The following is a 144,179-nucleotide window of genomic DNA, read 5'->3' as shown; positions in this document are numbered from 1 at the left end:
GATACAGGGTAAATCTCCCTCTACAGTGAAGCAGAGGGTAATAGTGGAAGGCTGCTTATTGGACTGGAGGCCTGTGACGAATGATGTGCCTCAGGGGTTTCTTCTCGGCCCATTGCTGTTTGTTATCTATACCACTGATTTGGATGAGAATGTACAAGGCATGAGTAGGAAGTTTGCAGATGACGCTAAAATAGGTGGCATCATGGACAATGAGGAAGGTTCTCAGAAATATCAGCAGGACCTTGATCAGCTGGGGAAGTGGGCTGAGAAATGGCAAATGCAGTTTAATTTAGATAAGTATGAGGTCTTGCATTTTGGAAAGTCCAATCAAGGCAGGAGTTTCATGGTGAATGGTAGGGCCTGATCGAGTTTAGTGGAACAGAGGGACCTTGAAGTTCAGATGCACGGTTCACTGAAAGTGGAGTCACAGGTAGACAGGCCAGTGAAGAAGGCTTTTGGCTCACTGGCCTTCATCATTTAGGGTATTGAGTATCGAGGTTGGGAAGTTATGTTGCAGTACTACAGGACGTTGTTGAGGCCACGCTTGGAGGATTGTGATCAGCTTTGGTCACCTTGATACAGGAAGGATGTTATTAAACTGGAAAGAGTGTGGAAGAAATTTACAAAGATGTTGCCAAGACTGAAGGGACTGAGTTATAATAGCAAGTGGTTGGACAAGCAAGGACTTTTTTCTTTAGAGCGTAGGAGACTGAGGGGCATCTTATGGAGTGTATAAGATACTGGCATGAATAGGGTGAATACACTTAGTCTTGTTGGGGAACCAATGACTGGAAGGCATCAGTGTAAGATTCGAGTGGAAAGACTGAAAGGGAACCTGAGGACTAACATTTTTACACAGAGGATGGTACGCATATGGAATGACCTGCCAGTGGAAGTGGTTGAGGCGGGTACATTAACAACATTTCAAGGGCATTTGGCCAAATACATGGATAGGAATGAATTAGAAGGTTATAGACCAAGTGCAGGGAAATGGGGTTAGTGTGAATGGATAGTGTCGTCAGCATGGAGCAGTGTAGGCTGAAGGACCTGTTTCCATGCTGGTGGACTCTGACCCAATGATTCTATGACAAAGTTAGGCAGCATTGTAGACAGTGCAGATGGTACCATCAATTACAAGAGGAGGTTGATAGACTGGGTGAATGGGCAAAACTGTGTCAGATGGAGTTCACGGTAAACAAGTGTGTGGCTATCAGGCTGGGGAACAGAGAGGGGGCACAAAGGAGGGTTACAGGAATGATCCTGGACCTCTTCCTGAGGAGAGATTATGGAGAATGTATTGAGAATGTAAAGGGGTGAGCTGATCGATATATTATGAAAGGAACAAGACAAGGTATATCAAGGTCAACGATTCCCACTGATGGGAGATTACAGAACGAGTGGGAGCAGATTCTGAGAATGAGGGTCCAGAGCATTCAGGAGAAATGTTAGGAAGCACTCTGACACGCAAAGCGAGCGAGAGATTTGGAACTCTCTTCCACAAACAGCTGTGGATGCTGGATCAGTTGTTCAGGTTAAATCCAACACTGTCTCCATCAACACTCTCAGGACAGGGACTGTATGGAGTGAGATACACGGTAAGGCTCCCTTTACTGAATCCCCATCAAACACTTCCAGGGAAGGGACAGCACAGAGTTAGGGAAGCTCCCTCGATGATATGACTCTCAAAATTTTTAACAGCAGGTATAATCTGTTGAGAGATGCTGAATTAAACTCACGCCTTACTCTCTCCATTTTATACACAAACACACACACACACACTCACACACACACGGGTGCACATACATGCACAGATACATGCACACAGAGACACACAGACAACAAAAAATGGATGAACTCAACAAATTCGATGCCAAGTTCTTTATTTGATTTTCTCGGTTCTGTTCCGATCCCAACATCTCAGTCATTCATAGAGACTGTGTTCAGTGCACTGTAGGTCACAGAGAATGAAAAACTCCCATCTGCTGCTGTATAAATTGTATCTGTCTCAGAGTCAGCTCTGAAACGTCTCCAGGATCCTCCAATCCTGTCTCTGTGTGTTCCTGGCTCTGTGTCTGTCTCTGTAACTCTCTCGCTCACTCTCTGAAATTAGCTTCCCCATTCCCTCAACCTCACTGAGGACATTAGAAAACTGCTGCATTCCCTGTAACCCAGTTTGAGATTACACTGAAAACACAAGATGTGTTTTATAAATGTCCACCTCTCAGTTGTCTTGTGGGTTTGCAGTGTCAGGCTGTGATTTGGGTTAAATACAGGCCTGGCCTCTTCCCACAAGGACGTGAGGTGACCGTTTTGCTCGTTATGATCAACAGAAATCCCTCAGCCTTCACATGCCTACTTCACAGGAATTCTGTGCTTCATATTAATTGGCCATCAGCACGAAGAAAGTCTCTCTGTGAATCTTTTACTGAGATGGCATCAGCAATCCTGTGGATCACTTTCACCTTCAGAAATCTTCCCAATGACAGTAAACAGTGTCTGCTTGTATCCTCCTAAAGACTCCTGCTCTTCCCTGTTTACTCCTGTTACAATTTGTGTCATCTGCACATTGTGATGATATCTCCTGTTTAATGGAGGGAGTTACAGAGTAAAGCTCTCTCCACACCGTCTGCATTAACGACTCCTGGGACAGGTAGAGCACGGGGAGAGCTCTCCATGATTTTGCAGTCAAATATCTGAAGTGCAGGCATTCCCCAAGCACAGACACAGAGTTAAATTCAGTTTGAACTGTCTCCATCACACACAGACACACACACTCACTCACTGCTGAGCTCTTGACCGCAGTACAACAAGGTCAATATATTACTTATCTCTCCACTTATCTCTCCACCTTAGAGGCTCCCTGCCTTCATTCCTGATGAAGGACTTTTGCCCGAAACATCAATTTTCCTACCCCTCAGATGCTGCCTGACCTGCAGTTCTTTTCCAGCACCACTCTAATCTAGAATCTGGTTTCCAGCAAGTGCAGTCCTCACCTTTTCCCAATATATCATGGGCTCAACATTCTCAACAGTAAGTGAACTCTTCCCCAAATTCAACACAAAGTTCTTTGTTTAGTTCTCTCTGTTCTGTTGTCTTTCTCTGCTAGATTCCTGATTCTGAACATCTGTATGAACAGACGTCCAATTTCCAGGGATTATGCCCTGCTCCCAAACACACCATCTGATTCCATTCTGGTGTGTGATACCAGAACCCCTCAGTGTCAGGGGGAAAGTGAATCTCTCTCATGTACAAACTCTCTGTCTCTCTCTGTCTGGATCATACACATTCTCACTGTTTCTCTCTCGTTCATGTAAAATCTCTCAATTTCTTTCTCCCTCCCAGCATACAAGGTATAGTTAGTAAGTTAGCAGATGACATCAAAATTGAAGTTGGAGTTAACAGCAAAGAAGGTTACCTCAGATTACAAAGGTACCTTGATCAGATTGGTCAATGGGCTGAGGTGCGGCAGATGGAAATTAGATAAATTTGAGTTGCTGCTTGGGAAAATAAATCTTAGCAGGACTTATATACTTAATGGTAAGGTCCTAGGGAATGTTCCTAATCAAAGAGACCTTGGAGTTCAGGTACATAGCTCCTTGAAAGTGGAGTCGCAGGTAGATATGATAGTGAAGAAGGCGTTTAGTTTGCTTTCCTTTATTGGTCAGAGTATTGAGTACAGGAGTTGGGAGGTCATGTTGCGGCTGTACAAGACATTGGTTAGGCCACTGTTGGAATATTGCGTGCAATTTTGGTCTCCTTCATATCGGAAAGACGTTGTGTAATTTGCAAGGGTTCAGAAAATATTTACAAGTATATTACCAGGGATGGAGGATTTGAGCTATCACAAGAGGTTGAATAGGCTGTGGATGTTTTCCCCAGAACGTTGGAAGCTGAGGGGTGACCTTATAGAGGTTTATGAAATCATGAGGGGCATGGAGGGAGTCCAGAACTAATGGGCATAACTTTAGGGTGAGAGGCGAAAAATATGAAAGAGACCTATGGGACAACTTTTTCACAAAGAAGGTAGTGCAAGTGTGAAATGGGCTGTTAGAGGAGGTGGTGGAGGCTGATACAATTGCAACATTTAAAAGGCATCTGGATGGGCGTATGAATCAGAAGGGTTTGGAGAGATATGGGCCAGGTGCTGGCAGGTGGGACCAGAATTGTGTTGGGATATCTAGTTGGTATGGGCAAGTTGCACAGAAAGGTTTGTTTCCATGCTGTACATCTCTGTGGCTCTATATACAATCTAACTATCTTCCACTCTCTCAGTGCCTCCCTCAAACATAATGTTACTATCTCTTCCTCTCTCATACGAAATCTCACTCTCATACACAGTCTCGCCAACTCTCAGAGACAATCTCACACTCTCCCGTTTACCTCATTATCTCTCGGTTTCTATCAGATACCATCTCAATACCTTTCTCTCATATAGAATTTATCGCTCTCTCTCTCTCTCATATGCACGATCACGGTTTGGTTCGTGTGGCTAAATGAACAAAGGCGTCTTGAAGGGGAGGATAGGATTAGGGAATTGAGCTCGATGATCAGCATCGATCATCTTGTTGTGGTTCTGTTCGCAGAGCTGGGAATTTGTTTAACAGACGTATCGTCCCCTGTCTAGGTGACATCCTCAGTGCTTGGGAGCTTCCTGTGAAGCACTTCTGTGATGTTTCCTCCGGCATTTATAGTGGTTTGTACTTGCCGCTTCTGATAGTTCTAGCTGTCCACTACAGTGGCCAGTATATTGGGTCCAGGTCGATGTGCTTATGAATTGAATCTGTGGATGAGTGCCATGCCTCTAGGAACTCCCTGGCTGTTCTCTGTTTGGCTTGTCCTATAATAGTAGTGTTGTCCCAGTCGAACTCATGTTGCTTGTCATCGAGTGTGTGGCTACAAAGGATAGCTGGTCATGTCGTTTCATGGCGAGTTGGTGTTCATGGATGCGGACCGTTAGCTGTCTTCCTGTTTGTCCTATGTACTATTTTGCGCAGTTCCTGCATGGGATTTTGTACACTACATTGGTTTTGCTCATGCTGGGTATCGGGTCCTTCATCCTGGTGAGTTGTTGTCTGAGAGTGGCTGTTGGTTTGTGTGCTGTTCTGAGTCCTAGTGGTCGCAGTAGTCTGGCTGTCAGTTCAGAAATGTTTTTGATGTATGGTAGTGTGGCTAGTCCTTTGGATTGTGGCATGTCTTCATTCCATTGTCTTTCCCTTAGGCATCTGTTGATGAAATTGTAGAGTTATCCGTTTTTGGCGAATACATTGTATAGGTGTTCTTCTTCCTCTTTTTGCAGTTCTGGTGTACTGCATTGTGTTGTGGCCCTTTTGAACAGTGGCTTGATGCAACTTCTTTTGTGTGTGTTGGGGTGGTTGCTATCATAGTTTAGGACTTGGTCTGTGTGTGTGACTTTCCTGTATACCTTTGTGGTGAATTCTCCGTTAGGTGTTCTCTGTACCATCACATCTAGGAATGGGAGTTGGTTGTCCTTTTCTTCCACTCTCATGAATCAGATTCCTGTGAGGGTGGCATCGATGATCCAGTGTGTGTTCTCCATTTTTGTGTTTTAAATGATTACAAAGGTATCATGTACATATCTGTCCCAGAGTTTGGTTTGCATTTGCGGTAACACTGTTTGTTCTAACCTTTGCATTACCGCTTCTGCTATGAGTCCTGCGTTGGGTGAGCCCATGGGTGTGCCGTTAATTTGTTCATATATTCGGTTGTTGTATGTGAAGTGTGTTGTGATGCCCATGTCCAGGAGTTTGAGTATGCAGTCTTTGTTGATAGGTTCCCCGTCTTGTTGTCTGTTCTGTATGTCCATCAGGTTGGCTATTGTTTCCCTGGCTAGGGTTTTGTCGATAACAGCACACAAACCAACAGCCACTCTCAGACAACAACTCACCAGGATGAAGGACCCGATACCCAGCATGAGCAAAACCAATGTAGTGTACACAATCCCATGCAATGACTGCACAAAAGACTACATAGGGCAAACAGGAAGACAGCTAACGGTCCGCATCCAATGAACACCAACTAGCCACGAAACGACATGACTAGCTATCCTTAGTAGCCACACACTCAGATGACAAGCAACATGAGTTCGACTGGGGCAACACTACTATTATAGGACAAGCCAAACAGAGAACAGCGAGCGAATTCCTAGATGCATGGCACTCATCCACAGATTTAATCAATAAGCACAACGACCTGGACCCAATATACCGGCCACTGCATCAGACAGCTGGAACTGACAACCGGAAGCGGCAGGTACAAACCAATATATATGCCGAAGGAAACATCACAGAAGTGCTTCACAGGAGGCTCCCATGCACTGAGGATGTCACCTAGACAGGGGACGAAATGGCTGCAAAACAAATTCCAAGCTCGGCGAACAGAACCACAACAACGAGCATCTGAGCTACAAATCATTTCCCAAACATTGATCATCTTGAATGGAACAGCATGCTCAAGGGGCCGAATGGCCTACTCCTGGTCCCATCTTCCATGTTTCCATGTAGTGTCTCCCAGAGTCACTGACAAGACCCATGTTGAGAGGGAGAGAAAGCTGTGCGGACAACCAAAGAGTCTGTGATCCGATATGGCCAGCTTCACTGAGTGGGCAAGTCATTGGCCAATGGAATATAATGTGGAGAAATGTCCATGTGCAGCACAGATTTCCAAACTATTTCAGTGACGGAATAAAATCCCGTTCCTTGCCTCGTCCACACTTCCAGACCCAGAGAGATTTTGTCCTTGAGGGAGGACAGGTTTCTGATTGGATATTATTACATTGCAACATGAAGTTACTGAGTGTAATAGAGTTGCTACATCCCATCATATAATCTACTTTGCTGTCTATGTTGTCTGAGTTATATTTAAAACATTGGTAGGTGCAACATAATGTATTGGCATGTGATTTGCAGGAAGAATAGAAAAAAGCAGAATGTTTCTGATGCAAATGGTGATAAATTCTGGAACGCCGTTGTCCATGGGGTTTGTTTGATCTTGTGCTGAATATCAGAAAGTTAACATGATGGTAGTGCCAGCAGATAGGAAGACAAGTGATAGATTGACTGTTGTTGCCAGGAGATTGTTGTAGAAACATGAACTTAACATGATAGAGAGTGAGTTACAGACCAGAAGGTGGAGATTTCCACTTCTTCTGAAAGAATGGAGAGAACCAGACAGACACTCACACACAGTGAGCAGCAGTCACAAAGGCAGTGAGGGAGATTTGGATCAGGCCCAGCCACGCAGGGCTCTCAGTCTGTGACAGATTCCAATCCAAGGCTGCAGATCTAGAATTCAGTGGCTGAGCTATTTCAGGTTTTGTCTATTTGAGTTTCTCAGATACAATATATGGAGCTTGGAAGGTAAGGCAGACGTTACTGGAATCTGACCTTCTCTCAGGCATTCACTGCAAACAGATTCTGGAATTTGCATTTAATCACCTTCAAAGAGCTTTCTCTATTTGCTACCTCAGCGAGAATCTGCGAATGGAAATGGCTTTTAACACATTTCCCCCTCCCCACCCTTGCTGACAAATGAGTCAAGTCAGACATCTTAGATTTGTTCACAACCACAATTTCCTATTAGCACAGCGCTGACATTGACTTTATAAACAGGGAAAGGCAAGGTAGAAGCAACATCAATACAGTTTGGAAATATTGAACATTGGTCCCACACTAACACCTAAGACTCTCTGACCCATAACCCCCAAAATGAGGTTCTATATCGGAATTTTTCTGCTCTCAGTGTGACTCTCAGTAAAAACTCTCTCTTTGACTTATATTTCTGTATTTCTATCATGTGTGTCTGTTTGTGTGTGTGTGTGTGTGGTTCTGACTGTGAGTGAACATATCTGTGTGAGCTAGAGACTGTGCCTGTGTGTGTCCAACTTGAGTGTCAATAGTTCCATGATGGTACTCTCAACACTCACGTACATACACTCACACACACACACACAGAAACACGCAACGCCTTCAAAGAGCTATCTCCCTTTCTATCTCTCTCAGGGAATTCACATTTTGATCATGCATTTATGCAGGACAGAAAACAGCTTTTGAGACATTCCCCATTGCAGCAGGAATTCAGGCCCAAACTGAAACTGGGAGATATATAATAGAACAGAAATGAGCCAGCAGCTTTCTGTGTTCTTGCTCACAGTTTAACATTTGACATTTTAGTTTATCTTATCTTCAGTCTAACATCAAACAAGCATTACTTCACAGGTCCCATTATTAACGTTCTCCTGGCATTTCACTAGACTCCCCATATCTAACCGACCCCATCTAAAACTCCAGCGCAGGTCGTGAGATTGCAGTTTCGAAATAACAGAATGAACAGTAGAAAGAAATCTTTTTGTTATTTCAGTTGGATTCCAGTGAAGAGTCTGAATTATACTCGAAAGAGGGCAGACTATTGTGAAGTCAACACAGAGGAGCCAAACAGACTGACAGCAATATGCTCTGAACCCACTAGAGGGCACACCATTGTAAACTCAAACTGTACCAGCTTCACAATGAAAGGTCAAGGGGATTGGAGTTTGACAGAGCTCAGAATAAAATTGCATTTCATGTTTGCATTGAAGACAAGAAGCAATATAAAGTTCACAACATTTTATATCTTAGTGGAGCACACTGTAATGAGAAGTGAAAATGAGCCATAAGGTCGCAATCTAAACCAAACAACATTTGAATATAATTACAGATTAAAAAGAGGATACCTTCAACTGGGCGTTAATTTAATGCAGCATTCTTTATACATGTAAATGTGCCTTGATCCACGCATAAACCCAAAAATACCCTACTCCAGAAAATGATTGGAGCATTAAGCATAAAATCACAAGACCACTTTCTCCCCATGCTCTTCTACCCATTTACTGCTCAGAACTATATTTGTCTTCTTGAAAATATTGAATGTTTTGTTGTCAACTGCTTTGTGTGGCAGAGAAAAGACAGGGTCAATAAACTATTTCTACGGTAGGGGGTTCTAGAACGAGGGAGGATAGTCTGGGAATTAAGGCCAGAGTGGCCTGGAGAGATGTGCTGCTTGGAATTTAATTCAAAATTCAGATAACCAAATGCCAGATAATCGAGGTTCCTCTCTATATCCTGACCAATGAAGATGCATTTTATTTAAGTACTTGCTTTTATTCTTCCTGTATCTTCAAATGGCACCAGATTGTGGCTACAATACATTTTTCATGGTTTTGTTTGAAATATATTTGACAATAAATAAACCATACATTCATTCAGAGGAACAGATTTTCCCCGTAAACCTATGCCTTCTAGTTTTGGACACCTCTACCCTGGAAAAAGACCTTGGTATTCACCCGATTCAGACCTCTTGTCATTTTATCAGATAACACCAAAATTGGAGATGTAGTGGACAGCGAAGAGGGTTACCTCAGATTACAACAGGATCTTGACCAGCTGGGCCAATGGGCTGAGAAGTGGCAGTTGGAGTTCGTTTCAGATAATGTGAGGTGCTGCATTTTGGGAAAGCAAGTCTTAGCAGGACTTATACACTTAATGGTAAGGTCCTAGGGAGTGTTGCTGAGCAAAGAGACCTTGCAGCGCAGTTTCATAGCTCCTTGAACGTGGAGTCACAGGTGGATCGGATAGTGAAGTATGGTATGCTTCCCTTTATTGGTCAGATTATTGAGTACAGGTGTTGAGAGGTCATGTTGCAGCTGTGCAAGACACTGATGGAATATTGCATGCAATTCTGGTCCCCTTGCTATCAAAAAGATGTTGTGAAACTTGAAAGGGTTCAGAAAAGATTTACAAGGATGTTGTGATGGTTGGAAGGATTTGAGCTATGGGGAGAGGTTGAATAGGCTAGGGCTGTTTTCCCTGGTGCATCGGAGGCTGAGGGGTGACTTTGTAGAGGTTTATATAATCATGAGGGGCATGGATAGGATAAATAGACAAAGTATTTTCCCTGGGATGGGGGAGTCCAGAACTAGAGGGCAAAGGTTTAGTGTGAGAGGAGAGGGGAAAGATATAAAAGTGGTCTAAGGGGCAATTTTTTTCACGCAGTGGGCATTTGGAATGAGCTGGCAGATGAAGTGGTGGAGGCTGGTACAATTGCAACATTTAAAAGGTATCTGGATGGATATATGAATAGGAATGGTTTGGTGGCATATGGGCCAGGTGCCGGCAGGTGGGACTAGAGTGGGTTGCGATATCTGATCGGCATGGATGAGTTGGACCGAAGGGTCTGTTTCCATGCTGTACATTTCTATGGCTGTATGACTCTCTGTCCTCTTTGTCATTTATTTTAAAAAAACTCAGCCAAGTTAGAGAGATGCAATTTGCCACACATAAAGCCTTCTTGTCCATCCGAAATCAGCACTTGCCTTTCCAAAAACATGTAAATCCTACCCCTCAGAGTCCCCTTTGTAGTGATTAGAATGAGGACCTGGTAAATCTCCACAAGTATGAGGTCCTGATTGGGGCTGTATCTCCAGGCTAATCATGGAGACCTGGCTGACAGATAGAAACAAGCAGTCTCATAGTGTCATCACATTCTTGCAACTGGATCTGAACAAGTTGTTTTGTGCACGTGTAAAATAACAGATAACATTGTGACAGGAAAACTGCCTCCTTTGAGTTATTTCACCCTCTGACAAATTAAACATCACGATCATCAGGCTCACTGGATTATAGTTTTCTGGCCTTTCCTTACCATTTCTCTTAAATAGTGGCAGCACATTAACCTTGCTCCAGTCTTCCAGCATTTCCTATCCACTGAGAACTCAGTACATTTTTACCCAGTTATGCATCAATTCCTTGTTGTTCTCTTTATTTAGATTCATGGCCCTGAGTTTCAAATTCAATTTCTGCATTCTCCATCCTAATAAATAATTTCTGCATTTTATGGCTATTCTTCCCAAATACAATAATATTGTTACATAATGCTGTCTCAGTTGGTCCACAATTTTTTTTTGAAAAAAAAATAAACTGCTCCATACTTACATCTGTGCTCTTGTGTCAACACAATAGGAGATGAAATAAATTAATCCTTCTGCTTGTGCGTTGTGGCTTTAAGTATTTGGGTGTTTGTAGACAGTTCAAAATATTGATGGATTCTTCGATTCTGATGCCATCCAAATGCCTCACGCATCATCACAAAGAAAATGAGGTTTCGACAGTAAAAATATGACTTAGTGCACATGTTATTGAGGGTCTCCCGAATATCACAAAGTCGAGCCCTGCCCCTGACTCTGTGAGGTATGTGAGGGCGGTGCTTTCTCCTGAAGACTCGGCTTCTGAAACACAGCAACATTGTGCATCCAGAGCGTGTTTCTGCTGCTTTTCTCTTTCAATTACAGACTTTCAACTTTATGTGACCAGCTTCATTTTCCTCTTAACGGAGTTCGATCACAGATTCCCAGCCTCTGACCGATTTGATTAAATATTCTGCAACAACAGGACCATGTTTCCCGAGACTGGTAGCAATTTTCACGCCGTTAAAAGGAAACCCACTTTTACAATGTTTTCAGATCACAACAGTCCCAGAAATCACTGAAAAAGTCGCGACCATCAAAGCCCTTCCTCCTGCTACCAAGAAATTCCATTCGCATGTCCATCGGCCTAATTAGCTTCTCAATTTCTTGCCCATCTATGTCAATTCTACTTTCAAGAACTCATCGCTGCCTCTAACTGTATTGACTGTCATGAGGTCAGCCACCTGGACATCACAGGATATGATCTGTCTGATGGAGACTGTTAATCTGGACCAATCAGAAAGACCTGGCTAACACAGCGGGGTGAATGTCAGGGATATTGTGATGCTGAATGACTGACTCATTGAGAGGCGATTGTTAAAGGCGATGCATTTGTAAATAAAGGGTGATTGCTTATGGAGTGCCGCCCCCTGCAGGGTTATTTCACGAATGGACCTTGTTGGTGCCATTGTGGGCCAGGACCATCGGGTCTTCACTTTGCACAGCTCCCGCTCCCGCTCATCCCATCCCCATCCCACCCCTCCCCAAAATGTCCTGGAGCTGTTCTAGGTCCTTCTTGAGCGGGCACGCGGTTGAAGTCAACACATCATTCTGGACTGTGTTAAGTCAGGACTGATGATCCTGAAGGGGTCCGTCAGTCAGCTGTTTTAGGTTTGTCCACTGACGAAACTTGATGTTAACGCAGCCATCGACATTGACTTCATTAACAGGGAAAAGCAAGAAAGAGTGGAGGCTTGGGAGTCCGTGTCCATTTGAGTGCAGCCAAGTATCAAGAGAATGAAAGCTGGATCACAACGGTTCAATGGCCAGGGCGTGAAATCACACAAACCCAGGGTTGTACTATTGAACTTTGGTAAGATCTGAGAGGAGTAAAGCTTTCCAGAGACAATTGGAAATTGGTGGCATGACTGCACGGAAAGGCCTCTTGCTCTTTGTTCGAGATTTAGGAACATCATCTGTAAATCTAAGAGTAGTCTGAGATTCCTTTCAAAAATGAAATGAACGAACGATGCTTCGTATTTCCCTAGCTTACGTTGCACAGACAATTTCTTTGTCACTCACTCACTACATCCTGCGCTTCCCCTTTTCAGGGTTTCTCTGTCCTCCTTGTATGTTACTGTCTCACCTAATAGTGCCTTCTCAAGAAAAAAGAAATCACATGATCGCATCATTTCAGTCATTGACAGAGATTATAAATAGCTTTGTCTCAATTAATATTCCTTGTGGCACTGACTAACTCCGGCCTCAAAAACTGAAAAAGACATGTTTATTCCCACTCTCAGTTTTCTCTCCTTTATCAGTCCCAACACTGAGTTCTGCCACTTGAGCTCGCTGACAAATTTGACATCAGCTTAAACAACACTGCTTTTTGACACTTCTGCATCCGGGTCACTGCAAATTCCTCCGTGCGCTCACCTCTCCATTTCCCTTCAAACGACTCCATCACTTCTTCGGTCGGCTGTTTTAGGTTTCTTCACTGAACATGTCCAGTACACTGGGTGGACCGCGAAATATTAACGCCCATCTGCTGCTATACAGTTTGCGTGCGACTCGGAGTCAGCTCTGAAACATCCCCAGAACAGTTTCAACTTGTCGGAGAATCTGTATTGATTGAACCTTATGGAGCATTTAAGGATTTCTTCCAGTCAGTTATTTGTAAAGTTTTGTTTTAATTTGTGAAGTGATAGTGGATTGAGCCGCGCTACTGTGCACTTCGAGAAACTCTATTGCAATGTTTGATTTGTTGACACCTGCAACGCATCACCTCCATTAACCAATGACCATCTCCTGACAGAACAGCCGCTGTTAAACAGGGAAGCCGCATCTCAGTGTTGAGTAACGACACAACAACCGGAAATTGATGACGAAATTGTCAAATGTAAGGGGAGGACGACATTGAAATCAAAGGAGATTTCAAAGTGTGACGGATAGTGTTTGGGTATCATAGATGCATTTTCCAATATTTGTGATTGACCGATTGAGATTTTTATCATCCAGTAAAACCTCAGTATGAAAAATGCTCTCACAATTTGGGGTTAATTCACTGTCGTCACCTGTTTGCTCGAGTTCTTCAATAATACAATTGAATGGTGTAGTAACGTGACTGCCCCCCAGGCGGTACCATCAGGTATAAATGAAAGAATTTGGGAATAATATCGCCTCAGCTTTTAGTACAGTGAGATTGCTTGCGCAGAGGGATTCTCGCAGAAAATGTATGAAACGATATCTCAGGCACGGAAAATATGTTACGTGATCCTTCCAATTGTAGCAATTCCTGGTAAGTGCCTTGCACTGCTGACTTTGTGTGAATCTGAGGTTAGTCTGCGGTTTCACTCTCCCGTTGACAATGATACATGGGCAGGTTGTAAGCAAGGTCATACAGGGGCAAACAATGGGTGATTTCGATTCAGATCAGGCTCCCTGCAGAATCTCCAGCATCGCAGGCTTGACAATTGAATTTCCCGCCGGATACTTCACCTCCTCCTGGAACCTTCTGGAAATCTCCATTTTCACCAGAGACTTCGGAGAGTTTCAATGGAATTAAGTAGGTTAGTCACTTTGGAACAGTGTGATGTAAATAAAGTTTGGGAGAAGATTTGTAACTCGGGTGCTCGTTGTTGTGGTTCTGTTCGCCGAGCTGGGAATTTATGTTGCAGACGTTTCGTCCCCTGTCTAGGTGACATCCTCAGTGCTTGGGAGCCTCCTGTGAAGCGCTTCTGTGATGTTTCCTCCGGCATTTGTAGTGGTTTGAATCTGCCGCTTCCGGTTGTCAGTTCCAGCTGTCCGCTGCAGTGGCCGGTATATTGGGTCCAGGTCGATGTGCTTATTGATTGAATCAGTGGATGAGTGCCATGCCTCCAGGAATTCCCTGGCGGTTCTCTGTTTGGCTTGTCCTTGAGGTAAACTGTGGAAATTGTATGTACTAAGTGCTAAAGCATTTAGGGTAAATTTCGTTCGGGTTTTTGAGTAATTAACCGTTTCTTTGTGTCTCTGAAGATAATCGTTATAGTAACAGAGAGAGTTTAGATCTTGACATATGCCCTTAATGATGAAACAAATCTTTCTCAGTTCAGTTATCACTCTCCATCGTATAATTATATATTGTCCAGTGCATCAACTCGTGTTGTTGTGAAATGTTTACCGGAACTCGACCAGATAAACTAAGCGAAAGTGGGGACTGCAGATGCTGGAGATCAGAATCAAGATTAGAGTGGCGCTGGAAAAGCACAACAGCATCCCAGGAGCAGAAAAATCGACGTTTCCGGCAAAAGTTTGTGGAAGGCTTTTACCCGTAGCATCGACGTCCTGCTCCTGGGATGCTGTTGTGCTTTTCCAGCACCACTCTAATCTTGCTGGTAAACTAAGCGCGCTCCCACAAAGGTTCCATAGTGGATGCATATTAGCTCTTTGTATTCCAATTCCCTTCTGGAAATGAGCGCCTGTCCTGAATTAGCAATTGTATTGTTTTGTTGCCATGTTAACGCTATTTTATACACTTGTGAATCTGTCCCTCGGAGCTCCCAAACGCAGTGATCGCATTTTGGATGCTTGTTTTCCAAGGAATCTTTGAAAATCACCCTTCCGACCAAATTGCAGCACTGCCTGCTTGACACTGTAGGTATTATTTTCATGTAAACGCGCACTGTGGTATTGGGGTCGGTTAGCTCAATTGGCTGGATAGCTACTTTGCAATGCAGCGTGACGCCAACAGCATGCGTCCAGTGAAGGATTCTCCTTCTCAATTTCTGTCATTGGCTGAGGCACACAATATTCAGGTTGCACCACCACCGGTCATTCCTCTCTTACTAGAGAGTAGTGCATCGTCTGCCCTAGTTTTCAAATGCACGTAGTACTCTATGTATTGTAATGTATTGCATTCTGTCCACCTTCTTTCCAAAATAGAGTGAAGTTTACGCTCTGCTGAGACAACTTTAAGAATGTTGACTTGAATGCACGCCACTAATTTCGACAGTATGTTGCAAGTGTTGGTTCCATTACCTTTTCATCACTTACATAAATTATTTGAATGTGAAAAGAGCAGAGATGGTTAGTAAATTTGTAGATGACACCAGAATAAGTGGTGTAGTGAAGAGTGCAAAAGGTTACTTCAGTGTACAACAGCGCCTTGATCAGCTGGGCATTGGACCGAGAAGGTGCAGATGGAGTTTAATTTGGATAAATGTGAGATGTTCTGTTTTGGTCAGGCAAAGCAGGGCAGGACTTGAACATTTCATGGTCGGGTCCTGGGATGTTTTGCCGAACAGAGATGGATGAGACGCAGGCAGGCAGAATGGTGAAGAGAGTGTTTAGCAAGCTAACCTTCATTCGCAGTGTATTGAGTATAGGAGCTGGGACGTCATGTTGCAGCTGTATAGGACATTAGTGAGGTGACTTATAGGATGCTGTATTCAATTCTGGTCTCACTGCAAACGGAAAGATGCTGCTATCTTGTGAACGTTCAGAAAGGGCTGACAAGGCTGTTACAGGACTGAACGGTTTGAACGATAGGGAGAGGCTGAATGGGCTGGAGCTATTTTGTCTGGTGCATTGGAGGCTGAGAGGTGACCTTCTAGAGGCTTATAAATTTATGAAGGGCACAGATAGGGGGAATAGCCAATGTTTGTTTTTTTTCCCCATTGTAGGGGAGCCCAAATCTCAAGCACATCGGCTTAAGTTGTTGGAGTAAAGACTTAAAAGGAAACTGCGGGGCAACGTTTCCATGCAGAGGGTAATGCGGTTATGGAATAAGCTGCCAAAGGAAGTAGTGAAGACAGGTACAAATACAACATTGAAAATAGGTCTATATGGGTAAATGAATAGGAAATCGATCAAATGCTGATAAACAGGACTTGCTTAATTTAGGATATTTGTTGGGCATGAATGAGTCGCACAGAAGGCTCTGTGCCGTATGACCCCAATGACTATGGCTTTAGGGGCAGTCCTATTTGTATTTGCAACTGTAGTCATTAATGTAGATTGTGTACGGAGACTGCACATTTCCAGAACGCATTGGTAAAGTGCTATGTTAGATGTTGCTATCGGGAAAATGATTTAATGACAACACAGCTAGACAGCGCATTGTTAGAGGGCAGGAAACAGAAAGTCAGCAAAAACCCAGTCTTGGGATGGGACTCCAGTGTCGTGATCCTCTGGTTGATCCAGACCCTGACTGCCATGTGGTGGAGTAAGAGATAATGCTTCCGGTCTCCACCGTTCCATCTCTCTCCCTCAAACTCTGGGTGTGTTTTCTGGGGTGTGAGGCCGGTGCGTTCTGTGATTTGAAGGGCACCAAGGGGAATGGACAGAAAGAAAGCACTGCTGTTGGGAATCTGCCACCACAATGTCAAATAGCACGGCAGGTTCACAGGGCGGAGTGGACTTCACCTTCGCCGAATTCTTGCACCCCCTAGACAGTCAGAGCTCAACTGAAAAAGCCGGTTAAGACAAAGATTTACAGCCTTAATGAAACGTTTCAAAGAAAAACAAAACCTGCTGACGAAAGCTGGCTCGTCTGGTAGCATCTGCGGGGAGAAAGCATCGTTAACGTTTTGAGTCCAGGGATCCCTCTTCAGTTGAAAATGTCCTGAATGCTCAGCCAAGGAGGTGTTAAAGTTTTTAGGTTCCCTCCTTCAACTCCCCTCCAAAGCAGTGCATTCCAGGCACCCACTATTCTCTGGTGAAAGTCTTAACCTCAAATTCCCTCTAAAACTCAAGCCTTTCACCTTTAAAGTATACGACCTTGTCATCTGTCAATACAGTACACCCTTCACTGAACCCTCCCATTTAAAGGTTGGGCGACACGGTGGCACAGTGGTTAGCACTGCTGCCTCACAGCGCCAGGGACCTGGCTTCAATTCCCGCCTCAGGCAACTGTCTGTGTGGAGTTTGCACATTATCCCTGTGTCTGCGTGGGTATCCTCCGGTTCCCACAGTCCAAAAATGTTCAGGTTAGGTGAATTGGCCATGCTAAATTGCTTGTAGTGTGGGGTAAAGGGAGTTGAATGGGTCTGGGTGGGTTGCTCTTCGGAGGGTCGGTGTGGACTTGTTGGGCTGAAGGGCCTGTTTCCACACTGTAAGTAATCTCATCCAAAAAAATCTCAGAAGGGAGCATTTTCGGAACCGTCATTTTTAGATTCCATCTCAGACCTATCCCAGTCAAGATTAGAGTGGTGCTGGAAAAGCACAGCAGGCCAGGCAACATCCCTGGAGCAGATTCGGATCCGAAACAGCGATATTCCTGCTCCTCGGATGCTGCCTGACCTGCTGTGCGTTTCCAGCACCACTCTAATCTTGACTGATCTTCAGCATCTGCAGTACCCACTTCCGCTCAGACCTGTCCCAGCTAACTCATTTCAGTGCGAAGACCATCCATTGCTTTCTGGACAGACGCAGAGAAGGTTTGATCAATAATTTGCGATTTACATCTTACACACCTCTCCCCCCCCCCCCCCCCCCCCGTTTCATTCAGTTAATTTCCTGGTGATTTTGGTTCTTGCACGTGGAAAATGTGGCCTTTCTAACTGCACAACGCGATGCCTGGTGACCATGGCAACATCGGATCTACTGTTCCTCCTCGTGAACGTCGTACTATGGCAACTCAATAATTTTTACTTCCCAAGAAATTTTCTGGACCTCACCCCTGTGTGCAGTGCCATCTTCGTTCTGATTCATGCAACCACGGACTGCTCCGTCTGGTTCACTGTCCTTTTCTCCTTTGATCGTTTTGTGGTCATTTGCTGCCAGACGCTGAAGAGAAAATATTGGACAGACAAAACCTTGGCTGTGGCTCTGGCTGCAACTGGAATTCTGCTCTGTTCAAAAAACATTCCCTTCTATTTTCGCTTTCAACCTGGGTGGATAGTTGACAATGTTCCCTGGGGCTGCCGAACAAAAGCAATCTATTATACTGATCCCAGGTGGCTGGGATTTAACTGGTTTGACAACGTTTTAACCCCTTTCATCCCATTCATGTTAATCCTGTTGATGAACACTCTGACGGTCAGGTACATTTTAGTGGCCAGTCGAGTCCGCAAGAGCCTGAGGGGTCAGAGCAAGGGAGAGGGTCACAAAGATGCAGAGATGGAGAGCCGGAGGAAGTCAGTGATTACGCTCTTCACCATATCCACCAGCTTCATACTTCTGTGGTTAGTGTACGTTACAAATTTCTTATACTTTGCCATTAATGGAACAACTTTTGGTGTTTTTGCACCAATTGGATACCTTGTCAAGGATATCAGCTGCAGCACAAACACATTATTTTATGCAGTGACTCTGTCCAAGTTCAGAGCAAAGTTCAGGAATGCCGTGCACCAACTGGTCACGTAAGCTCTTCAGTTAGTGACTCGGCAAAACAACTGAGAGAGCTCCAGAGGCAGCCACAGTTTTCCCAGTGCAGGAACTGCACATGTACGGCCAAGAATTCTATCAGCACAACCACATGGATCTGAGTATAACACCCAGTGGTGGACGGGAGGGGGAGGGGGGACAGGATGGGTCACCATTCACCATGCTCGGAACACGCTGCTATCCCTGATTGACTGACAGGTTGTCACACACGGGGACATACAGACAATGAGCAGCCCTTCCATTCTGGCCCTCCTGCTGGCCCAGAAGATCACGGCTCATCCAATTATAATGTCAAATCCGCATTCACTTCTGTCCCTGAGGACCACCCCACTCCTCCCTGCCCAAAGGTTAACAAAGGTTGAAATCAGTGAAAGACATGACAAAGGGACAGCAGGTATGGAAGCAAGAGGAAACTGTTTGGGCAGGGGAGGATGGGAAGAGGATGCAAGATTGATTGGAAATGACTGACTGGCTGTGAATGATGGGTTCAGCTGGAACATCGGATCTTCACCGACTGCCCTGTGGATGAGTATTAAAGACCGGCAGGAGGGATCTCTGCATTTCTCCTGCAAAGGAGGAGGGGGAGGACCAGCAACAGTCCCTCCTGCACCATGATGATTGTCAGACTCTCTCTGTTCAGCTCACAATAAACACTTTATTACAACAGGGGAAAGGCTCCGCGTGCTGATGGCCCCCTCTCATTGAAATTTGAGATTATTTTCTGTTGTTCTGTTTACTTTTGCAAGAGTTTCTTGAGCCCAACTCCCATGCACTCACAACCCTGGGATATTAACCACCCCCATCTTACTGGGATATTACCCCCATTTCACTGGGAAATTAATCCTCCCTCATTGGGATATTACCCGCCATCTCACTGGGATATTAATCCTCCATCATTGAGATATTACCTTCCATCTTTCTGGGATAGTAACCCTCCCTCACTTGGATATCACCCCCCCCCCCCATCTCATTGGGATATTACCCACCATCTCACTGGCATATTAACCCTCCCTCGCAAGGATATTAACTGTTCCTCACTGGGATATCACCCCCCACCCATCTCATTGGGATATTACCCACCATCTCACTGGGATAGTAACTCTCCCCCATTGGGATCTCAGCCCCCATCATTAGGGTAATGGATGAACTGAAGGGAATTTATATTAGGCAGGAACTGGTGTTGAATAGACTGTTAGGTCTGAAAAAACGTAGCAGGTCAGGCAGCATCCAAGGAGCAGGAGATTCGACGTTTTGGGCATGAGCCCTTGTTCAGGAATGAGGAAAGTGTGACAAGCAGGTTAAGATAAAAGGTAGGGAGGAAGGACTTGGGGGAGGGGCATTGGAAATGTGATAGGAGGAAGCAGGTTCAGGTGAGGGTGATAAGGTGAGGGAGATAGGCTGGAGTGGGGGTGGGGGCGGAGAGGTCAGGAAGAAGATTGCAGGTTAGGAAGGTGGTGTTGAGTTTGAGGGTTGGGACTGAGACAAGGTGGGGGGAGGGGAAATGAGGAAACTGGAGAAATCTGAGTTCATCCCTTGTGGTTGGAGGGTTCCTAGGTGGAAGATGAGGTGCTCTTCCTCCAGCCGTCGTGTTGCTATGGTCTGGCAATGGAGGAGTCCAAGGACCTGCATGTGCTTGGCGGAGTGGGAGGGGGTGTTGAAGTGTTGAGCCACAGGGTGTTTGGGTTGGTTGGTCCATGAAACATGCTCTGAAACGTTCTGCAAGTAGGCGGCCTGTCTCCCCAATATAGAGGAGGCCACATCGGGTGCAGCGGATGTAGTAAATGATGTCCTTCTGCAGCTGTACAGGGCCCTGGTAGGACCACACTCTCACTCGGATATTACCCCGCACCCTGGAATATTGCACCCCCTCACTGGAATATTACACTCCCTCACTGGGATATTAGCCCCACTCATGAGGATTTTACACCCATCCTCACTGGGATAATACCTCCGTCACTGGGATATTACACCCTCCTCACTGGGATATTACACACCCCCTTAATGGGATATTATATCCTATCACTGGGATATTATGCAACCCCTCATGGGATATTACACCACCACATACTGGGATATTACATCCACCCCCCACCCCGTCACTGGGATATTACACCCCTTCTCACTGGGGTGTTACACCCACCCACGCCCATCATTGGGATATTACACCCACTCTCATTGAGATATTACACCCTCACTGGGATTTTAAACCCCCTTCACTGGGATATTACACCCCCTTCATTGGGATATTACACCGCCCCTCACTGGGATATTACACCCCACTCACTGGGATATTGCACACCCCTCACTAGGATATTACACACCCTCACTGGGATATTACACCACCCCTACATGGGAAATATTACACTTTCCTCAGTTGGATATTACACCCCTCTCACTGGGATATTACAACCACCCTTACTGGGATATTACACCCCCTCACTGTGATATTACACCCCCTCCTCACTGGGATAAGACACTATTATCACTGGGATATTAAACCCACCACACTGGGATATTAAAACCCCCCTTACTGGGATATTACGCCACCCTCACTGGGATATTCCACCCCTCACTGGGACATTACACCCACACTAACTGGGATATTACAGCACCCTCACTGGGATATTACACCCCCTCACTGGGATATTACACAACCCTCACTGGGATATTACATCCCCCCTTCACTAGGATACCACCCCACCCCCTTCACTGGGATGTTACACCCCCCTCACTGGTTTATTACACCCCCTCACTGGGATATTACACACACCCTCATTGGGATATTACAACCCTGTTCACTGGGATATTACACCCACTTCACTGGGATACTAACATCCTCCCACTCACTGGAATATCATGCATCCCATCACTAGGATATTACATCCCCACTCACTGCGATATTACACCCCCTCACTGGGATATTACACCCCCCTCACTAGGATATTACGCATCCCCTCATTGGATAATATACACCCCCTTCACTGGAATATTACATCCACTCTCACTGTGATATTACACACCCCTGACTGGGATATTACACCCCCTCACTGGGATATTATGCACACCCTCATTGGGATATTACACACACCCTCGCTGGAATATTACACCCTCCTCACGGGGATATTACATGCTCTCACTGGGGTATTACGCACACCTTCATTGGGATATTACACACACCAACACTGCAATATTACACCCTCCTCAATGGGATATTACACACCCCTCACTAGGATATTACATCCCCTCACTCTGATTTTACACCCCCCTCACTGGGATATTACACCCCCTTTATTGGGATATTACACCCCCTTTATTGGTATATTACGCCACCACTCACTGGGATATTACACTCCACCTCACTGGGATATTACACCCCGCCCACTGGGATATTACACACCCCTCACTAGGATATTACGCATTCCCTCATTGGATAATATACACCCCCTTCACTGGAATATTACATCCATTCTCACTGGGATATTCCACACCCCTCACTAGGATATTACGCATCCCCTCATTGGATAATATACACCCCCTTCACTGGAATATTATATCCACTCTCACTCTGATATTACACCCTACACACTGGGATATTACACCCCCTCACTGGGATATTATGCACACCCTCACTGGGATATTACGCCCCCCACTCACTGGGATAATACGCACCCTCTCACTAGGATATTATACCCCCCTCACTGGGATATTACACACACCCTCATTGGGATATTACAAACACCCTCACTAGTATATTACACCACCCTCACTGGGATATTGCATCCCCACACTGGGATATTATGCACCCCCTCATTGTGATATTCATCCCCCCCCTTCACTGGAATATTATACAACGTCTCACTGGGATATTGCACCACCTGCACTCAGTTATTACACCACACCCCTCACTGGAATATTACAATTCCTCACAGGGATGTTACACCCCCCTCACTGGGATGTTACATCATCCCCCACAGAGATATTACATCCCCCTCACTGGGATGTTACACCCTCCCCTCACTGTGATATTACACCCCCTCTCATTATACACCCCCTTCACTGGAATATTACATCCACTCTCACTGGGATATTACACACCCTCACTGGGAAGTTACAGACTCCCTCATTGGGATATTACACCCCCTCCTTCACTGGGATATTATATCCCCTCACTGGGATATTACTCCCCCTCACTGGATATTACACACCCCAACTCACTAGATTATTATACCCATCTCACTGGTATATTACACCACCCTTTCTGGGATATTACACCACCCCTTCACGGGAAATAATACACTCTCCTCACTTGGATATCACACCCACTCACTGGGATATTACACCCCTCTAACTGGGTTATTACACCAACCACACTGGGATATTACAACCACCCTTACTGGGATATTACACCACCCTCACTGTGATATTACATCCCCTCACTGGGATATTACATCCGCTTCACTGGGATATTACACCACACTCACTGGGATATTACACCACCCTCTCTGGGATATTACACCACCCCGTCGCGGGAAATAATACACTCTCCTCACTTGGATATCACACCCACTCACTGGGGTATTACACCCTGCTCACTGGTATATTACACCCCTCTCACTGGGTTATTACACCCAGCACACTGGGATATTACAACCACCCTTACTGGGATATTACACCCCCTTCACTAGGATATTACACCCCCCTTCACTAGGATATTACACCCCCTCACTGGGATAATAACACCCCCCCCCCCATTCACTGGGAAATTACACACACCCTCACTGGGATATTACACCCGCTCACTGGGGTATTACAACCCCTCACTGGAATGTTGCACAACCCCTCACTGGGATATTGCACCCCCTACACTGGGATATTACACCACCCACCCTCACTGGCATATTACACCACTACCCTCACTGTGATATTAAACTCCCTTCACTGGGATATTACACCACCTCACTGGGATATTACACCCCACCCCCTCACTGCGATATTACACTATCCTCACTGGAATATTACATCCCCTCTCACTAGGATATTATAACCGTCCATCACTGGTATATTATACCCACTCTCACTGGGATATTACACCCCCCTCACTGGTATATTACACCCCCTCACTGGGATATTACACACCCCTCACTGGGATATTAACATCACCCCATTCCCTGGGATATTATGCACCCCCTCACTAGGATATTACACCCCCACTCACTGGGATATTACATACCCTCACTGGGATATTACGCACACCCTCATTGGGATATTACAACCCCGTTCACTGGGATATTTCACCCACTTCACTGGGATATTAACATCCCCCCACTCACTGGAATATTATGCATCCCATCACTAGGATATTACACCCCCTCCTCACGGGGATATTAAATGCTCTCACTGGGGTATTATGCACACCAACACTGCAATATTACACCCTCCTCACTGGGATATTACACACCCCTCACTAGCATATTACATCCCCTCACTCTGAATTTACACCCCCCTCACTGGGATATTACACCCCCTTTATTGGGATATTACTACACCCCTCACTGGGATATTACACTCCACCTCACTAGGATATTAAACCTTGCTCACTGGGGTATTACACACCCCTCACTAGGATATTACGCATTCCCTCATTGGATAATATACACCCCCTTCACTGGAATATTACATCCACTCTCACTGGGATATTACACACCCCTCACTAGGATATTACGCATCCCCTCATTGGATAATATACACCCCCTTCACTGGAATATTATATCCACTCTCACTCTGATATTACACCGTACACACTGGGATATTACACCCCCTCACTGGGATATTATGCACACCCTCACTGGGATATTACGCCCCCACTCACTGGGATAATACGCACCCCCTCACTAGGATATTATACCCCTACTCACTAGGATCTTACACCCCCCTCACTGGGATATTACCCCACCCTTTCTGGGATATTACACCACCCCTTCGCGGGAAATAATACACTCTCCTCACTTGGATATCACACTCACTCACTGGGATATTACACCCTGCTCACTGGGATATTACACCCCTCTCACTGGGTTATTACACCCACCACACTGGGATATTACAACCACCCTTACTGGGATATTCCACCACCCTCACTGTGATATTACATCCCCTCACTGGGACATTACACCCACTCACTGGGATATTACACCATCCTCACTGTGATATTACACTGCCCCACTGGGATATTACACCCTGTTCACTGGGATATTACACCCCTCTCACTGGGTTATCACACCCAGCACACTGGGATATTACAACCACCCTTACTGGGATATTACACCCCCTTCACTAGGATATTACACTCCCCTCATTGGGATATTACAACCCCCTTCACTAGGATATTACACCCCCTCACTGGGATAATAACATCCTCCCCACTCACTGGGATATTACGCATCCCCTCATTGGGATATTACACACACCCTCACTGGGATATTACACCCCCTCACTCGGGTATTACAACCCCTCACTGGGTATTACACCCCCTTCAGTGGAATGTTACACAACCCCTCACTAGGATATTGCACCCCCTACACTGGGATATTACACCACCCACCCTCACTGGGATATTACACCACTACCCTCACTGTGATATTAAACTCCCTTCACTGGGATATTACACCACCCTCACTGGGATATTACACACCCCTCACTGGGATATTAACATCACCCCATTCCCTGGGATATTATGCACCCCCTCACTCGGATATGACACCCCCAATCACTGGGATATTACACCCGCCTCTGGGATATTACGCACACCCTCATTGGGATATTACACACACCCTCACCGGGATATTACACCCACCCCTCACAGGGATGTTACACCCCCTCTCCGGGGTATTACACCTCCCGCTCACTGGGATATTACACCATCCTCACTGGGATATTACATCCCCTTCACTAGGATATCATCCTCTCCCCCCTTCTCTGGGATATTACATCCCCTCTCACTGGGATATTTTAACCGCCCATCACTGGTGTATTATACCCACTCTCACTAGGATATTACACCCCCCTCACTGGTATATTACACCTCCTCACTGGGATATTACACACCCCTCACTGGGATATTAACATCACCACATTCCTTGGGATATTATGCACCCCCTCACTAGGATATTACACCCCCACTCACTGGGATATTACACCCCCTCACTGGGATATTACGCACACCCTCATTGGGATATTACACACACCCTCATTGTGATATTACACCCACCCCTCACAGGGATGTTACACCCCCTCACTGGGATATTACAACCCCTTACTGGGATATTACACACACCCTCATTGTGATATTATACCCCTCCTAACTTTGATATTACTCCCCTCTTCACTGGAATGTTATGCAACCCCACCAATGGGATATTGTACCCCCTATACTGGGATATTACACCACCCCCCTCACTGGGATATTACACCTCCCTCACTGGGATGTTACACCACCACCCTCACTGGGATATTACACACACCCTTCACTGGGTTATTATTTTGTCCCTCATTGAGATATTACACACAGCCTCACTGGGATATTATACCCCTCTCAGTGGGATATTGCACACCACCCTCTCACTGGGACATTACACCACCTCACTGAGATATTGCACACACCCTCACTGGGATAATACATCACCTTCACTGGGATATTACACCTTGCTCACTGGGATATTACACACACCTCACTGGGATTTTACACCCACCACACTGGGATATTACAACCACCCTTACTGGGATATTACACAACCCTCACTGTGATATTACACTGCCTCACTGGGATATTACACCCCCTTCACTGGGATATTACACCATCCTCACTGGGATATTCCACTCTCTCACTGGGATATTACACCCCCCTCACTGGGATATTACACCATCCTCACTGGGATATTACACCCACCATACTGGGATATTACAACCCCTCTTACTGGGATATTACATCACCCTCACTGTGATATTACACCCCCTCACTGGGGTATTACACCCCCACTCACTGGGATATTACACCACCCTCTCTGGGATATTATAACCCCACCCCCAACTGGAATATTCCACTATCCTCACTGGGATATGACACTCCCCTTCACTGGGATATTACAACCCATCACTGGGATATTACGCACACCCTCATTGTGATATTTCACCCCCTCTTCATTGGAATATTACGCAACCCCTCACTGAGATATTGCACCCCCTATACTGGGATATTACACCACCTCTCTCACTGGGATATTACACACCCCTCACTGGGATGTTACACTGCCCCCCTCAATGGAATATCACACACCCCTTTCACTGGGATATTACATTGCCCCTCATTGGGATATTGCACACACCCTCAGTGGGATATTACACCACCTCACTGGGATATTGAGCACACCCTCACTAGGATATTACACCCCCCTTCACTGGGATATTACACCTTGCTCACTGGGATATTACACACACCTCACTAGGATTTTAAACCCCCTCACTGGGAAATTACACCCCGCTCACTGCGATATTACACCCTCCTCACTGGGATATTACACACACCTCACTGCGATATTACACCCCCCTTGACTGGGATACCACACCACCTTCACTTGTATATTACACCCACCTCACTGGCATATTACACCCCCTCGCTGGGATATTACGCACCACCTCACTGGGATAATACACCACCCTCTCACTGGGATATTACACCCTCCCTCATTGGGATATTATACCCCCCCTCACTGGTATATTATACCCATTTTTACTGGGATATTATACCCCCCTCACTAGGATATTACACACCCCTTCACTAGGATATTCCATCCTGCTCACTGGGATATTACACTCCCCCCTTACTTGGATATTACACCCCCCTCACTGGATATTACACCCTCCCTTACACTCCCTCTATAGTTCGCCGGTTTCTCCTAACAACCTTTCTTAAGCAAAGGTACAACATTAGCTATCCTCCAGTGATTATGCTGCTCATTCATAGTTATCGATGAAGCAAATATTTCTGCAAGAGTTCCAGCAATTTCCTCTCTTATTTTCAAAATGTTGTTGGATACATTAGATCAGATCCTGGAGATTGATTCACCTTTATATTTTCTAAGACCCTCAGAACTTCCTCTTCTGTAATGTGAACCATTTCTAAAACATCAACATTTATTTCTCTGCCTTCTCTGGACTCCTTTTCTTTCTGCCCAGTAATAAAACTGATGCAAAATATTCAGTTAGCACCTCTCCCATCTCCTGAGGTTCAACACAAAGAAAAGCTTCCTGATCTTTTAGGAACTCTACTTTTGCCCTAGGTACCCTCTTACCCTTAATATAATTTGTAGAATTTCTTTATATTATACTTAACCTTACCTGCCAATGCTATCTAGTATTCACCGTTTGTGGTCATACATAAATATTGTTGTGTATTTGAACTTCTTGTATTTATGAATAAAAATTGTCATACACAGTTCTTATTTATTTATCAATATTATTTGTTCAGTGCAGAGCTGTTTGTGCTTATATATAAATTCTATTAAATATATACCGAATAACATTTTATTTTGTTATTTATGTGTAAACAAACAGCTCCAATACACAATTATATTTATACATAAATACTAATAGTTGCATTACAACAATATTTACAAATAAATAAGAACAGTTCCAATACACAATTATGTACAACTTTTTTGGAGCTGTTCGTGTTTATAGATAAATATTGCTGTGTACTGGAGATGTTTGTGTGTATACATGTTATAGGAATTGTTGTGAATTGGAGCTGTTCGTGTTTATATAGACATACCATCATATGTTGAAACTGCTCTTGTTTACATATAAATATTAGGGAGTGTTGAAGTTGCAGCTGCCTTCTACCCACCAGCACTACAATGTCTGACCACTTGGGGCTGCTGCTGAGATCCTCAGTGTGACGGGATGGATCTGCAGTCCCAGCGACGGCCGGACGGGCGGCAGCACAGTGGTCGCGTGTTCGCGCCTGCGGGGGATGATTAGGCGGGAGCACTCGGTCTCTCGCTGTTGGGACAGGAACGAATATTCGGCATCGGGGGAATGTTATTGAAGAGCACCAGGGGCAAGCGCGAGGGTTAAAGAGAGATTGACAAAGGGTTAAAAGATTGTAAAAGGGGGAAGAATTAAATGGAGGATAATGAGGACAAGGTTTAAGAAGAGAGTAACAGGGAAATGGTTTAAAAACAGGGAAAGGGTTTAAAAACAGGGAGAGGGTTAAATACAGGGAGAGGGTTAAATACAGGGAAGTTTAAATACAGGGAAATAGGTCAAGGGTTTAAAAAGAGGGAGACGGTTAAAGACAGGAATATAGGGGAAGTGTTTAAAACAGGGAGAGGGTTAAAGACAGGGGAACAGGGAGAAGGTTAAAGACAGGAATATAGGGGAAGTGTTTAAAACAGGGAGAGGGTTAAATACATGGGAATAGGAAAAGGGTTCAATATAGAGGGTCCAGGATGGGTTTAAAAACAGGGAGAGGGTTAAATACAGGGGAATAGGGAAGGGTTTAAAACAGGGAGGTTCAAAAACAGGGGGATAAGGAAGGGTTTTAAAACAGGGAGCGGGTTGGTTAGTTACAGGGGTATAGGGAAGGGTTTAAAAACAGGGAGAGGGTTGGTTACAGGGGTATAGGGAAGGGTTTAAGAACAGGGAGCGGGTTGGTTAGTTACAGGGGTATAGGGAAGGGTTTAAAAACAGGGAGAGGGTTGGTTAGTTACAGGCGTATAGGGAAGGGTTTAAGAACAGGGAGAGGGTTGGTTAGTTACAGGGGTATAGGGAAGGGTTTAAGAACAGGGAGAGGGTTGGTTAGTTACAGGGGTATAGGGAAGGGTTTAAGAACAGGGAGAGGGTTGGTTAGTTACAGGGGTATAGGGAAGGGTTTAAGAACAGGGAGAGGGTTGGTTAGTTACAGGGGTATAGGGAAGGGTTTAAAAACAGGGAGAGGGTTAGTTAGTTACAGGGGTATAGGGAAGGGTTTGAAAACAGGGAGAGGGTTGGTTACAGGGGTATAGGGAAGGGTTTAAAAACAGGGAGAGGGTTGGTTACAGGGGTATAGGGAAGAGTTTGAAAACAGGGAGAGGGTTGGTTACAGGGGTATAGGGAAGGGTTTAAAAACAGGGAGAGGGTTGGTTACAGGGGTATAGGGAAGGGTTTAAAAACAGGGGAATAGGGGGCAGTTTAAACACAAGGGAACCCGAGGCTTAAACACAGCAATAGGGAGAGGGTTAAATACAGGGGGACAAAGAACAAGTTTGATACAGGGGAATAGGTGAAGGTTAAAAACAGGAACAGGGACAGCGTTTATGTAGTAATACAGGGGAACAGAAATACAGTTGAATACTGGGGAGCAGAGAGAGTGCAAAATACAAAGGAACAAGGAGAGGATTAAATCTGGGGAAAACAAGTTGGTTAAATCCAGGGGAACTGGGAAAGTGTTAAATACAAGAGAGAAAAAAGGGCAAGGGGTAAATACAAGGGAACAGAGAGATAATTAAATACAGGGGAACAGGGAGATAATACAGGGGAAGGGGTAAATACAGGGGGTGAGTGAAATATAGAGTAGTAGGGAGAGGATTAATTACATAGTAAAAGGATGAGGGCTAAATACAGGGGAAATGGAGAGGATTAAATACTGGGGAAGGGAGAAGGTGAAGTAGACAGTAATATTTCAGATTTAATGCAGATTATAGGATTAATTTGAGAGTAATAGGAAAAGAGTTGAACACAGTTAAAAATTGTAATTGGGAAAATTTTAAATAGTAATAGTGAGAGGGTTACATAAAACATGATAGGTACAGTATTACAGAGCAAAATAGGGAGAGGATTAAACACAGCAGTGGAAAATTGAATATAGATAGAGGGTTAAATACAATTTAACAGGGAGATGATTTAATACAGAGTAATGTGGAGATGATTTAATACAGAGAGGGTTAAAACAGGTAAATAGAGATAGGATTAAATACAGATTAGACAGGACAAATGCAGAGAAAGGATTAAATACAGAGGAATAAACAGTATTAAGTGCAGGTAAGAGGGAGAATGCAAAGTATTCAAAACAGGATTAAATACATAGTGAGATCCAATATATTGAGGAATATATAAATATAGAGGAATAGAGAGAGTTAAATACAGAAAGAGAGGTGTTTAAATACAGCCCAATTGTGACAGAGAGAGGGGTTTACACACACCCTGAGAGAAAGCGAGGTTCAAATATTGGGGGAGAGAGGATTTAACACACCCTGAGAGAGAAGTTTAAATATTGGGAGAGGGGGGATTAAACAGAGCCTGGCAGGGAGATGATTAGCTAAAGAGGGTGTCTGACTGAGTTGTCAGTGACTCCATCCAATCAGCTTGCTGCAATGTTCTTGCCAATGCCTGCCCATTCATTCTCGGCCCAGAACCGCCAAGAAAACAGAGATATAAGTTTCACTTCCAGTCGAATGAGATAAAGGAGTGTGTGTCTCTGCTGAGGAGGTTCACTGACTGTGAAGAGAGAGAAAACCGGCCCCTTTCGCAAGCAGCACTTGCGGGTAATTATACATCAGTTCTGTTTGCGTTCAGAGTTGCTGCATTGAAAGTGCATGTGTTTGACAAGAGTGATTTCATACTCCATGAATTTTGGCACTGTTCTTCTCTTTCCATGTCCCTGTTTGTCTGTCTGTCTCTCTCTCTCTGCTTTCACCGCGCAGACAGGAAGACCAGGCCTAGACTCTATCCCTGCTCTTAGCTACATAAGCTCAAAATATCAGAGGGTGACCTCTCAGACACATAACCACACATGAATGCACCCTGCCCTGGGGGGAGAGGAAATGAGGCAGGGTTCCGGCTTTCAGTGATTGTACTGTTATACAGTCATACACCGCACAAACAGACCCTTCAGTCCAACCAGACCATGCTGATGATAATCCCCAACTAAACCAGCCCCACCTGCTTCTGCTTGGCTCAGTTCCCTCCAAAACTTTCTTATTCATGCGCTTGCCGAAATGTCTTTTGAACATTGCAACTGTCCCAGCATCTATGACTTCTTCTGGAAGTTAACTCCATATGCGAACAACTCTGTGTGTGTCTCTGTGTGGGTGTGTGTAATTTAAAAAAAATTGCCCCTCCATGTCATTTTTAAAATCTTTCTCCTCCCACCTTAAAAATATGCCCCCTCGTCTTGCAATCCCACATCCTGGGGAAGAAATAACCACCATTTATCTTGCCTATACCCGCCATGATTTTATAAATCTCTAAGGCCACTGCTCAACCTCCTCGGCTCCAGTGACAAACATGCCAGCCTATCCAACCTATGCCTAGAGCCCAAACCCTCCATGCCCAGCAAATCTCTTCTGAACCCTCCCCAGCTTGACAATATCCTTCCTGTAACAGGCCAAGCAGGACTGGACACGGTGTTCCAGAAGAGGTCTTACCAGCACTTAACAACCTCAGCATGAATTCCTGACTTCTTTACTCCCCTGGGTTAGAGAGAAAGAAAGGAAATCAGCCAGGGTTCCTGCTCCTGATCACTGCATAGCAACTCCTGGGTTAGAGAGAGGAGTTAGCTGACATGATTTCTGTACCTGATCACTGCACAGTGACTACTGGGTTCGACAGAGGTGGGAAGTCAGCCTGCTCCTGATCATTATCCAGTGTTCCCTGGGTTAGAGGGAATGGGAGAGGGGGAAATCAGTCAGGGTGTCTGCTCCTGTGCACTGTCCAGTGATTCCCTGGGTTAGAGCGAGTGAGAGAAGGGGAATCAGCCAGGGTTTCTGGTCTTGATCACTGTCTTGTGATCCCTGGGTTCGAGAGAAATGGGGAAAATCACCCGAGGTTCCTGCTCCTGTTCACTGTACACTGATCCCCTGGATCAGAGACAGCGACAAGGGAAATCAGCCAAGGTTCCTGCTCCTGAACAGTGATCTCAGAGGTAGGAAGAGAGAGGGTGACGAGAATTAGCCAAGTTCCTACTCCTGAACAGTGTTTAGTCACCCAGGTGTTAGAAAAACTGGAATTCAGCCAGGGGTAGAAAGTGAAGTGACCTGCAGTTGTTAATATTTGATAACTGCAGCACACTGTGCTGAATGTCTCCTCAGCCCGTGGTGAAGGGTGTTGACTGTGTCTCAGTGAAGCTACTGTTCTCCTGGAGTCACAGGTTGGGTTTTTTTGCGCCAGACCTCTGGGCTTTATAGGCTGTCTCAGGGCTGTGCTGTTGGCGGGTCAGCACCGAGGGGGTGCCGCGCTGTCGGCGGGTCAGCGCCGAGGGGGCACTGTGCTATTGGGAATGCAGTGTTTTGGGTATGGTTCTGTCCTATTTGCCGTGTCAGGTGAATGCAAAAGATCACAATATAATATTTGGGAATAGAGCTGGCAGTGTCCTTCATAGTGGCCGTGGGTCTAATGTTGATCCACAAAACTGTATGACTGAAATAACAGAGGATGAGGGTTATGTATCCCTTTGGTCTGTGTGGGAACTTGGTGTGCAGGTACAGACTGTTGTTTCCTGTACTGCATGTGATCGTTCCTGAAACAATGTACCAGGATAGTATTTCTCTGGCTGTTAAATATTTGGAATACTTTTGAGCAGAATGATATTATTGAAATTGTTGTCTCCCTGCTCGTTATTTTCTCACCACTGCCTGTCTGTCTCTTTTTTTTTTGCCTCTCTCTTTTCTGACCATCACACATTCCGTCTTCTTTCCTCACGAACTGTACTTTCTCCCTTGCCCCATCTCTCGGCTGCTCTGTTGGTCACTCGCTATAGTCCATATCTCACTCTCTCACTCTCTCGCACACTCTCTCTCTCGCACACTCTCTCTCTCGCACACTCTCTCTCTCGCACACACTCTCTCTCGCACTCACTCTCTCTCACACTCTCTCTCTCTCTCTCTCGCACACTCTCTGCCGTACATCTCTGTGGCTCTATATACAATCTAACTATCTTCCACTCTCTCAGTGTCTCCCTCAAACATAATGTTACTATCCCTTCCTCTCTCATACGTTATCTCACTCTCATACCCAGTCTCGTCAACTCTCAGAGACAATCTCACACTCTCCCGTTTAACTCATTGTCTCTCGGTTTCTATCAGATACCATCTCAATACCTCTCTCTCATATATAATCTGTCTCTCTCTCTCTCTCTCATATGCACGATCACGGTTTGGTTCGTGTGGCTAAATGAACAAAGGTGACTTGAAGGGGAGGATAGGATTAGGGAATTGAGCTTGATGATCAGCATTGATCATCTTGTTGTGGTTCTGTTCGCAGAGCTGGGAATTTGTGTTGCAGACGTTTCGTCCCCTGTCTCGGTGACATCCTCAGTGCTTGGGAGCCTCCTGGGAAGCACTTCTGTGATGTTTCCTCCGGTAGTTATAGTGGTTTGTCTTTGCCGCTTCGGATTGTCAGTTCCAGCTGTCCGCTGCAGTGGCTGGGATATTGGGTCCAGGTCGATGGACTTAGTAATTGAATCTGTGGATGAGTGTCATGTCTCCAGGAATTCCCTGGCTGTTCTCTGTTTGGCTTGTCCTATAATAGTAGTGTTGTCGCAGTCGAACTCATGTTGCTTGTCATCTGAGTGTGTGGCTACTAAGGATAGCTGGTCATGTCGTTTCGTGGCGAGTTGGTGTTCATGGATGCGGACCGTTAGCTGTCTTCCTGTTTGTCCTATGTAGTATTTTGTGTAGTCCTTGCATGGGATTTTGTATACTACATTGGTTTTGCTCATGCTGGGTATCGGGTCCTTCATCCTGGTGAGTTGTTGTCTGAGAGTGGCTGTTGGTTTGTGTGCTGTTATGAGTCCTCTATCGACAAAACCCTAGCCAGAGAAACAACAGCCAACCTGCTGGACAGACAGAAAAGACAACAAGACGGGGAACCTATCAACAAAGACTGCATACTCAAACTACTGGACCTGGGCCTCACAACACACTTCACATTCAACAACCAAATATATGAACAAATCAACGGCACACCCATGGGCTCACCCATCCCTGGACTCAAAGCAGAAGCGGTAATGCAAAGGTTAGAACAAACAGTCTTACCGCAAATTCAACCCAAACTCTTGATCAGATATGTAGATGATACCTTTGTAATCATTAAAAACACAGAAATGGAGAACACACACCAGATCATCAACGCCACCCTCACAGGAATCCGATTCACGAGAGTGGACGAAAAGGACAACCAACTCCCATTCCTAGATGTGATGGTACAGAGAACACCTAATGGAGAATTCACCACAAAAGTTTACAGGAAAGTCACACACACAGACCAAGTCCTAAACTATGAAAGCAACCACCCCAGCACACACAAAAGAAGTTGCATCGAGACACTATTCAAAAGGGCCACCACACAATGAAGTACACCAGAACTGCAAAAAGAGGAAGAAGAACACCTATACAATGTATTCACCAAAAACGGATACCTCCGCAATTTCATCAACAGATGACTAAGGGAAAGACAACGGAATGAGGACATGCCACAACCCAAAGGACTAGCCACACTACCATACATCAGGAGCATTTCCAAACTGACAGCCAGACTACTGCGACCACTAGGACTCATAACAGCACACAAACCAACAGCCACTCTCAGACAACAACTCACCAGGATGAAGGACCCGATACCCAGCATGAGCAAAACCAATGTAGTGTACAAAATCCCATGCAAGGACTGCACAAAACACTACATAGGACAAACAGGAAGACAGCGAACGGTCCGCATCCATGAACACCAACTAGCCACAAAACGACATGACCAGCCAAACAATCAAATGACAAGCAACATGAGTTCGACTGGGGCAACAATACTATTATAGGACAATGCAAACAGAGAACAGCCAGGGAAAGCCTAGAGGCATGGCACTCATCCACAGATTCAATCAATAAGCACGTCGACCTGGACCCAATATACCGGCCACTGCATCAGACAGCTGGAACTGACAACCGGAAGAGGCAGGTACAAACCACTATAAATGCCGGAGGAAACAGCACAGAAGCGCTTCACAGGAGGCTCCCAAGCACTGACGATGTCACCTAGACAGGGGACGAAACGTCTGCAAAACAAATTCCGAGCTCAGCGAACAAAACCACAACAACGAGCACGTGAGCTACAAATCTTCTCCCAAACATTGATCATCTTGAATAGCACAGCATGCTCAAGGGGCCGAATGGCCTACTCCTCGTCCCATCTTCCATGTTTCCATGTAGTGTCTCCCAGAGTCACTGACAAGACCCATGTTGAGAGGGAGAGAAAGCTGTGCGGACAACCCAAGAGACTGTGATCCGATATGGCCAGCTTCACTGAGTGGGCAAGTCATTGGCCAATGGAATATAATGTGGAGAAATGTCCATGTGCAGCACAGATTTCCTACCTATTTCAGTGACAATTAAAATCCCGTTCCTTGTCTAGTCCACACATCCAGACCCAGGGAGATTTTGACCTTGAGGGAGGGCAGGTTTCTGATTGGATATTATTACATTGTTACACTCAGTAACTTCATGTTGCAGAGTTGCTACATCCCATTATATCATCTACTTTGCTGTCTGTGTTGTCTGAGTTATATTCAAAACATTGGCAGATGCAACATAATGTATTGGCATGTGATTGTCAGGAAGAATAGAAAAAGCAGAATGTTTCTGATGCAAATGGTGAGAAATTCTGGAACGCCGTTGTCCATGGGGTTTGTTTGATCTTGTGCAGAATATCAGAAAGTGAACATGATGGTAGTGCCAGCAGATAGGAAGACAAGTGATAGATTGACTGTTGTTGCCAGGAGTTTTTTGTAGAAACATGAACTGAACATGATAGAGAGTGAGTTACAGACCAGAAGGTGGAGATTTCCGTTTCTTCTGAAAGAATGGAGAGAACCAGTCAGACACTCACACAGTGAGCAACAGTCAAAAAGGCACTGAGAGAGATTTGGATCGGGCCCAGCCACGCAGGGCTCTCAGTCTGTGACAGATTCCAATCCAAGGCTGCAGATCGAGAATTCAGTGGCTGTGCTATTTCAGGTTTTGTCTATTTGAGTTTCTCAGATACAATATATGGAGCTTGGAAGGTAAGGCAGACATTACTGTAATCTGACCTTATCTCAGGCATTCACAGCAAACAGATTCTGGAATTTGCATTTAATCACCTTCAAAGAGCTTTCTCTATTTGCTACCTCAGCGAGAATCTGCGAATGGAAATGACTTTTGACACATTTCCCCCTCTCCACCCTTGCTGACAAATGAGTCAAGTCAGACATCTTAGGTTTGTTCACAATCACAATTTCCTATTAGCACAGCACTGACATTGACTTTATAAATAGAGAAAGGCAAGGGAGAAGCAACATCAATACATTTTGGAAATATTGAACAGTGGTCTCACACTAACACCTAAGACTCTCTGACCCTTAACCCCCCGAAATGAGGATCTATCTCGGAATTTTTCTGCTCTCAGTGTGACTCTCAGTAAAAACTCTCTCTCTGACTTATATTTCTGTATTTCTATCATGTGTGTCTGTTTGTGTGTGTGTGTGTGTGTGTGGTTCTGACTGTGAGTGAACATATCTGTGTGAGCGAGAGACTGTGCCTGTGTGTGTCCAACTTGAGTGTCAATAATTCCATGACGTAACTCTCAAAACTCACGTGCATACACACACACACACAGAGAAAAACGCAACGCCTTCAAAGAGCTGTCTCCCTTTCTATCTCTCTAAGGGAATTCACATTTTGATGATGCATTTATGCAGGACAGAAAACAGTTTTTGAGACATTCCCCATTGCGGCAGGAATTCAGCCCCAAACTGAAACTTGGAGATATGTAATAGAACAGAAATGAGCAAGCAGCTTTCTGTGTTCTTGCTCACAGTTTAACATTTGACCTTTTAGTTTATCTTGTCTTCAGTCGAACATCAAACAAGCATTACTTCACAGCTCTCATTATTAACGTTCACCTGGCATTTCACTCGACTGCCCATATCGAACTGATAACATCTAAAACTCCAGCGCAGGTCGTGAGATTACAGTTTTGAAATAACAGAATGAACAGCAGAAAGAAATATTTTTGTTATTTCAGTTGGATTCCAGTGAAGAGTCTGAATTATACTCGACAGAGGGCAGACTATTGTGAAGTCAACATAGAGTTGCCAAACAGACTGACAGCAATATTCTCTGAACCCACTAGAGGGCCCACGATTGTAAACTCAAACTATACCAGCTTCACAATGAAAGGTGAAGGGGATTGGAGTTTGACAGAGCTCAGAATAAAATTGCATTTCATGTTTGCATTGAAGACAGGAAGCAATATAAAGTTCACAATATTTTATATCTTGGTGAAGCACACTGTAATGAGAAGGAAAAATGAGCCATAAGGTCGCAATCTAAACCAAACAGCATTTGAATATAATTACAGATGAAAAAGAGGATACCTTCAACTGGGCGTTAATTTAATGCAGCATTCTTTATGCATGTAAAAGTGACTTGATCCAGGCATAATCCCAAAAATACCCTGCTCCAGAAAACGATTGGAGATAACATTAAGCATAAAATCATAAGACCTCTTTCTCCCCATGCTCTTCTATCCATTTACTGCTCAGAACTATATTTGTCTTCTTGAAAATATTGAATGTTTTGTTGTCAAAACCTTTGTGTCGCAGAGAAAAAACAGGGTCAATAAACTATTTCTACTGGTTGGGGATTCTAGCACGAGGGAGGATAGTCTGGGAATTAAGGCCAGAATGGCCTGGAGAGATGTGCTGCTTGTATTTAATTCAAAATTCAGACAACCAAACACCAGATAATCGAGGTTCCTCTCTATATCCTGACCAATGAAGATGAATTTTATTTAAGTACTTGCTTTTATTCTTCCTGTATCTTCAAATGGCACCAGATTGTGGCGACAGTACATTTTTCATGGTTTTGTTTAAAATATATTTGACAATAAATAAATCATACATTCATTCAGAAAAATAGATATTTCTCTTTTCCCCGTAAACCAATGCCTTCTAGTTTTGGACACCTCTACCCTGGAAAAAGACCTTGGTATTCACCCGATCCATGCCCCTTGTCATTTTATCAGATAACACCAAAATTTGAGGTATAGTGGACAGCAAAGAGGGTTACCTCAGATTACAACAGAATCTTGACCAGCTGGGCCAATGGGCTGAGAAGTGGCAGATGGAGTTCGATTCAGATAATGTGAGGTGCTGCATTTTGGGAAAGCAAATCTTAGCAGGACGTATACACTTAATGGTAAGGTCCGAGGGAGTGTTGCTGAGCAAAGAGACCTTGGAGTTCAGGTTTATAGCTCCTTGAAAGTGGATAGGATAGTGAAGTATGGTATGCTTCCCTTTATTGGTCAGGTTATTGAGTACAGGTGTTGGGAGGTCATGACGCAGCTGTCCAAGACACTGATGGAATATTGCATGCAATTCTGGTCCCCTTCCTATCAGAAAGATTTTGTGAAAATTGAAAGGGTTCAGAAAAGATTTACAAGGATGTTGTGATGGTTGGAGGATTTGAGCTATGGGGAGAGGTTGAATAGACGAGGGCTGTTTTCCCTGGAGCATCGGAGGCTGAGGGGTGTCCTTATAGAGGTTTATAAAATCATGAGGGGCATGGATAGGATAAATAGACAAAGTATTTTGCCTGGGATGGGGGAGTCCAGAACTAGTGGGCAAATGTTTAGTGTGAGAGGAGAGGGGTAAAATATAAAAGTGATCTAAGGGGCAATTTTATCACGCAGTGGGCATTTGGAATGAGCTGGCAGATGAAGTGGTGGAGGCTGGTACAATTGCAACATTTAATAGGTATCTCGATGGGTATATGAATAGGAATGGTTTGGTGGCATATGGGCCAGGTGCCGGCAGGTGGGACTAGAGTGGGTTGCGATATCTGATCGGCATGGATGAGTTGGACCGAAGGGTCAGTTTCCATGCTGTACTTTTCTAAGACTGTATGACTCTCTGTCCTCTTTGTCATTTCTTTTTAAAAAACTCAGTCAAGTTAGAGAGATGCAATTTGCCACACTCAAAGCCTTCTTGTCCATCCAAAATCAGCCCTTGCCTTTCCAAATACATGTTAATCCTACCCCTCAGAGTCCCCTTTGTCGTGATTAGAATGAGGACCTGGTAAATCTCCTCCAGTATGACGTCGCTGATTGGGGCTGTATCTCCAGGCTAATCATGGAAACCTGGCTGACAGATCGAAACAAGCAGTCTCATAGTGTCGTCGCATTCTTGCAACTGGATCTGAATACGTTGTTTTGTGCACGTGTAAAATAACAGATAACATTGTGACAGGAAAACTGCCTCCTTTGAGTTATTTCACCCTCTGACAAATTAACCATCACGATCATCAGGCTCACTGGATTATAGTTTTCTGGCCTTTCCTTACCATTTCTCTTAAATAGTGGCAGCACATTAACCTTGCTCCAGTCTTCCAGCATTTCCTATCCACTGAGAACTCAGTACATTTTTACCCAGTTATGCATCAATCCCTTGTTGTTCTCTTTATTTAGATTCAAGGCCCTGAGTTTCAAATTCAATTTCTGTATTCTCCATCCTAATAAACAATTTCAGCATTTTATGGCGATTCTTCCCAAATACAATAATATTGTTACATAATGCTGTCTCAGTTTGTCCACCTTTTGTTTTTGAAGAAAACAATATAATAAACTGCTCCATGCTTACATCTGTGCTGTTGTGTCAACTCAATAGGAGATGAAATAAATTAATCCTTCTGCTTGTGCGTTATGGCTTTAAGTATTTGGGTGTTTGTAGACAGTTCAAAATATTGATGGATTCTTCGATTCTGATTCCATCCAAATGCCTCACGCATCATCACAAAGAAAATGAGGTTTCGACAGTAAAAATATGACTTAGTGCACATGTTATTGAGGGTCTCCCGAATATCACAAAGTCGAGCCCTGCCCCTGACTCTGTGAGGTATGTGAGGGCTGTGCTTTCTCCTGAAGACTCGACTTCTGAAGCACAGCATCATTGTGCATCCAGAGCGTGTTTCTGCTGCTTTTCTCTTTCAATTACAGACTTTCAACTTTACGTGACCAGCTTCATTTTCCTCTTAACGGAGTTCGATCACAGATTCCCAGGCTCTGACCGATTTGATGAAATATTCTGCAACAACAGTACCATGTTTCCCGAGACTGGGAGCAATTTTCACCCCGTTAAAAGGAAACCCACCTTTACAATGTACAAGGCTGGTAGGTATTGGGAAGGCTTGATGACGAAAGAAATCTGAGGAGCAGGAAAATCGACGTTTCGGGCAAAAGCCCATCATTAGGAATACAGGCAGCGTGCCTGCAGTGTGAAGAGATAAATTAGATAGGGTGGGGTGGGGCGAATCTAACAGACAGTACAATATGTGAATGGAGGTGGGGATGGAGGTGATAGGTCAGAGAGGAGGGGGAGTGGATAGGTGGATAGAAAGGTAGGACAGGTCATGGGAATGGCACTTAAGTGGCAGGTTGGAGCTGTGGTGAGGTGGGGGAAGGGGAAATGAAGAAACTGGTGTGATTCACATCGATGTCAACCTTCCAGCTCAGCACCGTCCTGATGACCAGTTCTACCTGCTTATCTTCCTTTCTACCTTTGCACTCCACCCTCCTGTCTGACCATTCACCTCCATCCCCACCTACATTCACCCATTGTACTCCTCATTGCTACCTTCCCTACCCTCTTCTCTAACCTATCACCTCCATCCCCACCCCCCATTCAACAATTATACTCTATGCTACTTTCTCCCACCCCAACACCTCTCTCATTTATCTCTCCACACTGCAGGCACCCTTCATCTATTCCTGATGAAGAGCTTTTGCCCGAAATGCCAATTTTCCTGCTCCTCGGATGCTGCCTGAACTGCTGTGCTTTTCCAGCACCACTCTAATCCAGACACATGTAGTTGTAAAGGCAAGGACTAATTAGTAATTGTCGAAATTGCTTTGTGTGTGTAAAATCATGCTTCACAGACTTGTTTGAGTTTTCTGAAGAAGTACAAAGGAGGATTCATGAGGGCAGAATGGTGGACGTGATCTATATGGACTTCAGTAAGGCGTCCGACAAGTACCCAATGGGGAACTGGTTCGATCAGTTCGATCTCATGGAAGACAGGGAAAAATAATTAAGAACTGGCTGAAAGGAGAAGATTTTGGAGGGTTAATTTTCAGACTAGAGGCCTGTGACCAGTGAACTGCCACAAGGATTGGTGCTGGGTCACCTCCTTTTCGTCATTTATATAAATGATTTGGATTTGGACAGAAGTTGTATCGTTAATAAGTTTGCAGATGACACCAAAAATGGAGATGCAGTGGACAGCGAAGAGGGTGGCCTCAGAATACAAAGTGATCTTGATCAGATTCGCCAGTAGGCTGAGAAGTGGAGGATGGTGTTTACTTTAGATAAATGCGACGTGCAGCGTTTTGGGAAATCTTAGCAGGACTTATTCAATTTATCTAAGATCCTAGGGAGTGTTGTAGAACAAAGATAACTTGAAGTGCAAGTTCATAACTCCTTGAAAGTGGAGTCACAGGTGGAAAACATAGTGAAGAAGGCTATTAGTATGCATCCTTTATTGGTCACAGTATTGAGTACAAGATTTGGAGGTCACGTTGCGGCCGTAAAGGACATTTTTGCGGCCGCTTTTAGAGAATTGCATGCATTTCTGGTCTCCTTCCTATCAGAAGGATGTTGCAAAACTTGGAAGGGTTCAGAAACGATTTACAAGACTATTGTCGGGGGTGGATGGTTTGAGCTATAAGGAAAGGTTGAATAGGCTAGGGCTGTTTTTCCTGGAGTCGAAGGAGTGGCCTTATCGAGGTTTATAAAATCATGAGGGGCATGGATAGGATAAAAAGTCAAAGTCGCTTCCCTGGGCTGGGGGAGTCCAAACCTAGAGGGCAAATGTTTAGGGTGAGATGGGAAAGATATAAAAGAGACCTAAGGGGCAACGTTTTCACCGAGAGTGGTGCGTGCACAGAATGATTTGACAGAGGAAGTGGTGGAGGTTAGTCCAATTGCACCATTTGAAAAGCATCTGGATGGGTGTATGAATAAGAAGTGTTTGGAATGATATGGGCCAGATGCTGGCAGGTGGAACTGGATTCTGTTGGCATATCTGCCCACTTCCTCATTCCCCATCCAATTGCCATTGCAGCTCATATAACCCCCACTCCTCATACTTACCCTTTCTCTGCTGCCTTCGTGTTTTTCATGGACAGCAGTGTGGACTGATGTAAAGCTCTTCTTCTCGTCTTGGACTCACATGAGCGGGGACAAATGGCTTTGTGCTGTTCCTCTTTCCTTTCTGAAATTAAACTTAATTGTCTCCTCTCTTTACTCTGTATTGAACATTAAAAGGAGCTTTTTTATTCATTGATGGGATGAGGGAGTCATTGGCTTGTGCCAGCATTTATTGTCCTTCACTAATTACTTGAGGGCAGTTAACTTTCAACCACAATGTTGTCGGTATGGAGTCAAATGTTGTCCTGACAACGTAAGGTCAGCAGTAGCCCGCGCTAAAGGCTATGACAGCAAATTAACCAGCACTCAGCAGATTTGTTGTCATCCTTGCACTCTTTACTTCCCGACTTGTATTGAATTCAAGTTCCCCAGAACATGACCTGGACGCCTTCATGAACAGTCCAGCGATGATTCCACTAGGCCATTGGCTCCTCCTGTTGAATGACCACATCCTGTGTAAGAGGCTGGAGAAGGGACTGAATGAAAACCAGAAGAACTTCAGATACAGTAAATCAGAAACAAAAACTAGAAAATGCTGGGAAAGCTCAGCAAGTCTTCAGCAACCGTGGAGCAAAATCGCAGATGAATGGATGCCTGTTCCAGAGAAAATGGCAAAGAACGGTCTGAATGGCCTCGTCCTATTCCAGTGTTGTTGGGTATATCTAAGCCAACAGCACAGTCGTTCAAACACTGAAAATTAATCAATGCTTTGTCAATTGAATTAAGGACAAAATCTGGAGTGAAATTTTCAAGTTTCTGGCTATCTGATCTCCTGTTGAACAGTATTTTAGAAAAGGGCTGCTTGCAGTATTCTAAATATTGCAGCTATTCACTGTCAGGTAGTGGGATATTTATGGGTGCATCTTATACTGTTAACCAATGAAAGGGGCAGACAAATGGCAGATATAATTTAAGAAGTGAGGAATCTTTAATCTGGTTGGTAAGGAGCGATAATATCAATAAAGTGGCCCTATTCTGGAGAGAACACATTAAGATCAAGAACTGAGGATGTACTTTTATTTTTAGGCAGTGACTGGGCAGTTGGGTAGCGTTGTAAAAAACCATACAAATTCCAGTTAGAATACAAAGGTCAGGGAAATGTTCCTAAACCTTTATATTTCACTGCTTCAGCCACAGTTGGGGGAAGGAGGCCTGATTTGAACTCTTGAAAGGAGAATGTCTTGTGACAGGTTAAAACTGAGCTCATCCCACTTCTGAGCACTAGACTTTAGGAAGGATGTTAATGCCTTGGTAAGGCTCTTGTAGGATATTAATCTTCATATGGAGATAACAACAGGCCATTCAGCCCCACGACCCTGTTCCAGCTGTCAATGTCTGATCTGCAAGCTAACTTCATACACCTGAGCTTGTGCCTTATCCCTTAATACCTATGTTTAACCAAAAAAAGTATATCAGATTTAAAATTAATAACTGAACCAGAATCCATGTCGTTTGTGCAAAAGAGTTAAAAACTCCACCAGCTTTTCTGTGTGGGAGTGCTTCTGAACATCTCTCCTGATCGCACTGGCTCAAATTTACAGACTGAGCCACATAATTGTGGAATCGACAAACAGTGGAAATAGTTGAACTTTATCGACTCTTTCTCCCAATCTCGAGAGAAACAAGGCCTAATTTGGACTGTGCCGCCACATAACTAAATCCCTAAAGTCCAGGTATCATTTTTGCAAATCTACACTGCACTCCCTCCAAGGCCAAAATATCCTTCCTTAACTGAGGCGCCTGGATCCGCTCAGAGTACTTCAAGTGAGACCTGAAAAGGTTTTTCTGTAACTGCAGCAAGACGTCTGTGCCCTTATATGGAATGAGTGTTTCACAGTCAGCAGAGCATTTAATGCCCACTCTAGAGGGCAGTTAAGATTCAATAATATTTTTACCAGTATGCAATCACATGTCATCCAGACCAGGTAAGGATTGTAGTAGCCCTCTCGAAAGGATGCAAATGAACGGACAATCAGGATTGGATTTGTCGTCATCCTTGCACTCTTTATTTCCAGGCTTGTATTGAATTCAAATTGAACAGAACATTACCTGGACGCTTTCATGAACATGTCCAGTGATAATTCCACTAGGCCATTGCTTCCCCCTGCTCAATGACCTCTTCCTGTGTAACAGGCTGGCGAAGGGACTGAATAAAAGCCAGTAGAACTGCAGATGTTGTAAATCAGAAACAAGAACAAAAATTGCTGGGAAAGCTCAGCAAGTCTGGTTGGAGCTGTGGAGAAAAATCACAGCTGAATGGCTGCCTGTACCTATGGGACAGGTCGCAGAATGTGCCGAATGGCGTCCTAATATTCCAGTGTGTTGCTTTTGTCTATGCTAACAGTACACTCATTCAATCATTGAAAAGTAAGCAATGGTTTGTCCATTGAATTAAAAACAAGATTTCGTTTGAAATTTTCAAGGCTCTTGCTGCTTACTGTTCTTGGTATTTTAAGTTACGCTGTTGAACAGTACTTTAAATATTATTGCTTTCATTTTTCGAAATATTGCAGTTATGACTCTTTTGGGATATTTATGGATGCATGTTATACTGTTAACCAGTGAAACGGAGAGGCAAACGGCAGATCATGTAGGAAGTGAAAAAGCTTTTATCAGGTTGGTAAGGAGTGATAATACAACTAAAGTGGCCCTATTCTGGCAAGGATATATTAATATCAAGAATTGGAGATGTACTTTTATTTTTGGGAAGTGGGAAATTGGGTAGGCATGTAAAAAGCCACACAAAGTCCAATTAGAACACAAAGGTCAGTGAAATGTCGTGAAACCTTTATAATTCACTGTTTCAGCCTCAGTTGAGGGAAGGAGACCTGATTTGAACTCTGAGAAAGCGAAACGCTTGTAATGGATTAAAACTGAGCTCTGCCCCTTCTGATCATTACACTTTTGGAAGGATGTTAATGCCTTGGCAAGGCTCTGGCAGGACATTCATCGTCATAGGGAGATAACAACAGGCCATTCAGCCCCACGGCCTGTTCTGGCAATCATTTGCTGATCTGTAAGTTAACATCATACACCTGTACTTCTGCCTTATCCCTTAATTTTACGCTTCAGAAAAAAAAAACTCTATCAGATTTAAAATTAACAACTGACTGAGTCTATGCTGTTTGTGCAAGAGAATTGCAAACTCCACCAGCTTTTCAGTCTAGGAGTGCTTCCCAACATCGCTCCTGATCGCACAGGCTCAAATTCACAGACAATTTCCCTTTGTTTGGAAAGCCCCAAACAATGGAAATAGTTTATCCTTATCTACTTTGTCTCCGAGTCTGTGGAGAATCAAAGACTGATTTGTAACGGTTTCATTAATAACAAAATCCCTTAAAGCCACATATCACTCTTACAAATCTATGCTGTACTCTCTGCAAGGCTAATCTCGCCTTCCAAAGCTGTAGTGCCTGGCTCTTTCCGCTCACAGTATTTCAAGTGAGATTTAAAACAGGTTTTTTTATAACTGCAGCAAAACGTCTGTGGCCTTATAGAGGATGAGAATTTCACTGTCATAACAGCATTTAATGCCCATTCCAGAGGGCAGTTAAGAGTCAACCACATTGCTGGAGTCACATACAGCTCAGAACAGGTAAGCATGGCAGTTTACTTCCCCAGTGGACATCAGAGAAACTTTACTTGTTGATATTTACAACTGGAAAATGCTGAGGTTAGATAATTCATCAGCGTGTTGACCATTTCCCTGTAGTCATTGACAATATCCCCTGTAAGCTTCATTTCCGAAGGATTTGATCGACTTGTTTACTTATTGGGTCTCGCTTTACAGTAAAAGTGAAACGTGGTTTATTATCTTTGAAATACAAGACAGATAAACGTCCACCTTTACAAAACTAGTCTTTCCCTGGAATATACCGAGTAACATTCCAGTTCTGAAATATTTATGCCCACACACTAGTTTAAAATCCTCAATTACATCTTGTCAAACAGGAGTTCGGGCTGTTTTCCGCCTCCCAAGGTTCCTCCTTCTTTGTCCATATATTCTCTGGAGTATGTGGGGGATCTCTCTGATGTGAATGGCTTCTTTTAGCGATGATGTGGAGGTGCTGGTTTGGACTTGGGTGGACAAGGTCGGAAATCACACAACATCAGTTTACCGAACAATTTATTTGAAACCACATGATTTCGTGTGATTTCTGACCTTCTTTGAGCTAGGTATTCAGGTCATTTGCAAATGAATTAGCTTAGAATATTAGAAAATAACAATGTAATTAGCATAATTTAAAATCAGGTTCTATTTCAGGAAGGATGTTACATAAGACATATTTTGGTATTTTAAGTTACTCTTTTTAATTGCCATCTCAAAAACAGTTCAACTGAAAATCAGTTGGTCCACACCAAATACTGTGACCATGTCTCCTCAACAACCCATTCAATGGGTAATCAATATGAAGGCCTGTATATCAGTCTGGTTTGATTGAATTTGACAATGAATGCTGCGAGCTTCCTGGATTAAAACCGCAGTTCCATTGTCTTATTAACACTGGTTCAATGTAATCAATCAAGATTATGGATTGTGTACCTGGGCCAACCACACCGACTCCACTACCAACACCAGGATTCCTGTTCCAGGTTCACAACGCTACTGCTATAGACACCACTGATGGCGTCTTCTTCAACCGTAACCACCGCAAGGAACAGAAGAACAAGCTGAAGACGAGAGAGAAAAGAAGAAAGAAGTTGTGACCGCCCTGATGATCAGAAGTGAACGGACTCAGGGGTCTAATGATTTTCTACCCTACCACTGGCGCCAGCTGAAAAAGAAAATTCACTTTGAAGGTAACAAGGGAGATTCCCAAGGACCCGAGTGTTTCACTGTGGATTGACACTCGAGAGGTTGGATTTGATTTCAGATAATCCAATGATGTCATGTTAGTGTTCTTCTCTGACCACCGCCTCCTGCTAGACTGCAAGGGAAAGTGGGATCTGAACTTGAAACTGCTGATGCCAAAAAACATGTAGGAAATAAAAAAAAGGTTCCACAAGTTGGAGAAACGTGAAGCCCCTCTTTAAGTCTCCATTAGACTTGTGGAAATCTATCAAGGGGGAAAATCAAGAGGACATTTGTTCTCAAAGGTTGTATGAAGAAGTGAGAGAAATGGAGATTACTCCAAAAAAGTGTGTAGAACCCATTACTGTTGCAGACGGTTGGGGTTGATGTCATGAATGATCTCCAGAAGGTGAGGAGCCAGTAAGCTTCATTCTTTACTTCAAAAGCCTCCAAGATAATCTCCCCATCCAGAGTCCACATTGCAGAGAAAGGTGAGACGTTCTCATGTTTCTCCTTCTCGGAGGTGGACTGGGAGAAAAATGTGCTCAGCAGTTTGAAGAGAGAGGATGGCTCAATGACATCTCCATAGTCTGAGATCCTCAGGATCAGCAAATGTTTTTCTGCCAGTTTGTGGGTCATGAAGTCCACAGACAGTGTGGCCCTTCAGTCATTCCAGTCCTCTCTCACAGAGGTCAAAGGCAACTGCACATGGGAGATTATGAATCAGCCATTATCGCTGAATAAGTTGACCAAAGCCCTCGAGTCATTATTTAGATTCAGGACACGAGTTACTGACCCATTTTCTTCATTCTCCACTTTGATAAACAATTTATGGTCACTCTTCCCCAGTACAAATATATTGTTAGATATATAGTCGAATGCTGAATAACATACTTGAGCCAAGAATTTGGATCCTACGATCTTGACAGCAATCCAAAATTCAGATAATTGAATGCCGGATAATCCTCTCCATATTGCTGAAATTATGCTATTACATTGTGTCTGTATTTTTTGCAAAAAGTATAGTCAATCACTACATGATTACATCTGTGCTCTTGGATAAACTCAAAACTGTCCGATATAATAACATTACACTTTCAATGTGGTATTTCTGTCGGAATACCTCACACAGCATCACAAAACATAAATCATGAAGGTGACCTTTCGACGGTAACTGTGTCACTGTACACATCCATTACTGAGTATCTCCTCAAATTCAAAGTTTAGAGCTCCCGAAAGAACTCTGCCCCTGAAGCTGTGGGGCATGTAAGGGAAGTGCTTGATCCTTACGACTAGGATTCTGAAGCACATCTTGGTGGAATTCTATTTCCCGTAGGAGCTTCATTTTCGTCTTCAATGAGTTTGGTCCTCAACAGTTACATGAGCTCCAATCAATACGCATCCGTATGAGAGGGTCCTGGAGATATTTCAAAGCTGACTCCAAGGGACACAAGAGCTGTACAGCAGCAGACACGTGTGAGTCATTGTCTGTTCGCTGCAGTGTCCTGCACATGTGCAGTGAAGGAACTTAAGATAGTTGACCAATTAAGTGATAGAATAGTTTGAAGGGAGATGTCAAGATGGCCAGGGAGAGATAAAGGTGCAGCTTTGTTAACTTCCTGGAACGTTTGAGCGGTAGCCAATATTGCCACTATGTCCTGTAGTGATGGAGAAATATCTCTTCTTGTGAGGACTGCTAAAGGAGAGGAAACAGGGACGAGGAACAACTTTTCTTTTCACAACCGCAGGCTGGTATTTGTGAAACATTGCTTGAGATATCGTATTTTTAACCTCTCTAAATCACTGACATAATGACATCGCGTGTTACGTTTGCAGATAATGCAACGTTAAGTGAATCAGTAAAACACTAGGAAGACATGGAAATGCTGAGAAGAGAAAGGGAAGGTTCAGTGTGAGTGAGCAAGTCATAACCTGACCAACATATTGTGGAGAAATGTGAGGCATTGTCCCTTCATTTCAGCCTTGGAAAGATTTCAGGCATCAATAAATTTCTCGACGCTTGTCCATGTCTTAAATAAAGAAACAACAAGAGGTCTTTCTGTTCATCCAGTGTCAACGATTTCCATAATTTGGTTTAAAACATTTACTCCCATTAGATCCTTCTGAATTGAAGGAATACAAACCAGTATTTGTGGCAGTTCAGTCCATCATCAATGAACCCTGGTTTTCCAGCTGTCATTCTGGTCAATCAAAGCTGCACTCAAATGGACATGGACTCCCCAGTCCTCACTCTTTTGTTGTTATTTCCTTTCTGCAAATTCAAGCAACTTGTTAACATCAAGTGACAGCAGAGGACCACATTGCTGATTGACTCTTTTAGAAGTATCTGTCCTGACATAACAGAATCCAGAATGAAAACTAGCCTCTGCAGTACCCAGGCTTAAAGATGTTTCAGAACAATTTCAGCACATTTTTAGGGAAGAGGTGGAATGTGTGTGGGACAGGGGTGGTAACGAGAAAATGTGTAAAGTGAAAAAGGCCGAGGTCCTAGTCCACATTGGCACAAACAAGATTTGGTGGTGAAATAACCCTTCAGTGTCTTGTATCGTGTATTAAGCCGCAATCAGGGATTTCATATCAAAAAAGGTCAAGCTGGCTGACCTCATGACAATCATTACCAGGAGAAAAGCAATGAGTTTCTGAAGGTAGAAGTTAGCAAATCGGGCACAAAAATGAACAGCTGATCCATGGGTGACTCTGAGTGCTCATTCGTCAGAAGAACGTGTGACTGGGAAATATTGGCTACAGGGGAAGGACTTTGGGCATTTCAATTATTGGAAATGTTTCTGAGGCTATGGTGATCTGAATATATTGCGTTCATTTGTTTTAATTGTATGAGGATTGCTACCCAGCTGGGGAGACATGCTATTGTTGTAGCGAACCCCCTTCTTGAACCGTTGACAGAGGAATTGGAGGAGGCAATTTAACTCATTTTGAGATGGTAATGGGGAACAGCAGAATATCATTCATCCCCTCTCATGAGAGGACAAGAAAAGCAGATGAGCATTATGTCAGTCCACGCTGTTCTATTTGAAAAAGCCAAGGCACGCGTGAAAGGGAAGGCATGAGGAGTGGGAATTTGTCTGAGATTCAATGACGATTGGATTAGAAATGTGGAATAGTCGGTGAGGTGGAGAGAAGTGATCCTGGGAGGCAGTACAACCGGGAGGCAAGTAATTGTGTCAATGGTCAGAGTGCGAGCATTGACTGTTGAGAATAAGAAGGGATGAGAATACTTGGTAGTAGCTCATCAGAAGGCAATGCTCCTCCCGCCAAAACTGACCAATGCTGGAAATCATTTCTATAACTGTGCATTTCATCGTTTTGCTATTATCCTTTCTGCAATCCATTCTTTTCCCCAGTGTTTAATTCTCTCCAGATTACTCTGTCTTTCACTTTCGCCGTCACTTTCGGTCTCTGTCTCTGTATCGCTGTGTGTTTAAACCCTTATCTGTTTTCCATCCCCTCTAGTCACTTCTTTTATTTACAAAGCTCAGTTTCAGTCTGTATTTAGCCTCCACTGCTATTCTTTATTTAACCAGATCGTTATCTGTATATGATCTTCGCTATTTTCCTCAACTTAACCATCTCTCATCATTTACATTCAACCCTCTCCGTTACTCTCTGTTTAATCATGTACCTAATATTTTCCATTTTATCTTCTTACAATTATTCTCCATTGCACCCGCTCTATTTGACCATCGCATATGACAATCATTAACCTTCATTTTGCATTCACCTTTATCCCTTTTATTTAACCAGCACAAAGCTGGTTCCTAAAGTGAGCTGAATCCCTGACACTCCTGTTTATATTTGTCAGCGAGGACTCCCTCATTGCACCAGGTTGACATCCCCAGTCAGGGAACTTATACTCATTGATAACCATCTGGCTACCCTCATTATAATCCTGACACCTCCTCCCAACATTCCCAATCCAGAATGTGTGCTTACACTCTACAATAACCTGAGACCGGCTGTTGTTGCCTAATCGATCCCCACAACCGGTGCTGCTCCGTGCTGCCGACCCCTGGCTCGCGCTGAGACTGCACATCCATCCCAAAATGCTGGAGGAGCTCAGCAGCACCGCGACTCGGTCATATACTGATTTACTGATGGGAAGATGAAAGGTAGAATTTTAACATGAATGGATGTAGTATTTTTGTAAAAATAGTAACAGCTACAATATACAACAGTATTTGCATGCAAACATGAACAATTCTACATACAGCAATATTTAGATATAAACTCAAATATCTCCAATGTAAACAAAATTTCAGTTCCAATGCACAATAACATTGCATGTAAACACAGTCAGCTCTAATGCACAACAATATTTGTACAGGCACAAACAGCTCCAACATTTAACAATACATAATGAATATTATACACATAAAACAAGAAACAATGAGGATATGAAGGACTTGCAGGAAGGAAGTGAATGCACTGTTGCAAAATTTGCAGTTGACACAAAAGTAGGTTGAAAGGCAAGTTGGGAAATTGCATGTGCTTTCTTAGGTACGGGGATGGTGGTCTTCTCGAAGAGGATGGGAAATTCCGCTTGTTGCAGGGAGAGGTGGAAGTAATTGGTGAATACATCCACCAGTTGGTCCGTGCAAGACCTAAGTGCATGGCTCGTGACTCCATCCAAGCCCGCTGGTTTCCTTGGTTTGACTTTCAGCAAGACCATGCTGATATGTGCAGTGGTGAACAAGGGAACAGGTACGTATGAGGTTGTTGGGGCAGGTGTCACTGCAACACTGGCAGTCAGCTCAAACAAACCAGAGAAAGCATTGAACGCCCAGGGAGTAACATGTCTTTGTCTGCAGCCTTTCTCTGCTTCATTTTGTATCCTGTAATGTTGTTTCAAACTTGCCATAGGCAGCGGGAATCTGTTTGGTAGGTATGGGCCTCTCATCTGGTTGGTACTCCATTTTGTCATCTTGATGGCCTGGTGGAGGTCAGATCTGGATTCGCTGTATATACCTGTCTCTTCCAACTTGGATGTTGCCCGTCTAGTCTCCAGTTGGAAATGGATTTCCTGGTTCACTCAAGGTTTACGCTTGGGCAACAATCGGAATAAATTCTTCAATACACAATCCTCCACGCATTTGCCCATGACATCCGTGATGGTGGTGGCATGCTCATTGAGGTTTTCCGCTCGATAAATGAACACGGTACAGTCTAGCAATCCCAAGCAGTCCCAGAACCTGTCATTCACAGCCTCAGAGCAGAATTGTACTTCCTATTATGAAGGTTCCTCCCATTTCAGCTTGGGCTTGTGTGCTGTTTCCACATGCAGCAGAGATTAGAGCCTGAGGACACAGCCTCAGAGTGAAGGGACCACCTTTGGAACTGAGATGGACATGAATTTCTTCAACCAAAGTGTGGTTAAACTGTGGAAATCATTGTCACATACGGCTATGAAGGCCAGGACATCAGGTGTGTGACGGTGCTGCTCCTTTCCAAAGGTTGTGTTGTCCTTGGTGTATTTCACAGAATGCTTGTCATTCATCGGTACCGGGGTGTCTAGTTTGGATGGGTTGTAGGGCCAATTTCATGATAACTAACGGACAACTGCCTCAGGTAAAGGACTTTGAAATGTTAAAGCATGTACAATGAAAGGGGAGTGGGAATTCCTTTTGATCAACTTTTCTCTGGTCCAGTTTAGTTTGGTTTGGTGTTACCAATCAGTCAGTTTTTCAGACTGCTGGTGAAAGGAACAGCGACATGGAAGAAGTTGTTCCATGTTGAATCTTTCTCGGACATCTCTCCTGTAATAACGTGTTTTTGATTTTGCCTATTTTGCCTTGTGGCGTTTATAGGGATTGTTGCAGGAACTTGAAACAATATTGAAGTTGGGATCGATTGTTGGGTTTTCGGATATATTAAGTTATTTCATATTCTGTTCTTTTTAGTTTGTGTTTTATTTGGTACTCTGTAAATAAACTGTTTTACTTAAAACCGATGAATGTTGACCTGCTCCATCACTGCGTGAATATCAATTTTACACCTGCTCAAAACCAGTAGAAAAATTCGGGTCTGGGCAACTATCTTGAAATATTTTGAGAGGGCTCGGCCTGGGCCATAATCAATGTATTAAAAAGAGAGAAATATGGGATCCTGATTGATGAGGGAATCAAATGTGATGGGAAGAAGGCAGGAGAATAAAATTGAAAAATGGTTCCTTCACGAACAAATGGCAGAGATGACTCGGTGGGCTGAATGGCCTAATTCTGCTCCTACATTGCATTGCATTATGATCCAATATATACCAACATTTATATATGGACACAAACTGCTCCAGCATGAAAAAAATTTATTCTTTGTTGAAACATTGACGAAACAACTGGAATCCTGCCATTCATTGAAAATTCCCCTGTCTTGCTTCATTCATTGGACGTAGGTCCTTGAACTGAAGTAACAGTTCAGCTATCAGTGTGCAGGAGGTACAGATTCTGATATTTAGATTTTTCCCAGGTTACCGAAATACGCAATTGAGAGCAAACTGTGCACCGTGACCTACTGAAGAGTTCACTTGTCCGTTTTCAGGAGGACTTTCATCATCAAACAGACACATAACCACACCTCGAGAGATCCAGAAACAAACCCACGCCCTCACACAAACACATGCACATAAAAGCAGAAGCACGCCCACACACAGAAATGCAGTGGAACTAAGATATAAGAACACAATGATAAAAAAAAGCACATGGGCACGCCCACACATTCAACTCACAAATACACATACACACACACACACACACACACACACAAAATAATACCGTCAAACTGAAATGTGGGAAATCACCTGCGCAAAGAATACAGAAACATTCCCACTCCATCACACCACACACACAGGAATACAATCAGAGTGCAGAAGGGGACACGCATGCTCACACATGCGTGCACACACACACACACACACACACACACAAACACATGAACACAGACAAACTATGACATACAGGAACACACTCATGCATGGACAGAATGCACACATCCACACACAAAGAAATACAGTCATAATGGGATAGAGAAACCAAGCTGCACATACAAAAATACAGTCATAATGGGATAGAGAAACCAAGCTGCACATACAAAAATACAGAAGTACTGACAGAGGTAGGAACACACCTATGTGCATACCGAATGCACACATATCCACACACACAGAAATACTTTCATACTGAGATAGAGAAACACATCTCCACACAGACACAGAATCATATCCACACCCTCACACACATGCATAAACAAACTCAGAGTAAGAGACATTACACATCAATCTGCCAGAATTGACAGAAACATCTTATGCATATACAGAAGCACATTCAAACAGGTCCTTAACCAAGCCACAATTAAATCGCGAAAGAGAGCGACTCTCAGAAACAAACAGAGACACATGTCATGCTGACAATAACACACGAACACACGACCACATCGCCACACAAACATACACCCACATAAAAAAATCTCAACTTCACAGAAACCCCCTCATACAGAGTGAATAACATTCCCAAACACATGAACACATAAATGTGAAATCACCGAAATGCTTCCCGATACGTACAAATAGAAATCCACACACAGATGCATAAACACATTCATAATGTGTCACATTCCAACGGCAAAAACTGAGGGAGACACACACACAATTTTGACGATATTAGACAAGAACTTTCGAAAGCTGACTGGAGGCAGATGATCACAGGTAAAAGGACGGCTGGAAAATGGGAAGACATCAGAAATGAGATAACAAGGATCCGGAGAAAATATATTCCTGGTAGGGTGAAACGGAATGCTGGTAGTTATAGGGAATGCTGGATGACTAAAGAATTTGAGGGTTTGGTGAAGAAAAAGAAGGAAGCATATGTCAGGTATAGACAGGATAGATCGAGTGAATCCTGAGAACAGGATAAAGGAAGGAGTATACTTAAGAGAGAAATTAGGAGGGCAAAAAGGGGACATGAGATAACGTTGGAAAATAGAATTAAGGAGAATCTAAAGGGTTTTTGCAAATATATTAAGGACAAAAGGGTAACTAGGGAGAGAATATGATCTTTCAAAATCAGCAAGGTGGCCTTTGTGTGGAGCTACAGAAAATGGGGGAGATACTAAATGGATATTTTGCATCTGTATTTACTGTGGAAAAGGATATGGAAGATATAGACTATAGGGAAATAGATGGTGACATTCCAAGATGTCCAGATTACAGAGGAGGAAGTACTGGATGTCTTGAAATGGTGAAAGGTGGATAAATCCCCAGGACCTGATCAGGTGCACCCGAGAACTCTGTAGGAAGCTAGAGAAGTGATTGCTGGGCCTCTTGCTGAGACAGTTGTATCATCGATAGTCACAGGTGAGGTGTCAGAAGACTGGAGGTTGACAAACGTGATGCTGCTGTTTAAGAAGGGCAGTAAAGACAAGCCAGGGAACAATGGATCAGTGAGCCTGACCTCAGTTTTGGGCACATTGTTGTAGAGAATCCTTGGGGGGCAGGATGTACATGTATTTTGAAAGGCAAGGACTGATTAGGGATATTCAACATGGCTTTGTGCGTGGGAAATCATGTCTCACAAACTTGATTGAGTTTTTTGAAGAAGTAACAAAGAGGATTGATGAGGGCGGAGCCGTAGATGTGATCTATATGGACCTCAGTAAGGCGTTCGACCAGGTTCCCCATGGGAGGCTAGTTAGCAAGATTAGAGTTTATGGAATGAAGGGAGAACTAGCCATTTGGATATAGAACCGGCTCAAAGGTAGAAGACAGAGGGTGTTGGTGGGGGGTTGTTTTTCAGACTGGAAGCCTGTGACTAGTGGAATGCCACAAGGATCTGTGCTGGGTCCTCTACATTTTGTCATTTACATTAATGATTGGGAAGCAAGCAGAAGAGGTACAGTTAGTAAATTTGCAGATTACACCAAAATTGGAGGTGTAGTGGACAGCAAAGAGGGTTACCTCAGATTACAACAGGATCTGGACCAGATGGACCAATAGGCTGAGAAGTGGCAGATGGAATTTAAATCAGATAAATGTGAGGTGTTGCAGTTTGGGAAAGCAAATCTTATCAGGACTTATACACCTAATGGTTAGGTCATTGGGAGTGTTGCTGAACAAAGAGACCTTGGAGTGCAGGTTCATAGCTCCTTGGAAGTGCAGTCGCCAGTAGGTAGGATAGTGAAGAAGTCGTTTGGTATGGTTTCCTTTATTGGTAAGAGTATTGAGTACAGGTTATGTTGCGGTTGTACATGACATTGGTTAGGCCACTGTTGGAATGTTGCGTGCAATTCTGGTCTCCTTCCTATGGGAAAGATGTTGTGAAACTTGAAAGGGTTCAGAAAAGATTTACAAGGATGTTGTCAGGTTTGGAGGAATTCAGCTATCGAGAGAGGCTGAACAGGCTGGGGCTGTTTTCCTGGGAGGATCAGAGGGTGAGGGGTGAACTTATCGAGGTTTACAGAATTATGAGGGGCATGGATAGGATAAACGGACAAAGTCTTTTACCTGGGATCAGGGAGTCCAGAACTGGAGAGCGTAGGTTTAGAGTGAGAGGGAAAAGATATAAAACAGACCAAAGGGGCAGCTTTTTCACATGGAGTGTGGTACGTGTTTGAAATGAGCTGCCAGAGGATGTGACGTAGGTTGGTTCAATTGCAACATTTAAGAGGCATTTGGATGGTGTATGAATAGAAAAGGTTTGAATTGATATGGGCCGGCTGCTGGCAATTGGGACTAGATTGGATTGGGATACCTGGTCGGCATGGACAGGTTGGACTGAAAGGTCAGTTTCCATGCTGTACTTCTTTACGACTCTGTGACTCTCTGACCCACAGAGTGACAACCCACAAAGGCAATGAAACCCCCACAGAGAGACACACAGTGTCCCTCACACAAAAAAGGGAAACACAGGAACACACCTCCCGGCCTGCAACAGCGACAGGAAAGGGGGATGATCAAAGGTCAGCAGACTTACTTAATGTGTCAAAGTATTGTAGGCTGTATCTGCGTACTTTGTATTTTCCAAAATCAATTCCTGGCGATGGATTAGTGAATGATGGAATCAGGAAGGGATTTGAGTCAATGCAAGTGAGTACGTACTAAACTGAGACAATGTGTGAAAAAGACACAGACAGTGCGAGAGAGAGACAGAGACAGACAGAGAATGAGCTAGCCACAGAGAGAAGAAGGATAAACATAGAGGAAGACAGTGGGACAGACAAACAGACAGATAAGAAGAGAGAGAGAGAGAGAGACAGACAGAACGATACAGGCAGGGAAACACACAGAGTGAGACAGAGAAAGTTTGAGAGAGACTGAGCAAGAAGCTGAGAAGTTGGGCACTGTCCACGAGAGAAAGAGAGGAAAAGACAAAGACAGACAGAAAGACGCAGAGAGAGAGACAGAAAACAATATCCTTGTGCATGGAGTAGACAGAAGGTGGACTCAATAAACTCTTTCAAAAGCAATCGTGCGTCTCCAATAACCAATTGATATGAAGATATCATCAGCACCCGGAGCCTTTCCCTTGTTGTTATAAAGTGTTTATTGTGAGCTCAACAGAGAGAGTCTGACATTCATCATGGTGCAGGAGGGTTTCTGTCCCTCCACCTCCTCCTCTGCAGAAGAAATGCAAAGTCCGCTCCTGTTGGTCTTGAATACTCATCCACAGATCAGTCAGTGAAGACCTAATGTTCCAGCTGAACCCATCTCTCACAGCCAGTCAGTCTTTTCGAATCATTGTTGCAGCTTCTTTAAATCTTGCCCTGCCCCTGACAGTCACCTCTTGCTCCCTTACCTGCTGTCCCTTTTCAAGTATTTCAGTATTGTTGAAGGGGAATGCAGATAGAATCTTATTCAAGTTTTGGGTGATGATGTGGCGGGCGGTGGGGCGACTCGGGTGCACAGGGAAATGCGTGTTTGATTGTACAATTGGATGAGCCACGATCTTCTGGGCCGTCAAAAGGATCAGATATGAAGGGCTGAATGGTCTGCTGCTGTTCATTGTCTGTGTGCCCCTGTGTGTATCAATCCTTCAGTCAATCAGGATAAGCAGCCTGTTCCTGAGCCATCCTGTTACCCAGCCACCTGACAAAACGCTGGATGTTATATTTAGATCCATGTGATTGTGCTGATGGAATCCTGACCATTCATGAGGAATGCCTGCACTGGGAACACTGCAGCTGCGTCTGGGGCTCTCTGAGTTGTTTTGCTGAGTGACTTAGTGAAGAACTTAATTGAGCAGGTGATGCACCGCATTCCTAAACTTCATTCTGAACTTGGGCAGAGTCAATGCATAAAATAATGTGTTCGTGCTGCAGCTGAAATCCTTCAGAAATTCTGCAATGCATGTAAAAACCATGAGTGTCCTTTCCATCCAACGAAATGTTCCTTTAATGTTAAAGTATAAGACGTTTGCACCGTGCATTACCCACAGAAGTAAGAAGCTGGTCGATATGGTGAAGAGGGAAATCACTGACTTCTGCCGGCTCTCCATCTCTGCGTCTTTGTGACTCCCTCCCTTCCTCTGACCCCTCAGGCTCTTGCAGACTCGTCTGGCCACTAAAATGTACCTGACCGTCAGAGTGTTCATCAACAGAATTAATACAAATGGGATTAAAGGAGTTAAAATGATATCAAGCCACTTAAAACCCAGCCACCTGGGATCAGAAAAATAACTTGACTTTGTTTGACATTTCCACTGAACATTGTCAGTTATCCACACCGGTTTAAACCGAAAATAGAAGGGAATGCTTTTTGAACAGACCAGAATACCAGTTGTAGCCAGAACCACAGCCAAGGCTTTCTCTGTCCAATATTTCCTCTTCATTTCCAGGCAGCAAATGGCCACAAAACGATCAAAGGAGAAAAGGACAGTGAACCAGACCGAACAGTCTGTGGCTGCACGAGTCAGGGCAAAGACTGCACTGCACACAGGGGTGAGGTCCAGGAAACACCTTGGAAAGTAAAAATGATTGAGATCCCACAGTATGATCTTTGTGAGAATGAACACTATATCTGATGTTGCCATAGCAACCAGGCAGCGCGTTGTGCATTTAGAGAGGCCGCAATTCCCACGTGTGAAGACGAGAATCACCAGAAAATTAACTGAAAGAGACAGGAGATAAAATGCAAATCATAAATTAATGATCAAACGTTCTTCCGTAGGCCCAGAGAGCAATGGAAGGTCTTAGCACCCAACTGTGTCAGTTGGGAGGTTTCCGATGTCGAGTTTGAACAGGGCAGCTCCAGTTCCGCTCACTCCTGGGTTTGACAAAGTGTCGGGCAAGCGATCAACAGATGACAGGGTGGCATTAGTTTTATGATGAAAGGGAAGAAGTTTTGAGGGGATCTGAGAAAGAGATTTACACCCAGAGAGCGGTGGGGGTCTGGTAAATCAGTGCCTGGGAGGGTCGTGGAAGCAGGAAATCTCACAAACTTTAAAAACTACCTGGATGAACACTTGAAGCGTCATAACATTCGATACTACGAGACTAGTCCTAGAAGCTGGGATGAGTCTAGATTTTGTTTCGAATTGACAGCGCAAACTGGATGGAACGCAGGGCGTCTTCTGGTTCTTTGATTATAAGAATTCCTTCTGGGAAGCAGGTTGGAAAGCGATTCGTTTGCAAAAAATAAATGAAATAAATTAGAATGATGAAAACATGAGATAGAATCAGAAATAACTGGCAAAAGCCAACAACTATAGCAGCATCTGTGGGGAGAGAAACAGAGTTAGTGGAATCACTTTTCATCAGAACATCTTCATTTGAATATGGGCCACTGAACTGCTGTTAATCCAGCACTGATCCTTGTGGCACCTCACTGGTCACAGGCCTCCAGTCGGAAAAGCAAACTTCTATCACCAACCTCTGTTTTCTACCTCAAGCCACTTCTGACCCAAAGGCTGGGTTTGCCTTAGTTTACTATGATTTAACCTTGCAAACTCATCTCCCGTGAGGAATCTGTTTCAACGCCTTCCTCAAGTCCATATACATCACGTCCAAAGTTCTGCCTTCATCAATCCTCTTCGTAACTTCGTCAAAAAACACATCAAGTTAGTGAGACATGATTACCCACGCACAAGGTCATGTTGACAGTGCTTATTCTGTGTTTTCCAATCAAAATACATGTAACTCCTGACCCTGAGGATTCCCTCCAACATTTTGCCTGCCGACGTTAGGCTCACCAGTCCAGAGTTCTCTGGCGTTTCCTGACAACGCTTTTAAAGTAGTGGCACCATTTGAGCCAAGCTCCAGTCTTCCGGCATCTCACCCACGGCCAGCGATGATACAAATATCTCAATATTGGGACCAACAATCACTTGCCTATGTCCCAATCATTTCTAGGGTACATCTGATCAGATGCTGGGGATTTATCCCCCTTTGTACGTTTAAAGATACAAAGCACCGCCTCTTCCGCAATATGGATATTTTTCAAGATGTCACCATCTTTTTCCCCACATTATGTATCTTCCATGTCTTTCTCCACAGTAAATAATGATGCACAAATGCTCAATTAGTATCTCCTTCAGTTCCACACACAAGCTGCCTTCCTGATCTTTAAGGGGTCCTATTTTCTCCTGAGTTACCCTTTTGTCCTTAATGTATATATGAAACCCCACTGGTTTCTCTTGAACCCTATTTGCCAAAGCTATCTCATGTCCCGTTTTTGACCTCCTGATTTCCCTCTTCAGTATACTCCTACAACCTTTATACACTTCTAGTATTCACTTGATCTTTGCTGTCTCTATCTGACATATGCATCCTTCCCTTTCTTACCAAAACCTCAATTTCGCTCATCATCCTGCATTCCCGAAAGCTACCCGCCTTGCTTTTCACCCAAACAGGAACATACAGTCTCTGGACTCTCGTTGTCTCATTTTTCAAGGCTTCCCATTCTCCGCCTGTCCCTTCACCAGAGAACAGCTGACCCAGTCAACTTTTGACAGTTCATGCGAGGTGCCATCAACATTGGCTTTCCTATCAATTAGATCTTCAACTTTTAGTTCTGGTCTATCCTTTACCATCAGAATAGTTAAACGAATAGAATTATTCTCGCTGAACCCAAAGTGCTCCACAACTCACACCTCAATCAGTTATCCTGACTTATTTCCTTAGAGTTGATCAAGTGTTGAGCCTTCTCTAGTTTGTAAATCCACATACATAATCAGAAAATTTTCTTCTACACACTTAACAAATTCCATTCCATCTAAACCCTAACCACGACCGAAGTCTGAGTCTGTGTTTGGAAAGTTAAAATTACCTCCCATTCCCACCCTATTATTGTTACAGATAACTGAGATCTCCTTTAAAAAATGTTTATCTGCAAATTCCCGCTGATTACTGTGTTCCTGGGCGGGGGGTCTGCCATAAAAACCATAAGATGATCATTGCTTCCTTAGTCCTCAGTTCAACCCAAATACGTTCCCAGGATGTATTCCGAGGAATAGAGACGAGAGTGTAATGCTGGAAAAGCACGGCAGGTCAGGTAGCATCCGCGGAGCAGGAAAAGCGACTTTTCAGACAAAGGCCATTCATCAGGAATGGGGTTGGAAGCCTTGGGTTGGAGACATAAATGGGAAGGGGGTGGGACGGGGGGAAGGTAGCTGAGAGTGCAATTGATGGATGGAGGTTAGCGTCAAGGTGACAGGTCAGAAGGAAGGATGGGATGAATAGGCGGGAAGAAAGATAGACAAGGAGGACAGGAGGGCGTCCTGACCTGGAAGGCTGGAACTGGGATAATGTTGTGGGGAAGTGGAATGAGGAAACTGGTGAACTCGACATTGATGCTATGGGATTGGTTGTTGCTGAGGCATTCCTCCTCCAGGCGTCACTTAAAAAGGGAGTGGCAATGGTGCATGCCCAGGACCTGCATGTCCTCGACAGAGTGGGAGGGGGAATTGAAGTATTTGGCCAAAGGGCAGTGGTGTTTGTTGGTGCGGGTGTTCCAGAAAAGTTCTCTGAAGTGCTTTGTGAGGAAGCGGCCTGTCTCCCAATGTAGAAGAGATTGCATCAGTGTCAACAGAAACAGTAAATGACATTTGTGGAAGAGCAGGTGAAGCCTTGATGGATGTGGAAGGCTCCTTTGGGGTCTTGGACAGAGGTGAGGGAGTGGGTGTTCACAGGATATGCAGTCGAGGATAGCGCATAAAAGGAGCAGCTCTCACAGCCACAATCTTTTCCTGCCCTCCATGTAGAATTTCTGAGAATCGACTGGTCAGTGTAATACACACACCATGAGTTGTTGCAATTGAGATGTTATTATTGTTTGAAGGATATTGCGAACAAAGCTGAGAAACGATTATTTCATTATGAAAGGAATGAACCACAATCAGCGCGCCTCTGTGATGATAAAGTGAGGATTTGATAACTCACTGAATCTCTCATAATTTGTTTTGGAAAGTAAACAATTCTTTGTCATGTGTAGCAGATGTTCTAATTTTGCTTGTACATTCAGTCAGCAAATAATACAAAATACAGCAGGGAAATGTGACTTTTTATTGCATTCTCTGCATTATCTGGCTCAAATAATTTTGGACTGTGTTTGTTGATATTTTGTGAATAAAGTCCTCAATGCAAAACGAAACAGGCAGTTTACTAATGCAAGTACTGAACGTGACAGCTTTAATCCTTTGTATAATAAAGTACAATGTGATAAAAATCCGGTATCTCTGACTGTGTTGCTCACTTTAAATCAGGGGCAATTAACATTTGAAGTGATAATCCGAATACTCAGCAGTTCTCAGACGGAACAAGATTTCATAATACTTGTCTGAAAAATCTTTTATGTTTGTTATACAAATAATTCCAAATGTAAGCAATATTATCTTAATGAATTGGTAAATCCTTTTGTTCGAACCTTAGTCAATATTATTCCTCCCCATGTAAAATTGCTTCATGCTTTGGAAAAATTGTGAAGCTGCAAACACTTCTTCAAGGAACAACTGGAAGATAACCACAGCCCTCTGGAACTCACTTTAACAATCCACAGTGTTCCAGTGGTGGAAAATGGACAACACAGAAACAGGCTAGTTAACCATCCAAGCAAAGACACTTTGACACTCCTCAGTCTTTCTGCAATCCCACAGAAATGTACGAAAGGTTTGGCACTTAAAGAGCTCATTCATGCCTGCATCAACTGAATAAACAAGCTACCCTGTTCTGATCCGACTTTCCATCATTTGGTTCACAGCGTCGAGGGTTTCTACACCTCACGTGCAGATCCGAGTTCCCTTTAAATGAGTTAAGTTTGGTCACCTCAAGCTCGCACCCAAACTGGGCAGTGAGTTCCAGTCGTACCATCATCTTCTGAAGGGAAGGGTACGCCTCATGTTCTCGATCATCCTCCCGTCAACTGTTCTCACTCTGTATCTCCTTGTAAATGGTCCCGCGATCGGGGACACAATTCTCCGTCGAAGACCCATTTTATTCTGTCCATCCCACTCACATCAAATATCATTTGCCACGGTTTCGGGAAAACAACTCTACCATTCTCGTAAATCTCTTCTAAACACTCATCAGTGCAATTCTGTCCTCACTGCTTGGTGATAACGAGTACTGCAAACAACATCACAGCTGTGACCCACCCAATGTTTTATATAGTTTCCACATTTCAGGTCTGGCAAATGGTGAGGGAACTTGTTTTGTGTTGTCTTTGTGAGTGACAGGGCAGTAACTTTGGGAGGGCTAATATGGAATTACTTGTCAGTGTGGATGCCTGATCAGGATTTCGGGCATATAATGGATCTTGACAGATATAGTTCGGGCATAATCCATTTGAAGAGTGGCGTTAGTTCATCAGTTCCTCAAGAGTTAGCCTGCGTTTAATAGCATCACATCTGTTCTGACACCAGCTGACTAATTACAGAATAAACTAGAAACTAGACAGAAATCCAGCTTGATGGAGAACTACCTGATATGTCTTGATTTAACACAGTGATCGCTTACTGAATCGCTAACACGCAATGCTGCAAATATTGGGGTTTCCACAACAACAGTTTTATTGCAAAGGAAGTGACGATAAACTAGAACAAATCAAACGACGTACTTATAACGCTGATTCAAATGCAATGACACGCAGTGCATGCATAATATTCATTAACCTCATAACAATCCATAAATGAAACAAAAGGAGACGACTTTCATATATTAAGCAAAACATGACTCGCAGTGCCGTTCCAAAGAAAACAACTCTCATGTAATATTCACACCAGAATCTCTGCATCTCTCACTTTGTGAAATGACTTGTGACTGCTATTTCTAAACTGGAACTGTAGTAAATTCCTTCATGGAGCTACCGCACACTGGACTGCCAGTATAATGTGCTTTAAACAATCTCTTCACAGCTGTTTCTTATCCAACAGTTCTGACTACGACCAACAAAACATTTTCAATCCAACGCAACGTAATTTACTGAAACTCTCATTTATTTTGCATGAACACGGATCTATTAATCCATTCAGTTCCGGGGTTTCACAGGAAATGAAAGAAATGACAAAAATGATTGAAGGGAAAGTAAAACTTTCTCAGTTATGGGTTTCTTCCTTAATCACAAATTCCAAAACTCTCCAACAAATCTTTCAGACTCCATTAATACCATGCTGGGTTGCAAGCATCGAAAATAAACAATGATTCACTCATGCACAAAGCCAATCAGCCTGTCGCCAAACCTCAAACGGAATATTTAAAACAAATGTCTACGATTAGAAAGGAGAGTCCAAGTTAACCATTAACTTCAGATGCCCAGAGAAGCGGCCCACTGTTTATTCAGTCAAAAAAAACCTCAAGCGAAATGACTTTGCTGTCTCAACATAAAAATGCCACCGCTTTTATTTTCCAAACTAAGTCCCTTTCTTAATTCCACCTAAACTCCCCAATTGAGATGGAGATCTCTGGAATGTTCCCAGAAGAAATGAACAATTCCCCAAGCAATTCCGGTGGAATATGCGTTGATAGGGTTTCCACGGTATGACTTTAATCTGAGCCTAAATTACTGATTTAGATTTAGATTACATACAGTGTAGAAATAGGACCTTCGGCCCAACAAGTCCACACCGCCCCGCAGAAGCGCAACCCACCCATACCCCGACATCTACCTCTTACCTAACACTACGGGCAATTTAGCGTAGCCAATTCACCTGATCTGCACATCTTTGGACTGTGGGAGGAAACCGGAGCACCCGGAGGAAACCCACGCAGACACGGGGATAATGTGCAAACTCCACACAGTCAGTCGACTGAGGCGGGAATTGAACCCGGGTCTCCAGCGCTGTGAGGCAGCAGTGTTAACCTCTGTGCCACCATGCCGCCCACAGTCCTCTGCCACTGTGTGATGTTTGGGCACAACATGCCCATGTTTCAGTGCCAGTGGCAGAGTGAACCCGCAGAGAATCCTCAGACAGATTCATACAACTTAAATGGTGCCAGGCACTTACCAGGAATTGTTACAATTGGAAGTGTCACGTAAAGTATTCGCTGCACATGACTGATTGAGAACGTCATTTTCTGCCTGAATCTCTTTGTGCAGGCAATCCGTCTGTACTCAATATCGAGGTGAGTTAATCTCGAAGCCTTTCATTTATATCTGCTGGCATCGCCTGGGGGCCTGTTACATTACAATGTGGTTCAATTCATTTAGTCAAGAATTTGAGCAAACAGGTCACAGAAGTGAGTCAACTCCCAGTTGTCAAAGAGTGTTTTTAGAACTGAGGTTTATTGCATGGTACAAATCTCAATCCGTCAAAGGCAAACATTGGAAAATGCATGTTGAACAAAATCATAGAATCCTTACAATGTGAAGCAGATCACTGGGTCCATTGAGTCCAAACCGACCCTGCAAAGGGTATGCCACCCAGACCCATTCGCTAGCCCTATGAGGTGGCAGGTCTGACAACTGAGCCACTTTGCCAACCTATATGATAGCATTGGCACCCCAACACCATCTATCCAACTTTGAAATCTCATTTTATTTCAGTGTCTTCCTGCACTTGCCTTGGTCCATTTGGAAATTAAATTCCAGTTATTGAGAAATGTTCTCAACACCGGGATTTGGCTTCCCTAGTTGTCAACATCTTTTCTGTGACGGGATGATGGTTGGCTAATGGAGACGACACATTTTTGGTTTTAATAAATCCGACATCGAAATACAATTCCTCACCTTGCACGCATACTGCTTTTGAATCAAATATAACTTGTCCAATTAAGGTAATGATTGAAAGAAGTAAAATAAGTCACTAAAAAATACCCTCAACAGTTACAGAAGCTCCAATCAATACAGATCTGTTAAAATCTTTTGCATCTCAGACCATTCTAAATTTGAGGAATTGAACCCTGTGTTTGGAACATTTCGCTCCCTCATCTTTGAACCCTTGCTGTCCAGATATCGATCTGATCTATTGATGCTGCACTCAAATGGACATGGACCCTTTACTCCCAGTATTTTTTTTGTTTTTCCCTATTTGTTTTCAAGTTGAAAGCATGTATATTACCTTAAAGAGAGAGTGAAGGCTGTTTTGGCAGAGAGAGCTTGCAGCCAACTGTCATGTGGCTGACGAGCAGTCTCAGAGTTTTCTGGAAAAGTAAAACTTGTAACATTTGCCGGCTACGTTCATGACAGTTTGAATTTAACCAATCAGTTTAAATTATGTCCCACAACACTAAAATACAACCGTATTTGAATTTTAATATTTGGGCAACATTGAACCATAAGATGACCCAATCTTTTGGGAGTATAAAATAAAGGTATTGTGAAAGCCAGAGAGAAAGTGATAAACTGCCATCTCGAGAATAACTGCTGTCCCAAATACTCTCTACCAAATGCACCTTTTTCATATGAAATACCTTTGCAGCAAATGACAGAAGGGCAATCTGCAGCTGAAAGAATATGGGCACTGACGATGACAACCGCTGTCTGGTTATGAAAGATAGGTTGATGTAATTTTAACAGGATTTTTTTGTGGACCAGTATATTATCATACAGTGAGATTTAGATAACATGCTTTTAAGAGTGAGTAGGATTAGAGTTGTAAATCGTTGTTCTTTAATGTTCACTTTCAGCACAAAAGAATAAATTGATATCTTTTATCTTTAAGTCCTGGAAGTGAGTTCATTGTCACTCATACTTTAGCAGATGACGAGGCGGGGGGTCTTTTCTGGGTGTTTGATTTAATTAGCAGTGGGGTTCACTACTGTGCTGTAACAGTTTGGGTGCTTGTGCAGGATTTGGACTCTTTAGGCCGATCCAGTCTAAGATTTGGGGCAGAACAAATTCCAGCAGATTTAAACAGAAGTCGATTACGGTCCTAAATTGTTTAATTTCGGTGACTTGTGTTTGGTTAAATCAAAAGTGAGAAAAATTGCTCTGAGGATTTCGAAAGAGTTTCTGGGTTTAACCAAGGACAGAAGTAAAGCTGAAATTTAATTGGAGTTACACAAATACGTAGGGTTGCCAAAGAAACAGACAAGTGCAGTAGACTTCGAAAAACTAAAATTACCTTTGAGGAAAATTGAGTTTGAACATAAGCAAAGAGAGAAAGTGGTAAAAGAAGGGGAGAGAGAAAGAAAAACACGTAGGAAAGAAAAAGTGAGTGAGGAAAACGAAGGAGAGATAAGGTGCTTAGCTGAGCAAAGAGAGAGAAGAAAGGGAGTGAGGAAGAAAGAGAAAAGCTAAAGAAAAGGAGAAAGAATTTGAACGTAAGAAGTTGTGGTTCTCTTAGGTAATTCAAGCTAACAGGATGGAGATGAAGAGAGAAGACAGTGATGTTTAAATTGTGAAAATTGTTACATTTTGATGAGAAAGATGTTGAAAACTACTTTATTTCGTTTGAAAAATTGGCCAGGCAGATGGTGTGATCAGAGGACTTGTGGGTAATGCTGGTTCGGACGAAGCTGCTCAGCAGAGCTCGGGAGGTGTTTTCATCATGTCAGATGAGCGGGGGGAGGGGAAGAGATAATGAAGAGGTCAAAGAAACCAATGTGAGAGCTTGTGAACTGGAACCAGAAACTTATTGGCAGCGGTTCAGGAACATTAAGAAGGAACTTTGTCGTGAAGGACTTATGTTGCGACCGAAAGAAGTTAATGTAGAATTTTGAAAGATGGGTGCAGGCCTCCAAAATGTCTAAGATCTATGAGACTCCATGAGAGATTATTCTGCTGGAGGAGTTTAAAAACTCACTTCCAGAGATGATTAGAATTCACGTGGGTGAAAAAAAAATTCAGAAAGTGAGACGAGCAGCAGAGATGGCAGATGAAAACACGTTGGTGCATAAGGCAAGATTGAGCTTCTGGCAAGTATTTCATCCTGTGAGGGACAGGGAGAAGGAGAGATAATACAAAAACAGAGAGTAGATAACACTCGTCATTGTTTACCATAGGTCAAAAAAAGAAGTCCAAGGGGGTGGAAAGGAGGTGAAAGGCCTCTGGTATTTTCACTGAAATGGATTGTGACCCACAAATTTATAGTGTCAGTGGTTTCAGTGGTTTTGCTGCCAGAAAGTGGGACATGAAAAATCGCAGTGCTGGTCATTAATGAACGGAACTGTGAGAAAATATGTCTTAAAAGAATCTAAGGTAGTGGTATTAGTGAAAGTAGTAAAGGATTCCCCCAAAAGATCTAGAAGCTGCAGGACAATTCAGAGCGTCGGCAGGGGCTGGGTATGGAGTCAGTGCCTGATCTCAATAAACAACTCGCCTCTGTTGGTAAAGTTTACTCAAAAAAAAACAGAGGGAAAAGGAAAAGAAAGTTGCAACTTTGGGATAATAGTAAGATATGAAAGCATTTGTTACCTTGACCTGTTCCCCAAGAGAGTGGTAATGTGCGGGATCGATAGACAGAAATATAGCATTCCCCCGTTTAACTTCAGATTTTAGTGCGAACGACAGGGAAATAACAGTGGGACTGACTGACAGAATGTTAGCTCAAGGGATCCCAGTTTGCTCTTGGGAACGATTGAACAGGGTCCAGGGTAGAAGTGGTACCCCTTGTTGTGAAGAAGCTCAACGAAGACCAGACGACTGAGGAGTTAAAAGAAAGATACCCTGGTATTCTTTCAAACTGTGCAGTAACAAGATCCCATAATCATAAGTCACGGCATGAAGCAAGAACTAAAGAGAAAGTTGAAGGAGCTGAGTTTCAGTTAGCGGAGGCCCTGCACGTCATGGTGCAGGAAAAACCCGGACAATTAGAGGGTCAGAGAGAAGTGTTTAGTCCTGAAAGGTTAAAAATCTTGCAACAGTAAGACGAGACAAGAAAGTACACACACACACACACACACACACACACACACACACACACACACACACACACACACACACACACACACACACACACACACACACACACACACCAGATTGTGTTGCCAATACCATACAGACAGGAAGTGTTACGGCAGCACATGAATTACCTGTAGGAGGTCACTTAGGTGCATGAAAGACCCAGGATACGGTACAAAAGCATTTCTCTTTGCCTGGAATGCACAAGGATGTGGTTAACTTTTGCCATACGTGTCATACATGCCAACTAGTAGGTAAGCTATGGCAGTAATTAAACCAGCATCAATGTTGCCAAATCCCACATTTCAAGATGGTTATGATTGATTGTGTAGGTCCCTCCTGAGAACTAAACGTGGAGAAAACTTCTTGCTGACCATAATAGATGTGTCTGCAAGATTTCTGGAAGCAATTCCATTATGGAGTATTCCATCAAAAAGGGTTCAGGAGTTAGTAGCGTCCTTCACGTGGTATGGGCGACCCAGAGAGATTCAGTCAGACCAAGGGTCTAATTTTACTCCTAGGCTGTTTAAGGAAGTCATGGATAGGCATACAGCATTTTAACTCAAGTGCGTATCATCCAGAATACGTTGTATGTTAGAAAGGTGGCATCAGACCCCGAAGAACACGTTGAGAGCATACTGTCAGGATTACCCGAATTATTGGGATAGCTGTATCCCATTCGTAGTGATTATCTTTAGAGATGCCCCAAATGGAATCTACTCACTTTGAGATAATGTTCAGATGTACAGTGAGAGGCCCTTCGAAATTAATTAAAGGGAAATTGTCAGAGATCTAACACTTGAATTATTAATCAGAGGTGAGGGCGGGATGACTTTCAGTAGGTGAGTTAGGTAAACAGTACCTAAAGAGGGCAGTTATGGAATGAAGAAGGTGGCAGAAAAAAACACTGAGATTCAGACGTTTTCCCGAAGAGATGACATTTTAGCATTGAAAGGATCATAAGACATCCCTTCAAAACCAGGTTTATTGGACCCCAGCAAAGTACACAAAAACTGAGTCAGGTGAAATGCCGGATAGAAAAAAACACTGTATCGGGTATGTGATGTGAACATGTTGAAACCATATCATAATTGGGAGAAGGAAATGGAGAAACAAGTCTTAGGTACTGCCCCGCAGAGTGAGGTATCAAATCCAGGTGTTGTGGAATTTTCTATGCCTCAAAATCTCACAAATAATGAAGAAGCTCTTGAGAAGTGGGATAAGTGAGTTATCTATCTGTCTCAGGAGCAAACAATCTGTCCTGGGCCTCCTTCACCGCCTCTCCCTCACCAACCGACGCCTGGAGGAAGAACGCTTCATCTTCCTCCTCGGAACACTTCAACCCCAGAACATCAATGTGGACTTCAACAGTTTCCTCATTTCCCCTAACCCCACCTCACGCCAGTTCCAAACTTCCAGCTCAGCACTGTTCCCATGACTTGTCCTACCTGCCTATCTTCATTTCCACCTCTCCACTCCATCCTCCAACCTGACCTATCACCTTCATCCCCTCCCTCACTCACCTATTGTACTCTATGCTACTTTCTCCACGCCTCACCCTCCTCTCTTTTATCTCTCCACCCTTCTGGCACTCTGCCTGTATTCCTGATGAAGGGATTTTGACCGAAACGTCGATTTTATTGCTCGTCGGATGCTGCCTGAACTGCTGTGCTTTTCCAGCACCACTAATCCAGAATCTGGTTTCCAGCATTAGCAGTCATTGTTGTTACCACAATGTTTTGTTGGACAGAACAAGGTCAGGAGGCATTTGACAATTTGAAAGCAATGTCAACCACCGCACGTGTTTTAGCTACACGGAATGTTTGGAAACATTTCAAAGTTGCCATCGATGCTCGTAACACAGGGGTTGGAGTTGTCCTGCTACAGGAAGGTGATCATGGAAGCAAACTGCCAGTTGGTCACTTTTCAAAGAGACTCAACACACAACAAAGAAACTACTCTGTGATCAAACAAGAATTATTGAGTTTGGTACGTGCCATTATAATGTTTATGTCAGGAACAATATGGTGGAGACGATTGCATACACGGAACACAACCTTCTTACATTCTTGGAACGAATTCAAATCAAGAATATGAGGTTATTTCATTGGAGTCTCATATTACAGACTCTTAATTTACAAATTGTATATTTTACAGGTCGTAGGATTGTAATAGCAGATACGTTATCACGGATTTAACCTACAAGCTATAGATGCAACTGATTAGACATCAATGTTTTATATATGTGTGTGGACTGAAGTTAATATGAACTTCGATTATTTATTCTTAATTAAAGAATTAGAATGCCGACATTGTGGAAACAGGCCATTTGGCCCAACAAGTACACACCGACCCTCTGAAGCGTATCCCACCCAGACCCACTCCCCTACACCTATTACCCTATATTTTCTCTAACTCATGCACCTAGCCTCCACACCGTGAACAGCATGGGCAAATTCGCAAAGACACCAGTATGGGACAAGACACCAGGAATCACTCGAATGTTTCTGAATCAGATTTCAAGTAATCAATCCCAGTATTTGCAAGTAATTAAATTCCAGACACCCATTTTATATCTTAAACAAAAAACTTGACTATTTAACAAATGCACAATAACATTAGAACAGAGAAAATTGAATGGCAAAGTAATTTAACTAATATCTGTCTTCACACCTACAGCCAACATCTTCCCTAGAATTCAATTATAACTCAATGACTGCCATCTATTTCAGCATATGGTACCTTTTAGACTTGCCAAAATGAATTCTCATGTTTGTGGGATCTCATTAACAGCCAACTTCTGCTATCTGGTTCAACACAATGCTCTTCTCGGTGGTCGCTCTGTCTACAATAATCAAGACAGCGCCTCCAATTAGCCGCCAGACCTGACCTTGCAAACAAACAAACAAATCTGGTTTGGGCTGTTCTTTTTGCCACAAGCTGTCCCAAAGGGCACACGTTATTTTCAGCCAGAAGTTTACAGTTCCCACCAGTTTGGATGAAAAAAATACAAAAAGTCAGTGAAGGTTCTATCACATGTGCTTCCCGTTATTTTGGGCATGTTATTCGTGTTCTCATATGTGATGTCTGGATGGGTATATGAATAGGAGCGGATAAGACAGAAATAGGCCAAATGAGACTGGATTTATTGAGGATATTCGGTCGGCATCGATACGTTGGACCGAATTGTTTCTGTGCTGTGAATGTCTATGATTCCATGACTCAAAGTCTGAATTTAGCTGCTCAGCGATTTCTTTTCTCCCATTCTACATTTACCCATTTCTGACTGTAAAGGAATTATGTTGGGATTCAACAACTTTGTTTTCTTTGAATACTAATAGAACCTTATCCAGAAATGTTTACTCTGCCAGCTTACTCTCATACTGCATTCTACCTCTTCATAATCAAACCCTCAGTGCTTCCTTTGCTGACTCCTAAAGCGTTCCCAGTTGTCAGAGCTATGTTTGCTTCTTATACCTTTTTGCAGCCATTACTACCTGTAACTTGCCTCGTAATTCAGCTTTTGACTACTGTTCTGTTTGCACTCTGGTGCCAATCGGGAAGAGACAATTGCTGCAGTTCAACATTGTTGTCGTTCATGAACGGGGCATTGGGTTTGAAATTGGAAACGGGGAGATAGGGAAGGATTCACAGGATAAGGCCAAACCGAGTCAGATTGGCATCATGTAAATGAAATCATGTGTGACTAATTTATTAGGGTATTCTGAAGAAAACTCAACTAGAGTGGATGGGTGGGGGGGGGGGGGGGGGTGGCAACAGATGTCTTCTAATTTGGACTTCCAGAGCATATTGTGCAAGATACCTCACAAAAGGTTAAATCATAAGATAAAATGCCACGACGTGAGAGGCAGTACGTCAGTGTAGATACGGATATGGATAATGAACAGGAAACAGTGAGGGGATAAATGATTCTGTTTCAGGATGGCAACTCGTGATCAGTGGGGTTTCACAGGGATAAGTGTTAGGCAAACAGCTGTTCACAAGATATTTATGACTTGGAGAAAGAAAATGTATCTATTTTAGGCAAGTTTGCAGACGACAGAAAATAAGTGGAATTGCAGGTTGCGAGAGGATGACAAACAGTTTATAGAGAGATAGTGGCAGCTTAAGCAAATGGGTACAAAGATGGCAAATGAAGTATAATGTGGGAAAATACAAATAAGGTCCCTTTTAAATGCATCAATTCTCACCTTAAACCGCTGCCCTTCTAGTTTTGGACTCCCCTGCCCTCGGGGAAAGTTCTTGGCTATTTACCATATCAATCCCACTGATAATTTTTAAAATTTCTATTAGGTCACCACTCAGCCTTTGAGCTTCCAGTGAAAATACCCCAGCGTATTCAGCCTCTCCCTATACTTCAAGCAGCGACCTCGACCTGAACAAATGGATCAATGGAGGACGAGGAAATGAAGGATGCTGGGGCGCGGGGGGGGGTAGTGCATACCGCTGAGAAACTGGAAAAGGGAATCACATTGGCTGCGAAAACCCCAACCTGTTCCACAGGAAAGCAAAGAGAGACAGCTCTGTGATGGACATACGAGCTGCACCTCAGAAGATGAAGATATGTGTAGGGATGGCTCCGAAAAGATAAAGAGACTTTGCACCGCGAGGGAACGAGAGGATTATACTCCAAATCCAGAAGAAACAGATGTCCAGAATGGCCCAGTGAAGCCCAACCAGCAGCATCGTGATGCAAGGAGTTCTCATTGCACCACAGATCTGGGAACCTGGGAGCTAGGATGTTCCATATCCGGAGGAGATCACGACCGTCCCTCTGTCTGACTCAAAGTAGGATCATACCCGGCTTCATTCTTGTTCAGGTGACACTGGCACAGAGCATCGGCCCCAGGTGACAGATACCTCAGTGTGGAGTTTTGCAACGTTCACCCACATACCATGGGGATACATAGAGTTCTCCAGGGACCTGAGCCCCACCTGGGAGGCAGATACATCAGTGTGGAAAGTGTCAGAACGTTCACTCCCACATCATGGGAATACAAGGAATCCCCTAGTGACCAGAGCACCAACCGAGAGACAGCTACCTCAGTGAGGACAGGCTCCAATATTTGCCCACACACACCAAGAGAATACAGGGAACTCCCCGGTGACCAGATCACCACCCCGGTAGACAGATGATCCAGTGCAGAGAGTGTCTGAACGATCGCCCACACATAGCTGGGATACAGTGAGTCCCCTGGTGACTAGACCGCGGGTGAAAAGAGTTTGGTTCTCTTGGTAATTCGATGTGCTCCCAAAATGGGGCTTGAAATTGCCACTATGACATGGCCAAGCTGAAGGCAGACCTCCACTTTTGCAGGAGTGTAGGATTCGCCACCCCACCAGCTCCAGGAAACGGTCAGCAGGCCTTCAATCTGGTCGGGGAGATACAATACTGTTCTTTGGCCCGTGTGTTCTGCTGTGAGGAGGCATCATCACCATCTCCAAGGTTATGGAGGTGGTGGTAATGGGGCACCTCCTTGTAGCTGAGGCTACAAACTGGAACCCTCCCCTGAGACGAATTAATGTGTACGCCCTATGGTAAAGAGTGAGCAGCGGGATGGCCTGCAGCAGCTCCCACCGCTGCTGGCGATGCCCAGGCCAGTCATTCTGGGCAGAGACATCAACTGCATCATTGATGCAGATGGGCGATGATGACAGCAAACCAGGCACTACGTGATGCAAAAGTTTAAATCTGATGCATTCCTGATGCAAAAGTTTAAATCTGTATGATATCTTAGGCTGCTCTTTGCTGATGGAGCACAACCTGGATACTCCTGGTCTTGGCCAGCCAAATTTATCTGCTCAAGGATAGATATCCTGTTTTTATTCGGCATGTTCTCACTCAGGGTCAAGATTAGAGTGGTGCTTAAAAGGACAGCAGGTCAGGCAGGAGCAGGAAAATCAACGTTTCGGACAGGAGCCCTTCATCAGGATTCCTGTCCTGCTGTGCATTCTCAGCATCACACTAATCTAGACTCTGATCTCCAGCATCTGCAGTCCTCACTTTCGCCTAGTTGATTTTCACAGCACTGCGAATCCTCTTGCAAGGATGCCTGACTTGAAAAAGTTCTCCTCTCTCTACAAAGATCTCAGTGAGTGTCTCTCTCACTGCAACCCCCACGTGTTCTCCTCTGCCCTGAAACATTTCCTGATGAAGGACTGTTGCTGAATCATCGATTTTCCTGTTCCTCGATATGCTGCCTGACCTTCTGTGGTTTCCAGCATCCTCACTTTCGCTTATGTTTAATTCAGATCCACCCATTTCAACCTGACGTTATCTCGAACCACTGCCAGCAACATGCCATGAAGGGAACGTGGAATCTGAATATAAAACTGCTAAACCCAGAAAACGTTGAGAAAAATGAATTTCAAAGTTTGGAGAACTGTGAACCCTTTATTTGAGATTCTATTAGACGTGTGGGAAACGGTCAAGGGAAACATCAAAAGGTTCTTTATGCACAAAGATGTTGAAAATTTGGGAGAGCCTGGGGAAACTGTCCAGAAAAGCGTGCAGAGGGTGTTCCCGTTACAGACGATGGGGATCGATGTCACAGACGATCTCCTGAAGGTGGAGAGCCTGTCAGCCTCACTCTTACCTCAAAAGCCACCAAGATAATCTCCCAGTGCGGAGCAGGATGAGACGTGCTCAGAAGGTACATAGGGAGAGCCCTGTGCTCCGTTGCCTGAATGAAGAAGATGATTTAGTAAACCCAGTCTAACATCCTGAGGATCACCAAACGCCTTTCTGCCAGACTGCATTGCATGCAGCCCACAGACCGCACAGCCTCACAGTTATTCCTGTACTGTATCATGGAGTTCTTAGCCGACAGTCCACAGGAGAGGCTTAACCAGCAGCTGGATGAGCTGACCATAGCCCTTGTGTCCTTAGAAATGAGTAATATTTCCGGAAGTGATGGCGTATCGGCCGAGTTGTATACCACTCTGTGGGATTTGATTGACAAGGACCACCTCAGAGTGTACAATAGTCTGCTTTGAACAGGTAGCCTGTGTGATCCCATGAGGAAAGGTAACATCCGCCTCATTTACAATCAGCACGGGGAGAGGGACGGCTGATGAATACAGATTCCAGTCTCCTGTCTAAGGTCATCTGCAGCGAGCAGGATTACCTGTGAGACCCTCGTGCTCCTCAGGGATAAGATCGTCCATGTGCAGAATGGGGAGGTGTACGTCTACCTCATCAGCCTGGACAGAGAGAAGGCTTTTTACGGGATATTGCACACCTCCATGAGGAATGTGCTCTCCAGACTGAGCTTTGGCAAAGGACCTGCGAATGTATCTGACTGCTCTGCACCAATATCGGTAGTGCAGTCTCATTAAATGGATGGGTATCACAAAGATTCCTGACCAGATTTAGAGTCAGACAGGGCTACTCACTCTTTCCTTTCCTATTTTATTGTTGCACGAGAAGGCAGTGAATAATGGTTGTACTTTTCTTATTGTTTACCTAATTCCTACGCACTGACTACATTTTTAGTGAGATTGCCCAATCCAGCATTGACCATTTATGCATCAATTCCTTGATGTTCTCTTTATTTAGATTCAGGACCTGGATTTCAGAATCAATTTCCTCATTCTCCATCTTAAAAATAACGAGGATGCGGAGATCACTGTTCCCAAGACTATAATACTTTTAAATAATGCTATCTCATGGTGTTCATAATTTTTGAAGAAAGAATGAAAAAATGGCTCCTTGTTTGGATTTGTGCTCTTGTACTGACTCTGTGCTGCAAGATGTGTCAAATTAGAAACCCTACAGTGTACAAACAGGACCTTCGGCCCAACAAGTCCATAACAACCCAACAGAAAGCATCACACCCAAATCGATTACACGAGGCAATGCAAACAACCTCTTGCCCATGAACACATTGGGCAACTTAGCATGGCCAATTCACCTGACCTGCACACCTTTGGATTGTGGAAAGAAACCTGAGGCAACCCGCAGAGACACAGGGAGAATGGGCAAGCACCTCGCAGACAGTTACCTCAGGCTGGAATCACAACTTGGGTCCCGGGTGCTTTGTGGCAGCAGAGCAAACCACAGAACTACCAGGCCACCCTGGAATTAGTCATTTCAATGTACCATGTGGCTTTAAGGTCTTGAATGATTATAAGCAGTTCAAGATTTTGACATGTTCTTCCAATCTGTTTCTCATCAAATGCCTCACGCATCATCACAACTAATAAATAATAATGGTGAGCTGTCAGCAGTAGCTGTATCACCTAATGCTTTCGTTATTGAGGATCCCCCGATAATTCACATAAAATGCTCCAGAAAGAACCCTGTTACCAACTCTGTGAGACACGTGAAGGAATTGTTTGATGTGGAAGGCCACACTTCTGAAGCTGAACATCTTTCCGGATCCAGAACGGGTTTCTGCTGCTTTCCCCTTTCACTCACAGATTGTTTAGTTTCCATGCCCAGCTTCACATCCCTGCTAACTCAGCTGAATCCCAGTTTCTGGATTAGGGGTGCTGGAAGAGCACACCAGTTAAGGCAGCATCCAAGGAGCACCCCAGTGTCCCAACCCTCTGACAGATCTGTTCTAATATTCCATAACAGTGCTGAAATAGCTCCCCAGAACAGTCGCTATACGCATCCAGTTATACAGGAACCCACGATTCTGATGCATTCAGATTGCACCAAGCCCCAAACTTCACCAACAATCGAGATCACCACAAACATTCCTCCTTGCATCAATGTTGCTCGCTATATGTTCATACGCCTTAATGTGCACACGAAGTAACCGGCGATCAGCTTTTCATTCTCTTCCCCGATTTGCAGAATTTTACTGACAGGAATTCATTGCTGTTTCTACATGTCATTGTCAGGAAGTCAGCCAGCTTGACCCCATAGGATATGAGTTCCTTGACTGGGCCTGTTACTTGGGTCCAATCAGGGGGTCCGAGCTGATGGCAAAGGGTGAATGGCAGGGATATTGAGATGCTGATTCCCTGAATCAGTGAAAGGCTATTGTTAAAGGTGATGCAATTCGAAATACAGGGTGATTTATGATGGGATGCTGGACTTTGAAGGGTTATTATGCTTCCAAGCATTGCTGGTGCTAATGTGGACCAGGATGCCTGGTACTTTGCACATTATCTGGCTCCTGTCGCTGTCTCACCCCAATCGCACTCCACACGCAAGATGTGCTGAAGTTGTTCTGTGATGTTCTTGACACTGCGCACTGTTGAGGCAATATACCATCCTGGACTCTGTCAAACCAGAACTGAGGATTCTCAGTCAGACAACTATTTTGGGATTGTACATTTTTGTCATTTGATGTTAACACAGGACCGACACTGATTTTGTAAACGGGGGAGAAAAAAACCCTGGGGAATTGAGAGTCCATGTCTATTTGAGTGCAGTATTGATTGGCCAGAATGACCACTGGACAGGAAGGTGAGAAATGGCACAAATCTAGTGTTCTGTTCCACAAATTTAGAAAGATCTGAATGGAATAAACATTTCAAGATAATATTGGCATTCACTCGCCCCGAATGGACAGAGACGCTTCTTGTTGGCTCTTGATTTAGGACGAACTTACGAATCTATACATTTATCATTGGCCCGAAATCTTTCCAAGACTGAAATGAAGGAACAATGCCTCATATTTCTCCACATGATATTGCACAGACTATTTTGTGCTCTTTCTCTCACTGAACCTTCCCTTCCCCTTCTCACTGATCTTAAGTCCTCCTTGTATTATACTGTCCCACCCAACATGATGTTGGCCAACGGAACATACGATTGCATCACCTCAGTCATTGATGGAGAATTTCAATAAAGTGTGTCTCAAGTTGCAGTCCCTGTAGAACTCACTAATACCTACCTTACTACCTTATAATGGCATATTAATTCCTGCTCTCTATTTTCTGCCCGTTATCAGTCTTCACAGCAAGTCCCATTTCCCCACCACGACAGGCTCTGTAGTGATCTGAAAGAGGATCTGTATTCATTTGAGCTTACGTAACCTTTGAAGGCAATTTTCAGTGAGAATTTTACTTGTTTCAAGTATTGCCTTCACTGAAGAACTTATGTTCGATTTAGAAGCTGTATCCGTGCAAGTTAAGGAAATCTATTGCGAAACTGGATTTGTTAAAACATGCAATGTGCCATCTCCATTACCAACTGTCATCCGTTTACAGAATAGCCGCTGATAACCTCGGAAGCCACATCCCATTGTTGATGAGAAAGTTCTCAAAGTTGGAATTTAATTTCCAAATGGTCAAAGCCAAGTGGAGGAAAACTGAATTAAAAGGCGATTTCAAAGTGGGCTGTATTGCGTTGCTTTGTCAATGCTGGTGTATAGGGTGACACTCTGCTGTCTCACAGTGTCATGAAGTTGGTCTGAGTGGGATCCCTTTGTTGGGTCAGGGTAGCCAATTGGCCAACTTTCACGCTGTAGTAATGTTTTGAAATTACACAATAGCCATTTTGTAAAGTTTGCTTTTGACTGATTGAGATTTGAACCAATAAACCTCAGTACTAAAAACACTCGGTCACAACTGAGAGTTAACTCGCCGTCATCACCTGTTTGCGCAATTATTTTAACAATGAATTGAACCACTTTGTAATGTAACAGACCCCCAGACGACGACAGCAAGTATTAACGAAAGACTTTAAGATTGTAATCACCTCAGCACTGAGTCCAGAGGGATTCCCTGCACAAAGAGATTCAGGCAGTAAATGATGTTTTATATTAATGAAGTGCGGAAAATGTTTTATACGACTGTTCCAATTGTAGCAATTCCTTGTGATTTCATGATTGAATTGATGTGAATCTGTCTGAGGATTCGCTGCAGTTTCCTGCTGCCACTGGCAGTGATACATGGGCCTGTTGAGGCCACCTTTTCACAAAGGAGATTTGCCTGGTGAATTAGTCTCAGATTCCCAGGACCCTGCAGAATCCCCATCAATGCGGATACTGAAGGAAATGCCTGGGAATTTGAACTTTCTTCTGCATAACGTTTCAGCTCTTCCAGGAAATTTCGAGAAATCTCCCTTTCAATTGGAAACTGCGGAGAGTACCATATTTCTTCTCCCCAAATTACTACCCCGTCAACCTGCACCAGACTCAACCCATCTTCCTCTCTCCCTGCCAGTCCTATAACACTGGAAGTACATGAGACGTTGGATTACTAACAGCTGCAGTTTTGTGCACAGTTCTGATCACCAGCTAATAGTGAGGACAGACTTGCACCAAGGAGAGGGCTGAAGAGTTTTACAAGACTGTTGCGACTATGTGGAAATTACCGCAGCACTGAGGAAAGATGGATAGCTTAGTTTCATTTTCCCAGAACAGAGGAGAAAGAGAGGTGATGTGATGAGGTGTTCAAATAATTAGCATCTTGAATGGAGACCTGTTACCAAACGGAGTATCATTCCTCAAGGTCCAAGAAGGATACTAATTGATGGAAGGGTTACAGGGGACATGAAGACTAACCCTGTCATGCAGAGGGTGATCGTATGTCTGGAATTCATTTCCCAGTTTCATGGGGAGGGGATGCATCAGCTGTTAAAGATCAACTGGTTTAAAGCAAACCTGGATCTGCGCCTGAAGTGAAGTTATCTTCAAGGGCCAATCTGCTGGAAAGTGGGATGAGAACAATTAGATGGTTTATTCAGTCGATCCAGACATGAATGACCTCTTTCAATGGCACAACTAACCTGCAGTTGTTTGGGATTGTAGAAACGCTGAGGAGCATTAAAGCGAATTCACTTACTGGGCTGAATGGCCTGCTTCTCTGGTGTACCTTTCCGGCAGTTCTAAAGAATGGCTGGAACACTTTGGATTGTTAATGTGAATTCCAGAGGCTGTGGTTACTTTCCAGTTGCACCTTGAAGAAATGACTGTTACTTTGCAATTTTTACAATCCATGAAGTCATTCTTCATGGGGAGGAACAATTTTAACTGATTTTAGAACATAAGAATTCATCACTTTGATCATTAGGTTAACAATGCTTGCCGTGTTTCGTTTTTCACATGAAAATGGAAGTGTTTTTTAAAGAAATATTGTGAAATCACGTTCTGTCATGAACTGCTGGGTAATCGGACTTATCAGTTTAAATTATAATTACTATTGACATGATCAGAACACAACTGGGAGTCAAACAGTTTGGAAGTATACCATATTATTACTGGGATTCAGTAAGTTAGCAGATCCTCACTTTATCATCACAGAGAGGGATTAGATGATTTTTGCTGCCTTTAATGATGAAACAAAACTTTGCCAGATCTGTTCGAATTTTCCTTTGAATAACTGCATTTTCTCACGTGCAACAACTCATTTTTTTAAGACAGCACCGAGAGTAAACTCGAGTATGGGAAGAGCAGTCGAACAAATGTTCAATCGTAGATGAATATTAAAACTTTGAACCTTAATTCCCTCTTTGAAATGAACACCTCTCCTTTGTTTACAAGGATAGGGTCTTGTGGGGGGTGAAAGCTGTGATGATGTTTTGATTCTAGTTACCCATGTTCAGATGAAGGTGTTCTGATTAAGAGTCATTCTGGTAACACTGTTTTTCTTTCCATAGATGTTGCCATACCTGCTTAGTTTCAACAGTTTCTTTTGTTTTGTTCTATGCTTTCAGCAACCTCAGTTCTTTGATTGATTTAATTCCAATGTTTCAGTTGCTGCCTCCCAGCAGCAATTCTTATAATCATGCAACCAAACCAAGAGGTCCTTCCGTCCATCAAGTTTTTGTTTCCGAAGGTGCACTAAATCAGCACTTGTTCCAGGTTTCAGCATTATACTTATCATCTTGAATGTTATGACACTTCAAGAGTTCAGCCAGGTAATATCTGAAGCACTGAATTACAAGATCCCCCTCACTCTCTGGTTGAATGTCTGTTCCTCCAAATCGCTCAAAACTGCTTCCCTTCCACCATTAATATTATGCCGCATTTCCTCTGTCAATTGTCTCATCCAAATTAATTGAATCAGGCGTGAGCAGCTTTGAAATGAGTCAGGCCTGGAGCTGTCACGTTTAAACGTGGCATCTGATCTCTCCCTCCTGACCCAGTTAGGTGCTCACATTTTCCATTGCTCTCTGGGCAGAGCAGAGATTGTTTGATCAGTAATTTCCAATTTCCATTTTTACCTTCTGTCTTTTCTAGTTAATTTCCTGGTGGTTTTGTTTCTTTCATGGGGAAAGTACAGCCTCTCTAACTGCACAACATGCTGCCTTTATGCTGTGGCAACGTCGGATCGACTGTTCATTGTCACCAACATCATACTGAGGCCACTCAGACACTTTTAATTTTCAAGGTGTTTCCTGGACAACCCCCCCCCCCCCCCCTGCGTGCAGAGCTATCTTTGTTCTGTTCAGTGCAGCCACAGAGTGTTCCGTCTGGCTCACGTTTTCTCCTTTGATCGTTCTGTGGGCATTTCTTGCCTGAAACTGAAGAGAAATGCTTTGACAGAGAAAGCCTTGGCTGTGTTTCAATTATAACTGGCATGGTGTTCTGTTCAGAAAATATTCTCTTCTATTTTCGGTTTCACGCGAGGAGGACAGTTGACAAAATTCCATGGTACTTGGAAATAAACTCAAGTTATTTCACTGATACAGGGTAGTTGGTGTTTCAGTTGTTTGATAACTTTTTAACCCCTTTCATCCCATTCCTGTTAATTCTTTTGATGAACACTCTGACGGTCAGGCACATTTTAGTGGCCAGGCAAGTCCGAAAGACAGAGGAAGGGAGAGAGTCACAAAGATGCAGAGATGCGTAGCTGAAGGCAGTCAGTGATATCCCTCTTTACCATAACCATCAGCTTCATACATGTGGTTCGTGGACGATGCGAACATTTTATATTTTAACATTAAAGGAACAACTGGTGGGAAGTATAGATATCAAGACGTTTTTACGGACGTCGGAGAAATGCTGAAGGATTTCAGCTGCAGCATAAACACTTCATTTTATGTAATGAATCTGCCCAAAGTTCAGTCCGAAGTTCAGGAATGCGGTGCACCAACTGGTCATGTAAATTCTTCACTTAATGACTCAGCAAAACTACTGAGAAAGTTCCAGAGGCAGCCGTTATGTTCCCAGTGCAGGAATTGTATATGTACGGCGAAGAATTCAGTTGCCCCATTGCATGGATTAGAGTTTAACACACAGCGGTGGATGGGAAGGGGTGAAACAGGAAGGGTCACCATTCACCATACTCAGGATCACGCTGATATCCCTGGTGATCCCCTCATCTGAATTCGTTATTGTTCCATGCACGTTAATTTTTGAAAAAGTTTACTGAGTCTACCTCCTGCCCACTCCCATTACAAGGAAATTGCTTTCTGTCTCTCTGTTCCTTTCTGTCTTTGTCTGTGTTCCTCTTTTCCTCTCTCGCACTCTCCTCCATTCCTCAACTTTTGATCAATCTCTGTCTGTCCAGCACTATGTCCGTCCCTGTCTGTACTGTCCTCTCTCTCTCTCTCTCTCTACCTGCTTGTCTGTCAGTCAGTCTACCAGTGTGTCTCCCTCTGTGTCCAAGCTTCTTTGCCTCTTTGTTTGGCACATTCTCTGTCTCTCCCTCGCTCTCTGTGACTTTTTTCTCACATTGACCATGTCAGACACTTGTCTCAGTTTCACACACGCTCACTGGCATTGACTCAAATCCGTTCCTGATCCTTTCATTCACTGATCTTTCCCCAGGCAGCGAATTTGCAAAATATAATGTGCACAGACACAGCCAGCAATACTTTGACATATTACTGTCAGTATGTCTGCTGAACTTCGCTGATATCCCTTTCCTCTTCCAGTGACCAGGCGGGAGGTGTTTTCATGCGTTTCGCGTTCGGTGTGTGAGGGACTCTGTATGGGGAGGTGGGGCTTCATTGCCTTCGTGGAGATATCAGTCTGTCTGTGCGTCCCTCAGGTTCTTGTGGGTGGATATGTCACAGACCGTGTTTGTGGGCTTCCCTTTATGTCTACTGGCAACTATTTTGGGTACATCAGATTCAAATGCTAATGTATAATGGAATGTTATTCAGTCCGTATGAGAGTGTTTCTGTTTAGGTGATTGCTTGTATGTGGGTCGATGCGACTGTGCCTGTGTGATTTTGTATCTGTGTGTGTTCTGCACATGTGCATCTGTTGTGTTTGTGCCTGAGTGTATGCTGTTGATGGTGTTATAGTCCTAAGACTCTGTGTGTATGCGTGTGTGTGTGTGTGTGTGTCTGTGTGTGTCTCTGTGTGTCTGTGTGTGTTGCATCAGCACATTATGATGATTCGTGACTCCACATGGGTGTGACTCTGAGTGTCAGTGTATTATTGTGTAGTGTGCTGTGTGCCTCTGCCTGGCCGTGCTCTTCTTTAAGCATGTGAGTGTGTTGTTCAGCCTACGTTTGGCTGTCTGTCGGTGTGTCAAGATCTTTCTGTGTCAGCCGCGGAATTTGTCTGTACCTTTCTGTGGGTGCATCTCTGTTTTTTTCTGAGAGTTACTTTCTGTCTCTATTTCATTGTGGTTGTGGTTCCGTCACTGTGTATGAATGTCCTTGTGTGTGTGCATATGAAGATTCTGACATTTTTGCAGGTTGGAGTGTAATGCTTCTTAATCTGAGTGAGCTGATATATGTGTGCCAGGTTATGTGTGTGATTCTATGTCTGTTGCGAGACCTCAGTATAACTGTATTTGTGTGTATGGGTATGTGTGCATTCGGTATGTGCATGTATGTGTTCGTTTCTTTGTCAGTATGTCTGTGTTTACATGGGTGCGAGTGCGTGTGTGTGTGTAGATTAGTTCCGATATCTCAGTGTGACTGTATTTCTTTATGTGCGGTTGTGTCTGCATTCTATCGGTACATAGATATGCTCCTATACCTCTCAGTATGTCTGTTTTCATGTCTGTCTGTGTATGTGCATGTGTATGTGAGTAGGTGTGCCCCCTTCTGCAGTCTGATTGTATTCCAGTGGGTTTTGAGAGCGTTTGGGAATGTTTCTGTAGTCTTTGTGCAGATGTGTTCCCACATTTCATTTTGACTGTGTTATTGTGCATGTGTGCATGTGTGTGAGTTGCATGTGTATGCGTGTACGTGTGTTTTCGTTTGTCAGTATGTTTCTATATCTCACTTTGTCTGCATGTCTGTGTGTCGTTGTGCTTCTGCGTGCATGCGTATCTGTGCCTGTGCGGGTGTGGATACATTTCTGTGGCCCTGTGGGTGTGGTTCTTTCGCTCTGATCATGAGACTCCCTCTCCTGAATAAAGTACAAGTGAACCCTTCAGCAGGTCACCGTACGCAGATTGCTCTCAATTGCGTATTTCTGGCAATCTGGGAAATATCTAAATATAAGTATCTATACCTCCTCCACCCTGAGAGCAGAACTGTTCCTTCAATTTTATTCTTCTACTATCGCCCCATAACTTTTGATTCCCTGACAAATCAGGACCCCATATATCTCTAGTTGTAATTCATTTGTTATGGACTAGACGAGACCCTCTCAAAACAGTTTCAAAATAGTAGTCCAGACACTAACATTTCGACTTGTTTTGAGCAGGTGTACAGTCGATATTCCAGGAGTGATGGAGCTGGTCAACATTCACAATTTTAGTGAAAACAAGATTGATTCACAGATTACCAAATAAAACACAAACAAAAGAGAATACCGCACAGAATAATTAACCTGTCGGAAATCTCAAAAGACTGCACCAACTTAATGATTTCTCTAAATTCCTGCAACAATCTCCATAAAAATTGCGTGCCACTGAAAGTAAAATCAAATACAGGGTCTTACAGGAGCGATGTCAAGGAAAGATGCAGTATGGAGAAACTTCTTTCATGCAGCTGCTACATTGAACAACAGTCTAAAAAAAACTCACAGCTTGCGAACACCATAAGAATCTAAATCTGACTGAGTTGGGAGAATTGGCCACTCTCCCATCATTGGAAAAATTGTTTTTACACTTGAAAGCCTTTTGCTTGCGGCAGTATCTGTTAGCTAACATGACATTGGCCCTCCAACCCATCCAAGCTAGACATTCCACAAGTACTGCATTTACAAACAATCTAAGAAAAAGCCCAAGGACATCAAAACCTGAGTAAAGGAGCAGCAGCATCACGCACTCAATGTCCTGGCGTCTACAGCCCTCTATGTCAATGATGACCTTAGATTCGCCATCCTTTGATTGAAGAAATTAATCCTCATCTCAATTCAAAAGCTGGTCCCTTCGCTCTGAGGCTGTGCCCTCATGCTGTAGTCTCTCCTAAATGTGGAAATGTTGCAAGCAGAAGCTGAAATGGGAGGACACTTCACAAAAGGATGTACAATACCGATCTGAGGCTGTGAATGACAAACCCCAGGACAACTTGCAATTGGTGGAATGGACCGTGTTCAAGTATTAAGAATAAAACATGGATGTCTAACCACCGTCACGGACATTATTCGCAAATGTGTGGAAAACTGCATATTGAATAAGTTAATCTGAGTGTTCCCCAAGTGTGACCTTGTGTGAACCAGGAGATCCACTCCCGACTGAAGACCAGACAGGCAAGATTCAAGTGGGAAGAGCCAGACCTAAGTAGGGAATCCAAATGTGATTATCACAGGGCCATCAGGGATGCTAAGAGGGAGTACCAGACGTGAGAAGCCCATACCTACAAAACAGATCCTGCCGACTATGGCAAGGACCAAAAAACATTAAGGGATGCAAAATACAGCAGAAAAAGATAGCAGACAAAAACACATTCCTCCCTGAGGCGCTCAATCCTTACTCTGTTCGGTTTGAGCAGAATGCCAGTGGCGCAGTCATGCCTGCCCCAAAAGCCCTAGGCACACCTGTTCCTTCCGTTACCGATGCACATATAAAAACAGTTTTACTGAGAGGCACCACAAGGAATGCGACGGGCCTGGACGGAATCCTGGTCATGTGCCTAGATCCTGTGAAACTGGTGGAGGAATTCACTGCTATCTTCTAACTGTCCCTCCAACAAGCTGAAGTCCACATCTCCTTCAAGAATGCCACCACCATCCCTGTACCTTTAGCAAGCACATCTAATATCACAACTTGCCGTCCCAACTTTTATTTGTGTCATCTGCAAATTTAGCAAAAGTGTATTCACGTACTTCCTGCAAGTCATTCATATGCACGTTATTTCATTTGAGATGTTGAAGCATTTTTTGTCTGGACAGATATTGTTGTGTAATGGGGAGAGAGTTAATAGACTACACAACGGGGTTTAGTGGAGAATAATAGGGAGAGAGTTAAATGCAGGAAAACGGGAGGGTTAAAGCCAGAAAGGGAGAGCATTTAAAATAAATTAATAGGTTTAGAAGTATACATGGAATAAGCGGGAGATTTCAGATTACAGGGACACAGGAAGAGGGTTAATTCAGGGCAAGCTGCATGGATTGGACTGAAGTCAGCCAGATGGATCTCATTGAATATGAGACCCGTGTTTAGGGCTGTTACCCTGTGAACGTCTAGGAGTCCTGGCTGACAGATGTAAACAGGACTGTCACGGGTTATGCTCAATCAATGAACCAGCTTTGTATTGGATGTATCTGCAGCATGTACTATGCAAGTGTGAATGCAGAGTGACTTGATGATGGATTACTACCTTTCTGGAACTTGAGAGGATATAATACAGAATAGGAGGGAGAGAGTTGAACACAGGGGAGTTACGGAAGGAGAAAAGGAAGAGGCGTTAACACTGAGTGACAGATAAAGAAAGACATAGAGACTAATGAGGAGAGCGTTGCATACAGCGTAGCAGGGACAGTGTTAAATGTACAGGAACAGAAATGGCTAAGTCCAGAGTGGGGTGGATTAAACAAAGAACAATAGTGAGAGGGCGAATTAGAGAGTAATAGGGAGAAAGTTGAATACAGAGTAAAGATTAATGTTGGGCATGTGTGCAGTTTACATGGACCGTGTGCAATAGAGAGTAAGTGTGAGAATATAAAATTCGCAACACCATTTAAAACACAGTAAGAGGGAAAGGGTCGAAGACAAAGAAACGGAGTCGGTTATCTGCAAGGAAATGGAGAAGATCAAACACAGATAACGATTGGGTTGTGTAAAGAATAATAGTGGAGGCTAAATTAAGGCTGAAAGGGAAAGAAGTCATTACAAGGGAGTCAAGAGTGGGGATGGAACACAGATAAAGTCTTAAATACAGACAGAGAGAGAGAAGGGAAAGACAGAGTTATCAGGAGACAATTAAACACTGGGGAAGCGAGTAAATTTCATGCAGTGTTATAGAGTAATAAATAATGGGAAAAAAATGATGAAATGCAGAGTAATAGAGTGCAATAAGGTTTCGATGGAGAGGAATTTTTTCAAGTGGGACAAGAAAATTTTCGGATTCAGTATGTGCATGTCCCGACGAGAGAAGGTATAAAACTTGACCTACTCTTGGGAAATAAGGGAGAGCAGGTCGCTGAAGAGGAGCACTTTGGCGCCAGCGACCAGAGTCTTATTAGTTTTTAATACTGACACCAGCTCTCAAAGTTGCAGTTCTAAATTGGAGGAAGGTTAAATTTGATGGTTTTAGGCAAGAACTTTCAAAAGCTGTTTGGGGGCAGATGTTTGGCGGTAAAGGAGAGCCTGGAAATTGGGAAGCCTTCAGAAATAAGACAGCGAGAGTTCAGAGAAAGTATATTCCTGTTAGGGTGAAAGGAAATCTGGTAGGTATTGGGAAGGCTGGATGACTCAAGAAATTGAGAGTTTGGTTCAGAAGTACAAGGAAGCATATGCCATGTATAGACAAGATAGATCGAATGAATCCTTAGAAGAGTGTAAAGGAAGTAAGAGTATATTTGAGAGGGTAAACAGGAGGGCAAAAAGGGGACATGAGATAGCTTTGGCAAATAGAATTAAGGAGAATCCAAAGGGCTTTTACAAATACATTAAGGACAAAAGGGTAACTAGGGAGGGAATAGGGCCCCTCAAAGATGACCAAGGCAGCCTTTGTGTGGAGCGGCAGGAAATGGGGGAGAAACTAAACGAGTATTTTGCAACAGTGTTCACTGTGGAAAAGGACATGGAACATATAGAATGTAGGGAACTAAATAGCGACAACTTGAAAATGTCCACATTATAGTGGAGGAAGTACTGGATGTCTAGAAATGTATAAACGTGGATAAATACTTAGCACTTTAAAAAGTGTACATTAGACCTCTGTGAAAAGCTCGGGAAGTGATTGCTGATCCCCTTACTGAGGAATCTGCATCATCAATATGCTGGAACTCCAAAAGTTGGCTGACGTGGTGCCACTGTTTCAGAAGGGTGGTAAGGACCATGCAGTGTACAACAGAAAGGTGAGCCTGATGTCGATGGTCTGAAAATTGTTGAATGGAATCCTGAGGGACAGGATGGACATGTATTGGGAAAAGGATAAAAACAAAGACTGCAGAAACTGGAAGCCAGAGTCTAGATTAGAGTAGTGCTGGAAAAGCACAGCAGGTCGTTCAGCATCTGAGGAGCAGGAAAATCGACGTTTCGGGCAAAAGCCCATCATTAGGAATACAGGCAGCGTGCCTGCACTGTGAAGAGATAAATGAGAGAGGGTGGGGGTGGGGAGAGTCTAACAGACAGTACAATAGGTGAATGGAGGTGGGGATGGAGGTGTTAGGTCAGAGAGAAGTGGGAGTGGATAGGTGGATTGAAAGGTAGGACAGGTCATGGGAATGGTGCTGAGCTGGCAGGTTGGAGCTGGAGTGAGGTGGGGGAAGGGGTAATGAAGAAACTGGTGTAATCCGCATTGAAGTCAACCTTCCACCTCAACACCGTCCCGATGACCAGTCCGACCTGCTCAGCTTCCTTTCCACCTATCCATTGCACCCTCCTGTCTGACCATTCACCGCCATCCCCACCCACATTCACCCATTCTACTCCTCATTGCTACCTTCCCTACCCTCTTCTCTAACCTATCACCTGCATCCCCACCCACCTATTCACCAATTATACTCTATGCTACTTTCCCCCACCCCAACACCTCTCTCATTTATCTCTTCACACTGCAGGCACCCTGCCTCTATTCCTGATGAAGGGCTTTTGCCAGAAACGCCAATTTTCCTGCTCCTCGGATACTGCCTGAACTGCTGTGCTTTTCCAGCACCACTCTAATCCAGACACATGTATTTGGAAAGGCAAGGACTGATTAGTAATTGTCGACATGGCTTTGTGTGTGTCACATCATGCCTCAAAGACTTGATTGAGTTTTTTGAAGAAGTACAAATGTGGATTCATGAGGGCAGAATGGTGGACGTGATCTATATGGAACTGAGTAAGGCGTCCGACAGGGTACCCAATGGCGAAATGGTTCGATAAGTTAGATCTCATTGAAGTCAGGGAAAAATAGTCATTTTGATTAAGAACTGGCTCAATGGAGAAGACAGAGGGTGATGTTGGAGGGTTCATTTTCAGACTAGAGGCCTGTGACCAGTGGACTATCAGAAGGATTGGTGCTGGGTCAACTCCTTTTCGTCATTTATATAAATGATTTGGATTTGGACAGACGTGGTATCGTTAATGAGTTTGCAGATGACACCAAAATTGGACGTGTAGTGGACAGCGAAGAGGGTATACTCAGATTACAAAGTGATGTTGATCAGATTCGCCAATGGACTGAGAAGTGGAGGATGGTGTTTAATTTAGATAAATGGGAGGTGCTGCATTTTGGGAAATCTTAGCAGGACTTATTCAATAAACTCTAAGATCCTGGGGAGTTTTGCAGAACAAAGATAGCTTGAATTGCAGGTTCATAACTCCTTGAAAGTGGAGTCACAGGTGGAAAAGACAGTGAAGAAGGCTATTAGTATGCATCCTTTATTGGTCACAGTACTGAGTACAAGATTTGGGAGGGCACGTTGCGGCCGTAAAGGACACTTTTGTGGCCACTTTAAGAGAATTGTATGCATTCCTGGTCTCCTTCCTATCAGAAGGATGTTGCAAAACGTGAAAGGGCTCAGAAAAGACTTATAAGAATATTGTCAGGGAAATGATGATTTAAGCTATAAGGCATGGATGAATACGCTAGGGCTGTTTTCCCTGGAGTCTAAGGAGTGGCCTTATCGAGGTTTATAAAATCATGAGGGGCATGGATAGGATAAAATCTCAAAGTCGCTTCCCTGGGCTGGGGGAGTCTAAAACGAGAGGGAAAAGTTTTAGGGTGAGATGGGAAAGACATAGAAGAGACCTAAGGGGCAACGTTTTCACAGAGACTGTTGCAACGAAGTGGAAATTACCGCAGCACCGAGGAAAGATGGATAGCTTAGTTTCATTTTCCCAGAACAGAGGAGAAAGAGAGGTGATGTGATTGAGTTGTTCAAATAATTAGCATCTGTTACCAAACGGAGTATCATTCCTCAATGTCCAAGAGGGATACTAATTGATGGAAGGGTTACAGGGGACATGAGGACTAACCCTGTCATGCAGAGGGTGATCGTATGTCTGGAATTCATTTCCCAGTTTCATGGGGAGGGGATGCATCAGCGGGAAAAGTTCAACTGGTTTAAAGCAAACCTGGATCTGCGCCTGAAGTGAAGTTATCTTCACGGGCCAATCTGCTGGAAAGTGGGATGAGAACAATTAGATGGTTTATTCAGTCGATCCAGACATGAATGACCTCTTTCAATAGCATAACTAACCTGCGGTTGTTTGGGATTGTAGAAAAGGTGAGGAGCATTAAAGCGAATTCACTTACTGGGCTGAATGGCCTGCTTCTCTGGTGTAACTTTCCGGCAGTTCTAAAGAATGGCTGGAACACTGTGGATTGTTAATGTGAATTCCAGAGGCTGTGGTTACTTTCCAGTTGCACCTTGAAGAAATGACTGTAGCTTTGCAATTTTTACAATCCATGAAGTCATTCTTCATGGGGAGGAACAATTTTAACTGATTTTGGAACACAAGAATTCATCAATTTGATCATTAGTTTAATAATGCTTGCCGTGTTTAGTTTTTCACGTGAAAATGGAAGTCTTTTTTAAAGACATATTGTGAAATCACGTTCTGTCATGAACTGCTGGGTAATCGGATTTATCATTTTAAATTATAATTACTATTGCCATGATCAGAACACAACTGGGAGTCAAAAAGTTTGGAAGTATACCATATTATTTTCCATTATACACGGATCGGAGCAGCCACATTCAGTAACTGTAGTAGTGAACTGCCTGTTTGTTTTGCATAATGTACTTTATTGAAGAAACGTCAACAATCCAATTTTAACATTTTAAGCAATACAATGCAGAAAAAATGGAATCGAAATGTCATATTTCCCTATTTGAAAGCTGTGTTCTTTGCTGACTCAAACTACAAGCATATTTAGAATATTTGCGAAACGTTATAAGGAATTGTTGACTTTCCAAAACATGCCATGAGGGATTCAGTAAGTTAGCAGATTCTTACTTTATCATCACAGAGAGGGCTTAAATGATTTTTGCTGCCTTGAATGATGAAACAAATCTTTGCCAGGTCTGTTCGCATTTTGCTTTGAATAACTGCATTTTCTCACGTGCAACAACTCATTTTTTTAATACAGCACCGAGAGTAACCTCGAGTATGGGAAGAGCAGTCGAACAAATGTTCCATCGTAGATGAATATTAAAACGTTGAACCTGAATTCCCTCTTTGAAATGAACACCTCTCCTTTGTTTACAAGGATAGGGTCTTGTGGGGGGAGAAAGCTGTGATGATGTTTTGATTCTAGTTACCCATGTTCAGACGAGGGTGTTCTGATTAAGAGTCATTCTGGTAACACTGGTTCTCTTTCCATAGATTTTGCCTTACCTGCTGAGTTTCAACAGTTTCTTTTGTTTCTGTTTTATGCTTTCAGCAACCTCAGTTCTTTGATTGATTTAATTCCAATGTTTCAGTTGCTGCCTCCCAGCAGCAATTCTTGTAATCATGGAACCTATCAAGAGGTCCTTCGGTCCATCAAGTTTTTGTTTACGAAGGTGCACTAAATCAACACTTGTTCCAGGTTTCAGCATTATCCTTATCATCTTGAATGTTATGACACTTCAAGAGTTCAGCCAGGTAATATCTGAAGCACTGAATACGAGATCCCCCTCACTCTCTGGTTGAATGTCCGTTCCTCCAAATCGCTCAAAGCTGCTTACCTTCCCCCTTGAATATTAAGCCCCCATCTCCTCTGTCAATTGTCTCATCCAAATTAATTGAAGTCAGGCGTGAGCAGCTTTGAAACGAGTCAGGCTTGGAGCTGTCACGTTTAAACGTGGCATCTGATCTCTCCCTCCTGACCCAGTTAGGTGCTCACATTTTCCATTGCTCTCTGGGCAGAGCAGAGATTGTTTGATCAGTAATTTCCAATTTCCATTTTTACCTTCTGCCTTTTCTAGTTAATTTCCTGGTGGTTTTGTTTCTTTCATGTGGAAAGTACAGCCTCTCTCACTGCACAACATGCTGCCTGTAGGCTGTGGCAACCTCGGATCAACTGAGGCCACTCAGACACTTTTACTTTTCAAGGTGTATCCAGGACAACCCCACCATGTGCAGAGCTATCTTTGTTCTGGTCAGTGCAGCCACAGAGTGTTCCGTCTGGCTCGTCTTTTCTCCTTTGATCGTTTTGTGGGCATTTCTTGCCTGAAACTGAAGAGAAATGTTTTGACAGAGAAAGCCTTGGCTGTGTTTCTAGCTACAACTGGCATGGTGTTACGTTCAGAAAATATTCTCTTCTATTTTTGGTTTCACGCAAGGAGGACAGTTGACAAAATTCCATGGTATTCCTATATAAACTCAAGTAATTTTACATATACAGGGTAGTTGGTGTTTAAGTGGTTTGATAACTTTTTAACCCCTTTCATCCCATTCTGTTAATTCTTTTCATGAACTCTCTGACGTTCGGGCACATTTTAGTAGCCAGTGAAGTCCGAAAGACAGAGGAAGGGAGAGAGTCACAAAGATACAGAGTTGCGTTGCCGAAGGCAGTCAGTGATATCCCTCTTCACCATAACCATCAGCTTCATACACGTGGTTCGTGGACGATGCGAACATTTTATATTTTAACATTAAAGGAACAACTGGTGGGAAGTATAGATATCAAGACGTTTTTACGGACGTCGGAGAAATGCTGAAGGATTTCAGCTGCAGCATAAACACTTTATTTTATGTAATGAATCTGCCCAAGTTCAGTGCGAAGATCAGGAATGCGGTGCACAAACTGGTCATGTAAATTCTTCACTTAATGACTCAGCAGAACTACTGAAAAAGTTCCAGAGGCAGCCGTTATGTTCCCAGTGCAGGAATTGTATATGTACGGCCAAGAATCCAGCTGCCCCATTACATGGATTTGAGTGTAACACACAGCGGTGGATGGGAAGGGGTGAAAGAGGAAGGGTCACCATTCACCATACTCAGGAACACGCTGATATCCCTGATTGACTGATGGATTGACATACACGGAGTTGCACAGACATGAGCAACAGGAGGCCTTTCCGCCCTTCAAGACTGGTCCTCCTCCCAGCCCAGAAGATCGCAGCTAATGTTTTTTTTTTACCATGCGTACCTGGGGACAAACCACGTGCAGTCCAGACTCCCACGATGAAAAACCGGAAAAGGAGTCTATCCACCTCCGCCATCAACAGTATTGTAGTACTGTGTGGGGAACTCTGTGTGGGGAGGTGGGGCTTCATTGCCTTCGTGGAGATGTCAGTCTGTCTGTGCGTCCCTCAGGTTTTTGTGGGTGGATATGTCGCAGACCGTGTTTGTGGGCTTCCCTTTCTTTGTATTGGCAACTATTTTGGTGACATCAGATTCAAATGCTAATGTATGATGGATTGTTATTCAGTCCGTATGAGAGTGTTTCCGGGCAGGTGATTGCTTGTATATGGGTCAATGCAACTGTGCCTGTGTGGTTGTGTTTCTGTGTGTGTTCTGCACATGTGCATCTGTTGTGTTTGTGCCTGAGTGTATGCTGTTGATGGGGTTATATTCCTATGACTCTGTGTGTGTGTGTGTGTGTGTCTGTCTGTCTGTCTGTGTGTGTTGCATCAGCACATTATGATGATTAGTGACTCCACATGTGTGTGACTCTGAGTATCAGTGTATTATTGTGTGGTGTGCTGTGTGCCTCTGCCTGGCCGTGCTCTTCTTTTAGCATGTGAGTGTGTTGTTCAGCCTATGTTTGGCTGTCTGTCGGTGTGTCAAGATCTTTCTGTGTCCCCAGCGGAATCTGTCTGTACCTTTCTGTGGGTGCGTCTCTGTTTGTTTCTGAGCGTTACTTTCTGTCTATATTTCATTGTGGTTGTGGTTCCGTCACTGTGTATGAATGTGCTTGTGTGTGTGCATAAGAAGATTCTGACAGTTCTTGCAGGTTGGAGTGTAATGCTTCTTAATCTGAGTGAGCTGATATATGTGTGCCACGTTATGTGTGTGATTCTATGTCTGTTGCGAGACCTCAGTATAACTGTATTTCTGTGTATGGGTATGTGTGCATTGGGTATGTGCATGCATGTGTTCGTTTCTTTGTCAGTATGTCTGTGTTTACATGGGTGCGAGTGCGTGTGTGTGTGTAGATTAGTTCCGATATCTCAGTGTGACTGTATTTCTTTATGTGCGGTTGTGTCTGCATTCTATCGGTACATAGATATGCTCCTATACCTCTCAGTATGTCTGTTTTCATGTCTGTCTGTGTATGTGCATGTGTATGTGAGTAGGTGTGCCCCCTTCTGCAGTCTGATTGTATTCCAGTGCGTTTTGAGAGCGTTTGGGAATGTTTCTGTAGTCTGTGTAGATGTGTTCCCACATTTCATTTTGACTGTGTTATTGTGCATGTGTACATGTGTCTGAGTTGCATGTGTATGTGTGTACGTGTGTTTTCGTTTGTCAGTATGTTCCTATATCTCACTTTGACTGCAGGTCTGGGTGGGTGTGCTTCTGCGTGCATGCGTATCTGTGCCTGTGCGGGTGTGGATATATTTCTGTGTCCCTGTGGGTGTGGTTCTGTCGCTCTGATCATGAGACTCCCTCTCCTGAATAAAGTGCAAGTGAACCCTTCAGCAGGTCACCGTACGCAGATTGCTCTCAATTGCGTATTTCTGGCAATCTGGGAAATATCGAAAATAAGTATCTATACCTCCTCCACCCTGAGAGCAGAACTGTTCCTTCAATTTTATTCTTCTACTGTCTCCCCATAACATTTGATTCCCTGACAAATCAGGACCCCATATATCTCTAGTTGTAATGCATTTGTTATGGACCAGACCACACCCTCTCAAAACCGTTTCAAAATAGTAGTCCAGACACTAACATTTCGACTTGTTTTGAGCAGGTGTAAAGTCGATATTCCAGGAGTGATGGAGCTGGTCAACATTACTCAATTTTAGTGAAAACAAGATTGATTCACAGATTACCAAATAAAACACAAACAAAAGAGAATACCATACAGAATAATTAGCCTGTCGGAAATCTCAAAAGACTGCACCAACTTAATGATTTCTCTAAATTCCTGCAATAATCTCCATAAAAATTGCGTGCCACTGAAAGTAAAATCAAATACAGGGTCTTCCAGGAGAGATATCAAGGAAAGATTCAGCATGGAGAAACTTCTTTCATGCAGCTGCTACGTTGAACAACAGTCTAAAAAAAACCTCACAGCTTGCGAACACCATAAGAATCTAAATCTGACTGAGTTGGGAGAATTGGCCACTCTCCCATCATTGGAAAAATTGTTTTTACACTTGAAAGCCTTTTTCCTGCGGCAGTATCTGGTAGCTAACATGACATTGGCGCAGCAACCCATCCTAGCTAGACATTCCAGAAGCACTGCATTTACAAACAATCTAAAAAAAAGCCCAAGGACATCAAAACCTGAGTAAAGGAGCAGCAGCATCAAGCCCTCAATGTCCTGGCGTCTACAGCCCTCTATGTCAATGATGACCTTAGATTCGCCATCCTTTGATTGAAGAAATTAATCCTCATCTCAATTCAAAAGTTGGTTCCTTCGCTCTGAGGCTGTGCCCTCAGGCTGTCGTCTCTCCTATATGTGGAAAAGTTGCAAGCAGAAGCTGAAATGGGAGGACACTTCACAAAAGGAAGTACAATACCAATCTGAGGCTGTGAATGACAAACTCTAGGACAACTTGGAATTTGTGGACTGGACCGTGTTCAAGTATTAAGAATAAAACATGGATGTCTAACCACCGTCACGGACATTATTCGCAAATGTGTGGAAGACTGCATATTTAATAAATCAATCAGAGTGTTCCCCAAGTGTGACCTTGTGTGAACTAGGAGATCCACTCCCGACTGAAGACCAGACAGGCAAGATTCAAGTGGGAAGAGCCAGACCTAAATAGGGAATCCAAATCTGATCATCACAGCTCCATCAGGGATGCTAAAAGGGAGTACCAGACGTGAGAAGCCCATACCTACTAAACAGATCCTGCCGACTATGGCAAGGACCTAAAAAAAATTAAGGGATGCAAAATACAGCAGAAAACGATAGCAGACAAAAACATATCCCTCCCTGAAGCGTTCAATCCTTACTCTGTTCGGTTTGAGCAGAATGCCAGTGGCGCAGTCATGCCTGCCCCAAAAGCCCCAGACACACCTGTTCCTTCGGTTACCGATGCACATATAAAAACAGTTTTACCACAAGGAATGCGACGGGCCTGGACGGAGTCCTGGTCATGTGACTAGATCCTGTGCAACTGGTGGAGGAATTCACTGCTATCTTCTAACTCTCCCTCCAACAAGCTGCAGTCCACATCTGCTTCAAGAATGCCACCACCATCCCTGTACCTTAGCAAGCACATCTAATATCACAACTTGCCGTCCCACCCATTTTTTGTGTCATCTGCAAATTTAGCAAGAGTGTGTTCACGCACTTCCTGCAAGTCATTCATATACACGTTATTTCATGTGATATGTTGAAGCATTTTGTGTCTGGACAGATATTGTTGTGTACTGGACCTGATTGTGTTTACATGGAATATTATTGTGCATTGGATCTGAAGTGTGTATTGAAGACTTTTGAATTTATATCGAAATATTGTTGAACATTTCAACTATTCCTGTTTTTTTTGTAAATCCTGCTGTGTATTTTAGCTGTTCCTATTTATACACCATCATCACTGTATTAGTTCATGTTAATTTTGTGCCTTTCAACTTCCCATCAGTAATACTGTATCTGATGGTGTGCGGCTGCTGCTGAGCTCCTGCATTACTTTGGGAAGGATCTGCAGTCCCAGCATTGTGCAGAGGGGTGGCAGCACAGAGCAGTGATTGTCGCGTTTTAGCGGATGTGCCAGATGATCATGTTGGGAAAACCGTCCCTGGTAATCATAGAGATTAAACACATATTCTGGAATGGAGGTGAGGGTGGAGGGCAATAATTAAAGAGCAATTGGAAAAGAGGGATGGATAAATACAGAGCGAGAGATGGTTAAGTATTGCAATGGGGTGAGAATAATGGGGAGAGAATTAATAGACTACAGAAGGGGGTTAAGTGGACAATAATAGGGAGAGAGTTAAATGCAGGAAAAGAGGAGGGTTAAAGACAGAAAGGGAGAGCATTTAAAATAAATTAATAGGTTTAGAAGTATACATGGAATAAGCGGGAGATTCCAGATTACAGGGACACAGGAAGAGGGTTAATTCAGGGCAAGCTACAGGGATTGTACTGATGTCAGCCAGATGGATCTCATTGAATATGACACCCCTGTTTGGGGCTGTTACCCTGTTAACATCTGGGAGTCCTGGGTGACAGATGTAAACAGGACTGTCAGGGGTTATGCTCAATCATTGAACCAGCTTTGTATTGGCTGGATCAGCAGCATGGACTATGAGAGTCCGAATGCAGAGTGACTTGATGATGGATTAATACCTTTGTGGAACTTGAGAGGATATAATACAGAATAGGAGGTAGAGAGTTGAACACAGGAGAGTTACGGAAGGAGAAAAGGAAGGGGCGTTAACACTGAGTGACAGATAAAGAAAGACCTGGAGTCTAATGAGGAGAGCGTTGTATAAAGTGTAGCAGGGACAGTGTTAAATGTACAGGAACAGAAATGGCTAAGTCCACAGTGGGGTGGATTAAACAAAGAACAGTAGTGAGAGGGCGAATTCAAGAGTAATATGGAGAAAGTTGAAAACAGAGTAAAGATTAATGTTGGGCATGTGTGCAGTTTAAATGGACCGGGTCCAACAGAGAGTAATTGTGAGAATATAAAATTCACAACACCATTAAAAACACAGTAAGGGAAAGGGTTGAATACAAAGAAACGGAGTCGGTTAACTACAAGGAAATGGAGAAGATCAAACATAGATAACGATTGGATTGAGTAAAGATAATAGTGGAGGACAGATTAAGGCTGAAAGGGAAAGAAGTCATTACAAGGGCGTGAAGAGTGGGGATGGAACACAGATAAAGTCTTAAATACAGACAGAGAGAGAAGTGAAAGACCCTGTTATCAGGAGAGAATTAAACACTGGGGAAGCGAGTAAATTACATGCAGGGTTATAGAGATTATTAAATAATGAGAAATAGAAAAAATGATGAAATTCAGAGTAATAGAGTGCAACAAGGTTTAGATGGAGAGGAATTTGTTCAGTGTGTACAAGAATATTTTCGGATTCAGTATGTGCATGTCCCGACGAGAGAAGGTACAAAACTTCACTTACTCTTGGGAAATAAGGGAGGGCAGGTCGCTGAGGAGGAGCACTTTGGCGCCAACGACCAGAATCCTATTAGTTTTAAATACTGACACCAGCTCTAAAGGTTGTAGTTCTAAATTGGAGCAAGGTTAATTTTGATCGTATTAGGCAAGAACTTTCAAAAGCTGTTTGGGGGCAGATGTTTGGTGGTAAAGGAAAGCCTGGAAAATGGGAAGCCTTCAGAAATTAGATAGCGAGAGTTCAGAGAAAGTATATGACTGTTCGGGTGAAAGGAAAGGAAAGGCTGGTAGGTATTGGGATGGCTGGATGACTAATGAAATTGAGAGTTTGGTTCAGAAGAAAAAGGGAGCATGTGCCGTGTATAGACAAGATAGATCGAATGAATCCTTAGAAGAGTGTAAAGGAAGTCGGAGTATATTTGAGAGGGGAATCAGGAGGGCAAAAAGGGGACATGAGATAGCTTTGGCAAATAGAATTAAGGACAATCCACAGGGCTTTTACAAATATGTTAAGGACAAAAGGGTAACTAGGTAGGGAATAGGGCCCTTCAAAGATGACCAAGGCAGCCATTGTGTGTGGCTGCAGGAAATGGGGGAGAAACTAAACGAGTATTTTGCAACAGTGTTCACTGTGGAAAAGGACATGGAACATATAGAATGTAGGGAACTAAATGGCGACAACTTGAAAATGTCCACATTATAGTGGAGGAAGTACTGGATCTCTAGAAATGCATAAAAGTGGATAAATCCTTAGGACTTGAAAAGTTGTACACTAGACCTCTGTGAAAAGCTTGGGAAGTGATTGCTGATTCCCTTGCTGAGAAATCTGCGTCATCAATGTGCTGGAAGACTGGAAGTTGGCGGACGTGGTGCCACTGTTTCAGAAGGGTGGTAAGGACAAGGCAGTGTACGACAGAACGGTGAGCCTGACGTCGATGGTCGGCAAATTGTTGAATGGAATCCTGAGGGACAGGATGTACATGTATTTGGAAAAGGAAAAAGACAAAGACTGCAGAAACTGGAAACCAGAGTCTAGATTAGAGTAGTGCTGGAAAAGCACAGCAGGTCGGGCAGAATCTGAGGAGCAGGAAAATCGACGTTTCGGGAAAAAGCCCATCATTAGGAATACAGGCAGAGTGCCTGCACTGTGAAGAGATAAATGAGAGAGGGTGGGGGTGGGGAAAATCTAGCAGACAGTCCAATAGGTGAATGGAGGTGGGGATGGAGGTGATAGGTCAGAGAGGTGGGGGAGGGGATAGGTGGATAGAAATGTAGGACAGGTCATGGGAATGGTGCTGAGCTGGCAGGTTGGAGCAGGAGTGAGGTGGGGGAAGGGGAAATTAAGAAACTGGTGTAATCCACATTGATGTCAACCTTCCAGCTCAGCACCGTCCCGATGACCAGTCCTACCTGCTTAGCTTCCTTTCCACCTATGCACTCCACCCTCCTGTCTGACCATTCACCTCCATCCCCACCTACATTCACCCATTGTACTCCTCATTGCTACCTTCCCTACCCTCTTCTCTAACCTATCACCTGCATCCCCGCCCCTCATTCACCAATTATACTCTATGCTACTTTCCCCCACCCCAACACCTCTCTCAATCATCTCTCCACACTGCAGGCACCCTGCCTCTATTCCTGATTAAGGGCTTTTTCCCGAAACGACAATTTTCCTGCTCCTCGGATGCTGCCTGAACTGCTGTGCTTTTCCAGCATCACTCTAATCCAGACACATGTATTTGGAAAGGCAAGGACTGATTAGTAATTGTCGACATGGCTTTGTGTGTGTAAAATCATGCCTCACAGGCTTGATTGAGTTTTTTGAAGAAGTAGAAAGGAGGATTCATGCGGGCAGAATGATGGGCGTGATGTATATGGACCTCAGTAAGGCGTCCGACAAGGTACCTAATGGGGAACTGTTTAGATAAGTTAGATCTCATTGAAGACAGGGAAAAATAGACATTTTGATTAAGAACTCGCTTAAAGGAGAAGACAGAGGGTGATGTTGGAGATTTCATTTTCAGACTAGAGGCCTGTGACCAGTGGACTGCCACAAGGATTGGTGCAGGGTCAATTCCTTTTCGTCATTTATATAAATGATTTGGATTTGGACAGAAGTGGTATCGTTAATACGTTTGCAGATGACACCAAAATTGGAGATGCAGTGGACAGCGAAGAGGGTTGCCTCAGAATACAAAGGGATCTTGATCAGATTCGCCAATGGGCTGAGAAGTGGAGGATGGTGTTTAATTTAGATAAATGCGAGGTGCTGCATTTTGGGAAATCTTAGTAGGACTTATTCAATTAATTCTAAGATCCTGGGGAGTTTTGCAGAACAAAGATAGCTTGAAAGTGGAGTCACTGGTGGAAAAGACAGTGAAGAAGGCTATTAGTGTGCATCCTTTATTGGTCACAGTATTGTGTACAAGATTTGGGAGGTCACGTTGCGGCCGTAAAGGACACTTTTGTGGCCACTTTTAGAAAATTGTATGCATTTCTGGTCTCCTTCTTATCAGAAGGAAGTTGCAAAATGTGGAAGGGTTCAGAAAAGATTTACAAGAATATTGTCAGGGGTGGATGATTTGAGCGATAAGGAAATGTTAAATACGCTAGGGCTGTTTTCCCTGGAGTACAATGAGTGGCCTCATCGAGGTTTATAAAATCATGAGGGGCATGGATAGGATAAAAAGTCAAAGTCGCTTCCCTGGGCTGGGGGAGTCCAAAACTCGAGGGCAAATGTTTAGGGTGAGATGGGAAAGATATAAAAGAGACCTAAGGGGCAACGTTTACACAGAGAGTGGTGTGTGCACAGAATGATTTGACAGAGGAAGTGGTGGAGGTTAGTCCAATTGCACCATTTGAACAGTATCTGGATGGGTGTATGAATAAGAAGTGTTTGGAAGGATATGGGCCAGATGCTGGCAGGTGGAACTGGATTTTGTTGGGATATCTGCCCACTTCCTCATTCCCCATCCAATTGCCATTGCAGCTCATATAACCCCCCACTCCTCATACTTACCCTTTCTCTGCTGCCTTCGTGTTTTTCATGGAGAGCAGTGTGGACTGATGTATAGCCGCTCTACTGTCTTGGACTCACATGATCGGGGACAAATGGCTTTCTGCTGTTCCTTTTTACTTCCTGAAATTAAACTTAATTGCCTCCTCTCTTTACTCTGTATTGATCATTAAAACGGGCTTTTTTATTCATTGATAGGATGAGGGAGTCATTGGCTTGTGCCAGCATTTATTGTCCATCCCTAATTATTTGAGGGCAGTTAACTTTCAACCACATTATTGTCGGTATGGAGTCACATGTTGTCCTGAAAAGGTAAGGACAGCAGTAGCCTGCTCTAAAGGCTATGACCACAAATGAATTGACACTCAGCAGATTTGTTGTCATCCTTGCACTCTTTCCTTCCAGACTTGTATTGAATTCAAGTTCCCCAGAACATGACCTGGACGCCTTCATGAACAGTCCAGTGATGATTCCACTCGGCCATTGCCTCCTCCTGTTGAATGACCTCTTCCTGTGTAAGAGGCTGGAGAAGCGACTGAATGAAAACCAGAAGACCTTCAGATACTATAAATCAGAAACAAAAACTAGAAAATGCTGGGAAAGCTCAACCAGTCTTCAGCAACCGTGGAGCAAAATCGCAGATGAATGGATGCCTGTTCCAGTGGAAATGGCAAAGAACGGTCTGAATGGCCTCGTCCTATTCCAGTGTTGTTGGGTATATCTAAGCCAACAGCACAGTTGTTCAATCACTGAAAATTAATCAATGCTTTGTCAATTGAATTAAACACAAAATCTGGAGTGAAATTTTCAAGTCTCTGGCTATCTGGTCTCCTTTTGAACAGTATTTTAGAAAAGTGCTGCTTGCAGTATTCTAAATATTGCAGCAATTCACTGTCAGTTAGTGGGATATTTATGGGTGCATCTTATACTGTTAACCAATGAAAGGGGCAGGCAAATGGCAGATATCATTTAGGGAGTGAGGAAGCTTTAATCTGGTTGGTAAGGAGCGATAATATGAATAAAGTGGCCCTATTCTGGAGAGGACACATTAAGATCAAGAATTGGGGATGGACTTTTATTTTTGGGCAGTGACTGGGCAGTTGGGTAGCCTTCTAAAAAACCATACAAATTCCAGTTAGAATGCAAAGGTCAGGGAAATTTTCCTAAACTTTTATATTTCACTGTTTCAGCCATAGGTTGGGGAAGGAGGCCTTATTTGAACTCTTGAACGGAGAATGGCTTGTGATAGGTTAAAACTGAGCTCAGCCCACTTCTGAGCACTACACTTTAGGAAGGATGTTAATGCCTTGGTAAGCCTCTTGCAGGATATTAATCGTCATATGGAGATAACCACAGGCCATTCAGCCCCACGAGCCCTGTTCCAGCTGTCAATGTCTGATCTGCATGCTAACTTCATACACCTGCACTTGTGCCTTACCCCTTAATACCTACGCTTAACCAAAAAAAGTATACCAGATTTAAAATTAATAACTGATCCAGAATCCATGTCGTTTGTGCAAAAGAGTTTCAAAGTCCGCCAGCTTATCTGTGTGGGAGTGCTTCTGAACATCTCTCCTGATCGCAATGGCTCAAATTTACAGACTGAGCCACATAATTGTGGAATCCACAAACAGTCGAAATAGTTGACCTTTATCGACTCTTTCTCCCAATTTCTGTAGAAACAAGGCCTAATTTGTACTGTACGGCCGCATAACTAAATCCCTAAAGTCCAGGTATCATTTTTGCAATTCTGCACTGCACTCCCTCCAAGGCCAAAATATCCTTCCTTCACTGAGGTGCCTGAATCCGCTCAAAGTACTTCAAGTGAGAACGAAAATGACTTTTCTGTAACAGCAGCAAGACGTCTGTGCCCTTATGTGGAATGAGAGTTTCACAGTCAGCACAGCATTTAATGCCCACTCTAGAGGGCAGTTAAGACTCAATCGTATTTTTACCAGTATGCAATCACATGTCATCCAGACCAGGTAAGAATTGTAGTAGCCCTCTCTGAAGGATGCAAATGAATGGACAATCAGCAGTGGATTTGTCGTCATCCTTGCACTTTTTATTTCCAGGCTTGTATTGAATTCAAATTCCCCAGAACATTACCTGGACGCTTTCATGAACATGTCCAGTGATAATTCCACTAAGCCATTGCTTCCCCCTGCTCAATGACCTCTTCCTGTGTAACAGGCTGGAGAAGGGACTCAAAAAAAGCCAGTAGAACTGCAGATGTTGTAAATCAGAAACAAAAACAAAAATTGCTGGGAAAGTTCAGCAAGTCTTGTTGCAGCTGTGGAGAAAAATCACAGCTGATGGCTGCCTGTACCTATGGGACAAACAGATAATGAGCTGAATGGCCTCCTACTATTCCAGTGTGTTGCTTTTGTCTATGCTAACAGTACACTCATTCAATCATTGAAAAGTAAGCAATGGTTTGTCCATTGAATTAAAAACATGATTTAAAATGAAATTTTCAAGACTCTTGCTACTTACTGTTCTTGGTATTTTAAGTTACGTTGTTGAACAGTACTTTAAATAAGAATTGCTTGCATTTTTCGAAGTATTGCAGCTATTACTCTTCGTGGTATATTTATGGATGCATGTTATCCTGTTAACCAGTGAAAGGGACAGGCAAACGGCAGATCATATATGCAGTGAGAAAGCTTTGATCAGGATGGTAAGGAGAGTTAATACCACTAAAGTGGCCCTATTCTGGCAAGGATATATTAATGTCAAGAATTGGAGATCTACTTTTATTTTTGGGAAGTGTTAAATTGGGTAGGCATGTAAAAAGCCACACAAAGTCCAATTAGAACACAAAGGTCAGGGAAATGTTGTGAAACCTTTATAATTCACTGTTTCAGGCACAGTTGAGGGAAGGAGACCTGATTTGAACTCTTAGAAAGCGAAACGCTTGTAATGGATTAAAACTGAGCTCTGCCCCTTCTGATCATTACACTTTTGGAAGGATGTTAATGCCTTGGCAAGGCTCTGGCAGGACATTCATCGTCATATGGAGATAACAACAGGCCGTTCAGCCCCACGAGCCTGTTCTGGCAAGCAGTGGCTGATCTGTAAGTTAACATCATACACCTGTACTTCTGCCTTATCCCTTAATATTACGCTTCACAAAAAAATCTAAATCAGATTTAAAATTAACAACTGATTGAGTCTATGCTGTTTGTGCAAGAGAATTGCAAACTCCACCAGCTTTTCAGACTAGGAGTGCTACCCAACATCGCTCCTGATCACACAGGCTCACATGCACAGACTATTTCGCTTTGTTTGGGAAGCCCCAAACAATGGAAATAGTTTATCCTTATCTACTTTGTCTCCTAGTCTGTGGAGAAACAAAGACTGATTTGTACGGTTCCATTAATAACAAAATCCCTTCAGGCCAGATATCACTCTTACAAATCTATGCTGTACTCTCTGCAAGGCCAATCTCGCCTTCCAAAGCTGTAGTGCCTGGCTCTTTCCGCTCACAGTATTTCAAGTGAGATTTAAAACAGGTTTTTTTTATAACTGCAGCAAAACGTCTGTGGCCTTACAGAGGATGAGAATTTCACTGTCATAACAGCATTTAATGCCCATTCCAGAGGGCAGTTAAGAGTCAACCATATTGCTGGAGTCACATACAGCTCAGAACAGGTAAGGATGGTAGTTTACTTCCCCAGTGGACATCAGAGAAACTTTACTTGTTGATAGTTCCAACTGGAAAATACTGAGGTAAAATAATTCATCAGCGTGTTGACCATTTCCCTGTACACATTGACAATATCTCCTGTAAGCTTCATTTCCGAATGATCTGATCGACTTATATACTTATTGGGTCTCGTTTTACACTAACCACTCGTGAAACGTTGTTTATTATCTTTGAAATACAAGACAGATAAACGTCCACCATTACAAAACTAGTCTTTCCCTGAAATATCCCGAGTAACATACCAGTTCTGAAATGTCTATGCCCAAACACTAGTTTAAAATCCTCAATTACTTCTTATCAAACATGATTTGGGGCTGTTCTTCACCCTCCCAAGGTTCCTCCTTCTTTGTCCACATATTTTCTGGAGTGTGTGGCGGATCTCTCTGATGTGAGTGGCTTCTTTGAGCGATGATGTGGAGGTGCTGGTTTGGACTTGGCTGGACAAGGTCGGAAATCACACAGCACCAGGTTATCGTACAATTTATTTGAAACCACATGATTTCGTGTGATTTCTGACCTTCTTTGAGCTAGTTATTCAGGTCATTTGCAAATGCTTTAGCTTAGAATATGAGAATATAACAACGTAATTGGCATAATTTAAATTCAGGTTCTATTTCAGGAAGGATGTTACATAAGACAGTTTTTGGTATTTTAAGTTACTCTTTTTAATTGCCATCTCAAAAACAGTTCAACTGAAAATCAGTTGGTCCACCCCAAATACTGTGACCATGTCTCCTCAACAACCCATTCAATGGGCAATCAATATGAAGGCCTGTGTATCAGTCTGGTTTGATTGAATTTGACAATGAATGCTGCGAGCTTCCTGGTTTAAAAACTCAGTTCCACTGTCTTATAAACACTGGTTCAATGTAATCAATCAAGAATATGGGATTGTGTACCTGGGCCTACCACACCGACTAAACTACCAACACCACGATTCGTGTTCCAGGTTCACAACGCTACTGCTATAGACACCACTGATGGCGTCTTCTTCCACCGTCACCGCCACAAGGAACAGAAGACCAAGCTGAAGACGTGAGAGAAAAGAAGAAAGAAGTTGTGACCGTCCTGATGATCAGAAAGTGACGACTGCTGACCAATTTCATTGATGAGTATGTATTTAAAAAATCCTGTTCAGGTCATCAATAGCCAGACACGTCTACTTTAGAATCAGTGATTTTCCCTGAATACACTTACCTGTACTGGTCAGAATGATCTTGAGTGCCTTGAGGAAAAGACAAAGACAGAGAGAAAGAGGCAGAGAGAGACAGAAAACAATATCCTTGTGCATGGAGTAGACAGAATGTGGACTCAATAAACTCTTTCAAAAGCAAACGTGCATCTCCAATAACCAATTGATATGAGGATATCATCAGAACCCGGAGCCTTTCCCTTGTTGTAATAAAGTGTTTATTATGAGCTGAACAGAGAGAGTCTGACATTCATCATGGTGCAGGAGGGTTTCTGTCCCTCACCCTCCTCTTCTGCAGAGGAAATGCAAAGTCCGCTCCTGTTGGCCTTGAACACTCATCCACAGATCAGTCAGTGAAGACCCAATGTTCCAGCTGAACCCATCTCTCACAGCCAGTCAGTCATTTAGAATCATTCTTGCAGCCTCTTTAAATCTTGCCCTGCCCCTGACAGGCACCTCTTGCTGCCTTAACTGCTGTCCCTTTTCAACTACTTCAGTATTGTTAAAGGCGAATGTAGATGGAATATTATTCAAATTTTGGGTGATGATGTGGCGGGCAGTGGGGCTACTCGGGTGCACAGGGAAATGCCGGTTTGATGGTACAATTGGATGAGCCACGATCTTCTGGGCCGTCAGCAGGATCAGATATGAAGGGCTGAATGGTCTGCTGCTGTTCATTGTCTGTGTGTCCCTGTGTGTATCAATCCTTCAGTCAATCAGGATTAGCAGCCTGTTCCTGAGCCATCCTGTTACCCGGCCACCTGATAAAACCCTGGGTGTTATACTCAGATCCATGTAATTGTGCTGATGGAATCCTGACCATACATGAGCAATTCCTGCACTGGGAACACTGCAGCTTCCTCTGGGGCTCTCTCAGTTGTTTTGCTGAGTCATTTAGTGAAGACTTCAATTGACCAGGTGATGTACCGCATTCCTGAACCTCGTTCTGAACTTGGGAAGAGTCACTGCATAAAACAATGTGTTCGTGCTGCAGCTGAAATCCTTCAGAATTTCTGCAATGCGTGTAAAAACGAAGAGAGTACTGTCCGTCCAACGATATGTTCCTTTAATGTTAAAGTATAAGACGTTTGCACCGTGCACTACCCACAGAAGTATGAAGCTGGTCGATATGGTGAAGAGGGTAATCACTGACTTCTGCCGGCTCTCCGTCTCTGCGTCTTTGTGACTCCCTCCCTTCCTCTGACTTCTCAGGCTCTTGCAGACTCGACTGGCCACTAAAATGTACCTGACCGTCAGAGTGTTCATCAACAGAATTGATACAAATGGGATTAGAGGAGTTAAAATGATATCAAGCCACTTAAACCCCAGCCACCTGGGATCAGACCAATAACTTGACTTTGTTTGACAGTACCACAGAACATTGTCAGTTATCCACCCGGGTCTAAACCGAAAATAGAAGGGAATGCTTTTTGAACAGACCAGAATACCAGTTGTAGCCAGAACCACAGCCAAGACTTTCTCTGTCCAATAATTCCTCTTCATTTTCAGGCAGCAAATGGCCACAAAACGATCAAAGGAGAAAAGGACAGTGAACCATACCGAACAGTCTGTGGCTGCACGAGCCAGGGCAAAGACAGCACTGCACACAGGGGTGAGGTCCAGGAAACACCTTGGAAAGTAAAAATTATTGAGTTCCCACAGTATGATCTTTGTGAGAATGAACACGATATCTGACGTTGCCATAGCCAACAGGCAGCGCGTTGTGCATTTAGAGAGACCGCAATTCCCACGTGTGAAGACGAGAATCACCAGAAAATTAACTGAAAGAGACAGGAGATAAAATGCAAATCATAAATGAATGATCAAACGTTCTTCCATCGGCCCAGAGAGCAGTGGAAGATCTTAGCACCCAACTGTGTCAGTTGGGAGGTTTCCGATGTCGAGTTTGAAAAGGGCAGCTGACGTGGCCTGACCCATTTCAAAACTGCTCACTCCTGGGTTTGACAAAGTGTTGGCAAGCGAAAAACAGATGACAGGGTGGCATAAGTTTTCTGATGAAAGGGAAGAAGTTTTGAGGGGATCTGAGGAAGAGGTTTACAGACAGAGAGCTGTGAGGGTCTGGTAAATTAGTACCTGGGAGGGTCGTGGAAGCAGGAAAACTCTCAAACTATAAAAACTACCTGGATGAACACTTGAAGCGTCATAACATTCGATACTACGAGACTAGTGCGAGAAGCTGGGATGAGTCATGATTTTGTATTGATTTGACAACACAAACTGGATGGAACGCAGGGCGTCTTCTGGTTCTTTGATTGTAAGAATTCCTTCGGGGAAGCAGGTTGGAAAGCGAATCGTTTTCAAAAAATAAATGAAATATATTAGAATGATGAAAACATGAGATAGAATCAGAAATAACTGGCAAAAGCCAACAAGTATAGCAGCATCTGTGGGGAGAGAAACAGAGTTCGTGGAATCACTTTTCATCAGAACATCTTCAACTGAATATGGACCACTGAACTCAAACATCATCGCAGGTATCTTCCCGCACAAGACCCTATCATTGCAAGCAAAAGACAGGGATTCATTTCAAACAAGGAATTGAGATTTAAACTGTTGATATTCACATACTATGTAATATTTATTAGACTGCTCTACCAAATGTTCCATAGTCGGTGAATATTGGGGCATAGTTGGAGCAATTAAGATGTACAACACAGAAATAGCCCCTTTAGCTCAAATTGTCCATGCTGACCCGATATTGGAAATTAATCTGCTCACATTTGCATCCATAGCGCTCTAAACCCTTTGTATTAATTTACCCATCCAGGTACCTATTAAATGTTGCAATTGCAGCAGCCATTAAAATTTCCTCTGGCAGTTCATTCCATACACACGCCACTCTTTGCATGAAAAAGTTGCCCCTTCGGTCTCCTCCACTTTTTTCTCCACTCACCCGAAAACTATCCGCTCAACGTTTGGACTCCCCACAACCCAGGGAAAGGAACTTGTTTATTTACCCTGTCCTTACCCCTTATGATTGGATAAACCTTCACAAGGTCACTCCTCGGCCTCTGATACTCCACGGAGGAAAGCCCCAGCCTTTTCAGCTTCTCACTATAGCTCAAGTACTCTAAAACTGGCAACGTCCTGATTAATCATTTCTGAATCCTTTCAAGTTTCAAAACATCTTTCCTTCTGGAGCGAGACCAGAATTCCACACAGTATTCGAAAAGTGGCCGAACCAATGTCCTGTACAGCCAAAACATTGTCTTTGAATTCCAATACTCAATGCTGTGACGAATAATGGAATGTATACCAAACGTCTTCTTACCATCCTGTCTACCTGAGACATCATTTTCAAGGAACTATGAACCTGCACTCCAAAATCTCTTTGTTCAGCAACACTCCTCAGGACCTTACCATTAACTGTATATGTCCTGTTCTGATTTGCCATTCCAAAGCAGCACCTCACATTCGTCTAAATTAAACTCCATTGGCCACTCCTTGGCCAATTGGCCCATCTGATTAAGATCCCGTTGTACACTGAGGGAACCTTCTTCGCTCCCCACTCCCACTCTAATTCTGGTGTCATCAACAAACTTCCTAACTGTATATCCCGTGTTCACATCCAAGTCATCTATATGAATGAGGAAAAGCTGTGAATCCAGCACTGATCCTTGTGGCACATCACTGGTCACAGGCCTCCAGTCGGAAAAGAAAACTTGAATCAACAACCTCTGTTTTCTACCTCAAGCCACTTCTGACCCAAAGGCTGGGTTTCCCTTAGTTTAATGTGATTTAACCTTGCTAACTAATCTACCATGAGGAATCTGGTTCAACGCCTTCCGGAAGTCCATATACATCACGTCCAAAGTTCTGCCTTCATCAATCCTCTTCGTAACTTCCTCAAAAAACACATCAAGTTAGTGAGACATGATTACCCACGCACAAGGCCATGTTGACAGTGCTTACTCTGTGTTTTCCAATCAAAATACATGTAACTCCTGTCCCTGAGGATTCCCTCCAACATCTTGCCCGCCGACGTTAGGTTCACCAGTCCAGAGTTCTCTGGCGGTTCCTGACAACACGTCTAAAGTAGTGGCACCACCTGAGCCAAGCTCCAGTCTTCCCGCATCTCACCCACCGCCAGCGATGATACAAATATATCAACATTGGGACTAGCAATCACTTCCCTATGTCTCAAACATTTCTAGGGTACATCTGATCAGATGCTGGAGATTTATCCCCCTTTGTACGTTTAAAGACATAAAGCACCGCCTCCTATGCAATATGGTTATTTTTCAAGATGTGACCATCTATTTCCCCACATTCTGTATCTTCCATGTCTTTCTCCTCAGTAAATAATGATGCAAAAATACTCAATTAGTATCTCCTTCAGTTCCACACACAGGCTGCCTTCCTGATCTTTAAATGGTCCTATTTTCTCCTGAGTTACCCTTTTGTCCTTAATGTATATATGAAACCCCACTGGTTTCTCCTGAACCCTATTTGCCAAAGCTATTTCATGTCCCCTTTTTGACCTCCTGATTTCCCTCTTAAGTATACTCTTACAACCTTTATACACTTCTAGTATTCACTCGATTTTTGCTGTCTCTCTCTGACATATGCATCCATCCCTTTCTTACTAAAACCTCAATTTCTCTCATCATCCAGCATTCCCGAAAGCTACCCGCCTTGCTTTTCACCCAAACAGGAACTCGTTGCCTCATTTTTCAAGGCTTCCCATTCTCCACCTGTCCCTTCACCAGAAAACATCTGCCCCAGTCAACTTTTGAATGTTCTTGCCAGGTTCCATCAACATTGGCTTTCCTATCAATTAGATCTTCAACTTTTAGTTCTGGTCTATCCTTTACCATCAGAATATTTAAACGAATAGAATTATTCTCGCTGAACCCAAAGTGCTCCACCACTCACACCCCAATCATTTATCCTGACTTATATCCTAAGAGTTGATCAAGTGTTGAGCCTTCTCGAGTCGGTACATCCACAAACTGAATCAGGATTTTTTTTCTGCACACTTAACAAATTCCACTCCATCTAAACCCTAAACACGACAGAAGTCTGAGTCTGTGTTTGGAAAGTTAAAATTACCTCCCATTCCCACACTATTATTTTTACAGATAACTGAGATCTCTTTAAAAAGTGTTATCTCAAATTGCCGCTGACTACTGTGTTCCTGGGCCGGGTGGCGGGGGGTGGGTGGGGGTGGGTGGCGTGGTTCTGCCATACAATCCATAAGATGATCATTGCTTCCTTATTCCTCAGTTCAACCCAAATAACTTCCCAGGACGCATTCCGAGGAATAGTGTCGAGAGTGTGATGCTGGAAAAGCACGGCATGTCAGGCAGCATCCGCGGAGCAGGAAAAGCGGCTTTTCAGACAAAGGCCCTTCATCTGGAATGAGGTTCGGAGCCTTGGGGTGGAGACATAAATGGGAAGGGGGTGGGACGGGAGGAAGGTAGCTGAAAGTGCAATAGATGGATAGAGGTGGGCGTAAAGGTGATAGGTCAGAAGGAAGGATGGGATGAATAGGTGGGAAGAAAGATAGACAAGTAGGACAGGATGGCGTGCTGACCTGGAAGGCTGGAACTGGGATAAGGTTGTGGGGAACTGGGATGAGGAAATTGGTGAACTCCACATTGATGATATGGGATTGGTTGTTGCTGAGGCATTCCTCCTCTAGGCGTCAGGTAAAAAGGGAGTGGCAATGGTGCATGCCCAGGACCTGCATGTCCTCGACAGAGTGGGAGGCGGAATTGAAGTATTTGGCCAAAGGGCAGTGGTGTTTGTTGGTGTGGTTGTTCCAGAAAAGTTCTCTGAAGTGCTTTGTGAGGAGGCGGACTGTCTCCCCAATGTAGAAGAGATTGCATCAGGAACAACGGATGCAGTAAATGACATTTGTGGAAGAGCAGGTAAAGCTTTGATGGATGTGGAAGGCTCCTTTGGGGTCTTGGACAGAGGCGAGGGAGAGGGTGTTCACCGGATATGCAGTTGAGGATAGCGCATAAAAGGAGCAGCTCTCATAGCCACAATCTTTTCCTGCCCTCCATATAGAATTGCCAAGAATCGACTGGTCAATGTAATACAAAAACCATGAGTTGTTGCAATTGAGATGTCATTATTGTTTGAAGGATAATGCTAACAAAGCTGAGAAACGTTTATTTCATTATGAAAGGAACGAACCACAATCTAAGCCTGCCTCTGTGATGATAAACTGAGGATTTGACAATTCACTGAATCTCTCATAATTTGTTTTGCAAAGTAAACAATTCTTTTCATGTGTAGCAAATGTTCTAATTTTGCTTGTACATTCAGTCAGCAAATACTACAAAACACAAGTAGGGAAAGGTGGCTTTTTTATTGCATTCTCTGCATTATCTGGCTCAAATAATTTTGGAATGTGTTGATATTTTGTGAATAAAGTCCTCAATGCAAAACGAAACAGGCAGTTCACTAGTGCAAGTACTGAATGGGACAGCTTTAATCCATTGTATCATAAATTACAACATGATAAAAATCCGGTCTCTCTGTTCAGCTTAAGTCAGGGGCAATTAACATTTGAAGTGATAATCCGAATAATCAGCAGTTCACAGACGGTACAAGATTTCACAATACTTCTCTGAAAAATCCTTTATGTTTATTATGCAAATAATTCAAAAAAGTAAGCAATATTAACCTAATAAATTAATAAATCCTTATGTTCGAACCTTAGTCAATATTATTCCTCCCCATGTAAAATTGCTTCATGCATTGTAAAAATTGTGAAGCTACAAACATTTCTTCAAAAATCAACTGGAAGATAACCACAGCCCTCTGGAACTCACTTTAAATATCCACAGTGTTCCAGTGGTGGAAAATGGACAACACAGAAACAGGCGAGTTAACCAACCAAGCAAATTCACTTTGACACTCCTCAGTCTTTTTGCAATCCCGCAGAACAATACGAAACTTCTGGCACTTTAACAGGTCATTCATGCCTGCATCATTTAATAAACAAGCTACCTGTTCTGATCCGACTTAACAGCACCTGGTCCACAGCTTTGAGGGTTTCTACACCTCACGTGCAGATCCGAGTTCCCTTTAAATGAGTTAAGTTTGGTCACCTCAAGCTAGCACCCAAACTGGGCAGTGAATTCCAGTCGTACCATCATCTTCTGAATGGAAGAGTAGGCCTCATGTTCTCGATCATCCTCCCGTCAATTGTTCTCATTCCGTGTCGGGGAGACAAGTCTCCATCGAAGACCCTTTTTATTCTGTCTATCCCAATCACATCAAATATCTTTTGCCCCGGGTTCGGGAAAATAAAACTACCATTCTCCTAAATCTCTTCTAAACTCTCATCAGTGCAATTCTGTCCTCACAGCTGTAAGCCACCCACTGTTTTATATAGTTTCCGCATTTCAGGTCTGGCAGGTGGTGAGGGAACTTGTTTTGTGTTGTCTGTGTGAGTTAGAGGGTCGTAACTTTGGGAGGGCTAATATGGAATTACTTCTCAGTGTGGATTCCTGATCAGGATTTGGGGCATATGATGGACCTTGACAGATATAGTTCGGGTACAATCTATTTGAAGAGTGGGGTTAGTGAGTTCATCAGTTCCTCAGGAGTTAGTCTGTGTTTAATAGCATCACATCTGTTCTGACACCAGCTGACTAATTACAGAATAAACTAGAAACTAGACAGAAATCCAGCTTGATGGATGATTACCTGATTTGTCTTGATTTAACACAGTGAACGCTTACTGAATCGCTCACATGCAATGATGCAAATATTGGGGTTTCCACAACGAAACAGTTTTATTGCAAAGGAAGTGGCGATAAACTAGAACAAATCAAACTACGTACTTATAAAGCTGATTCCAATGCAATGAACACGCAGTGCATGCATAATACTCATTCACCTCAAAGCAATCCATAAATGAAACAAAAGAACATCACTTTCATGTATTAAACAAAACATGACTCGCAGTGCCGTTCCAAAAGAAAACAACCCTCATATAGTATTCACACCAGAATCCCGGTATCTCTCACTTTGTAAAATGACTTGCGACTGCTTTTTCGAAACTGATAATGCAGTAAATACCTTCATGGAGCTACCGCACACTGGACTGCCAATATACTGTGCTTTCAACAATCTCTTCAGAGCTGTTTCTTATCCAACACTTCTGTCTAGGACCAACAAAACATTTTCAATCCAAGGCAATGTAATTTACTGAAACTCTCATTTACTTTGCATGAGTACGGATCTATTCATCCATTCAGTTTCAGGGTCTCACAGGAACTGAAAGAAATGACAAAAATGATTGAAGGGAAAGTAAAGCTTTCTCAGTTATGGGTTTCATCCTTAATCGCAAATTCCAGAACTCTCCAACAAATCTTTTAGTTTCCATTAATTCCGTGCTGGGTTGCAAGCATCAAAAATAAACAATGATTCACTCATGCACAAAGCCAATCAGCCTGTTACCAATTCTCAAAGGCAATTTTAAAAACAAATTTCTGTGATTAGAAAAGTAACTCCAAGTTAACCATTAATTTCAGATGCAAAGAGAAGAGGCCCACTGCTTACTCACTCAAAAAAGACCTCAAGCTAAACGATTTTGCTCTCGCGACATAAAAATACCACCGCTTTTATTTTCCAAACTGAGTCCCTTTTTTAATTCCACCGAAACTCTCCGTAGTGTCTGATATAAATGAAGATCTCTGGAAGGATCCCAGAAGAAATGAACAACTTCCCAAGCAATTCCTACGAAATCTGTAATGAAGGGGTTTCCACGGTATGTCTTTAATCTGAGCTTAAATTACTGATCCTCTGCCACTGTGTGACGTTTGGGCACGACATGCCCATGTTTCAGTGCCAGTGGCAGAGTGAACCCGGAATCCTCACACAGATTCACACAACTTCAATGGTGCCAGGCACTTACCTGGAATTGTTACAATTGGAAGTGCCACGTAAAATATTCTCCGCACATGTTGAACTGAGAACGTCATTGTTTGCCTGAATCTCTTTGTGCAGGCGATCTCTCTGTGCTCAATACCGAGGTGACATTATCTCAAAGTCTTTCGTTTATATCTGCTGTCATCGCCGGGGGGACTGTTACATTACAATGTGGTTCAATTCATTTAGTTAATAATTTCAGCAAACAGGTGACAGCAGTGTGTTAACTCCCAGTTGTCAAAAAGTATTTTTAGAACTCAGGTTTATTAGATGATACAGATCTCAATCAGTCAAAGGCAAACATTGTAAAATGTATGTTGAATAAAATCATAGAAACCTTACAATGTGGAAGCAGATCACTGGGCCCATCGAGTCCACACTGACCCTGCAAAGGGTGTCCCACCCAAACCCTCCAGCTTGCCCGATGAGGTGACAGGTCTCACCACTGAGCCACTGTGACAACCTATATAATAGTATTGACACCCCAACACCATCTATCCAACTTTGATATCTCATTTTACTTCAGTGTCATCCGTCCCTTGCCTTGGTCCATTTGGAAAATAAGTTCCAGTTTTTGAGTGTCTCTCGGAGAAATGTTGTCGTCAACACTGGGATGTGGCTTCCCTGGTTATCAACGGCTGCTCTGTGAAGGGATGATGGTTGGTTAATGGAGCCAACACATTGTTGGTTTTCATAAATCCCACATCGCAATAGAATTCCTCACCTGGTATGCATACAGCTTCTGAATCAAATATAACTTCTCCAATTCAGGTAATGATTGAAATAAGTAAAATAAGTCACTGAAAAATACCTTCAACGGTTACATGAGCTCCAATCAGTACAGAACTGTTGAAAACTTTAGCATCCCAGACCCTTCTAAATTTGAGGAATTCACCCCTGGGTTTGAAACATTTCACTCCCTCATTTTTGAACCCTACTGTCCAGACATCGTTCTGATCAATGGACGCTGCACTCTAATGGACATGGACTCTCAACGCCCCAGTAGTTTTTTTTTCCCCTATTTGGTTTCAAGTTGAACGCATGTACTGTACCTTTAAGAGAGAGGGAAGGCTGTTTTGGCAGTGGGAGTTTGCAGACAACTGTCATGTGACTGACCAGCAGTCTCAGAGTGCACTGGACAATTGAAAATATGTAACATTTGGCTGCTTTGTTCACAACAGTTTTAATTTCACTAACCAGTTTAAACTATGCCCCACAATACTAAAATGCAACCGTATTTGAATTTTCATGTTTTGACAACAGTAGAGCAATAAGATGGTCTGATCTTTGAGGAACACATAAAAAAAACAGACATTGTGAAAGCCAGAGAGATAGCGACTAACTGCCATCTAGAGAGAAACTGCTATCCAAAATATTCTCTATCAACGGTACCTTTTTCACATGAAACATCTTTGCAGCAAAAGCCTTAAGGGTACACAGGTAGATCTGCTGAAAGAATGCAGACACTGACGATGACAGCCGCAGCCTGGTTTTGAAAAGTAAGTTTACCTAATTTGAAGAGGAGATCTTTTTTTGTGCATCAGTATATTGTCATAGAGTGAGAGGTAGATAAAAAGCTTTTAAGAGAAAGGAGGTTTAGAGTTGTAAATCGTTGCTATTTAATGTTCACCTTTCGTGCTAAAGGATAAATTGATTTTTTAATCTTTAAGTCGTGGAGGTGAGTTCGTTGTCACTCATACACTAGCAGATGATGGGGGGGTGGCGGAGGGTGAACTTTTCTGGTTGTTTGATTTAATTAGCAGACGGCGTTGTTGCAGTTTGCGTGCTTGTACAGGATTTGGTCGCTTTAGGCAGATCCAGTCTGAGCTTTGGACAGATTTGAACAGATTTGGGGGAGAAAAGATCCCAGCAGATTTAAACAGTTGTCGATAACGTTCCTACATCGTTTAATTTCGTTGACTTGTGTTTGGTTAAATTATAAGTGAGAAAAATGGCTCTGAGGATTGCTAAAGAGTTTCTGGGGTTTGAAGAAGATTCCCATATTTGCCAAGAGTGTTTAGAAGGACATAACAATGCCATAGTTTTTGAATTAGCAACGAAGATAGAGTTGGGTTTGACCAAGGACAGAAGTAAAGCTGAACTTTTAAGGGAGTTTCTCAAATACTTAAAGGTATCAGAGAAACAGACTAGGGCAGTAGACTTCGAAAAAATCAGATTACAATTGTGGAAAATGAAGTTAGAACATAAGCAAAGAGAGAAAGTGTAAAAAGAAAGTGAGAGAGAAAGAAAAAGATGTAGAGAAGAAAGAGGGAGAGAGGAAAATGAAAGAGAGAGAAGGTTCCGAGCTGAGCAAACAGAGAGAAGAAAGGCAGAGAGAAAAAGAGAGAAAAGCAAGAGAAAAAGGAGACAGAATCTGATCGTCAGAAATTATGACTTATTCAGGTAAGTAAAGTTAACAGGATGGAGGTGAAGAGAGAAGGCATTTAAATTGTTAAGACAGTTACATTATAATGAGAAAGATGTTGGAACCTTCTTTATTTCGTTTGAAAAATTGGCCAGGCAGACAGAGTGGTCAGAGGATTTGTGGGAAATGTTGGTTCAGACAAAGCTGGTCGGCAGAGCTAGTGCCGTATTTTCAGTAGGTCAGATGAGGGGGCAATTGATTGTGAAGAGGTCAAACAAACTATTATGAGTGCTTATGAACTTGTACCCCAAACGTATTGACAGCGGTTCAGAAACATAAAGAAGGAACTATGTTGATAAGGACTTATGTTGAGACCGAAAGAAGTAAATGTGGTCATTTTGAAAGATGTGTGCGGGCCTTCAAAACAGCTGACACTTATGAGGCTCCACGCGAGATTATTCTGCTGGAGGAGTTTAAAACTCACTTCCAGAAATGATTAGAATTCACGTGGATGAACAGAAAGTTCAGAAAGTGAGCAGAGCAGCAGAGATGGCAAATGAATACACATTGGTGCATAAAACACGATTTAGCTTCTGGCAAGATTTTCACCCTGTGAGGGACAGGAATTGTGAGAAGGAGAGATGCTACAGTAACAAAGAGTAGACATCACTGGTAATTGTTTACCACAGGTCAAAAACAAAAAGACCAAGAGAATGGAAAGTAGGTGAAAGCCCTCCGGTGTTTTCACTGTAATAGAGTGGGACACACAAAATTATGGTGACGGTGGTTTCAGAAGAGCACTTGGAAAAGGTGCTTTCACTACCAGAAAGTGGAAAACGTAAAATGACAGTGCTGGCCATTAAAAAAATGGAACTGTGGAAAAAGATGTGTTAAAATAAGTTAAGCCAGTGGAATTCGTGAAAAGAGTAAAGGAAACCACAAGAAAGTCTTGGAGCTGCAGGACAAATGCAGAGCCTGGCAGGGGCTGGGTGTGGAGTCAGTGCCTGAGCTCAATAATGAATTCGCCTCTGTGGGTAAAGATTAGTCAGAAAAAAAAAACAGAGATAGAAAGGTAAGACATTGTAATTTGAGGAGATACAGGATGTCACCAGTCTCTAATAGTAAGAGATGAACGCATTTGCAGTCTTTCTGACCTGTTACCCAAGAGAGTGGTCATTTGTGGGATAAATGGACAGAAATTCAGCAGTCTCCTGTGTAACATCAGGTTGGAGCCCCAACTCAGGACTGGGGAACTAATAGTGGGAGTGAACCACAGAGTGTCAGTGTCAGGAATCCAGGCTGTGGTTGGGAAAGATTTAGCAGGGTCCAAGGTGGAAGTAACACACCTTATTGTGGAGAAGTCCAACAAAGACCAGGGAACTGACGAGTTAAAAGAGAAATACCCTGGAAATATTCTTCCAGAGTGTGCAGTAACGAGATCCCACTATCATGAGTCACAGCATGAAGCAAGAACTAAATAGAAAGATGAAGGATTTGAGGTTCAGTTAGCGGAGGCCACGTTTGACGTAATTCTGCAGGAAATACCTGGAAAGTTAGAGGGTCAGAGAGAAGCGGTTAGTCCTGAAAGGCTAAGAAACTTGCAACAGAAAGACGAGACAATAAAATATATTTATGTTCCTGTGCACTCAGAAAAGGAAGCAGATAATATTCCGGAGGTTTATTATCTGAAAGGTGGCATCCTTAAATTAAAATGGAGACGACAGCAGGTGAGTGCAGAGGAGAAATGGGCCGAAGTGCAACAGATTGTGTTGCCAGGACCATATAGACAGGACGTGTTATGGGAAGCAAATGAATTACTATAGGAGATCATTTAGGTGTACGAAAGACTCAGGCTAAGGCACAAAAGCTTTTCGATTAGCCCGGAATGCACAAGGATACGGTTAACGTTTGCCATACATGTCAGGCATGCAAATTGTAGGTAAGCCACAGGCAGTAATAAAACCAGCAACTCCATTGACAATTCCTTCATTTGAAGAAATAATCACGCGGGTTATGATTGTTTGTGTGGGTCCCCTCTGGAGAGCTAAATTGGAAAACCAGTTCCTGCTAACCATCATAGATGTGTCCACAAGATTTCTGGAAGCAACTCCATTACAGAGTATTCCATAAAAAGGGTGGTTGAGGGGTTAATAGCATTCTTCATGTAATATGGGCAACCCAGAGAGATTCAGTCAGACCAAGAGTCTAATTTTAGTCCAAGGCTGTTTGAGGAAGTCATGGACAGCTTGGGTATAGAGAACTTTAAATCAAGTGCGAATAACCCTAAATCTCAGGAGGCTTTAGAAAGGTGGCATCAGACTCTGAAGAACATGTTGAGAGCAGACTCTCAGTATTATCCGAATTATTGCGATAGGAGTATCCATTCTTACTGTTCGCCATTAGAGATACCCCAAATGGAATCTACCTACTTTGAGTTAACATTCAGATATAAAGTGAGAGGCCCTTTGAAATTAATTAAAGAGAAATTGACATGATCAAAGTCAAAGATCTCACACTTGGATTACGTATCAGATGTGAGGGAGAGATAAATTTGAGTAGGTGAGCTAGGTAAATAGCACCTAAAGAGGAAACAGTATAGAATTAAGCATGTGGCAGATAAAAGTACTGAGATTCATATCTTTTCCCATAGGGATGACATATTAGTACTGTTACCAGCGATAAGAGATCCCATCAAAACCAGGTTTAGTGGTCCTGAACAAATTCATAAAAAGCTGAGTCAGGTGAACTGCCTGGTAAAGACGCCAGATGGAAAAAAAATAGTATCCGGTCTGTCATGTGAACATGTTGAAGACTTCTCATAATAGGGAGAAGGAATTGAAGAAACAGGTGTTATTTACTGCCCCACAAAGTGAGCAACCAAATCCAGGTGTTGTGGAATTCGATATGCCTCAAGATATATTCAATAATGAGGAGATTCTTGAGAAGTGGGATAGATGAGTAAACTATCTGTCTCAGGGGCCAAGAAAACAGTTGAAATGTTTGTTACAGCAGTATGAGGGCATTTCAGGAATACGTAGACAGGACGAATGCTATTTTACATGAGGTAGGTGTAGGAAATGCTGTTCTCTGAAAAGAACACCCCTATAAGCTTCATCCTTTCAAAGCTAGACAGGTCCATAAGGAAGTGGAGGTGATGTTCAATGAAGTTACCATCAAACAGTGTCAGAGCGAGTGGAGTTCACTGTTCGGGTTAGTTCCCAAACCTGATAGGACTCAACAATTTTGCGTGGGCTCTTGGAAGTTCAATGCTTTAACAAATGTGAATTCATATCCAGCAGTGAGATTGTAGGAATGTAGAGAGAAAGTTGGACCAGCCAGTTACATGACAAAGTTGGACTTACCGCGTGGTTATTGGCAGGTACCTTTATCAGAGACAGCAAAATACATTTCTGCGTTTGCCGCCCCAAATGGTCATTATCAATTCAAAGTGATGCCATTGGAATGAAGATAAATCAGTCAAATTCTAAAGACTCATGAGCAGAGTTGTGATTGGGTTAAAAAACTGTGCAGTCTATTTGCACAATTCAGTCATCTTTACTGGGTCCTGGAAAGACCACGTGGTACAATTGGCAGAGTTCTTTCAACGACTACAAGAAGCAAAACTAGTTGCGAACTTAAACAAAACTGAATTCACGAAAGCAGAGGTGATGTTCTTCAGACAATACCTCGGCCATCGAAGGTTAACCCCAAGGAACGCTAAGGTGAAGGCCATTGAGGAATTTGCACAATCAAACTCGAAGAAAGACGTGCTTCAATGTTTGGGACGAAGCGGATTCATCTGTAAGTTTGCTCCAAGCTTCAGCAGCGTCATGGCACTGTTCACAGATTTGCTGAAGGAGAACACAATTTCGGTGGACAGATCAATGCCAAGAGGCATTTGACAATTTTAAACAATGTTAACCACCGTGCAGTTTTCGCTGCACAGAAAATTTTGAACGCTCGTCACACAGGGGTTGGAGCTGTGTTACTCCAGGAAGGGGATGATGAAATCAAACTGTCAGTAGGTCACTTTTCAAACAGACTCAAAACCCATCAAAGAAAATAATCTACAATCGAAAAAGAATTATTGGGTATGGTACTGGCCTGACAGCATTTCAATGTTTATATCACGAACAATGTGGCGGTAATGGTTGCGTACACAGATCATAATCCTCTTACGTTCTTGGAACGAATTACAAACAAGAATATGAGATTATTTCTTTGGCGTCTCATGTTGCAGACTCTTAGTTTGCACAGTGTGCAAGTTGCAGGTCGTAGGATTGTAATAGCAGATACGTTATCACGGATTTAACCGACAAACGAGATGTAATTGATAAGATATCAATGTTTTATATATGTATGGACAGAAATTAATATAAACATAGATTAATTTTTGAATAAAAGAATTAGAATCCTTGCAGTGGGCAAAGACGCCATTTGGCCCAACAAGTCCACACCGACCCTCTGAAGAGTATCGAACCCAGATCCACTCCCTTACACCTATTATTCCACATTTCCTCTAACTAATGCAACTAGCCTCCACACCCTGAACACTATGGGCAAATTATTAAAGCCAACACTATGGGCGAAGAGACCAGTAATTACACGAATGTTTCTGAATCAGATTTTAAGTCATCAATCCCAGCACTTTCGAGTAATTAATTACCAGACACCCATTGTATATTTAAACAAATAACTTAACTATTTATTGAATGCACAATACCTTCAGCACAGAGAAAATTGAACGGCAAAGTAATTTAATTAATGTCTGGCTTCACCCTGACATGCAACATCTTCCTGAGGATTCAGTTACAACTCATTGACTGCCATCGGTTTCTGCATAGCGTACGTTCCAGACTTGCCAGTACCTATTCTCATGTTTGTAGGATCTCATTAACAGCCAACTTCTGCTATCTGCTGAAACACGATGCTCTTCTTGGTGGTCTCTTCGTCGACGCGAGTCAAGACTGATCCTACAATTAGACTCCGTTACTGGCCTTGCAAACAAACAAATCTGGTTTGGTCTGTTCCTTTTGCCACAAGCTGTCTCAAAGGCCACAAGTTATTTTCGGACAGAAGTTTACAGTTCACACTAGTTTCAATGAAAAAAAAAGTCTGTGAAGTTTCTATCACCTGTGTTCCCCGTTGTTTTGGGTATGTTATTCATGCTCTTCTTTGTGATGTCTGGATGGGTATATGAACAGGAGCGGTTTAGAGGGAATCAGCCAAATGGGACTGGATTAATTTAGGATATCTGGTTGGCATCGATGTGTTATACCGAGTTCTTTCTGTGCTGTACATGTAAATGATTCCATGACTCAAAGTCTGAATTTAGTTTCTCAGCCATTTCTTTTCTCCCATTATACTTTTGCACATTTCTGACTGTTAATGAATTATGTTGGTTTTCACCAATTTTGTTTTCTTTGAATACTGATAGAACCTTATGCAGAAAAGTTTACTTTGATATGATCTCTGCCAGTTTACTCTCATACTCCATTCTACCCCTTCTTAACCAAACCCTTGGTTCTCATTTGCTGACTTCTAAAGTGTTCCCAATTGTCAGAGCTGTACTTTTTTCTTCCACTTGTTTTGCAACCAATACTACCTCTAACTTCCGTCGTCAAGCAGCTTTTGGCCACTTTTCTGTTTGCACTCTGACGTCCGACAGGAGTAGACAATTACTGTAGTTGAACACTCTTGTCGATCAAGGTAAAGACATTGGGTTTGAAAATAGAAACAGGGAGATACGGAAGGATTCACAGGAGAAGGTCAAGCAGGCAGATTGGCACCAGAAAAATAAAATCATGTCTGACTAATTTATAAGATTTTTTCTGAAGAAATCTCAAGTAGAGTGGATGGGGGGAGCCAGCAGCTATATTTAATTTGGACTTCCGAGTATATTGTAAAGGGTACCTCACAAAAGGTTATATCAGAAGATATAATCCCATGGTATTCGAGGTTGTCCATCAGTGTGGATACGGATATGGATAATGGACAGGAAACAGTGAGGGTTATAAATGAATCTGTGACAGGTTGGCAACTCGTGATAATTGGAGTTTCACAGGGCAAACAGCTTGGAGGAAGAAAATTGAGCTCCGATAGGCAAATATGCAGACGACAGAACATAAGTGAAATGACAGGTTGCAAGAGGATTACCAAGAGTCGACAGAGAGATATTGGCAGGTTAAGCAAATGTGTAAGGCGATGGCAAATGGAGTATAATGTGGGAAAATACAAAATAGGTCCCTTTTAAATGTATCAATTCTCCCTTTAAACCGCTGCCCTTCTAGTTTTGGAATCCCCTACCCTCGGGAAAATACTTTGACTATTTACCCTATCCATCCCACTGATGATTTTATAAACTTCTATAAGGTCACCACTCAGCCTCTGAGGCTGAAGGGAAAGTAGCCCCAGCCTATTCAGCCTCTCCCTTTCGTTCACACAGCAACCTCGACCTGAACAGACAGAATCAATGGAGGAAGAGGAAATGAATTAGGCGGGGGGAGGGGGAGTGCATACCACTGAGAAACAACTGACAAAGGGAAACACATTGGCTGCCACCTCCCCACCCTGTTCACCAGTAAAACAGAAAGAGGCAGCTGTGACATGGACTCACAAGCAGCACCTCAGAAGATGAAGTTGTGTGGAGGGATGGTCACCAACAGTTAAAGAGACACAGCACCACGAGAGAGAAGGAGAGGATTACACTTCAAATCCAGAAACATCAGATGTCCCGAGGGCCCCAATGAAGTCCAACCAGCAGCATCGTGATCCAGGTTGTTCCCACTGCAACACCGGTCAGGGAAACTGGGAGCTGGGATGCTCCGAATCCGGAGGAGAACACGGCTGTCCCTCTGTCTGACACAGAGTCGGAATACACCCGGCTTCATTCTTATCCAGGTGACACTGGCACAGAGCAGCCAGCCCAGGAGACAGCTACCTCAGTGCAGAGAGTTTCAGAACTTTCATCCCCACGCCACTTGGATACAAAGAGTCCTCCAGGGAGCAGAGCCCCACCCCGGGAGGCAGCTGCATCAGTGTGGAGAGTGTCCGAACGTTCACCCCCAAATCACGGGAATACAAGGAGTCCCCCGGTGGCCAGAGCCCACCACCACCACCCCCCCACCCCCTCCGGAATACAGTGACCTCAATGTGGGCTCTTTCGGAAAGTTCACGCACACCACGAGGATGCAGGAGTCCCCTGATGACCAGAACACCACCCCGAGAGACATCTACCTCAATGCAGACAGACTCCAACATTTGCCCACACACCAAGGGAATACAGGGAGATTCCCGGTGACCAGAGCACCACCCCGTGAGACAGCAGCCTCAGTCTGGCGACTGTCTAAGCTTTCAGCTAAATACCACTGGGATGCAGCAAGTCCCCTGGTGACCAGACTGTGGGTGAACAGAGTTTGGGTCTCATGGTAATTCTAAATATTCCCAAAATGGGGTTTGAAATTGCTGGTTTCACCTGGCCAACTTGAAGGCGGACCTCCTGGTTCTGCAGAGGTGTAGGATTCACCACCGCACCAGCTCCAGGAAAGGGTCGAGCTTATTGTTCAACAGATCTTCGATCTGATCAGGGGAACACAATACCGTTCCTTTGGCCTGTGCATTCTGCTGTGAGATGTCAACTTCTCCATCTCCGAGGTTCAGGAGGCGGTGATAATGGGGCTCCTCCTTGTTGCAGAGGCTTCGTACAGGAACACTCCCCTGAAAGTAATTCATGTGTACGCCCCAATGGGAAAGAGTGCGCAGCTGGATGTCCTGCAGCAGCTCCCACTGCTGCTGGTGATGCCCAGGCCAGTCATTCTGGACAGAGACTTTAACTGCATCATTGATGCAGATGGACGATGCTGACAACAATACTACGTCCAGATTCCTGATGTAAATGGTTAAAGCTGCATGATAACTTCAGCCCGCCGCTGCAGATGGAGCACAGCCTGGATACACCTGGTCTTGGCCAGCCGAATTTATCTGCTCAAGGATAGATTTCCTGTTTGTTACAGGCATATTGTCGAACAGGGTCAAGATTAGAGTGGTGCTGAAAAAAAACAGCAGGTCAGTCAGCATCCGAGCAGCTAGAAAATCGACGTTTTCGGCAGGAGGCCTTCATCAGGATTCCTGACCCTGCTGTGCTTTTCCAGCACCACTCTCATCATGTCTCAGATCTGCAGCATCTGCAGTCCTCACTTTCACCTAATTGTTTCTAACCTTACTGCGAATCCTCTTACAAGGATGTCAACCTTGAAGAAGTTCTCCCCCTCTCCCCGCAAAGACCTCAGTGAGTGTCTCTCTCACTGCAACCTATTATCCTCTGCCCTGAAACAATTCCTGATGAAGGGCTGTTGCCGAATCGTCGATTTTCCTGCTCCTTCGATGCTGCCTGACCTGCTGTGCTTTTCCAGCACCACTCTGATCTTGAGTCTAATCTCCAGCATCTGCAGTCCGCACTTTCCCCTGTGTTCTCGCTCAGATCCCTCTACTTCAAGGCGACGCTCTTCTCTGACCACTGCCACCTACTGGCTATCAAGGGAACGCGGAATCTTAACGTAAAACTGCTGAAACCAGAAACCGTTGAGAAAAATGGATTTCATGGTTTGGAGAACTGTAAAGCCAGTCTTTGAGGCTATATTAGACGAGTGGGAAACGGTCAAGAGGGACAACAAGAGGTTCTTTATCCACAAAGATGTTGGAAATGTGGCAGAGACGGGGAAAACTGTCCAAACTCCAGTAAAGCATGCGGAGCGTGCTCCTGTTACAGACGATGGGGATCGATGTCACAGACGATCTCCAGAAGGTGAAGCGCCTGTCAGCCTCACTCTTAGCTCAAAAGTCTCCAAGATTATCTCCCAGTGCAGAGCAGGATGAGACTTGCTCACCTTTCTTCATCCAGAAGATACAAAGGGAGAGCTCTGTGCTCGACAGCCTAAAAGAAGAACATGGCTCAGTAATCCCAATCTAACATCCTGAGGATCAGCAAATGCTTTTATGCCAGACTACATGGCATGCAGCCCACAGACCGCACAGCCATCCCAGTCATTCCGGTACTCTATCATGGAGTTCTTAGCCAACAGCCCACAGAAGAGGCTTAACCAGCTCTGCATGAGCTGACCATGGCCCTTGAGTCCTTAGAAATGAGTAAAATTCCCTGAAGTGATGGCTTATCGGCCGAATTGTATTTATCTCTGTGGGACTTATTGACCAGAACTTTCTGAAAGTGTACAATAGTCTGCTTCAAACAGGTAGACTGTGTGATCCCATGAACAAAGGTATCATCCACCTCATCTACAATCAGAAGGGGGAGAGGAACGACTGATGAAACGTGCTTCACTGCAAAATACAGTTTCCAGAATCCTGTCCAAGGTCAACTGTCGCGGGTAGGATGACCTGTGAGACTCTCGTGCTCCTAATGGATAGGATCATCCATGTGCAGGATGGGGAGGTGAACGCCTGCTTCGTCAACCTGGACGAAGAGAAGGCTTTTCAGAAGAGTATCGCACATCTCCAAACTGGTCTTTGCAGATGGAACCTGCGAATATATCTGACTGCTCTACATCGACATCGTTAGTGCAGTCGCAATACATGGATGGTAGTCACAAATTTTTCTGATCAGATTTAGAGTCAGGCAGTGCTGCTCACTCTCTCCTTTCCTGTTTTGTTGGTGCACGAGACGGCAGTGAATAATTGTTGTCCTTTTCTTATTGTTTTCCTCATGCCGACGAGCTGACTACATTCTTAGTCAGATTGCTCAATCCATCATTGCCCGTTTATGCATCAATTCCTTGTTGTTCTCTTTATTTAGATTCAGGAGCTGGGTTTCAGAATTAATTACTTCATTCTCCATCTTAATAATAACGAGGATTCTGATATCACTGTTCCCAACACAATAATACTATCGCATGGTGTTGATAATTTTTCAAGAAAGAATGAAAAATTGCTCCCTGCTTGGACATGTGCTCTTGTATTGACTCAGTGCTGCAAGATGTGACTAATTAGAATCCCTACAGTGTGGAAACAGACCCTTCAGCCCAACAAGACCAGACCAACTGTCCAAGAGCATCACAACCAAACACATTCCAAGAGCTCATGCAAACAACCTCGTGCCCCTGAACACATTGGGCAAGTTAGCATGGACAATTCACCTGACTTGCACACCTTTGGATTGTGGAAAGAAATCTGAGGCAACCCGCAGAGACACAGGGAGAGTGTGTAAGCACATCACAGAACCGAGGCTGGAATCGCAACCTGGGTCCTGGGTCCCGGCAGCAAAGCAAACCACGGAACTACCAGGCCACCCTGGAATTAGTCATTTCAATGTGCCATGTGGCTTTAAGGTCTTGACTAATTATAAGCAGTTCATGGTTTTGACATGTTCTTCCAATCTGTTTCTGATCAAATGTCTCACGCATCATCACAACTAATAAATAATAATGGTGAGCTGTCAACAGTACCTGCATCACTTAATTCATATATTGTTGAGGATCTCCCGAAAATTAAAAAAAAAACGCTCCAGAAGGAATCCTGTTCCCAAATCTGTGAGACATGTGAGGGCAGTGTTTGATGCGGAAGACCAGGATTCTTTTGCAGAACATCTTTCCAGATCCAGAACGTGTTTCTGCTGCTTACCGCTTTCACTCGCAGATTGTCAACTTCCCATGCCCAGCTTCACATCCCTGTTAATTCTGTTTGATCCCAGGTTCCCAATCCTCTGACAGATTTGATCTAATATTCCATAATGGCGGGACCATATCTCCCCAGAAGAATAGCAATCCCCATCCAAGTAAACAGAAAGCCACGTTTCCGATGTATTCAAATTGCGCCTGTCCCCGACACATCAACAATAATTGAGATGTCCACAGCCCTTCTTCCTGGAACCAACATTTCTTGCCATACGTTCATCAGCCTAAATGAGCACACACAGTAACTGGGGATCAGCTTTTCAATCTCTTCCCCGATTAGCAGACTTTTACTTACAAAAATCCATTCCTGTTTCTATTTGTCATCATAATGAGGTCAGTCATCAGGATCACAAGGGATATGTGTTCCTGACTGGTGCTGTTACTTGGGTCCAATCAGGGAGACCGAGCTGATGTCATAGGGTGAATGTCAGGGATATTGAGATGCTGAATCCCTGACTCACTGAAAGCATTTTGTGAAATGAAAGTGATTTATGATAGGATGCTGGACTTTGAAGGGTTACTACGTTGCCAAACAATTCTGGTTACAATGCCGACCAGAACCTCTCGGTCTTGACATTCCATACTATCCAGCTCTTGTCCCTTTCTCACCCCAAGCCTCCTCCACATGCAAGATGTGCTGAATTTGGTCTGTGAGGTCCATAACCGTGGACACTGTTGAGGCAATATTTCATCCTGTACTCTGTCAAGTCAGGACAGAGGATTCTGAGTCAGTCAGCTATTTTGGGTTTGTCCACTGCTGCCATTTGATGTTAGCACAGCATCGATCCTGACTTTATGAAAAGGGGAAAACAAAAAACAACACCTGGGGAATTGAGAATCCATGTCGATTTGAGTGCAACATTGGTTGACCAGAATGATAACAGGACAGCAAGGGTTTGATGACGAGGAAGTGAAATGGCACAAACCCAGTGTTCTGCTCCTCAAATTTAGAAAGATCTGAGAGGAATAATCATTTAAAGAGAATACTGGGATTTACTCACACTGAATGGGCAGAGAGGTTTCTTGTTTGGTCTTGATTTAGAACTAACTTAACAATCTATACATTTATCAATGGTCTGAAAGCTTTCCAAGACTGAAATAAAGGAACAATACATTTCTCCACATTATATTGCACGGCCTATTTTGTGCTCGTTCACTCACTGAACCATCACCTCCCCTTATTTACTATCTTATGTCCCCCTTGTCTTTTAATGTCACACCGAATATTATGTCAGTCAATGTAACACATGATTGCATCGTCTCAGTCATTGAGAGAGAACTTCAATGACTGTGTCTCAAGTAGCAGTCCCTGTGGGATTCACGAATACCTACCTGACTAGCTGATAATGATATATTTATACCTGCTCTCTGTTTTCTCTCCGTTATCTTTTCACACCATATCCCATTTCCCCATAACTTCAGGCCTCATAGACAGTACTAACTCACGAACAAAAATTTCTGGAATTTGACATTTCTGCACCCGTGTATGTGCAAATCTCACCCTGACCTCACCTCTCCATCTCCTTTCAAATAGTGCCATCGCATCTTCAGTCAGACGCTTTAGGTTTCTTCACGTAACACGTGCAGTACACTGCAGGTTACAATCACGCCTGTCTGCTGCTGCACAGATCGTGTGTTTGTGTCAGAGTCAGATCGCAAACATCTCCAGGATAGTCTCGTCATGGTGTGAGGATCTGTATTGATTTGAATTTATGTAACCTTTGAGGACAATTTTCAGTGAATATTTTACTTGTTTCAAGTTTTGCCTTCATTGAATGAGTTATGTTCGATTGAGAAGCTGTAATCATGCAAGGTGAGGAATTCTATTGCGATGTCGGATTTGTTAAAACCTGCAATGTATTATCTCCATTAACCAACTCTCATTCCTTCACAGAACAGCCGCAGATAACCAGGGAAGCCACATTCCAGTGTTGATGAGAAAGTTCTCAGAGAGATACTCAACAGCCGGAATTTATTTTCCAAATGGTCCAAGGCAAGGGAATGATGAACTGAACTAAAAGGAGATTGTAAAGTGGGCTGGATAGTGTTGCTTTGTCAATGACATATAGGGTGACACTCAGCTGCCTCACAGTGTCAGGGGCTGGGTATGAGTGAGATTCCTTTGTTGAGTCAGAGTCGCCTCGATCGGCCTTCTTCCATGCTGTAGAGACATCTTCAACTTACTCAATATGCATTTTACAATATTTGTCATTGAGTAATTGAGATTAGAACCAATAAACCTCAGTTCTAAAAGTACTCTGTCACAACTGGGAGTTAACTCATCGTCACCTGCTTGTTCAATTGTTTTTTAAATGAATTGAACCACATTGTCATGTAACAGTCCCCCAGGCGATGTCCGCAGGTATTAATGAAAGATTTTGAGATTGTATCACCTCAGCAGTGAGTAGAGAGTGATTGCCTGCACAAAGAGATTCAGGAAGAAAATGATGTTTTATATTAATCATGTGCAGAAAATGTTTTACACAACCCTTACAATTGTAGCAAATCCTGCTAAGTGGTTTTCATAATTGAATTATTGTGAATCTGTCTGAGGATTCTCTGTCGTTTCACGCCACCATTGGCAATGATACTTGGGCATGTTGAGGCCCCCTTCACACAAAGGCAGGTGATTGGTGACTTAGTCTCAGATTCCAACGACCCTGCGGAATCCTCATCACAGCGGATACCGAAGTTACTGCCTGGAAATTTGAACTTTCTTCTGCATAACTTTTCAGTTCTTCTGGGAAATTTCGGGAAATCTCCCTTTCAATTGGAAACTGGGTAGAGTTGGGAGGGATGGCCACACCCTGCCCCCTGTAAAAACGTCATCCCATATTCCCAATTCCTTCGACTTCGCCACATCTGCTCCCAGGAGGACCAACTCCAATACCGAACAACCCAGATGGCCTCCTTCTTCAAAGACCACAATTTCCCCTCAGATGTGGTTGACGATGCTGTCCATCGCATCTCCTCCACTTCCCGCTCCTCCACCCTTGAACCTCACCCCTCCAGTTACCAGCAGGACAGAACCCCACTTGATCTCATCTACCACCCGACCAACTTCCAGATACATCATATCATCCTTCGCAATTTCCCCCACCTCCAAACAGTTCCCACCACCAAGGATATATTTCCCTCCCCACCCCTATCAGCATTCCATAAACACCACTCCCTCTGGGACTCCCTCGTCAGAACCCCCTCCCCCCCCCCCAACCCAACCTCCACTCCCAGCACCTTCCCCTGCGACCGCAATAAATGCAAAACTTGCGCTCACATCTCCCCCCTCACTTCCCTCCAAGGCCCCAAGGGATCCTTCCAAATCCATCAGAAATTCACCTGCAACTCCACACACATCATTTACAGCATCCGCTGCACCCGATGTGGTCTCCTATACATTGGGGAGACGGGCCGCCTACTTGCGGAACGTTTCAGAGAACACCTCTGGGACACCCGCACCAACAAATCCAACTGCCCCGTGGCTGAACACTTTGACTCCCCCTCCCACTCTGCCAAAGACATGCAGGTCCTTGGCATCCTCCATCGCCAGACTATGGCAACACGATGCCTGGAGCAAGAGCGCCCCATCTTCTGCCTAGGAACCCTCCAACCACAAGGGATGAATGCAGATTTCTCCAGCTTTCTCATTTCCCCTCCCCCCACCTTTTCTCAGTCCCAATCCTCAGACTCTGCATCACCTTCTTGACCTGCAATCTTCTTCCTGACCTCTCCGCCCCCACCCCCTCTCCGTCCTATCACCCTCACCTTAACCTCCTTCCACCTATCGTATTCCCAATGCCCCTTCCCCAAGTCCCTCCTCCCTTCCTTTTATCTTATCCTGCTAGGCTTCTTCATAAGCCATTCCTGAAGAAGGGCTTATGCCCGAAACATCGATTCTCCTGAGAGCAGGTAGATGGCTTATTCAGTCGATCCAGACATGAATGACATCTTTCAATGCCATAACTAACCTGCGGTTGTTTGGGATTGTAGAAAGGCTGAGGGGCATTATAGCAAATTCACTTCGTTGGCTGAATGGCCTCTCTCTCTGCTGTACATTTCCAGCAGTTCTAAAGAATGGTTGGAACATTGTGTGTTGTTAATGTGAATTCCACAGGTTGTGGTTACCTTCCAGCTACTCCTTGAAGAAATGACTGCAGCCTCTTGAGTTTTACAATGCATGAAAAGGACGAACACTTTTAACAGAGTTTAGAACACACGAATCTATCAATTTCATCATTACGTTAATATTGCTTGCCTTGTTCAGTCTTTCACATTATAAACCGTAGATTTTTTTTAAGAAATGTTCTGAAATCACGTTCTATCCATGAACTGCTAGGTATTCGTATTTAACAGTTTATATTATAATTACTCCTAACATGACCAGAACACAACTGGGAGTCAGAGAGTTCACAATTATATCATATTATACTTTATTATACACGAATTAGAGCAACCACATTCAAGAATTGCAATAGTGAACTGCCTGTTTGTTTTGCATTGTGTACTTTATTGAAGAAACGTCAACAAGCCAATTAAAAAAAATCAGTCAGACAATGCGGAAAATACAAGAGAAAGGTTATATTTCCCTATTTGAAATTTGTACTCTTTGTGGACTCAATTTCCACGCAAATTTAGAATATTTGCTAAACATTATAAGGAATTGTTGACTTTCCAAATCATGCCATGAGGGATTCTGTCAGTTAACAGTTCCTCACTTTATTATCACAGAGAGGGCTTAGATCGTGTTTGATGCCTTGAGTGATGAAACAAAACTTTGTCAGCTGTGTTCGCATTTTCCATCGAATAATGACATCTTCTCAAGTCCAAAATCTCAGCTTTTTTTGTAATACAGCACCCAGACCAAATCCCGGTATGCTAAGTGCAGTCGAACAAATGTTTCATAGTAGATGAATATCAACACTCTGAAACTCAATTCAATTTTTGAAATGAATAAGTCTCCTTTGTTTGCAACGAATGGATCTTGTGCCTAGAGAAATTTGTGATGATGTTTAGAATCCGGTTACCCATTTTCAGATGCAGATGTCCTGATTAAGAGTGATTCTGGTCACATTGTTTATCTTTCCACAGATGCTGCCATACCTGCTGAGTTGAACCAGTTACTTGTTATTCGGTTTCATGTTATTAGAAACCACGGTTCTGTGATTGATTTGATTACAATATTTCAGTTCCCAAGTTGACACCCAGCAGCAATTCTTGGAATCATACTCATCATCTTGAATGTTATGAAACTTCAAATGTTCATCTGGGTAAAGTCTGAAGCATTGAATCACAAGATGCCTCTCACTCTCTGGTTGAAAGCCTTTTCCGCCAATCGAAACCACTTACCTTTCACCTTTAAAATTATGTGTCTTTTCTTCATGTCAATTGCCTCTGCCCAATTAGTTAAAGCCAGGAGTGATCAGCTTTGAAACGAATCACGCTTGTAGCTGTCATGTTTAAATGTGACATCTGATCCCTCCCTCCTGACCCAGTTAGGTGCTAACATCTTCCATTGCTGTCTGGGTAGAGCAGAGATTGTTTGATCAGTAATTTCAATTTCCATTTACCTTCTGTCTCTTCCAGTTATTTTCCTGGCAATTCTGGTTCCCTCATGGGGAAAGTGCATCCCCTCTAAATGCAAAATTTGCTGCCTGTTGGTTGTGGCAACGTCGGATCTTCTGTTCATTGGGGCAGTCAACCGCTTTGACTTTCCAAGGTGTTTGCTGGACATCACGCCTGTGTACAGCGTTATATTTGTGCTGGTCAGTGCTGCCACAGAGTGCTCCGTCAGGTTCATTGTCCTTTTCTCCTTTGATCATTTCGCTGCCTGAAACTGAGGAGAAAATATTGGACAGCGAAAGCCTTGGCTGCATTTCTGGCTATAACTGGCATTTTGTTCTGTTCAAAAAATATTCACTTCTATTTTCATATTCAAGCTAGGAGGCCAGTTGATAATGTTCCATGGTATTGCGATATAAACTCAAGTCATTCTACTGATCCATGGTGGTTGGGATTTAAGTGGTTCGATATCGTTTTAACCTCTTTCATCCTATTTCTGTTAATTGTTTTGAAGAACATTCTGACGGTCAGGCACGTTTTGGTGGCCCGTCGAGTCCGAAAGATGTTGAAGGTCAGAGGAAGGGAGAGAGTCACAAGGACATAGATATGCAGAGCCGAAGGAAGTCGGTGATTTCCCTCTTCCCTCTATCCATCAGCTTCATACTTGTGGTCAGTGAACGGTGCAAACATTTTATACTTGAACTTTAAAGAGACAAATGGTGGAAAGTACAGATATCTCGGCGTTTTTACATACGTCGGAGAAATGCTGGAATATTTCAGGTGCAGCACAAACACATTATTTTATGCAGCCCCTCTGTTTCTCGCCCTCTGTTTCAGCCCCTCTGTTTCTCGCCCTGTGTTTCAGAGCGATGTTCATGAATGCAGTGCACCAACTGGTCACGTAAATTCTTCGCTTAATGACTCAGCAAAACAACTGAGAGAGAGCCAGAGGCAGCCGCAGTGTTCCCAGTGCAGGGATTGTATATGTACGGCCAAGAATCCATCAGCACCATTACATGCGTCTGAGGAGAAACACGCAGCAGTGGATGGGAATGGATGAAACAGGATGGGTCACAAATCACCACATTCAGGAACACGATGCTATCCCTGATTAACTGGCGAATTGAAAGACACAAGCTTACACAGATAAGGAGCAGCAGGAGGCCTTTCCGCTCTTCGAGTCTGGTCCTTCTGCTAGCCTAGAGAATTGCAGCTGCTGTTTTCTACACTGCGTGCCTGAGGACAATCTACGGTGTGGTTCTGTCTCTGTCTGATCATGAGACTCCCTCTCCTGAATAAATCGCAAATGAGCAGTTCAGCAGGTCACGATGCACAATTTGATTTCAATGGCATTTTTCTGGCAACCTGGGAAATATCGAAATATCAGTATCTGTAACTCCTGCACCCTGATAGCTGAACTGTTACTTCAATTCAATGACCTAAGCCCAATGACCGAAAGAAGACAGAATAATATTCAGTGAAAGGCAGGATTCGATTTATTTTATCCATGTTTGAACCAAGGATGCAACGAATATTTTTTTTAATATGTCGGAGCTTTTCGTGTCCACACATAAATTTTGTTACTTCTTGGATCATGAGGCAATACAATGTAGGCGCTGAATTAGGCCATTTCGCCCACTGAGTCAGCTCTGCCATTTCATCATGTAGGATCTATTTTTCAATTATATTCTTCTGCCATCTCCCCATAACTTCCGATTCACTTGCCAATCAGGAACCTATACATCTCTAGTTTTAATTTATTTGTTATGCACCAGGCCAGATGATCTCAAAACATTTCAAAATGGAGGCCCAGATCCTCACATTTCGTCTTGTTTTGCGCAGGTGTACAGTAGATATTCCAGGAGTGATGGAGCTGTTCAACATTCCTCAATTTTAATTAAAACAGGATTTCTTCACAGATTGCCAAATAAAACACAAACAAAAGAGAATAGAAACAAAAGAGAATAGAATATAGAATAATTAACCTATCAGAAAACCCAACAGACTACCTCAACTTCATGATTTCTCTAAATTCCTGCAACAATCCCCATAAGCACCGTTTGCCACATAAGGTAAAATCAAACACAGGGTCTTACAGGAGAGATGTCAGAGAGAGATTCAGCATGGTACAACTTCTTCCATGCAGCTGTTACTTTGAACAACAGTCTAAAAAAACCTTACAGCTTGCTATCACCAAACGAATCTAAATTTGATTGAGCTGGGAGAATTTGCCACTCCGTTTTCATTGGAATAATTGTTTTTACACTTGAAAGCCTTTTGCCTGCGGCACTATCTGTTAGTTAACATGACATTGGCCCTCCAACCCATGCAAACTCGACATCCCAGAAGCGCTGCATTTAGAAACATTCTAAGAAAAATCCCCAAGGACATCAAAGCCTGAGAAAAGGAGCAGCATCATCACACACTCAATGTCCTGGCTTTTACAGCCCTCTATGGCAATGATGTCCTTAGATTAGCCATGCTTTGGCTGAAGAAATTAATCCTCATCTCACTTCCAAAGCTTGTCCCTTCACTCTGAGGCTGTGCCCTCAGGTTGTAGTCTCTCCTACATGTGGAAATGTTACAAGCAGAAACTGAAATGGGGGGATGCTTCACTAAAAGAAGTGCAATGCCGATCTGAGGTTGTGAATGACAGTCTACAGGACTGCTTAGAATCGGTGGACTGGACCTTGTTCAAGTATTAAGAAGAAAACCTGGATGCTTAACCACTGTCACGGACATTATTCGCAAATGCGTGGAAGACTGCATATTGAATCAGTCAATCTGAGTGTTCCACAAGTGTGACTTTGTGTGAACCAGGAAATCCACTCCCAACTGAAGACAAGAGAGGCAAGATTTACGTGGGAAGAGCCAGACTTAAATAGGGAATCCAAGTCTGATCTTCACAGGGCCATCAGGGATGTTAAGAGGGAGTACCAGACGTGAGAAGCCCATAACTACTAAACAGATACTGCCGACTATGGTAAGGACTAAAGAACATTACTGGATGAAAAATACAGCAGAGAAAGAGAGCAGACAAAAGCACATTCCTCCCTGAGGCGCTTAATCCTTTCTCTGCTCTGTTTGAGCAGAATGCCAGTGGCGCAGTTACGCCTGCCCCCAAAGCCCCAGACACACTTGTTCCTTCGGTCACTGCTGCACATGTAAAAACAGTTTTACTGAGAGGCACCACAAGGAACGCGACAGGCCTGGATGGAGTCCGTGGCCTTGTGCTGAGATCCTGTGCAACTGGTGGAGAAATTCACCGACATCTTCTTACTCTCCCTCCAACAAGCTGAAGTTAACATCTCCTTCAAGAAGACCACCACCAGCCGTGTACCTAAGAAAGCACATACAATGTCACAACATGCCTTCCCATGCATTTTGTTGGGTCATCTGCAAAGTTAGCAACAGTGCATTCCTGCAAGTCCTTCATATACACATTATTTCATTTGATATATTGAAGCTTGTTTTGTCTGGACAAATGTTGTTGTGTATTGGAGCTGATTGTGTTTACATGGAATATTATTGTGCATTGGAACTTAAATATTGTTTGTATTGAAGATGTTTGAGTTTATATTGAAATATTTTGCATATTACAACTGTTCCTGGTTTTTATGTAAATCCTGTTGTGTATTGTATCTGTTCGTATTTATACATCAACACCGCAATTGTTCGTGTTACAGTTGTGCCTTTGTACTTCCCATCAGTCACACTGTATCTGATGGTATGGGGCAGCTGCTGAGTTCCTGCAGCACTTTGTGATGGATCTGCAGTCCCAGCATTGGGCAGAGGGGCAGCATCATATAGCAGTGGCAGTCGCATTTTCGCGGTTGTGGGAAATGATCATGTCGGGAAAACCATCTCTGGTAATCGTAGAGATTAAACACATATTCTGGAATGGAGGTGAGGGTGGAGGGTAACAATTAAAGAGCAATTGGAAAAGAGGGATGGATAAATACAGATATAGAGATGGTTAAAATTGCAATAGGGAGGGAATAATGGGGAGAGAATTAATAGACGACGGAAGGGAGTAAAGTGGAGAATAATAGGGAGAGGATTAAATGCAGGAAAAGGGGGAGGGTTAATGACAGAAAAGGAAGAGCATTTAATAGAAATTAATAGGGGCAGAAGTATACATGTAATAAGCGGAAGAGTCCAGATTACAGGGACACAGGAAGAAGGTTAACTCAGGGCAGGCTGCAGGGATTGTAACGAAGTCAGCCAGGTGTATCTCATTGAATATGAGTCCCCTGATTGGGACTGTTACCCTGTTAACATCAGGGACTCATAGCTGACAGACATAAATAGGACTGTCAGGGATAATTCTCACTCAATGAGCCAGGTTTGTATTGGCTGGGTCAGCAGCATGTATTATGCAAGTGTGAATTCAGAGTGACTTGATGATGGATTACCACCTTTGCGGAACTTGAGACGATATAATGCAGAATAGGAGGGAGAGAGTTGAACACAGGGGCATTACATAAGGAAAAAAACAAAGGGGCGTTAACATTGAGTGACAGAAAAAGAAATACATATACTAATGAAGAGAACATTGAATACAGCATAGCAGGGACAGGGTTAAATGCAGGGGAACAGAAATGGCTAATTCCAGAGCGTGGAGGATAAAACAAAGAACAATAGTGAGAGGGCGAATTAGAGAGTAATAGGGAGAAAGTTGAATACAGAGTAAAGATTAATGGTTGGCATGTGTGCAGTTTAAATAGATCGGGTGCAATCGAGAGTAAGTGTGAGAATATAAAATTCGGAACAGCATTAAAAAGAGAGTAACAGGGAAAGGATTGAATACAAAGAAAGGGAGATGGTTAACTACAAGGAAATAGAGAACATCAACACAGATAGTGATCGGGTTGAGTCAAGAATAATAGTGGAGGCTCAATTCAGTCTGGTAGAGAGAGGAGTAATTACAAGAGAGTGAGGAGTGGGGATGGAACACAGATAAAGGCTTAAATACAGAGAGAGAAACAAGTGAAAGACAGAGTAATCAGGAGAGAATTAAACACTGGGGAAGAGTGTGAATTACATACAGGGTAATAGAGATTAGTAAATAATGGGAAATAGAAAAATGATGAAATGCAGTGTTAGAATGTAATCGGGTTCAGATGGAGAGGAATTTGCTGAGTGGGTACAAGAAAATTTTCTGATTCAATATGTGGATGTAACTCCTTGAGAAGGTACAAAACTTGACCTACTATGGGAAATAAGGCAGGGCAGGTCACTGAGGAGTCAGTGGAGGAGCACTTTGGTGCCAGCGACAATATTTCTATTAGTTTTAATTACTGATGGAAGAGGAGAGGCCAAATATAAAAGATGACATTCTAAATTGGAGGAAGGCTAATTTTGTTGGTATTAGGCAAGAACTTTCAAAAGTTGTTTGGGGGCAGATGTTCAGCGGTAAAGGGAAAGCTAGGAGATGGCAAGTCTTCAGAAATGAGATAACGGGAGTTCAGAGAAAATATATTCCTGTTCGGGTGAAAGGAAAGGCTGGTAGGTGGAGGGAATGCTGAATGACTAAAGGAATTGAGAGTTTCATTAAGAAGAAAAAGGAAGCATATGCCAGGTATAGACAGGATAGATCGAATGAATCCTTAGAAGAGTATAAAAGCAGTAGGAGTATACTTGAGAGGGAAATCAGGAGGGAAAAAGGGGGACATGAGATAGCGTTGGCAAATAGAATTAAGGAATATCCAAAGGGCTTTTAAAAATACATTATAGACAAAAGGGTAAATAGAAGAGAATAGGCCCCCTCAAAGATGAGCAAGACAGGCTTTGTGTGGAATGGCAGGAGATGGGAAAGATACTAAACGAGTATTTTGCAACAGTGTTCACTGTCGAAAAGGACACGGAAGATATAGAATGTAGGGAAATAGATGATGACACCTTGAAAACATTCACATTATAGAGGAGGAAGTACTGGATGTCTTGAAATGCATAAAAGTGGATAAATCCTCAGGACTTGAAAAGGAGTACCCTCGGCCTCTGTGCAAAGCTAGGGAAGTGGTTGCTGATCACCTTGCTGAGAAATTTGTGTCATCAATGTGCTCGAAGACTGGAAGTTGGCTGACGTGGTTCCACCGTTTCAGAAGGGAGGTAAGGACAAGCCCGTATGCTTTGGAACGGTGAGCCTGAGGTCGATGGTGGGCAAATTGTTGGAGGGAATCCTGAGGGACAGGATGTACATTTATTTGGAAAGGCAAGGTCTGATTAGTAATAGTCGACATGCCTTTTTGTATGTAAAACCATGCCTCACAGACTTGATTGAGTCTTTTTAAGAAATAACAAAGAGGATTGATGAGGGCAGAATGGTGGACGTGATCGCTATGGATTTCAGGAAGGCGCTCGACAAGGTTCCCCATGGGAAACAGGTTAGCTAAGTTAGATCTCATGGAATACAGGGAAAACTAGCCATTTCGGTTCAGAACTGGCTCAAAGGTAGAAGACAGAGCGTGATGTTGGAGGATTCATTTTCAGACTGGAGGTCTGTGATCAGTGGACTGCCACAAGGATTGGTGCTGGGTCAACTCTTTTTCGTCATTTATATAAATGATTTGGATTTGGGCAGAAGAGGTATAGTTAGCAAGTTTGCAGATGACACTAAAATTGGAGATGTCGTGGACAGTGAAGAGGGTTACTTCAGATGACAACAGAATTTTGATCTGATTGGACAATGGGCTGAGAAGTTGTACATGGTGTTTAATTGAGATAAATGCGAGGTGCTGCATTTTGGGAAAGGAAATTTTAGCCAGAATTTTTGCAATTAATGTTTACGCCCTCGCGAATGTTGCAGAAAATATTGCTGAAGGTGGAAGTGAATAAATTCTCGTTCATGTTTTCAGTGGTAGGTGCGCGGGTTAGATGTGGATGGTCCTCAGGTGCACACGGAATTTGGATTTGATGTTACAATTGAATGAGCCGCGATCCTTTAGGTTGGCAGGAAGACAACACTCAAATGGCTGAATGGCCTCCTGCTGCTCATTGTCTGTGTGTCCCCGTGTGTGTCAATTGTCAGTCAATCAGGGATAGCAGCGTATTCCTTTTTCCCCAACCCCATCCACCACTGGGTGTTATACTTAGATCCATGTGATTGTGCTGATGGAATCCTGTCTGCACTGGGAACACAGCAGCTGCCTCTGGAGCTCTCTCAGTTGTTTCGCTGAATCCTTCAATGAAGAATTTACATGACCAATTCTTGCACAACATTTCTGAACTTGGACAGAGTGACTGCACAAAATAATTTGTTTGTGCTGCAGCTGACATCTTTCAGCATATCTCCGATGTATATAAGAATGTCGAGAAAATAGTACTTCTCATGATTTCTTCCTTTATTGTCAAAATATAAGATGTTTGCACCTTTCACTACCCACAGAAGTATAAAGCTGATGGATACGTTAAAGAGGGAAATCACTGACTTCCTCTGGATCCTTTATCCCCACTCACTGTTTCCTTTCCGTTGTTCATTTCTATATCCACACTGATGAACTACCTCTAATATCGTGGACTTTAATTTTATGATTTAACCTTTTGTGAGGTACCTTGTTGAATATCCTCTGGAAGTACAAACACAACACATCTGCTGTATCCGCTGTATCCACTCCAGTTGAGATTTCTTCCAAGATCCCTATTAAATTAGTCAGACATGATTTCGTTTTCATGATGCCAATCTAACTCTCCTTGACTCTCTCCTGTGAATCTTCCCTTGTCTACCCGTTTCTAATTCCAAAACGCATGTCTTTCTCTTGAAGAACTTCTGTAAGAGTGTTGAACTGCAACAATTATCTATTCCTGTTTGGTGCCAGAGTGCAAACAGAACAGTGGCCAAAAGCTGCCTTATGAGGGAAATTAGAGTTAGTAATGTTTGTAAAATAAAGTGGAAGAAACAAACATAGCTCTGACAATTGGGAACACTTCAGCAGTCAGCAAAGGAGGAC

Source organism: Chiloscyllium punctatum, chromosome 47 (genome assembly GCF_047496795.1).
Source record: "Chiloscyllium punctatum isolate Juve2018m chromosome 47, sChiPun1.3, whole genome shotgun sequence".
In the NCBI taxonomy this organism is placed as follows: Eukaryota; Metazoa; Chordata; class Chondrichthyes; order Orectolobiformes; family Hemiscylliidae; genus Chiloscyllium; species Chiloscyllium punctatum.
Note: the sequence above shows the minus strand (reverse complement) of the source record.